The sequence below is a fragment of the Sparus aurata genome, chromosome 12 (genome assembly GCF_900880675.1).
Source record: "Sparus aurata chromosome 12, fSpaAur1.1, whole genome shotgun sequence".
In the NCBI taxonomy this organism is placed as follows: Eukaryota; Metazoa; Chordata; class Actinopteri; order Spariformes; family Sparidae; genus Sparus; species Sparus aurata.
This window is the reverse complement of record NC_044198.1, coordinates 22,348,172-22,474,435: the sequence shown is the minus strand read 5'-3', so window position 1 is coordinate 22,474,435 and position 126,264 is coordinate 22,348,172. Positions and strand designations below refer to the sequence as shown.

Genomic DNA, 126,264 nt, shown 5'->3' with positions numbered 1-126,264 from the left:
CGTCGGCTGCCACTGATGCTGGACATATTTACAACATCGCTTAGATGTAAACAAGTCTTTGACGGCATCGGAAAACTCGCGCTGAGAGTAAAAAGAAGAAGTAGACGATTTGCAGGGCACCAAAGGTTTTCATCTTTTGACCACAGAGGACGACAGGATCAGCCAAAAATGTCTTTGTGGTGGTTTTAATGTCTTTAAATGGCAAATGAAATCATCTCCCTCTACTCTTCTCTCAGGATAAGAATATAAATGTCCTCTGAACCTCGGCTATGAATATCTTCTCGGTGTTGACGTCGTCTGGTTAGTTCCTCTATTTAAGAGTGGCTGCAAGTTCCCTGTTTTACATCAGGCTTCCCATCGTGATCTTGAATTCGAGAGATGTTTCTTCGAGGGAATCGACTTGCCCGCAATCGCTGTTTTGTTTTTGAAAGTATTTTTTGGGCCTTTTTTGGCAGAACAGCTTGGAGACATGACAGGAAACAGGCTGAGAGAGAGAGGGGGAGGACACGCAGCAAAGGGCCCCAGGCCGGGAGTCAAACCCGGGGGCCGCTGCAGCGAGGACAAAGCCTCTGTACATGGGACGCTGCTCTACCAACTGAGCTAAACAGCGCCCCGCAATCCCTTCTTTTATTTATAATTCTTATGCCTCGCTTAACTGGGCAAGTTTTGCAGTAAAGCTGGAGGGTGAAAGCAGGCTGCACCTGTGCCAGGCTGACGGGGTTCTTTAAGGAGGTGTCGCAAACCACAGCAACCGCAAAACATGCGTGCAGAAGTGCATTTGTGTGTCGACAAACATGAGTTGTAAGACGGAGGAGAAGCAGTGAAACATGTGCTTTTGGCTGCACGTTCCCCCCTCTGTGAGCACACAGGAAGTTAAGTTCTCACCTCACTGACTTCAGTCGGCAGGAGGCCTGCGGAGCATCATTAACGCCGTTTATCACCATCTTGATCTCAACACCTCACCTGAGCAACTTAACCAGCTGCGGGAGGAAAGTTCATCTCTGCGAGCCCGCCGCTCGTGGTTCAGCCCAGTTGCAAAAAACAAAGGCCGGGTTTTTTTTTTTTCTGCTGACGACGAATCTCCTTCGTGCATGTCTTGAAGTGAGGTGTTAACTGTATCAAGATTAATGGGAACTGATACTGCCAAAAGTACTAGATACTCTACTCTTAAGTCAAAAGCGGCCATTATAATTAGAAAAGAGGCAATTTTCAAAGGAAATGATTCAGTACGTGTATTTCCCCCACCTTTACTCTTATCATCCCAGAGATCAGCGGAGGTGCTGTAACGCACTTGAGGGCTCTGAAAGTTGAAAGATCATGTGGGTTCCTCTCATGTTGTTTTGCTTTGATCAGGATCACTTCAGTGTCATCTTAGTGTTCAGACCAGACAGAGCCCGGTTTAGTAATCCTTTCTGCAGACTGGCAATCATCATTTCTTCTGTGTTTACTGTAACAGAGCTGATGAATTATTTTGGTAAAAGCATCTGCGACGTACAATTCTACATTATATAACCCCTGATGAAGTTCAAAGAAAGCTGTCTTTAGAGTTGTTACATGTCATTTTGCAATAAGTCATGTTCGTTTTTTTCCAGTTTTTAGATCACATAAACAGTAAAGTCAGAACGTACACCACTTTTACGCGCAATTTCGATTACCTTCTCGGTTTTTGGTTTTGATGGACAGAAAATAAAGATTCATTTGCATCCTTTGGTGAAAACGTTATCTCAAGTGACTTCCTGATCGTTTACACTGCGTCAAAGTAGCATCGTCATTGGCAACAAATTCCCTGTAAATAGATGTTATCAGGATTAACGTATAATGTTGGTGCTGATTATTAAAGCAGACGTTTGTTACCTTATTTGAGGTGGCCTCCAGTCAAATCCTTACTTGGCCTTGACGGACTCTACAGGGTTGAAAGCATAAACACCTTGCGATTCAATCTGTGCGGCTGATTCTCGGAATCACTGCGACATCAGCTGCTGCTTTTGTTTTGTAACTGGACCGCGTGCCAAAACCAATTAGTCAACCTAAAAGGACAAAAGTCAAGAGAGAGCCGTGACGTTTTGACTGTGTTTGCGTGCCTCTGTGAATTCGTTTCAATATCACTTGTGGAAGACTTTTTGATTGTGAATTGCAAAGAGTCCCCTTTCATCATAATTGCATGCCAAGGAAAACCACAGATAAGTCTGAAGTTTTTCATGTATTTGCGTCTCAACGTTTCCGTTTGTGGGGATTGAATTTTCTGTTTCTCTCTCGTGACGGCACTGTGGGCTGGACAAAAACCACTCTGTTAGGGTAAGAAAACAATCATCACGGTTTGGCTCAAAATACTTGTTTTTGGTTGTGGGGCTCACGGATGGAGATGGTCCCACTTCCTGTGAGAAAAAGGAATAGCCAGAAGAGACACAGGAAATGTCCCCCCGCTCCTTAAATAACACCTGGTTTTATCGCCCAGCAAGAAACAGATGGAGACGTCTCCAGCAGTACTTAAAAATATCCAGTGGCGTGATTCAAACTCCAGCCGCGCGTTTGGCAGCCTCGCTGGTTTGTAATAACACCCCGCCACCCTTCCTTCCTCCTGCTGCTGCAACATGTGGTTAATAAGCATAAAATGTGAACTCCATATGTCCTGAATGGTGCACATGTCTGAGGTTTTGCAGAAAACCGCCAACGGAATATCCTTTGGGCGATCGGGCCGAATGAAAAGGGTTCAAGAGCAGCAACCATTTTAGTTCTATACACAACAAACAGGGTAGTTGTTGGTTTTGATATCAACAGCTGAGGCGCATGTTTTGTTTTCATGGCAACATCCAGAACAAATTATGAGGAGAGCGCGAGGTCAGTTGCTGCCTGTAACCTCTTCTCGTCGACACCAGTAAACAGTTCCCTCCTGTGGAGAGTGTGTGTGTGTGTGTGTGTGTGTGTGTGTGTGTGTAGACCAAGCTGCAGGAAACATCATGCTGCATGTTAATTCACAAAAATCATTTTAGGCTCGGTATAATTCAAGATGTGCGTTCGAAGACGTGCATAACTTTCGGTAAGAAGCATTTTCATGAATGAATCTTAGAGCGGCTTCATGTCTGCAGGTGTTTTTCTGTCTCGTGTGTTTTGCTTGGAAGCCGCTTTGTGACTAATAGCTGCAGTCGAGTAGGAAGGTTTTGGTTATTAGGGAGGAAGGTAATACGTCAAACTGAGAAACTAATGGTGTAGAACGAAAATCTGTGAGCGGATATTTCGGTAAGGTTACAGCTTGATGCGAAGATGTTGCTGGCAGCCCTGTGATGATGCACAGAGCTCACAGCAGGCCCCCACTGTTCACCGTGTTCACTGGGATTATGTTGGAAGAAGTGAGACGTTTAAGCCTGATGATGGCGCCAGATAACAAGTCTGAGGATCATCGCAGTCATGAAGTCTGGGCTTAAGGCATGTTTATTCTCAGTTTCAGCCTTTTATTCCTTTCCAAATACCTCCTGTGTTTGGTCACTTTGTGTCATGTGGGATAAGAATACACATGTTTGATTTGCCATTTCAAAAGGATGTTTTTGTATTCAAGAGAAGGGAAAAGGCAGGGGCGACCCTCGGGCATCACACTGGCCAGATGACATTTGCACAAAGCAGTTTTAGCCTTTCCTGCCGCTTTATTTCACTCTGCAGAACACCGACTGTGAGTGGAGCAGGCTGATCTGTGACGGGAGGTGTTCCTTCTGTATTTAACATTTTTATTGGCGTCTCAGCTGTCAAACCTATCAAACAGGTGTAATAGATTTCAATAGAAATGTGTCATTTAGCAACCAGAGAGCACTTAAGTTATTCCGAGTGGATAAATGAGGTCAAAACGAACTTACCGGTATAACTTGACTCAAAGATCAACGCCCGCTCAGTGAGATGTGTGTTTGATTTTACCACGTGCAGGTACGGTTTGTGTTGGTGTTTCAGTCAAAAAGAAAACACTTGTCAGTCATTCAGTTTATTAAGTCATTATAAGTCATTATAAGTCATTATGCTCACTGGCAACACTCCGCCCCAAGCAAATACCTACTGAGCCTTGCCAGACCGCGATAAAGTAACATTTCTAGCACGCAGATGTTAAGCGAGTATAATTTTTACCGTGTTTACCATCTTGGTTCATCGTGCTAACATATAATAAATGGCATTAAACACAAAACAGCTCCAGCTGATGGGAACGCCATTAGTTTTGCAGGTATTCAGTCATAAACGAAAGCACTGGACAAATTAGAATTAGACTGTAGTTCTTCTCACTCCTCTCACTTTGTGTTTTGCAGGCATCAACATGTTTGTGCATAATTACACAAAAAACATAGTACTCAGTTGAATATAGCTCAAACATGGATTTGCAAATCATTGAGTTCTGATTTAATTTACATTCTAACATTTGTTTTTTTGCCCAACTTTTTCAGAAAAGGGGTTGTAAATGAAAAGCTACTGATGATTTGACAAATGTCTGTATCTGCATCCTCATGGTGGCGTTACAGGAGGATTCAGCAATTAAAAGATATTTCACTTAGAAGGGAAAACCTTAACCTCTGGGTGCCACTAGGATCACTATAGTTCATCCCCTGGGCACCGTGAATGTCCGTATGAATTGCCATGACAATCCATCTGATAGTTGTTGAGATATTCAGTCTCAACCAAAGTGGTAAACTGACCGACACTGAGTCGTTCATACTGCCACACTTTCAGCTTCCATCCTTAAATCTCCGTTCGCTCCAGTCGTCTTATTCATGTGCTCGGAAACAGAAAGCCTCGATGCAGAGGTCGTCAGGGACAATTTGACATGTGGTGGTTCTGACAGCGGTGTTGACTATAGGGAATGGTGAGCAATGTCAACACTTTCTCAGCTGTTGACACGTCAGCCAGGCAACGGTAGATGAAGAGCTGGCTGCTTATAATGGCTCAACACTCAGTAGTCTGTTAACTCTGTGGAGCTCAGTGTACCTTGACTTAATGCGGCAGATAAGGATTGAAAAAAGAGGAAGCTTTTTAAGGGTTGACTGCATGTGGAGATCAGGGTTCACAGTGAGGCTAAAGGGCCGAATGTGTGTATATATATATGTATATATATGGTTCATAGTTATATTCTTCATTATGTTTAGGCGGTGTTCTTCTATAAGGTTCGTGTGTAGATCTATATATATATTATTTTAAACTCTATCAGAAATGAGGGTTAGGGTTGATGACAAAAACAAAAATGACGATGACTGTTCACTTAAGTTTATTTAACCATTAATTTACCATTTGACAATAATAATGGTTATTGTGAAATGTTATGTTCTTAAGCAGTCTATAAACTTTTAACAAGTTTATTCTAAGTGCTTGTAAATGTCTTATAATCTAACAATGAACATGTTTATGAGGCTATAATGCTTTTTATTCTTTTTTAATGTTAAAATGCGTCATATAAAGACTCATAAGGGCCTTATCACCTATTAATTAATGCTTAATAGTGGGACCAAGCCTCAAGCAAGTCCAAAGTCAAGTCAAGTCACAAGCTGTGTCTGTTAATGGCAAGTCAAGTTAGTTAAGGCAAGTTAAGTCCCAAGTAAACATTAACAATGCTTTAAAATATATATAATCAACACAGACAGACATTTGGATCACCATGTCTCAAGTCAAGCCGAGCCAAGAGTCTTTAACGCCCAAGTTATCTCAAGTCACTTTATTTTCCGTCAAATCAAGTTGCAAGTTATCAAAACAGCGACTCGAGTGCACATCTCTGGGTGGGGCCACTTGCGCAAAGTCAGCTTAGAACTCACTGCTGCTCATAAAGCTTTCCACTGTGGGAATAGTGCCCTTGCACGTAAACACAAATCTATCAGTTGAATGAAATGATTCATGTGGTGGGAAGTCTTGAGCAAATATTGGCAACCAAAAAGATGAACTCATCATACATGGGTGCGGTGCTGTACCAGTGCCTGGGATCCTCCGCGACAGACAATCAAACTGCAAATTTGTTTGCAATTTGGTTCAATTTAGATGATTTAAAGGACGAGCGCTGCAAACAATATTTTCATCTCGCTAATTCCTTCTGCGTCTTGCATTTGACTGTGTTTATGACATCAGTGACAACAAATCAATCCAACATAAATAATGATCCGTGCAGCGCAGCACTCCCTCTTGGTTACGGTCGCTCTGATCCTCTTTCTTCATAAGCCATGACTAAATGTTCAGATATGTATGTTTACCATCCGGACCCTGCAGACTGAGTGCATGTTTGAGATAACAGGGCAAATTCCCATCATTAAAGCAATATCCTTCGGAGATTTACAGTCATTGCAGACATTTGTGAAAGAGGGCCCTCTAGTGGTCCCTCCGTACGCTGAGCTCCTGATCTGCTGCTACACGTAGGATGATAATACTATGGTACAGCTGGTATGCAGTATGCACAGAGATGGGGTGGCTTAGCTGGGAAGTACAACTAAGTGAAGACAAATACTTACTTAGAAGCTAAAACTGTGTAATCCTTGTAACCAGCAATCACTATTCTAGGAAATGTTGCAGTTTACATGGGCAGAGGGATGAGGGACAAAGCCATAGATATCGAATATATGTGAGTAAACAGATGTTGCCCATGGACACAAACAACAATCACATCTCACATCACAACAATGAAAGATTGTATGGGTATCTGCAAGAGAGTTATTTCTACAGGCTGAGATATCTTTGCCTATCAGACATTTTATTTGTTGTTTCAACACCTGCGGACAGTTTTCTGCCTCACATTCACACAATTCTAAACATTCACTCCTGGAAAAGTTACCCGTGAGAGCTGTGCCCTGGGAGCTGTCAGGGCCTGACTGACTTAGCCAGTAGCACTTTAGTCATTTAGGAAAAAAGACTTAAAGTTTCCGCTAGATTAAGGAATTTTTCGAAGGAAAAATTATCATAAGAGCTATCTCTTTATACTCTTTTTCACGGTCAATGGAAGCTTCTAAATAAAGCAAAAGCTAAGTATGTTTTATAAGAAAAACTGACCAAAATACAATATCCAAATTAAAGTATTCATAATGCAGGATGGATTGTTACAGGGTGTTAAGTCACTGAGCTTTTAGTTTAGGACTTTCAAAGTGTTTATCCTGTGCCACAAACAGTTTGTCAGTTGCATGAAAAACAAGACTTTTTGAGCCATTTGGGAAATTGTGCCTCTTTTTCTAAATCCAAACAATGGTGGAAGCTAGAAATGGCATATGTACTTGCTAAATATTTTGTTGAAAATATAATCATATAAATTTGGTATAAATTTAAGTATATACACATATATACAAAAAGTTATTGAGTATAATGGACGCATAAGAATAGTAAGTGAGTCAGATAAATGCAGTCGATTGAAAAGTACAATATTTAACTCTGAGATGTAGGGTGGTAGTAATGTAAAGTTGCATAAAATGGTAATACCCAGGTAGAGTACAACAGTATTTGAGTAAATTTACTTTGTAACATTTCATCACTGGTAACTCTAGCTGCCAGATAGAAGCAGTGGAACAAAAAGTACAATATTTGCCTCTGAAATGTAGTGGAGTAGAGCTAAAAATTGCATAAGATGGAAATACTCAAGTAAAGTACAACAGTACTTGAGTAAAACCACATAGTTACATTTTATCCCGGGTAACTTTAGCCGTCAGATAGAAGCAATGGAGTAAAAAGTACAATATTTGCCTTTGAGATGTGGTGGAGTAGAACTATAAAGTTGCATAAAATGGAAACATTCAAGTAAAGTACCCCACTATTTGAGTAGATGTACTTAGTTACATTCCACCACATGTGCAGAGCATAATAAACGTCCCATTGAGACCTCATAGACCTGGACAGGGCTCATTAATGGCTGCCCCCTGACATGACCCCATCATGTTGATCTCATTTAAACTGCCTCTGTTTGGTTTGGCACGAGCTGCGCTCTGATTGGCCCTCCCCGACACGTTGTGGGCGGGGTTTATTTTGGGCTGCTCGCGGCTTCAGTTGATCGTTATGAAGTCAGTGACAGCAGTAGCAGCAGCATGGACTCACGCTGCCTCGGACGTAATGAACGACTAAACCCGAACAGAGACAACTTTTAACAGAAGAGGAGACCTTCAACTAACGACCAACTCGATACTGCAGAGTTCCGGTGAATATCTTAAATATTACGCAGACTTTTTAGACGGCGTCGTGACTTTTTGTTTGTACTCGGTCATATCCTTTTACGGGGCTAACGGCTGATACCGAACATGTACTCACTGGACAGGTGCGTTGACAGGTTAATTAATAGCTTCGTGTTGTTTTGACGTCTGAATGGAGTCGTCTTTTTGCTGAGAAATATTAAATTAGTCGATAATTTAAAAAAAACAAAACAATGGAGGAGAGTCATTACTTGGAAAGTCGGTCGTCTTCGTCGTCAGGCTCGCGCACCTTGTCCGAAGGAGAAGAAGAAGAAGAAGAAGTGACCTCCGTGCTGAGCATCCGAGTCTCCGCAGATGGAGATGATGGACACAACTCTGACTTTGAGAGCATCAACGAGGAGGACGAGGACAGAAACACAGACACACCAGGAGCGGGTGAAAGTGAAGATGAAGACGAAGACGAAAAGGTACACACACACACACACACACACACACACACGCATCGTTACTAGTTTGCTTGTCTTGTGTGTGTCCATGTTGAAAACATGAGTGCAGAATTACTCCTCACAATAATCCCCTCTAATACCAGCAGTCAGCCAACACATCCGAAGACAGTATTCTCATTAACTTTCCCCTTGCTGTCATAATATTTGCAAACACCTGCATGAGCTTCTCACATGAGCTCATGTGTAGTTGGGTGCACTTCATCATTGTTTTTTTTGACTTCATCCACTCTATTAATAGCTCACACTCATCATGCAGTCTCACAGAGCTGCACTGCTTTCTGGTTTGAGTCCTAACTCATTTAAAGTCTTATGAGTGTTGGTTTTATGCTCCCCTGTCCAGTCAGGGCTACATCAGACGATTATTTTTGTTACCCACTGATCTACAGATTACACATCATGTTATTTGTTTGGACTGTGAAGTGTAAAGAAATTGTAGATTTGTTCTTCTCTTGTCCAACCAACAGTCCAGAGACTCCTCACTTACAAAGAAACGCAGGAAAATCCTCTTGTGTGAGGTGCCGGAACCAGCCAATGTTTGACACGTTTGCTTGAAGAATGGCTGAAATGTTTAATCGACTGTCAAACTTATTGCCTATTAATTTTCCATTAATCCTTTCAAAGTTGCAGCTCTATTTTATATACAACTCTTTCATTGAAGTAACAGAACTGTGCTTTTGATTCTCTGAAGAATATTTACCTGGAAATCCTTGAAAATACTTAAAAAAAAATGTTTTTACATCTCAGACGCTTCTACCAATACTCTGTTTAAAAAAAAAAGAGAGAGAAAAAAGTGTCCATCTGCTGCATTGGAAAAAAGATAGATTTTTTTAGAACTTTCTTTCCAAGTCTTTCCTCTTTTTCCTCGTCCAATGCTGTTAGCCACACATGACCATATGTTTTGTTATTCAACAACATGAACATTCAAATAATGCAGTCTAATACAACAGTCCTTCAGTACATCCTTCCTTCCTGAGGGTTTTAGAGTTGAGTGGTTTTTGAAATTTTTCCAGAGGTGGTGACTCAACTCAACATGCTAAATTTTGAGCAGCTCATTTAGGCTGCGTCATTAAGGGTAGAGCACCATCGCTTGATCAACAAGTTCTCAATTGTTAACTTGATTGACATTTATTTTCATCATTGATTTGAGTAACTTTAAAGGAAAAATAAGTAATAGCCTAATTCTCAGATACCAGCATCTGAAAATTGAATAATTTGTGGGTTGTGGACAAAATAAGACATCTTCGGATGCCATCTTGGGCCTTGGGCAACACTCAGTGCGTTTACATGCACAGCTTAGTCAGATTACAGCCATAGTTCGACTATGCTACTCAATCGGACAACTGCAATTATCCGAGTATACATGCCAGTGAGAAAATCGAATTACTGGCCAAAAGCATGTCATACCCCGGTATGCTAGGTGGCGCTGTACCCATTTCAACCATTGTTAACGGGGCCACCTCCGGCTGACCTCTTTACGTCACCAGCTGCCTCGGCATTCAAGAAAGATGGCGTACGAAGAGCGAGACGAAGCTACATCTTTGTACACTTCGTATATGGTGTACATGATAATTACACAAACTAGGTGCACTCTGGCGCTCTTTGTTGCGGTGATTTCGGAGGAAAGACGCCGCCGCCGCCGCCGCCCGTCTACTTCTGGCTCACGGCCCCGGGGAAAAATCTCGCGCCTGCGCAGAACGCAAAATCCGATCCGATCCGCTGGAAACGTATACATGCAGGAGTAATGCGACTCTCAATCGAATAATCTACGTAGTGTAATTCTACTATTAGAAATCCGATCCGGTCCGATTTTAGTCAGACAAAGGTGTATACATGCATCTTAAAAATCCGTTCATAGTCAGACTAATGCAGTAATTCGGTTTTCTTGAGTGTCATGTAAACGCACTGAGTGATTGACGTTTTTCACCTTTTTCTGACATTTTATAGAAAATAATCAACAGCGAATATGAAAATAATTGTTAGTTGCAGCCCTAAGTAAATAACTTTAGAATTCAGCAGAACCACACACTGCAGCCTCCAAACGAAGCAGAAATTTTGACCAACACATCTCTGAAACAAGTTCAAACAACTCTGAAAGTCACAACCTCTCTGAGCTCAGGATGTATTACCAAGCTGTTGCATTAGACAGTATTACTTTAAGCTACCTAATAAACTGTCAGTTAAGTGATACTTCTGTCATATACTTTATACCTCCACAGAATAACATCATAATGTTGCTTGTTTTACCTTATCGTGCAACAAACAGAAGATTTGTTTCATCCAAATTGTTAAAATATTCTCAAAGTATGTAGGAAGCACCGTAACGCCAGCAGTAAGTGTTGTTGAGTGGCCTTCTGTTTTTTTTTAAGATCAACAGTTGTTTATTTTTCTGACAATTTGAATGTTTGACTGTCATTGTTAAGAGGCACAAACTGAAGCTAGTCCAGCTCTTACTGTAGCTATTGTGGTGTTTATTCAGGAAACAGATGTAGAAAATGAGGAAGACAAAATTCATGTCTCAGCCTTTTAATTAACACTTGACATGGAAGCTTATGCAGACTGGTTGAACTGGCTCATTCAGATGTGTGGCAGGGTGTGTTGAATAATTCAAACCCCTGCCTGACCTATAAACCTTTTTCTAAATCATTATGTCATACAACATGTCTTCAGGCTGTAGGTGCGGCTGACTGTCATCCCTTTAGAAAGGCTAGTCTAAACAGAGGGGAAATACAGAAAATTGGGCAACATTACCCAATTGCCTCTCCACGCCTTTGACCTCAGAATTGCTAGTCCCAGCACGGTACAACAGTAGGCGGATTATATGTATTTTTGATGTGACACATGTTTTGTCATGGACGTTGGAAATGCACAGACCTGCACAAGGGGTCCAAATTGCATTTCCTGTAATAGATATTACCCTGTTTCTCCATGTTATGCCAGTTGAATCAGTGTTTGTAAGCATATCAGACTCACCCCTGGAACATACCCCCCGGGGTGGTGTCATGTTTGCTAACACCAGTGCCTAACTAATTTGGTTATGTTGAGTAACAGTTTGACAGTCCATTAATTTAATAGAGCTGAGATGTCACAGACGAAGGGGCTGGGCTCATATTTCATTCGCTCTCACAGTGAGCTCTACATCATTAAATTACACACTGTATATTTGACAGTAAAACAATGTTTTTCCTGCTTTTGGACTACAAATATAAACCTTTGTATGATCAGGTTAGTCCTATTGAGACTGAGATCTTGATTTCAGGAGAGATGAGTTTCAATAAAACAAAAATTAAAATGTTTAATATTAATCATAATCATTGAAATAATCTAATAATAGTTGGGAAATATGGCAAATGTCAACATTTCTGACCAAACAGACTCATTGAATATAAGGGCTGCAGCTATTGAATATTTTTAGAATAGAGTGTTCTACAAATTATCCCATCGATTTATCGAGTAATCTAATAAAAAAATAATTTTGCATTATTAAACAACAATACCAAATAATGCATAACGAAAATGATAGCCCTGTTAAATGGACAAAGCAATTGGCTTTTATTCCTGAAAAAAACATACAGGTATTTATTCCAACTCCAACTCTTGACTCCGAAACTAAGCCCATTATTGCATTGAAGTGTCAACTGACATTGCAGACACAAATAAATAACAATACAGTAATGTCAACTTACTGTGGAACATGTATAACATGTAAAACTATGAACCTATTAATACTGCCAGGAGGCCTATATGGTGTGGTGGTAACCTAACACCGGGAGTAAGGGTGTGTGTTTGTTTGTGTGTGCATGCGTGTGAGGGAGAGTGAGAGAGACGAGATGAGTGTGTGTGTGTGTGTGTGTGTGTGTGTGTGTGTGTGTGTGTGTGTGTGTGTGTGTGTGTGTGTGTGTGTGGAAAGGGGTTATTTGGTGTAGGCTATTACTCTATTATCATCAATTTAACACAAATTAGTTTCCACATCTTAACATGATATCTAGTTATACCGACATCAGGCTACAGCCTCTACAAATACCATACGCTCTAACAAGAGATGGTAGGCTATATTAAATTTGCTAACATCAATGTTTACGTTGCTTTATGTCGACGATGCTTGGTGAGCTGGTGTTAACAATTGGATGCATTCATTTCAAATGTTGAATCATTGTTGACACATTGCACTTTGTTATCTTCTTTTTTAAGTGTGAAATGATCCCAAACTTTGGACATTATCTGTCTTTTACGGACGGCTTCTCGGCTCTCTGCCATTGCGCTAACTGAGCTAAGCAGGCCACATGACGTGGTTGGTAGGAATTTAACGAAGCCCTGAGGCAGAGATTTTGCTTCGACCATTTAAACTTGAGTTACTCGAGTAATCGTTTCAGCTCTATTTAACATGTTTGATATCTACGATTTAAAACCATGATTACATCAGTACTTTCCAAGCCGGCCAAAAAACAAATGAGAGGGCAGCTGAAGGTGCTACCTAGACATGGTAAACATTCCAGACCTTAAGGCTAACGTTACCTAACATACTAATGTTGACAGAAAAATTTAAATCTCACCTCAAGTTCTCGCTGAAGAAAAGAAAACCTGAGTTGACCACATCTCCTCACTCATCCAGACTCATTTAACCTTCTGCCTTCAGTTTTTTCTCACTGCAACAAGTTACAACAGCAAGTTGTTGCACCATGCTAATCTCTGTTTTGTTTATTTCTGCTTCCCCATGAGACGAGGTGTGAGCCCAGCTTCAGTCTGCAGAGCCATGAGTAGGGCCCTTTAAAATCTGTTATTTTTTCCCAAATTCCGTTTTATCTTTTCCCATATTTTGTTTTTTCGTTTAAATTTTTGGGCTTCCCGTTTTTGTTTTTTTTTGTTTTGTTTTTTTACCTTTTATTCTATTATTCTATTCTATTATATTATTATTATACTACCAAAGGTTTTTTTTTTATGTAAATGATTAAACCTAACCCTAACCCTATGTACACAAATTAAATAGAAATTACCTTAAATTTATTGCGGTGACAAACATATTTCCTCAATACTGTACCGTACACTACATTAAAGTGCATCAAAAACATTTTGACTTCATACAGTAGTATATTTTGTTTCTATGGGTTTCATTTGGGTTTCATTGAATAAAAACATGGTCAGCTCTCAGGCAGATCCAGTAAATGTTTGCATACCAAAATTGGTCTGAAAATTGAAGTTGTAAATATTAAGAAAATTGGCAAAGATGACCAACAAAATGAGAAATTATACTCGAGACGTTATGTCAATTTTGCATACTAACCACCTAGCAGTGAAAACACCAACCCTCCCCTTGTCCTCTGAGCTCCCAGCCCAGGCAGGGTCAGCTAAGAGGGCTGTGGCTAACGGGGCTAACTAGCTAACAGCAGCTACTGTTGGCAGCGGTAAACAGTCACTCTGGTATTATATGGTGGCTAACTCATGCATTATACCTTTTTAATTATGATTTCTCAGGTCTGCTTCTTTGCAAAACAACAGTTCACCTGACACATACAAGTAGTTCGGGAACTGCTCGGCTTTGTACTGAGGGGTTAATGTCGAGTTTCTCATTTTTTTCAACGACGAAGACAGAGCCATGAGCAGCCGCTTCGCCATGCTTACATTGTTTTGATGGGGGAGCTCAGTCTGTGGAGGGGGCTTGTTGTGCCACCCAGATTTGCTTCCCTCTGTGCAGTTTTCCCCAGCCATACGTTCCTCTTCCACACGAAAACAGCATTTCAGTGAAATTATGTCAAATTCCGCAATATTCCGCGCTAAAAAATAGATTCCGTTTTAATCGGCCAATTCAGCGTTTCTATCCGCGATTCCGTGATCGTGGAAATCATAGGGCCCTACATAAAGCCAGAGCGTTTCATCCACAGCTCAATTCAGTCAGGTTTTTGACTGTGGGTCCATTGGAACCAGAGTGTGAAGTACACTGCAGTCTACTACAGATCAGTGTTAATTCTAGGAACCTGCAGCACCAGATATTTTGCAACTCTGAAGCCAAAGACTGATGTTAAAAATAGGTTACTTTTTGGAGAAGCCCTTTATAAAATGATTACTTACATTGACAGTATATCCCAAAAATAATTGTACTAAAATTAAACTGAATTGAAACCCACTTCTAAAGCAAGACAGCAGCATGTATTGGATTAATCCTGTGCCCTTCTCGCCTGATCTCCTTGAAATGTCAGTTTGATGTTAATTTAAAACCAGGGACATCTCTTTAACCTGTCACAGAGGAGCTGTAATCTGACCTGTCATACGAAATGGACGGTACGGGCCTACAAAGTACCACAAAGCGGGTCAGATGATCCAGTTGTAATGCTATAGGGTTAATCAGGCACCCTTAACCCTTGACCTTTGTCTTGCTACTGTAGTTAAAGAAGGAAAGTCTTCCGAGAACTCACCACGTCACACTTCCAGACTTAGCTCCGTGCAGTATTACGAGCAGTGAAATACTTACTACGCTGGTGCTTCAAGGAGTCTTCTTCGGTGTTTATTTGATTCTTATATTCACAATAACTGAGTGGATCTTAGTCCATTTCAGATAGATCAGTCCAGTGTTGTGGGCAGAGATGGAGAAAATTCTCGACAGTCAGGATGTCTCCATTACATGCACTAGATAAAATAACAGAAATGGATCCAAATGGGTAGTATACAGTCCAGATTTATCAACAGACTTTTGGCCAAAACAAACACAAAAAAAAAATCTCTGGATGTTAACTGCTACTGTCAATAATACTGAGAATAATGTCGATGTGGAAATATGTATAATATAATATTTATATTACATTTAAGAAAGCAGTTATTTGAATAATCATTCAAGGATTTTTCTAATTTTTTTTTTTTACCATGTACAAGTCATTTTAGACAAAGTTTATAGTTAAATTGTAAAACATTCTGGCTTTATTACATCTTTGTCACAGGTGTTTGATAACCACATGTATATAATTGCAGTTATGATTATACTTCGTTCTAACAAACACTTCACACACTGGCAGCCAACGTACACAATCTGTTGGCATGTTATTCATTGCATTCCTTATTTATATATGTCCTGCTGCTTTTATAGCCTCTCATAGCCATAAATCCTGTTTTCTATACTTTCTCATCTCCACCTATCATGTTGTGTAAACAGACTATGGGAATTGCTGGTTGTGTTATGTTTTTAATCCCGCCATTTCCTCTTTGGGTTAGGGTTAGGCTTTTGTTGTATTTCTATTTATGCTGGTGCAACAACAGAAGCATTTCTCACAGCAGATCACCTGTCTTATCCCACACATTTCAGCCTTAAATCTCACTGAAATGAATGCTCCCACTACTTTATGATAAGTACTGAAAACTTGACGTGGGTAGGTCATTTTGGCACAGATAAAGGCAGATTATTCTCAAGAGAACACCTTTTCCCATTCTTCCCACATACCAGGTTTAACCCTACAGTTTTGATAATGACTGCAGATGTTTTTGCAGTAGATACTTGATAATTAGCTGGATTATCTTCAACACACGCAGAGCAAGCAACAACATAAAATAAATGGTTTCCTCTGTGGTGGGGTTTGATGGAAAATGTGTTGCATCATGCACAGCTCATGTCAAAGCAATTAAAGAAAAAAATTAGAGTTCCTTTTTTTTGTTTATATACTGATCTTGAAGCGACTATACTCTATATCAGGGCTTATCAAAGTCCAGACTCTGTCAAGTAAAATCCAGTCCTAGACCGTACCTTGTTTCATGAAGGTCACAATACATTATGATGTGTATAATGTTCTATATTGGAAAAAATAAGAATGGTATTGATCAATAGTTTGATAACACACATGTAGCTGGAGATCATTTACAGTGATTCTGTCACTTTTTAAATGTGGTTTCAGTGTGGCTTATTTCCCTGTTGTTGACATCTTGACAATGTTAATTGCTGGAATGTTTTGTGATGTTGCTGCCAAGCTCATTTATTAATGTTAAGCTAGATAATTTATTTTAAGCTCCTAAATTATTTATAATATTTTGTAATGTGTAGGTATGGAGATCTGTTTTATCTATTGGTTAGCCCTCTTAAAAGTGCACTTTGTAGTTTTTGGGAAATGAAATAGAATTTAGAAGGTTATAGGTTATATTTGCAATATTAATAAGCTAAGACATATTTATTTGATGAATATATCTCAGAAGCTGGCTGCTTGGAAGGGTCCAGCAAATGTTTAATAATACATTAAAACAGTATGATATTGTGTTGTCCTTTGAAGACGGTGTGTTTATTCAGCCATTAAAATCAATCAATGAAGATTTTTCTCTTACAGTTTAAATTTTCTTCCCCAAAACTACATAATGCACCTTTAAAGGACATAAGCCCTACACTGCTCTCTTGTTTATTGGCCACTGCAGGCAGCTGTTTTCAAGAAAAAAGCTCGAAAAACCACCTGTATAGTACCCGCTCAGTAGCAAACAGTAGACAGACACAGTTAGAGATTAGCAGGTAAACATCATGGAGCATTAAGCAGATAAAGAGCCAGATATTTTCCCCTGGTGTTGGTGAAGACCATAAACAGAGCTAAAAGAGTATTGGACTCAGGTTTATCAGGTGACCAAAAACACAACTCCAAATCAATGAAAATGTTGCTCTTTGTCTGCTGGATGTTTTAGTGAGCATTTTTTCTAACAAACTAGACTTAAAAGGTTTTTCAGTGTTATGTTCCCAACTTGTTCTCTGCGCCTTTTTGAAATCATATTGAATATACATCTGTTCATGTGTGAACTAACAGGCAGCTGCTGTTGACCAATAGATTCAACCCTATGTTTATCCATGCGTGTGAATTACACTGTATGATGTACTGTATGAAGCAGTCAGATCACTTACAACAGGAGTGCACCAGCCAAATAACAAATTGCTTCCCTAAAAGCCAAATCAGCAATGTTAGAAGGCTGTAAAAACAAGCAATCAACCCACATAGAGAGATACAAAAACCAAACAGAAAATTACTCTACTGAAATGAAATCTCTTTCTCAGCACTTCCCTGGTGAGCAGTTTGTTTTGAACAAACTGGCACACTCCTCTGCTGTGAGTAATGAATTTGTTCAAATGGGAGCCAACCATGTGTGACACTTGGCACTCAGCAAACTGCATTAACTGGAAGGATTAAAACAACTAGAAAGGTTTGTTGAATTGGAGCGGCTCTGTTTAGGTTAGCAGGGCACTCATTCGTCAAATGAAAGAAGTGTTCATTTGGTCTGGCGGTATTAAGCACACAGGAACAGCTCCTGGAGAGAGTTGTTTGTTTAGAAATGTCTGTATGATGAAGATAAATTGTATTTTATTTAAATAAGTGGTGGCTGATAGAAATACAGCCAAGCATAGACTCGACCGGTTAGATTAACACTTTACAAGACCATCATATCCACCAATACCACAACCCACCACCTATTTAATTGTTTCCAAATTTCAGCCCAGAAGCCCTTTGAGAATGAAAGTATAAGATAAACACATTTATTGAATCTATTCATCCATTTCTTTCAAATGAAGTGAAATCATAATATGTATTAGGGCATAATAGGGTATTACAAAGTTTCAGAATCATTAGACATTATACTCACAAAATGTAAAGCCACATAACTTTCCAGGCCTCCATAGCAAAAAGCTAAAAGGCCACAAAAGTTTTTAAAAAATCTAATAAAACCTATAACCTCTGCCATTGAGTGCTCCTAACGATATATTTAAATATTACAAAAAATACTTCATCCAGTTAATTGTTATTCTTTGGAGCATTTTTTGTCTAGAAAGGGACAGTCAGCTAATATCATCTGGGATAAAATGCCATCTGAAGCTATTGTATGGGGCATTTTATTGTGACACATTATAAGACAGAATCTCTTATGTATAAACAATGGTGAAATGATGGCAAGTCTTGCTAACAATGTGTTTTTAAAATGTGCTTTTCGGTCACTATACTATAACATCCAGTGCCATTTAGGATAATGCCAGTATAAGATGACCTGAGAATTGAACAAAAATTGCAGATGGTGGTGTTCTCTCGTAGCGATATAAACATCTATAAAATAAGTATAAAATGCTGAAATGGGTCGACAAATGTAAGTAAAGTATATGTGTGGGAAACAATATGAATTAATATACTTGGGAGTGGAAGGACAAGTTTGCAACATTATCATGCAGGAGCATTTTGAAGCTGTCTCCTTGCTTTCTGGGTATTTTTATTGGTCACTATTTAATTGAACTATTGGTGACCAAATCTACAACCCAAATCACTCTGTCTACAAACTAAACCCCTTCCATCTGTCAACCTCTCTTCTGCACAAGCTTTACATTTTATCTACACAGGCTGTGTAGTGATAGTAGTATGTAGAAGATCAGCAGTTTGAGCGTCACAGGCCTTACACTATGGGCTAAAAGTGAGGATGTTTCATCCTTCGATTTTAACCATTCTTTTTCAAATGTTTCTTGCAATTCCCCATTATTTATATAGAAGTGCAATACTGAATTGCTTGAGTATCCTTTAAGGATTGGATCAGTTTTACCCCGTACCAGGGAATCTCACTGAACATTTTGAAAAGTTTCAGGGTCAGATGTGATCACAGATATTGGCTGCGTTTGCTCATCTTATGCAATGGGTTGCTGTGCCAGATGCAGAAAGAATTCCATTGTTTTATTGATAAAGAAGAGTATTTGAATGTCAGGAAATGCACACTGATCATAAAAATCTTGAGTTTTCCTTGGTAAAATGTTTGAGTTGTGTTTATGATATTTATTCTGCATTCAAATTAAAGTATTTAGTATTTTAAGAACAAGAATGGACAGGTCATTTTAACACCTAAAGCAAACTACTGCGGGTGAGCTGTGGTTGCAGCTAGGTGGAGCAGTGAAAAACAATGATTTAGGTGGCACACAGTGATGCCAAGGCAAATTTTTTTTCATTGGCGAAAAACAATGGGAACTTGGTGATTCGACTAAGATTATTAAGCAATTTCTCAACTTAATCCTTAATTTTAATCAGCCAAGTCAAGCCTTTCTGTCATCTGTCTCAATCTGATATAATCCTTTGGTTTATTCTATGAGCGCCTGTTCCCTGAAGAGAGGGGCAACTCTCACATATTGCATCAGTGCTTACATGTGTATAAATATTTGCTTCTGTTTGACAATGTTTAACTCGCTGTCTGTGCAGCGGTTTTGTTCCTGTGGCGTGCCACTAAATAAGCAGCCATTTATTTAAGCAGGCAGCCAGTCAGGGTGATTAGAGGGATGTCCAGTGTCACTGTATGCTTTGTGGCTAAGAGGATTATCACAATCTGGTTAAGACCCTTTTCACTCCTGCATTGGAGGGAGTCTTTCCAGGATCCATCTTTGCTTTTTGACTCTTCTTTCCTGTCCTTTGTATGCGCGCACGTCTGGGTTTAATCAGCACTGTCTGTGATGACTGTGCGGTCGAGGTGATACAGGAGCTTAAATTTGTTGTTGCTAAAACAAAATGTCTCTCGGTCGGAATTTACCTGTTGGTCACCGCACATCATTGGAGGGACGCAAGGTAAGTCCAACAGTTGTTGACTGGATTAGGAAGAAGGGTTCATTTAAAGTTTCTGTAATGTATTTCATCTCAGCTTAGATTGTATGTAAAGTGATATTGATCTGCTTTTGGGGTTTTATTCTTCCTGAATGAATATACTTAGATATATATCACCATAAATTATGTCATATTTTTAAATTTGGTTTTGCTGTGAGTACATTTTATATCCTAAGTTGGAGTGTGTAAAGGAGACAAAAAGAGAAAATAATTAATGGTTAACTCTTGAAAAAAGAGGCACCAATCCAGACTGAAGAGGTTTCAACCTACTCAATATGAAATATAATTCAGTTCATAACAGATTGTAATGTAGCTTTAACCAGTTATAATCCTTTATTAATGTTTGTCAGCAATGACAATTCCTCTTGTGGGCACGCATGAGTGGAGAATGATTACGATACAGACTGTAACTAAGAATTATTTTCATTGATGATCAATCTGTTGCACTTTAAATTGTGCCTATAATCAGTATTGTTAATGTGCTTTAAATTCTAAATAGTGGGCTTTAAAGTTAAGTGTAGATCTACAGGGTTAGCACTGTGTGTGAATGTTAAAACCTCAAGCTGTAATTAAAATACAGCCTGCAGTGTGGAAGTAGTAAGAAGCTGATGTGCCAAATCAAAAGCACAGCACAGCACCGGCAGTCACAGAGAAACAATCTTCCTTTTCTTTGTGGCCCAAAACAAACATCTTTCAGCTCGAAGTCATAATCAACGCAGTCAAAATGGCTGAAATTGCAATTCATACATACAGTGGAAGTCCAAACACCAATCAGCAAAGAGCAAACACCATTGTATGACCGGATCCATCCGTGAGTGAATCCCCCAGAAATGACCTCCTAAAAAAGAAAGTTTGAGCACAATCATCAGAAAAAAGATTGGCAAGTGTCAAAAACTGAAAGCTAATGAATACTTTAACCTAACCTTACTAAATGCCCAAGACCAGAAACATATATAGCTATACAATACAAGTTAATAGATAAAGATGCAATACATCAAATGTATTTACTGACCTCCAGCAACACATTGTTTCAGTTTCAGGTTACTTTATTTGTACCAGTGGATTTGCTTTGCAGTAGAAGACGAAGCATCCACCGTGGTACACATTTTAAAACAACACTGACAATAGACAAAGACACTACAACATGATAAAATCACTGAGGGCTCCACTGATCAGGACTGAAGAGAGAATTAACAAACAAAACACAAAAATAAACAGCCGCTAGAATAAATAAAGTAAAATTATGTTGAAAAACTACCTTGGTAAACTTGGCTTCTAAAGCATCTGTGGAAATGTTTCTATGACTTATTCATCTATGTCACTGGAACAAAACAAATTTAATACACGTTAACTCTTTCCTTTAAAACATTTTCTTGTTCCAGATGTTGCTGAAATAACTCTCCATAACTTTCTTATTGCAGAATTCCAAAACAGCCGTTCACACGAGTTGCTGATTGCTGTAATCAAAAAGGGTTTGTCTCAGAATCAGACACAGAACAACCCTAGTGGCCATGCAGCCTCATAGCTCTTCAGGGACTGTCTTTGGTCAGTGTATTGCTTGAATTCTTTGTGTATTTTTCATGGTGGAAAAAAACCCAGATGCTCATCTGGATCAGGATGTAATCAGTTGTTCTTGCCAGTACAGTATCAGTACAGCAGATTTCATGGAATGCATACATTAAGTCTCTAAGGCACACTGCTAAATTGCAGGAAAACATGATTTACTTGAAGAAATGATACATGGTTTAATTCTTTACATGCTGAAGATAAGGAATCCTAACATGGTCAATCATATGAAATTGGAGAAGGAAAAAAGTGCTGTATTTTCTTAACGTCAGCTCATGTCAACACAGGAAACTGAATTCCCAGGAGACAGCAGAAGAATTCAAATACGTATTTTATTTAGCTAATAAATGGACGCTGTTTGTGTAAGAGTGTCCATTGGGTGACTGAAATGTGGAGAACCCTATGGAGAGTTTTGATCGTGTGAAGTTGTTTGGATTTGACCTGAGAGACTTTAAAGTGTTCTGTTTTCCTCTCAAGTAAACATTAAGATCCTCGGTTCAGAGAGCAAGGGAAGAGAAATTCAGGCCTGACTGGAATTCGGGGAGAGTTGAAGAAGACAGATGTTGGGTGACAAGGTCGGCCAGAACATAGTTTAGCTTTACTGCAGTTGACCCTGAGAAAACCAGTGATCAACATGTTCCCTATCGTACAGAGATGAAAGCATTGCAAGAAATGACCATCACATTATATAATCACACCATGAGGCTGTTTCAGGGGTCATATACGCTCCTACAGAGGAAATGTCTCTGTATTCACTGTTTACAGGAATCACAGCAACAGTCCCGCTCCTTATACATTTCTTCAACCAGCTGACCATTTGCTAAACAGTGATTGTCCAATCATAGCTTAGCAAACAATTAGGCACGGCAGGCCTTTCTAGCTGTGGATGCACAAACCAAACCCATGTGCATGGAGCAGTAGTAAGAGCATGTAGTGACTTTGGAGGATGATGTTTTTTATTTAGGCCTTCCAAAACCAAAAACACAAGAGCAAAATTGTAAGAAATGTATTAAAAAGTGTGTTTATTTATCTGCCCCTGATGTTGGCTACAATTGTTACAAGGTTCAGCCAACTTACTTACTACCTGGAGAGTATAATGTCCAAGGCCAAGGAGCAAATAATGGGCTAACTACATTAGTTTGTGTCGTATCACTGTGTGGAGGCCAGTCCTGGATGCACCTAAACTGTAGTAGCTCCAATAGTTATTGGATTTGTTGAACTTCACACTCCAGCAAATCCAGCCAAACTCATTACCTGGGTAATCGTTACATTGTCCAAAAACACTGATTAGTCCTCCTAAAAGCCTTTTTTGTTGTAAGAGTGAAAACGTGCTATTTGTTAAAACAAACAAGTGTCTGATCTTGTGCAAACTTGACATTTGACAACAGCTGCTGTCATATGTCTGTGACTTTTAGTTTATCTTCAGAAAAGACCAGTATTGGACACAATGAAATGAGGAAAAATAACAACTTGGGTTGAATTGCCTGGTTGGTTGATGACATTTTACTGTGTTAGATAGCAGAATACCAACGATGATGCAGTGAGATCTATAAGCCCTTGTTTGTTTCTCAATGAAAACCAAGCCTATCTGATAGAGGAGGGGAAATTCTTGAAACTGTTTCTCCATAACAATGCTCGGTTGAGTTTGTGAATTTGTGTGTGTGAAAAGTGTGACTTCATTATTACCTAACATGTTATTCTAGTTGAGAAGGATATGATATAGAAACAATGGCAGGGAGAGCGATGACTGGAAAGAGGTAAGGTGCAATGCTTCTTGATGTATGGGGTCTCTCTTCCTGTTTTACTGTAAACGTGACACTCATTGTGTCTTAGCAACAGCCGAAAGACACTAACAACAATGTGTCCACCCTTGTTAAAGCTTCCTTTCATCCATCTGAGTGAAATGATAAACAGCACTTCCCCACAGATCCTTCAAAGAGAATTAATAACCCAAGGTGTGAATACATTTGCTAATTTTCTCTTTGTACAACTGTTTTAGTTTTTTTTTTATAATGTGGAAATCATGACTCAACTCTCTTCACCCTTTGTAATGCAGAAACATGCTTGTTAAGTGTACCATCAGGTGTTATAGTTATTGCTGACAAAAGAAGCAGGAAAAACACTAAGATATGGTGTTGATGTTCTTGCACTTGTGTTTTCACAGCCAAGCCTAGTGGTCTGGTAGCGTAGACCACATGTGAACACGACAAAGTTTTCCTTGGCTTGGACTATCAGAGTATTTATCACTCGACCTTGGGGACAATGTCCCTGTGTGCTGCCTTGCTTTTTTGGCCCTTTCATCCTCGCATTTGTCCATGGAGGATATATTCAACGCTTCCTGCTGCTCTATCCTTTTGTTTGTCAGCTTGTTTGGGTAGCTGTGTATGTTTGTGTATGTACCGGTGTAGTAAAGCATCTCCTCTCTGTAGCTGAGAGTCTTTCCCATCTCCAGTGTAGTCTGTGTAGTCTTTGTAGTCTTGGCTGGTAACGGTCGACAGTAGGAGTAAAACCCCTGAGTGTTTGTTCTCGGTCTTATCCAGTGTGCTGGAACTGTTCCCTCTGGGCAATGTCGGTGTGGTGACTCTCTGCATTCACTAAGCCCAGTCACCAGGAAGTAATGGTAGCAGTCAACAATTCAGTAAACCGAGATGCATCCAATTTTGTTTGTGTTTTTTTAAGGAGACTTGTTTGTGGTAACCAAAAGAGGTCCCCTAAGCCATACCATGATGTTTTCCTAACCCTGACCAAGGTGTTTTTTTTTGTTTTTTTTTGCCTAAGCTGTTGTAACCAGAGAGAAATGGAAGAAAGTAACCTGACCAAACTTTAAGTTGCAACATAAAGAAACGTGCAGCTTGAATTTATCTTTGGTTAGCTAAATTTATTCTGCGGATTCAGTTGATGTACTCTCAGTAATATTATAATAATATTTATTTTAGAATATAATTTATTTCAGGGTATTCAGAAGAAACATATTATTTTTGCTTTATTGTTTTACCCCTTTTTGTTGTAACAATCTTCTTATCTTGCACTTCTTACATAGTACCCTGGTTTGCTGTACAGTATGGAATTGCTCCTCCACTGAATATCTACTGAGTTAACGTATAACATACATCACTGTGCCAGGGTCTTTGTCTCTGCACCTTTTATCTCTAACTAAGCTGTGTTCAGCCTTGGAAGCTTAAGACAACATAAGACAACGTAAGCCAGCTAGCTATACTGAGAACACTAAGTTAAGAAAACGTAAATAACAAGGCATAGTTTGAAAAAAACACAGTAACAGCGACCAGCAGAACAGAAACATGGCCACCACCAATGCAACAGAGTATCTTGGGTTTTCTTAACTGGGCCAGTTTAATAAGAAAATAACTGATATAAAATGAGCTGTCTCTATACTATAGTGACCAATATGATATTGACCCGTACTTTTTTCATACCTCCTCTTGCACATTATCTGATTCCCTTTTTTCTGTTTCCGGCCTTTTTCCTTTTTCTTATTTCCTTTGATTCTTTAATAATAGTCTTGTATTGCATCATTGCAACATTCTGTGGTTCAGTGACAGCCTGAAGTTATCTTATTAATGTCACTGTAATCAATTTTGCAGCTCCCCTTGGCTTTAACAGAGCTTTATAGTGAGTTTCAGCTGATTGTTTTTCTGTCAGGCTGGACTTTACCAGTTTTTGTTCACACTCACAGGTCTCAGAGTGTTGCTCCTGACCACAGCAGGCAGCTGTTTTGAGAGAAAATGCTCTAAACACCCACTGTATGCAATCTGCTAATCACCAAACTACAGACAGATGACAGAGAAAAGCAGTTGAACATAGTAGAGCATTTTGCAGCTACAAAGACAGATATTTCCCTCACTAGTTGATAAAGAGAGTGAACATTGGACTTTTATTAAAAGGTGCCCAGAAACATGACTCCAAATGCTAATGTTGCCCCGTAACTGTTGGGTGTTTAAATAGGCTACTGTTTGCACACTTTTTTGACATCACCTTTAATAAATCTTAACGTAGGGTGCTAGTGATGAGTAAGATGCAATATCTTTATGCATTTCTTGAGAGACAGGAAATATTAATAGGCGATTGTATAGTTTTAAATGTCAAGCTAAACGGATACTGTGGTTAACATTGTGTTGTAGACCACAGGTGGATCAGGATGCCACAATGTGCAATCTTAAGTACAATCAAAGTTAAAGGGTTCTCTTGTAAACATTAGACTCGGTATTCTCAATAGAAAGGGGGATGAGGAAACGGCAAATAAACAAAAATACAATAACATAGATATAGAGTCTCTCTGTGACACATTTCAATCAGTCTAAGGTTGCCTCATCTCTCGGTAAACACAACTGACTGTGTGTGTTGTGCAGCCGACCTCCTTTGTTTCACTTGTTTGCCGTCTGTTCTTTGCTTTGACAACAAAGCCTTGTTGGTACTGTCCACTGTGTGTGAGGCTCAGGGTGGAAAGGAGGATGGAGGAAGGAGGGGCAGGTCAGGTTTGATCTTGCTCTCAGGAGCTGTGCATGGCTCTCAGCTGCAGTGAGAGAGGAATGGTAGGTGAAAGGGCGCTGGCTGCTGCCAAAACTGCAACGTGCGTGCTACCCGCTGTGTGCACACAGTGAGCGAAATGAAATTGGCTTACTGCTGCGCTCTACATGTAATCAAATAGGCATTTAAAGGGCTGACACCCACTCTTGAAAACCACTGCAGATGTTTTGGACCAGCAGAAATTTGACTTATATCCTCTCATAACCGAACTTGCTGTCAGCTGTCTTATAAGTTGCTTAAATTCAGATAAGCAGGAACAGGAAATATGGGTTTACTGATTACCAGACTGATCATTTTAATTGGCTGATAAGCTCAGCCAACCAAATATCAAATTAAACTCTGGCCAGCTCTGGCAGCCCTCCACAGTTGGCTCAAATTTCTGTTTTTCTTGCACGACCGAGTCAGGAGGATGAAGGCAAAAGGTTCCAAGGATTACAAGGCTGTTGTGTGTCGGGTTTATAATTGTCAGATTGTTCTATATAGATAGGCAATAAGAATATGCCCAATTGTCTCAGCCAGTAGTTTAAAAAAAAAAAAAAAAAACTTTTTCTGTATCACATACTGCTCCTCAGGTAGCCTTGTTTTTAACTTTTTTTAAAATATTGATTAATTGAAATTTTATGTTTGCATAGTTTAGTGAAAAGCAAATGTCAGACTGCAAAATGTTGCACGCCTAAACTTCAGACTTTGACCGAGAGCACAGATGGCATGATAGCTGCTTATCTTACTTCCTTTTATGAGTTGAAAGTCGTCTGACGGTGATAGTTAACACAAGCTTATCTGCCTGTGAAACAGCCAACAAAACATAAACATTACTTCTCCTGGCGTACGTCAGTGCTACAGGTATGCGTATGGCCTCAAATAAAAACACTGCAGATAATGTCTAATGAAATATATGAAGAATTACTTTTAGAAACTGATTCTGTAACTTTAGAGCTACACAACTCCTCGTTGGGTTCCACAGAGTTGAAGCATTCAGGTCATCATAGCATGTCCTGATGCTTCTGGCTCTCAACAATGCGATTTGATGATGCCGTAGTTTACCACTGATTGATTCACAGTGTAACTCTAAGCTGCTTATAAAGGCACTGCTTGGCTGTTATTTGTTTACTTAAATTACATTACATAACAATCCATCCATTCCTTATTTCATTTGGATTCATCTGACTATATTTGCCTTCAAACACCTGGAGAGATTTGCAACAGCTTTTGAGAGTTGAAACTTGTATTTTTTAAGTGTTACTAAGTGGAGATTTACATGTGACTAAATTGATATATGTTCACACCACACAAACCAGTTTCTACATAGATATTACTATATATTTATACAAACAGCCAGTTGAAATTGTTTGGTAGCAAACTGAACCAACTCACAAGACAAGTCATGAAACTGTATAGGTGCGTAGTTGTGACCAAAATGAAGGTGGCGTTCGAAGAATCGTATGGTCCAACCCATGAGTAATGGGTATTCAAGTACTAAGTACTAATATAGGAACAGCAGTCATGAGTTAGAACGTGAATCCATTGACGGGTTTTGTGGCATTTTTGCTTTGAAATTCCTGTTTCCAGCTTGTCAGATGTAAATATTTGAAGTTTTTCTCGGTCCTCTCCACATTACTTTGGATTTTGGAGTAATTGTCTGAAAAAACATTTAATTTAATTTAATTCAGCTTTCATTTTTGATTGGATAGCCCAACAGATATTTCCCAATAACCAGTTTACACATTATTGTTTTAACTTGCTAAATTCTTTTTAATTGTGCAACCCAATTCGATAAATTACTTGTTTGATTATCACACTTTCTGAAAACGTCTGAGAAAGGACACACAACCAATGCAGTAATAGCTTAATATATGACTGGTGCAATACACAATCCTGATATGACTCATACTGTTATTCTTTGGGACAGCATTAAAAGAGGAACTCAGTGTTTGCACAACAGCTCAGCTGCAAGCTTTTGCACAATTTCCTAGTAATGGCATTCCATATAAATACAATACAATGAACTGCATGACTAAATGGAAAATTGCTAATTTTCTATTGTACTGAATATTCACATGTAGGCATACAGTTGTACTTCTGGTTGAAAAATTATGGAGTTGTTTCCTAAAAAGGCAGCTTGTTGAGTTGTTGATTAAATTAACACATAATAATTACTGAAAACTTAATTTTGAAACAAAAGTACAAATAAACATTTGCGTATCTCAGCTCTTGCCCTCATCTTCAACTCTGATTATTGGCTAAATATTAGGTGGTGGGTGCGTGACTCAGTTTGTTTTTAGTACAGTATAGCATGCTAGCTACAAGAAAGGGTGAAATGTGCCCAGACATGTAATTCCTTGTCATAAAATACAGTTTTAACAAATTCAGTTGCAGGGGCCTCTTGTAATGTTGCACAAATTCCTGTATTTAAAGTTACTATTGAGGAAATGACTGGTATTACTTCACTTCCTTCTCACTTTGAACATTTTTCTGGTTGGCCTGTCTTACACTGCTCAGCACAGATGGAAAATTCTCATACTGCCTTCTTTTTTATTGTACTCTCACCACAGAATGAGGTTATATAATAAAATGAATGTCTTCCGCGAACACATACAGTACATTCAGATAGTCTGTTCTACATGACATGTGGCCATGTATATGCCACCTCAGTATAAATAGAGTTGGTGTCTGTGTTTAGACATTGCTGAGAGATATTGCATGCTCCACGAGTCTCCCTGTTCCTTTTTTCATCTCTTCATGTGTGTTCCCCAGTTTCACCACTACTACAGCTCAGACGTTTGAAGAAATGCACAGTGGTATCTCTTCTTGTAGTTAATGGTCTTGTATGTCTAACACAAATAGTGAATAAAACTGATGCGAAGCTGCAGCATATCAGCATCAAGATATATTTTTGTCATAGAATAATTTTCCCCATGACTTTTAAGATCTATAGTTATTATTTATGAGAACTGATGACTGAAGATCAAATTCATTGCATAAAATTCTGCGTTTTTGCAGAAACATTTAGAAAAGCATTACTCTAGTTCTTTTGCAGGAGGATTGCAAAAACTCTTTGTTGTAGAGTGAATAAGTTATCACAGCTGTGTTAGAGGGGCTGCGCCCCGGAACCTTTATAAGTGGGAACCATTGTGTCAGAGGGTTGGTTCCGCCCGACTGGTTAATGTGCGTACCGAGCTGCACAGGTGAAATAAAGAACACAAACAGTATTGAAAGTTGGCGTGTATATTAGTTCTTTTAAAGACAACACTCAGGTCATTACACTCTTAACCAGATTTTATGATATTTTATGGGAAATAAAGGGGTAATTTGCTCAAGCTGTATTTAGCATAACATATGCACATGTAGAACACATTTTACAGAAGCAGAAGCAAAACTCTTTTAACAGAACTGACATAAGTAGTTCTAGCAGTAGTTGAGTTGAACTCATTTAATTGGACTTCTTTTAACTACATCATGCTATATAAATCCAATTAATTTGAAGAGACCTGGCATTTTAGTGACATTTACCTCAGATGAATTCTAACAACCTTGACTTACAATTTCTGTTTTGAAATTGAGTTTCCAAAATTCCTGCACTTTGCTTTCTTTTTACGTACTGTTTGTACTCATTCTGTGCTATATCACTCTTGCTCTACATTTCTGCCCTCATTGAGAGGTCAGGTCACCCTGCAAAGAATTGGTCTTAGCTGGCCTTAATAGTCCTGGGGTCATGAATCATCCCATAGAGAAGCAGAGGGTATTTCCTTCCACAGAATGCTCTAACCCTTGTGTATCCTTGTATTCTCAGGGAGGGCCCCTTCCTCACCACCGGGCATTGTTATGTGGTCAGAGATTCTTGCTAGGTCATTATCTCCTGAAAATAGTCTGGGGCAGCCAGTTGTGCTGTGTAATGTCTATCTAACCATCCATATTCCTCGATGTAGACAGTTGTATACTCACTTTTCTTAGGATTGTACGAACATGTGATTTTTTTGACTGCTCTCTCTGTATCTATTATGATATTCTGAGTACTGTCATGAAAGTTTGGGATACTGGCCCGTTGATAAGGCAGTCCTGATTCTCATTCAAAAGCCAAAACAGACCTGGGTGCACTATATCTGGTACGGTCTATTGGATTAAGAAACTGATTAATAAACTGGATTTTGTTCTCAGCTACGAGCCAAACATTTGGAGAAACAACCTGGAAATCCCCCATCTAGATCATTTGAGTCCTCCCTTGAGGTTTCTACATCTGCAGCTTTAGTTCTCACAGTTCTGTACATCATATCCCCTTCATGAAAAGCCCTTGCGTATTTGTACTTGCTGAGATTTTTTACTTTGGAGCTGAACTACTTTTCTTACGGTTTCAAATTACATCAGTGTCGTGTTTTTTAGATCTAGTTTTTGATGAAGGATTTTATTCATTGGACGGCTTGATCATAATTTATCAGACAAAACAAGCTGAGCTAACGTCAGTGGCAGCTCTGCTATGCTTTATTCAGTGTTCTTGCTTGTTTTTGGATGACAGAGTTTGTTTATTTTGTAGAAGAGGAGCCAAGCCCTCTGTTATAATTTGGTTCCTGGTAAAAACCTTGTGAAAGAATAACAGTAAAGGAATCCTGATTTAAAAACAATCAAAGTGCTTAGAAACAGGCTGAGCTAGCTAATGTTAGTGGCAGCCCCTCCTGACATCCTGTTTCTGCCAAAGAGCATTGGAGATTAACTTGAAACTGTGTTTTTAATTATTGGGTCCATTTATTAATTTCTTTACTTAAAATAGAAAACAAAGTACAGCCAAAATAATGTGTGATCGACAACTGTAGTGCACATGGTTGAGCAGCAGCAGAGAGACGGTAAATGTCATCTGTTGCACAGATTAGATTAAGCTCTGACAGCTCTGGAGTAGGACTACTTCAAAGACAAAATAAGACCTTTCTTAAACCAAATAACATGGCTGACTGAGAATCTAAATCAAACCACTAGACTTTCTTCTCTCCATCAGAAAATGTAAGAATCTAATCAGGGCCGTGCTGCCAGGCATGGTTTAGTTGTTTCCACTTGATTTTGTGCCACACCGCAGGGTATAGTTGTTTACATTGATAACTTGGAAGTGTGTTAGTCATGAAAAACAGAAAAAAATACCTGAAGCCCTTTCCACCTTTAGACTAAGTCCATATCTTGTTGATTAGACTTGGTTTATGTAAATATAGCATGGTTAATGAAGCTGCATCGACCCATTGAAAAACAGAGTCCATGCAGGAACCACTCTTCTCACCTCTAGACTTGTCATTTTTAGGAAACCAGCCCCCTTTGTGTTTGCCTTTCATGCGATTACTGACATGAGATCCATTTGGATTTCCAGAAAACGTGTGTCATTTCCTCACTGTAAAAACATTGTCTGTCTGAGAAGGTGGAAAATATGCAGAGAAAGCAGCTCCTTTAGCATTTACTGTATGTACTGAACACTGTAGGTATTTATCCACTACTTGCTACTACTTAGTCACTACCTATCTTTTTTAACCAATTGTTTTCTGTCTTTTCCTCTAGCTGGACAACATCCTCTACCCTCCCTCCACATCCCTCAGGAAGTCCAGTAACCCCGATTTGACTCATGGATTAAGCCCTGCTCTCAAATTTAGACGACATCTCTCTGATGATGGAAAACACGTTCGAAGAAGGAGTCTGGGGGGCGGTCTCACAGGTAATTAATGTGCGGTCTTCCTTTTTTAGGTTCTCACAAGTATTTATGATGTTTGAGACCACCAGTTTATGTCATGCATGGAAAACCGGCACCGTATTTGTGTGTTTTCCTTTGGGGTTTGGAGAGTTCTTACTATAACAGCTGCCTTCTTCATGATTTATGTGTTCTTAATTTACCATGCAGTGGTAAATCATAGTCTCCAGACACAAGACTAAGATATCATAATATATAGAAGAGGAGCTTCAGTGTTCTTTATATGGTTTTAATTGGGCAGTTTGATCAGATTAAAGCGTCATACACATTTACTGTGTAATCTCACTGTGGGTAACCATACATAATACAGTAACAATTAACCAAAGACATAAGTCCCTCATCAGATCACACTCTCCCCTCTTGAAATAGCTACAAGATTTATTTGCAGTTCTTGACGGCTGAGGTAGAAAAATGGTTTATGTTAATCCGTATCACATTAATGGCCACAAACAAATGACCATTTGTCACTTCAACAATACAGGAATGCTCCTTAATGTTCAAAGTTTCTTTATTAGTACCCAAGGGTAAATTTGTTGTGCAGAAAGGAAATGTAGAATTTCACAGCTGAAAACCTCACAATGATGGACAAAAAGCATCAAAGAAGACAAACGCCTATGCAGATCACGACCAAGTGCTTCTACTCTCGCCCACTCATTCCAAAGTTTAAAGTGTCATACAAGCGTGAAGTGAATCTTCTTGATCGAGCTTTGTTTAGTAAGGCATTGGCTGCAGGTAGGAAAGCATTACCCTGCATAAATTATTTACCAATGGTAAATGTGTACTCCTTTAACGCCAGTATGTTGGATTCAGGAAGATCTATTCACAAAAACTGAATATAGTAATCATTAATATAATTTAGTAATCACAAAAGTTATATTCAGAAGGAGTATCATGGTGTTTGAGGATTAAATAGTTCTCAAGGACATATTGTGAAGTAAAAACTCTTACAATTCAAATGTATGACTGATTTCAGTTGCAGCAAGTAGAGATAAACAAACACACCATCTGTCACTTAAGCTGGTTCTGAGAAGAGGAATTCTCAAGGAGTGCAACAATGACAGTGTCACACTTGGCCAGACACCATTCATAAGTGCATCAGAGAGAAGTTTGATAGGATTACATCATCATCTTCCAACAGCAGGGATGTGACCCAAATATCACCAAACTCAATTACCTCAAGAACTGTAAAGCATCAAGGTATCAATTGAAGATTAGATTTTTGCCATCTGACATTTTTCTATTTACTCAAAGGCCTTGAAAACATATTTTCCTAATCCGCTTCTCTCTGCGAAAGATGGCATACTTACAGGAACAGTGTTTTCTGCCAAACAGTTGGAACAGTTTTGATTAATTCACTGGAGAGATTTCTCATCTTCTCATGCTGTTTGTTTGGTGCTCCTCTCACCGATTTGAAGGAGGCGAGAAACAGTTTTCAAATGATGATGTCATCTATTTCAGAGCACCAGGATCTAGCAACATTTGAATTGAGGGTTGTGAGGATTTTAAAAAAAAAAGGGAAAGAAATGCTACTTACTACACACCTGTAAGACCTGACCCCAAGTATTATTGGCTTTTCACTGTTGTCCATGCAATAATGGCTGAATAATGGAACATGTTTGAAAGGTAGTCAAAAATGTTTCTAGATTATTATAGTCAAGAGGAAGAATACATGAGGTAACAAGCTCATTACCTTGTTGGTTTTATTGTCAGTCAAACTACATTTTGGGTGTGCTCCTATATTTAAAAACACTGTGTTCTTGTTATAGGGAATGTAAAGCCAGCAGAGAGTGATCCCATTGGAACTGTGAAATTCATTGTGAGAGGATCTTATGATTTAAATTTGTAGGCTGGTAGCAAATCCTGCAGCGAAGACTTGGAGAATACAAACTACCAGAGCAGGTTTTACATTTTTTTTGCGTCCAAGTTGCACCCAGTTTGTATCCAGTTTCCAGTAACAAGGGATCTCTAACAGCTGGACAAATTAGGAAAGAGAAGAGCCTTGCTGATTTGAAAATAAAACAGTGAAGTGTATCGTTTCATTCTGCCTGCAGATAGAGGAGTGGGTGTGATCACATGAGCACAGATGCATTCCTCTCTCTGGACATTGACAGATATACACCTCCTCTACTGTGACTGCAGCTTTGTTTGCTTCCATACAGAAAACTGTAAGACCTCAGACTGATTAAACAGCTTATTTTTCCTTGTGAGTTATATCTGGAAAATGTTCACCCCCTGATTAAAATGTCGACCTTTTCACATTCAATGGGCAATCGTGTTATCAGGCACTGCTTTGAATGAGTGCACTACCCTTTACAAATTAGGGCGTTTTCACACCTATAGTTCGTTTGCTCTGGTCCGAATCAGGGACCAACTTGTTACAATGTTGCATATTACATCGAGTTTGGTTTGTGTTCACACAGCAGCATTTACGAGTGGACTAAAATGTGTGATGCGCGAGGAAACTGCTCTCTAATTGGTCTAAATTTCGAAAACGAGGCAGCAGTTCAGCTGAATTTAGCACAAGCAGACAGGAAGTCAAGCACTGAAACAACAACAATATGACATCCCGTTACTTTTCAAAATAAAACACTCCGTGTTTACACCAGCACACAAATCTCAAAAAAGAGACAAACACAAGCTCTTCTGCTGATCCTTCGGTCGGGAACACTTCGTGTTGTTGTTTTTATGACACAGACCTATAACTGCGGTCGCGAGTGATCAAGTGATTATCGCGGAAACTCCTCGGCCTCGAGACGCCAGCTGTCTACTGTACTGCGCCGTGTCCGACTCAAAACGCAACCGGCGGTTACCGGATGGCGGATGGCAGAGCAAAACACCTGATCGGCACGTAGCCAGTGGAAATTTGGGGTTAAGCACTGATGCTTCTTGCAATTGGGTCGGATCGAGTTGGATCATGTTCTCACCACAAACGAACTGTACCAGATTTTGTTTGGAACCGGACCAAGACCACCTCTTCCACAAGGTCTCGGTCCGGTTGTTTTGGTCCGCACCCGAGTGCGATTGATGTGTTCACACCTTCCAAAACGAACTGCACCAAGGGGGTAAACGCTCCAGGGTTCGATTCAACCGAACTAAACAAGGCAGGTGTGAAAATGCCCTTAGTCTACATAAAAAGAAAACGGATAAACAAATCTGATTGTGCTGTTGAAGTCTTTGTTTTTCATTAGAAATTGGGTTTTATACCTGGTATTGATTTCAACATAATAACTTCATTTGTTGTTACAGTGCAGCTAGTTTGTTCTTGCAGAGTACCTGAAGTCACAGAATGTGTTTTGAATGCTTTGGACTTGCTTTGGTTTTTTGAATAACCAGCAATAATTCATTATCAAAAGATCTTGATTTAAAGCATACTTGTAAATTCACTCATGCACCGATAAAGTAAGAGACAACCCCGCCTTCACAAATGTTGTGGTTGTGCTTTTACTTTGAAAGGATTCATATCTTGAAGTAAGTGAAAAAACAAGTACAATCAAATATTCATGTTTTAATAGAGAAAACTTGACTTTAAATATATACAAGAAGCTTGTGTTTTTATTCCTCCAGAAATAAGGACTGTTTTTTCTCTTTGACGGTATGATAATGTGACAAAATGTGTTTTTACTGGTTCCCACTCGTCAGTTAGTTGAACTTGTTACACCTTTGAGTCTGACAGGATGAGCGAGTCTAAATCACCTAGGTCGAAATACTTTTATATCAAATATCCATTTTGAATGAAACTCAGTAGAATGGTGACAGTGCGTGTAGAGATTTTTGATGTATTCCTTTTATCTTCCCATCATGATTCTTGCAGCAGAGTTGTGTCTGAAAAAGGGGCATCTGCACAAGGTTTGGCAAGGAGTGTCCTTCCTGATACCTGTGTCGAATGTAAAAAGATAAAAACTGACCCATTTATAAAGTGTTGATTAGTGCCTGAAGAGACATTTCCTTTTTGCCGGGATGTGATGTGCTCTAGTGAGGAAAGCATTTGCCGGTAAGGAAGGAAGGACCTCAATTTTCCCTCCTTATCCTGTTTGGCCTCTCTTCTCCTTGATTTTAGACAGTGATCACAGTGCAGCTATGAGGTTAACTCCAGCCTTATAATTTTGTCAGCAGTCGAAAAGAAAATGGCAGTCTGTTTTTAGGGTTTTTAATTTTTTTTATCTGTAAGATATCATTGTGTATTATTTTGTTATGTGTGTCATCTGCAGGGGAGTGAGAAAGAAGACACGATTTGTGGCTAAAATAATCAAGGGCAGTTCTAACTAGAGCAAAAAGTTGGAAAAGGATCGCAGGTCAATGCTATTTTTAACCTTGTATGCAGAATGTTAGCATGCAGTATGAAGATGGATCTATTGCTGAGGCCTGAAACCACTTGATTGCGGTACAAGAAAGACTTTCTTTATCATTCTAAAACAATAAAAGTAGACATTATACACACTGAGGGGGATTTTCTATTTTGTTTTGTGTGAAGTCTGCAAACTGTCAGTGAGCATTCTGAAAGGTCAGGATGAAACATTTAGAGATCTGAAACAACAGTTCAAAAGTACAGTACAGTATTTTGTAGTGAATGGGATAGAAACTAGGGATTCTTTTTTTTCTTGTTCTCGCAAGTGTTTGTGCACAACTCAGAACTAGGGCTGCACAAAAAATTGTTAAAAAATCGCGATCTCGATTCACACATACACGTGATCAAATTTCTACACACAGCGATTCTGAAGCATTTTATATCTCGAGCTGAATCACAAACAAATGCTCCTATTTTCCTCCCGGATTATTTTTTTAAGCGCCCCCAAATGCAGCACTGCCGCTGCCTCCTCCCTCAACCTTTGGTAAAGCGTCTTTACAACACGTAATTCAGTGGAGGAAGCCTGCCTGCAGTTGAGTGTTTGGAAGGAGTGAGTGAGAAACCGTTTTCACACGGGGCAGCAAGCCGTCAATCTGCCCGTCCTTTTGGCGGCTAGATCGCGGTTTTAGACAGGGGGCGGCAAGTTGGGGGTCTGTTTTGGTCCGCCGATTTGCCGCCTCGGAGGGTACACTTATTTCCGCCTCGCCTGCTAGATGAGCAACTGGACAGCCGCTGAAATCCGGGAGATGTTAGCGTCTCCTGGATCTCTAGCTGTATGGTTGTGTTAGCTTGTTGTTGTAGCGACAAGCTAGGAACGGTCGCTACTTTCAAATTAAAAGCCCCCCGCTAAGAACCCAGTTCTAAACTCCAATGGGGTGCAATGTAAAGCTCTTATTTTGAAGACAAATTCGTCGTCAACTGTTCACAGCCCAACTTCGAGCTTCACTTCACGTCACATGTTTACGCCTTCCTCTGAGGTGGCTTTTGGAAAAGGAGGAGTATTATGCCTCCGTTTTAGAAAGCCGATCACAGCAGCTATCACATATCACCTAGCCAAAGATACGGCCCCTGTACAACATGAGGTATTAAAGGATGCCCTAATTTTTTTTTTTTACTTTTGTAAAAAGCATTTCTCATCCAATGATAGAACTTGGTACAAAACAAAAAAAACATTGATTTGGCAGAGGCATAGTAGTATGCCTCTGCCATTCTACAATGTTTTTTTTGGTTTTGTTCAAGTTCATCAGTGCAATAAACATTTTGTGAAAAAAAATCGTGCCAGAGAATCGTGATCTCAATTCTAAGCAAAGAAATCGTGATTCACATTTTTTCCAGAATCGTGCAGCCCTACTCAGAACAGTAACAGATTGAATTGAATAGATCAGCATCAATGATATTTGTCATTGTCAGACCCATGTCCAAAATCAGTACCATGATCAAACACCTTTTGCATACAGTAATTCATTTGATGTATTGGTATTTAAAATGAGCAAATGTTTATACTTTTGCCCTGTAATATGTTTCAAGTGTCATTTATGATTTGGTTGGTGACAGGCTTTGAGAAATATGTTTTTCACTACATTCGCAACCGATAGAGCATAATATCTACAGTGTGTGGCCACAGAAGATGTTTGATAAAGTCAAACTACTGCAGCTTGAAGTTGTTTATTTTATTTCATGCCTGCACTTGCATGCCTCTGAAACAGAAACGTGTTTGAGATCAGTCATTTTCCTGCAGCTATTAGCAGGACAGTGAATATATAAACCTGCCTCCTCCAGTTTAGAAAAGCTTAACACATGTGATGAAGAGACATACCCGCTTTAGGCCATATGAACTTGAGATACCCCCTTTATATTTTGAGGACAGCCTACTTATCTCCCCTTCCTTTTTTGTGCCAAGGTTGTTAATTCTCTCCTGTCTCCTCGAGTGTTTACTTGAACAGGAAATGGAAATATACACATGTGAATGAAGGATGACAACACCTCTATGAATTAATTTTGCCTGGCGTACAATAAGATATTCCTTTAGAGTAGCTGAGGCTGCTTGTGTTATGTTTTAATCTCTGTCTTGCTTTATGTACTGTGTTTGTAGGATTAAAGTGTTCAGATGGAAGTGGATGTGTGATGGAAAGAAGCAGTTAGTGCCATCTAGCTGCCAGCAGTGGCAGCTGAAAGTGGAGATTGTTTATTCAGTTTAACAAAGATTACTCTTCCACAGACCTCCTGATGTTATCAAAACTTGCAGGTGGATCCGTTTACACACCTTCATCAGACTTCATAGCGTGTTGGTGCTTATGTAATGTTGGGATTGTCAGTGATCTCTTAATGGGCTTTGGTTTAACCCTTTGACATCCTGCCTGGCTGCACTGGGTCAGGGGCTTCAGCTTTATACTGCTAACAGGAGCAGACAGTGAGGGTAATCTTATGTTACTGTTGTGTCATCTGACCTGTGCTCTCTCCCAGTTTACTGCCTCTCATTATGGATCAGGGTTAGTAGTGTGACAAAGCTTGTTCACAACTGCACAGTGGTAAAAACAGTACTTTTTGAGTTAAAGCACTTATAGTTCAATGCAAAAACAAATGTAAGGGAAAGTGTTGCTTTCAAAATCCTAAGTGAAAATACTCATGAGGAAAAAAGGCCTCTGATATGACTGTGTATCACATTATTAAGTTGTAAATACTGATGCATCAGTGTGTAAACATCATAATACATTGACTTAACATTGCTGCTGTAGCTGCTAGAGGTGGAGTTACATTGAAATACTAAATAAACAGCCAGTTTATTTTACAAAAAAGTTACAAAGACATAAAAACAAGTGCAATTATACATAAATAATAACTAAAACTAGAATTGATACAATAAATAAAACAAGTAAGGTATGCATTACAAAAACACATTAAAAGCTCCACCAATGCCCAACAGTCCCCTTTGTCCAACTCAAAATGAACTCACTCATAGATGCCAGCCACCCAAACATGCCAGGAGGAATTAATGCAAATCTCACAGTGTTAAAGGAAGTGAGAAAAAAATACTGGATCTGCAACAAAGGTTAATGGGATCTATTCCTCCAAAGTTTCTTTGAAATCTGTCCTTTTATGAAAAAGGTTTTGTGTTATCCAAATATAACCTTCTTGGCTGAGCTTATAAATAAAACGTAAGAATAAACAATTCAGGCAAAAGCAATTTTGAACAAATGTGTTTTTAAGAGGGATTTCAAAGAACAAGCAGAGCTTCGTGTGCTATACTCCGGCAGGTCGTTCCCGCTCATCGTGGGGCTCTGTCTCCCTTGGGTTATATGGTTGGCCTATGTATTACTGACAGACCTCTGTCGGAAGAAGTCAGGCTGCATTCAGGCTTGTTAGTGGTCAGTAAGTCAGATATGTAATCAGGAGCCGAACAAAGGTGTGCTTTAATAGCAATGGTTAAACGTTTTAATTTCGTTCTAAAACGTACAGGTAACTTATGTTAAGATGCTAAAATATGCCTCCTGTGGACTCTTTAACTGGGGTTTGTGAGTTGTCTTGCTGCCATATCAGTAACCAAGTAACAGTAAGCTAAGTGGAATGAAAAGCAAGTATGACAGTGTCCAGATACTTGGTGGATAAAAAAGTTCCCATTTTCAAAGTATTACAAAATTGCACAAAGCAGTATCATCACATATATCACCTAGGTTCTCTATTCTGTTGCATCAAAACGCAGCATACAAATCTAAGTGAGAAGAAAAGAGCTCTCTGGAAAGGTCTTGACATTTGATAATAGCTTCTGAGTTTAGCTGAAGAAAGTTTTGAGGGAGACAGTTTTTAGCTATTGTGAGACAAGATGACACTTTTACCAATGTGTTGTATTGTCGGAATCAAAAGAGGGAGAAAAAAAGGAAAACAAGTTCTTCCGCATGAAATTGTTGTCTTTGTTCATTGTGAGGTAATGGTTTAATTTCAAACAATGTTTTAAGGTTAAAAATCATGTCAAATTATCCATGTGAGAAGTTTAAGGGGGGGTGTCAATCTCTGGAAAAACTGCCATAACCGTGAAACGTGAACTAAACCTCATCCTGTTGTTGCTCTGCAGGAAAGTACCTTCTGCTGCCCACCAACCCCCAGCAGACACAGACAGCATGGCAGCCGTCATCTGAGATCTCCAACCTGGTCCGTATGTGTTCCATGAACCTAGGAAAGTCAGACCCCTCCCTCAACACTAGCCTGGTGAGTACCACAATATTCTGTGTTTTCATCTAGGCAGAACAGGAGCATTACCTCGTTGTATGAACAGAGTTTTGGTGAAAAAGAAAATTGGGAATGTTTCATAAAGATGAGATTTGTATAATAATATAAAAGAAACTACAAATACATAATATTCAACAGTCCACAAAACAGAAATTCAAACATCAATCTGAAATAAGACCTAAGATTCCTTTTACTGTTGCATTTCCTTATACAAGTACAAGAGAGCAAAATCTTTGGGTTTCAACATGTGCAAACATGGCAATAGAAACAGTATAAGATATGAAAAGGAATGAGCAATTCAGAAGGCAGCCCTGAGAGGCTCCCGTGTTCAGGGTCAGAAGGACGGAGGTGTTGGAGCTCATCCTCTCCACCTGGTGTCAACCTGACAGGCATGATAAGTAAATATACTTATGACTGTTTGCTCTCAAGATATCTACGTACATATATGTATATTCAAAATGTATGTAGATATCGCTCTCCACCAAACGCAAACTGACCAATCCTTCTTAAAATACACTGTATTTTTACAGACACACAATGTAAAGTTCTGCAAATTCTTATAAAGATGTTTATATTTGACTACTTATTGGTATCTTTTAAGTTTAATTAACAACATTGATCATGCTCCAGCATTTTCAGCCATCATCACTGATACTCTCTTATCTGTTCCTATAATAAACAGTGAACAAAGATCACACACACCCATCATTTGTTTTTACCTACATACTGTTATGTGGCTGACGTCTGGCTTAATGAATGACTTGTTTGTTTGTTAATGGCTCTTGTTAGTCACTGCTGCAGTTTTATATAGCACTTTTCTGCTTTGTTTTGGAAAACACAATTACGTTTATTTCCATGGATACAAAACATGACAAGCCGCACAACATCAGTGTTTACATTCATCAAGGATAACTGAATATATTTAGCAAGGCAACCTTTTAGGGGTGTTTCGTGACACATGCTTCAGAAAAAAACTAATAAAACAGACTAAAACCACAGGTCCAAGAGGTCCAAGTGCATCCCTGTAGTTTGAACTGATGAAGTCATGCAGAGAGGTGACCTTCAGCTCTGTCCTTTCAGATGACACTGACAGATACCCTGCTACTGATCGTATCTCACTCCTGAGACAACGAGATCACGATATCAGAGGCTAATCCAATGCTGTTAAGCTATGAGTCATCCCCAGTGTGTGCTCGGTATCAGTCAGAGAAAAGGTTAATGTAATAAAATGCATCTGTATGTACATAAATACATGTGTTTGCGCTCGTGTGTGGATGCTTTCAGCGTAACTCTGACAGAATATTTCGGTAACTGACAATCGCACCATTAGTGATCTGAGTGGGTTGACCCAGAATGGACCTGTAACCTGAACTAGAGGAGGTCTAGCTGTCTCTCAGATGACATAATGGTGACCCTGTTTATGCTTATGTAATACCACTAATAAAACAGTGTCATCATGGCGACTGATTTGAGAATGTATTTACGGCATTGACGTTACATCGCTTGAAATACACAAACCTAAAGACAGAAAGCATCTCAGGTGATTTGAGTGTTTTCATCTTTTATATGTGAACTGATTCTGTACACTGGGGGGCGCTAGTGCATTTTTTAGTGTTAAGAAGTACATTTCATGTATCCTTCTGCTTGTAAAAGGCACAAATTACTCCCTTTGGTTATTGTGTCCTGCAGAGTGAATGAAAACATGATTTCCTGGAACTAATTGTCCTCCCGGGGATAAGTCCTTCAGCCGATGTGTGTGGATGCAATTTAAGTTTTACTACTTGATGACCTGAAAGAGTCTTTTACATCTTTGACTTTGCCAGTTTTTTAGGATGTTTGTGTTTTAGAGGGATGCTCCACTGATCCCCATCGGCATTTCTGTTGCTCACCTACCATCACTGGAGGATTAAAGCATGGAGTCAGCTTCACAGCAGCGCTCCATGAGCTCGTTGGGATCGAATATCTTGCTCAAGGACACTTCAGCAGGAGAAATGAAGGGTCTCCAGCCAAATGCAATTCCTTCACCTACCCAGGAATACATAAATAAACTCTGTCTAGACAGCTAAGCATAGATCTACTAAAATGTTTCCTGTTGGCTAATATTGAACATAAGGAGACATGTGTGCACTTGGTGTCCTCTGAGCCCTGAGTCAGTTAATGGAGTTAAAGAAAGGCAGAGAGCTGTAAGGTCATGGAGACCTGGTAGCCTGGAACAATTTTTTTCATCAGACTTCATTCAGTAAATGGGACCACAGATAGATGGTTTAATTTGGGTTGTTTTTCAGAGGAAGGGCACTGGGGTGCAGTGTGAAGCCCCAGAGCATTATGTTCCCCCATCCTCTTCATGCCATGCTGCAGCCCTCCACCTCCAAAAATGACTTTTCATGGAAAATGGAAAAACAAATTAGATTGATAGCAGTTAGTGCATCCACTGCCTTGTGAGATAATTAATTTAGTATTTAGGAACAACTTCACTGATCACAGACTTTCATAATGGCCAGTGTTGGGCAAGTTTCTTCCAAAATGTAATCTATTACATATTATTAGTTACTTTAATTTCAAAGTAAGACAATAATTTACAATATTACCGTTATTGTAGAATAATGCGTTAATGAGTAAACTACTTTTGTGCCACTTTCACCAAAATAACCACAGATGTATGACTAGGTGTAATTAAATGAAAGAGTAATCTTGTGTCATAGCAGGTAGTTGCAGCACAGAAGCTAAAGTTCAAAGTTTAGTGTTCATTACATATCCAGTAGTGGGCAATATTGTTCAGCCTAATGAAGGCTCTCTTCTGGAATGCAGGTGTGACCCATTATGCACTAACATGCAGAGGTTACCACTGTGTGGTTAAAATTGCTCGTTTGCACGACGATGGTGTGAAATGGAACAATTAATTAGACTATTATTTTTGTCCCTTTATCTGATAAACTAAAGCTAGCGGTAGAATACCAATTTCAAAAACATGACTCCGTTTGCAGTCATTTTAGCATTTCACCAACATGATCAGGATTTTTTTTTTTCTTCTGCTGTGGTAGTTTTGATAAATTCATTTTAAAAGCCATCAATAAACACGTAATTTTGGATGGTCACATGTTACTGGACATGGTAACTGTTATAATTTAACTGAAATCCTATCATAAACATGTTATATCACTCTGTTATAGCTCAAAGTTATTTTACCATAAAGCGTATACTTTTGTTAACCCTAACACTGATGATGCCATTGAAAGTCATTTGCTCACAATTGTAGAAAGTACTCTTAATGCTGTGGTTTCATTGGATAAATTACCCAACCGAGTTCTTCACAAAGAAATCCAAAGTCCAGCAGCATTAAACAACTTAAACAAATTGGGAACAGGGGAAGGTCTAATGGCCAATAAAAAATTATTAATGCATGTAAATTGCTACACATTGTGACACATAAGTGTTACTTAAAATGATTAATTGATTGATGCTTTTACAGTTTAGACCAATAATACAATAATATGAGGCCAGTCAGATGAGTTTCCTCAGGGAACAGGACTAGTTGAAATAAACTGCTAACGCTGGGGCTTTTTCCTACCAATAGTTTTTATTCTATACAGTTTCCCTGCTTTAAAATCTACCCTGCAGTCATTTGAGTGCATACAGTATGCGGTCTGATGTATTAGTGAATCATCCTTATGTTTCTGCAGGATGCATCTCAAACATTGTCTCATCCTTATTCTTATTCTTAACGCTGTTTGCATGCCCCCGATGACTCAGTGGTTGGCACTGTGAGAGAATTAGATGCCGGTGACCGCTGCTCAGATATTGTCCTGTGTAGACACAAGCTGAATGGCTGATGTGTAGCTGCATCTTAACGGTATCTTTTGGAATCGGCTGCACTGACACCGCAGGGCTTCTTCATACAGCGGCTGTATTATCCCGCCTTCAGAACAAGCTTAGAAAAGATGGTGAATTGGTTGACCTTGAGAGAGGAGCGAGAGAGCCAAACTCCTCGTCTTCTAGACTCTGAATGGAAGGTGCTGTTTTTCTTTGGTTTCCTCTGAGATTTTTAATACTCAGTAGAAAATGTTGGTAATTGTGAGTCCTGTTGTCTATCTTCTGCAGGGACTATTACAAAATATTAATGAGGTCCAGACAACATCTTTAATGTAGCAGTGGATATTCTTGCTGGTTACACAGGCAGAGTAGTTGTTGTCACAATGATGGTTGTTTGACTGGTAAGTCCCTGGCCTTACTGACAATGAATGAATGGAGGACTGCCAGCGCGCACACTTTGTTGCTGCATCTAGTGTGCCGAGCATGAGATTGTTTTCAATCAAGCCACAGCCACATTTGGCAGACATATCCACATCTGAAGATATATAATTGGCTATTTAAATTGGTTACTATTCATTCAGTTTGAAATGGGCAGATTTGAAATGTGGGTGGGTTAAGTTCAAGCTGTATTACTGGTTTATTTTACGAGAAATACTAAAGAAGGCAATATTTTTAAAAGATTCATTTTGAGAGCTTCCAGGAGAATGAGTTTAATTTGAGATTTTGTTCTACATTATCAAACCGGGGATGATTCACTTATATTGCTTCACAGTTCTCCAGAGTCACTAAAGAAGCCAAAAGCTTTATGTAGTTAAAATCTGTGTAAAGAAGGTAATGATCCTGAGTCAGATGGTTTTAATTCAAAACCTGAATGAGAAGATGGCTGCATGAGCTACAGTACCATGACCATAATTGTTGGTGGCTTCGTTATCAGTTAATGCATTTCCTAATAGATTTAGATCCTGTTGAGCTCAACATACAGTACACTAGCCTTGTGATATTTATCTTTGGAAAAAAGTGTCATATTTTATGACCTCAATGTGGCACCCATGTTTTCCTGTGGTACTGAACATGATGTCAGCTAGTTCAAACAGTTTGCGGGAATCAAGAGGGTCCAACACTAGTCTGTGAAAACTTCTGCAAACTCAGTAATAGCTCTGTTTTGTGCTTACTATCATATGATGGAAAAATAATGTTTTTTAAGTACAAATAAATGGTTTTCTGCCAATTATTTTCTAACTTTATCAGTTACTTCTTCTTATCTATAATGTGAGAGAAAGTTGTGAATAAGCACCGTCTCTTTTAGCCCGAGGTGCTAAAAAAGTGCTTGTTTTTTCTCACCAACTGGCCAAAATATTAATAAAAGAACAGACAAAAAGAGCGAAGTCCTTACATACAGTATGTATTCTTGGAAAGAGCAGATGTTTAACTTTTTTCCTTGACAATAACTTTATTGGCCAGCATCTATCAAAATAGTTGCAGTGTGATTTTCTGACTTATAAATGAATCACCTTGTCTAGGTTCTAGTGTCTAAAACTTGTCTGAAAGACAAAAGAAATGTGACTTTATAAGTGTCTTGTGTCTGACCTGTGTGCCTTCATTGCAGCTTTAAGACTCCTTTAGTTCAGCCATGCTTTGCCCCCCCTCCTTGCCTCACAGGATTCCTGTTATTGCTTTTTTTCCTGCTTTATGCTCTCCCATCATGCCCCTGGGTGTGCATGGCTCTTTGACAAGCGTGGCACATCTCTCTTGACTGTGATGCTCTTTGGCAGAAAATCAATACTCCACCTCTGGTGTGATATGGAGATAAGACTGTCATAATCCTGATGTTGTGCCTTTGTGGACTCTCATTCTGCCTCATAATTGCAGTCAGTGATGTCCTTCACTGATATCATTGTTGTTGCACAGAAAGGAACTGCAGTTTATGTGTACAAACTGAATGTGTCTGGTCAGAAAAAAACATAAAGTTTCTAACAAATTCTATAGATTTTTCAGTCAACACCGAACAGCCCGTCTGCTTTTTTAATATCAGACCACTTGATACAATATAAAAATACTATTATCCAGCCCCCGAAGTAGCCACCGAAGAACACAAGAGTGGAAAATAAGTTACTCAGATTATTGATCTGTCTGTGTCTGTGGTCCCTCTCTGTTTCTTTGTCCATGATTTGAGCGTTAGATTGGTTTATAATGTCTTCATTTGACCCATAATTTGTATGTGATTCAAATTATTTTGGATTTATACAACATGTATGGTGCAGTATGTATATTTTAATTACTAAATCAGCAGGTCTTTCAATGATTTGCTATATTTTTAGGAGGAATGAACCCTTCCATAAATGGTATCTACTACACTGGACAGATATCTGAAAGACATTACTATAAAGACCCAAAACCTTGTCCACAATTTCATTTTATCTTTGAGACTTGGCAGAGGATAGAGGAGCTGGAACAAGTACCTCTAAAATCACTGTTAAATCTTCTTATTATCAGAAAATACATTTTTCATCTACACAAGGTGTTGGAGATACTTTTATCCCAACCTTTCTTATACTTTTTTTTTCTGTAACACCAAATACATTTGTTCACACTGCCTATTTAGATTCTAAAAATTCTGATATAATTTACTATAGTTACATTTATAATTTAAATTGCAGTACGGCCGACTGCAGTTCGAGTCACACCAGTACATGTTTGTAAGGACACCTGGAGATATTTCTTGCCATTTTTGTTGTGTCAAAGGGGGGGGGTTCTGTTTTGGAGACCTCCAGATATTTCCAGCTATTTTTCTGGCAATATTTTAAGCCAAACTATGATCTTTTCCTAACCCTAACCAATTGTTTTTTGTGCCTTAACCTAAGCAGAGCACGAGCACAGCATTGTGACAAGAGAGAAATAGATCCTAAACAAATGTAAAGTTGTAAAATAAAGAAACATCTGGTTGAAGTTGTGTGGTTTAGCTGAAATGTTCTAACAGTTATTGTGGAGATTCGGTTGTGCCACATATTTAGCTGAAAAATATTGTATCGACTTGTCCGGTCTAGTTATTGTGATGTTTTTTCATTGAAAAAATAACTTGGTTACTTAATAACGCATGCATGAAATGGTTAATCTAACCAGCCTCCGGCTCAAAACATTAATGTATTGCTGTCATTGTAAACCAGTTAAACATAAACACCTCCACAGAACTACAAACTAAAGAAAGAAATGATTAAAGCTAAATTAACCCTCTAATTAAATGTAAGCTAAACCACATTATATTTAGAGGTTGTGTGTTTGTATTTCAGCAGCATTGAGGCACAATAACAAACCTTACTGAATAAAAACATTCATTGTCATCTCCATGAGATTTTGTCATATGTTTCTGTTTTACCCTTTTGTGTTCCACAGAACAGCTTTTGAAATAAATTTGCTTCAGGCATCACAAAATTACAAACCATGGGGCGAGTTACTGTAAACATATGGGTGGCATATAAATGAAACTGTCACTCCAGATGAAGTAGCTGCAGTTGAGACATTCAACCCCTGTCATCCGCTCTGTTTGAGATACAATTTTCCCTGTTCTGAATTTCAGAAGCGATGGTATTTTCTGCACAGCATGACACTGAAACTGAGGAAAATGAATTGAGAAGAAAGGCTATTTTGATTTTTCAAGTGGACTCAAGCTGGCACCGTTTTCATCTTATAAATGCATACATTTACTCGGCTATTCAAATGTATTAATAATTGAAAAACCAGAGGGGAATCGAGAGTGATGCATCACAACTGTTGGTTCTTCTTGGTTGCTGTCTTTGTACTTGTTTTCAAGGTTAAAGACTTTCCTGATGCGTTGGGAGGTTGGCTCTACAGGGTTTTATCATGGCTGGATATTTTAACTCCTTTGGCCTTGGACAGATGGATTCTTTGCGCTGCTTTTTATGGTGGGAATCGACTCTTTCTTTACTTACCGCTCTCTTCACAGGCCTATGTCCCTCATCTGCTTGCCTTACATCTGCAGGTTGCCTCTTGGTCTGATAAGCTCAGGCAGAGCAAAGGCTGTGGGTCACTCAATCAGCACTCTCTGCATGCTTTCAGTGCCTGCTCTCCCTTTTTTCTCCAAAGGCAGAGGAAACAACCTCAAGCTGCCCACCTGCCAGGAGGAAATGAGTCACAGACAACCCCTGGACTTTTCCCAGAGGCTATTCTGTGGCTGTGCTCCAAGGCCACTGGCAGAAACTGTCTGGCCTTATAACTGCCCTGAAACATGAGTCAAAGCAGCTTTTACTTTATGTCATTTCTTTTCTTAAAATGGTCTAGTTATATTTCAAAGTACAAATTAGAGAAAGTAATTATTTGTCCTGTAAATTGTTCCCTTCTATGAAATTTCAGAAAATAATGAAAAAACTATTGTTATAATTTCGTTATGAAAGACAACTTTTTAGTAATGGCTGTTTTTATCCAGTCAATGATCCAAAACAGTGAAGAGCAGCAAATCTTGACATTTGAGAAGCTTGAGCCAACAAATATTCGATATATGTAGCAATGCCAGCAGTATGACTCCAAGGGATGGCAGTGTAAAAATGTATACAAACAGTCATGGAACCCAGATGATGTATTTGGCACCCGATTTTGTACAGATGTTCGTAGTTAGACGTTTTGTGTTATAACACAAAACATCCCAATGACTTTGGCCATCGCCTGATGTTTCATCCGTCCATTGGCTTATGGCAAAATAATTGCAAAAGTAGTGACATTCCCATTAACCTCTGCTGTACCTATGCTAAGGTAGGGGTGGGCATCATTAAAACACAACCTTGCATCATTATTAAGCATATCTATCTAAATTGTTGTCAAAATATCTCATAACATTAATGTGAAATCTGGAGACGATCTTTTTGACAGATTTCACTCGTTCCATTCACCTCACTTCACTCATTCACTTCATGGCAGTTTATTTCTGTGCTTATTACGAGCAGGAAACAACTTGCGGTCATTGTTTTTACTTGTTTTTGAAGTGGCTTTTTTCCAGTATTTCAGTCAACTAATTTATTAGTTGTTTCAGCACCAGTATATAGTGACTGCTGTGCTTGTTACAGCCACTGTGTACAACAGACAGACTTCCCGTATTAAATAAGACGAATGAGCCGGCCCCTGCATTCCCTCTCATCTTCATTGTTAGTGCTATGTGGAATTTTCTTAATTGATCCTTCAAGCCGCCACAGACTGAGCAAAGACTTGAGGCCAGTCAGTAGAACAGAGCTGGATTCTTTAATTCCCTAAGGTAATCTGGAGGGCATTGTTCAAGCTGAAAAAGTTGACTACTGTAATCCTCGTCCTCTGAGGTTTTAAGGGGTTTATTCAAAAACAGTCTGATTACCCGAGAGCGCAGACCTGAGCTTTCTCCTCTCCACTTTCTTATCAGCGCAGCAGCACAAATGAGTGTCGCCTCAGCCTTCTGCAACACTCAATCAGCTTTGTGTTGTACAGGTTTCCAAATGGGAAAAGTTGATGTAGTGGTCACCTGTCTGACAGTCCTGTGCGCCGCCCTCTGTAGTAGTGAGGATCTGTCATTGCAGGCCGTAGTCTCTAAGAGAAATCATTTGAGCTTGGCTGGAGATGAGGAGAATGGAGGGGGCCCACTTAATATTCACAGAGCAGAAGCACAGTGAATGGAAATGAGTAAGAGAGGGTGAAAAAAGAGAGAGGGAGGGGGCGCAAAGAAAAACACAGACTGAAACAGAATGCAAAATTGTGGGATAGAATTGGCAGCATGGCAGTGGAAACAACTTATTTTACAAATGCTAATAATGAGGATGGTGTGGGGACATCGAGTTAGTGAGGCTGAAGATCTGCGGCCACTTGCAGACTGCCTCCAAACTCATCTTCACGTGGAGCTGGAGAAAATATATACAGGATATGGAGTTGTGTACATAACAGGCTGTGCAGGGAAGTGCGGTTGATTTCAGCATGATAATGATTCCGTATTTGGTTGTTTTGGAAAGAAGGAAGCATCTTTGTACAAATTGGCCCACAGCCGTTTCTGTGGCATTTTCACTGCAGGTTTGAAAGCGCGGAAAAGTGTGCCGGGCTATTATTCCCCTCCTCTTTCCACTCCTACTTTTCTTGCTACATTTAATGTTAGCTGTTGGTCTCAGCCGTCACGTTTCCCTCACCAGTCTAAGCTTTCATTGAACGCAATAAGACCAGTGAGGTTGGTTAGCCTGCTTGCTGCAGACAGGATGCCAGATTCATTGTTAAGGTTGGAGCAGAACAATGCTGGGAAGGATATCCTCTCATTTTCATGGTCACCTAGGGTGCCCAAAAAGCGTGGCTGCTCGGAGAAATGAGTCTTGGGGCTCCCACTCGTCCCCCTCCACCTCACTCACCCACTCACCCACTCACCCCCGCCCGTCGCTGCGCTAAATTAGAACTGCCCATCTTCCCTCTCTCCCTCCCTCTCTCTCTCTCCATCTCTCTCCTTCACTCCTGAAGTTACAGGGGAGAGGAACAAGAGGAGGTGTCAGCTGACTACCCCCCTCCAATCAGATAAGTTCTGATGGAAGTGTTTAGCAGCTGCTAAGATCAGATTTAGCCGGAGGGAGGGAGGGAGGGAGAGAGGGAGGGAGAGAGAGAGAGAGAGAGGGAGGGAGGGAGAGAGGGAGGGAGGGAGAGAGAGAGAGGGAGGGAGAGAGAGGGAGGGAGAGAGAGAGGGAGGGAGGGATAGAGGTAGCAGGAGCAGGAGCCAGCCAGTGCAGCGTGGCTTCACACCGGTAGGGAGGCATGACAAGTCGGGGCTTGGTATCATGGACGAGTCCAGCATTCTGAGGAGACGAGGGCTACAGGTAGGCGAGCAAACGTTAGCTGTGTTTGTGGAGCTGGAGTCTGTGTGGGTTAGAGCTACAGGGTGACTTTGTACTGGATGCCTTCGTGACTCGTGAAGCTCCCGTGTTGCTCTTTTAACAGAACACAGTCAGGACTTTGAGACCTTTTGGTTTTCTCACTTGGCAGTACAGAGTGGGCAACGTTCTGGCTCTGCGAGTGCTTGTGTCCTGCATGTGAGAGAATCTCTTGGCAGAACTGTGAATACATTCTTTTAGAAGATGTACTGAAGAGGATCATTAAGATTTTTTACAGAGCAAATGTCTTAATCTACACTCCTTGGAAATAATAACAGTAGAGAAAGATTTGTGTCCGAAGAGTGCTACTTTTTAAGCAGCCTCAAATCATTTGTCACATTTTATCTGCAGGGAGAATGAGAGTATTTATGGAGCTGGATTGATTATGTTGTGTGAACGGCTTTACTTTTGCCTCATTTACTTTTCATGATGATGGAGTGCACGTTCAGGTATTTGACTCCCAGTCAAAAATCATAATTGAGGTGTAAGCTGACAAACAGTCCTAACAAATGATGATCAAATCATCGCTGCCATCGCTCTGAGATATAAATGCAGGTGGAAAGGGAGGACAGAGTGTTCTGAAATATGGAACTGCTTATATTTTACACAACATGTCATGTCATTTTTAATCCAGGACCTTTTCAGATATTAATCATTTCCTCCAGACGGGCTCACAAACTGTGCAGTAGGTGTTACATTAAAGCCTAAATTGGACTTGATTTATAATTTTGCTCGCTCCAGCTCGAACCACTTGCAGAGTAATTGATAAACATGTTTAAAAGGAAGCCTTTTTTAAATTCAGCTCAAACTGCTGTGTGTGTTTTGAATCACAAACGCCCTGTGATCCATTGTGCCATTTGTTTTAATTAGGCAGCACTGTGGCTGATGAATTAAACCAATAAAACTGGGTTTATGCTCCAACGTTTATTTCATGATAAACAAAGGTGAGTTTTGCTCGTTTGTGAGCATATTTCTCATCTCATAATGTTTTATTTATTTAGCCGTTTCTTTTTGTCTTCTTTTTACAATGAGGCTGACTTTCATGTTCACAAATTTGGTGTCAATGTGTTCCTTTGTGATTAAGAATCTTTCTGACAATTAGCTGATATTTAATTTATGCTGTTGGGATTTTTTTGAAGGTCTTAATGAATTTCTCTGCAAAAACCAAAAAAAAGAAATGTAATTGGATTTATCAAAAAGCTTCCAAACAGAAATTTTGTGCACCCCAATCCCTGTATTCCTTTGATGGACACCTCCTCCTCCCTCCCTCGTTCTCTTTCTTCCACACAAGACTTCTTTATTCGCCTGAACACGCACTATCTACACTAGACACAACGGTTGCTCCTGTGGCTTCGACTTCTGCATTCAAAAGGAAACACGGAAGTTAGTTTGTCAGGCAAATGAATGTAGCGGGTTCAGCTGCACAGTTTCCCATTCATTCTCAGGCAGGGAAGGGATGACATCACTCCAGTCAGACCTTGTTTATGTTGAGTGGATTAAGAACTGGACTATTTACAGTACAGAGGGTGTCTGTGGTGTTGCCCTCAGGAGAAACATGTTGACACAGCTCAGCATTACATGAGTCTTTAGGCACATTGTTGCTTCTTTTTTGTTATCATGATATAATTTTGATATCCTGGAAAAACTGTTTAAAGAGTAACTACACCAGTTTTGCACATCAAAGTGTGTTACAGGTCTTGGGCAGCTCCTGCATTTCTTTTTTAAAAAAAGAAAAAAAGTAGTAAAAAGCTACTAGCTTTTGTAAAGCTGTGTGTAATCTGATAAACTCCCTACATTGATGTCACTCAGTGGCCAGTTGCATTGTGGTTAATGTAGGTAATGTGATAAAAAACAGGACTCATTATGAGCAGTTTAATCAAAATAGATAGAGCAGAACCAGAGATATCACCTTGTTATTCCACAAATTCTTCTTCATTTTCACAAACTGATGCCTACCTTACAAACAATTCAAATTAGCAACAGAGTGACATTATTGATGATTGGTATAGATCTTCTTTAACTTACTGCAAAAAACAAGTGTGTTTTTGCACAACTATCAAATGTTTATGTTCAGTGTGTCTACTGGATCTCATTACAACATGGAACTTAAATCAATAACCAGACAAGTTGAGAAGCAACATTTGCAAAAAATATTCAAAAGGTGATAAAAAAAACCACATTCAAATCATCAGCCGCAATTATTTTGTGCACTGTTGCACATTTGTGTAACTGGAAAATGCTTAATATGGAAAGAATCCTGTAATCATAAGCAATAAAATGCCAAATCATCAATCATGGTGAACAAGAAGGGAGAGTTTTAGTGTTCATGTTGATGCTTAATGGATGTGACAGCGTGCAGAATTTATTTTTAGATGTGTTGAAAACAAGCGCAGTCTAACGAACAATGCAAGGGAGAATTGTTACCCGTGATAAGAACCATTAATGAGTTCTTTAAATAAAGTTCTCAGCTAAAGTGTGTGTTGTTCAGCTCAGTTCAGGAGAAATGTTTGTCAGCATTGTGAGGAGCTTGTGTTTGGCTTGTCTGGAGACACATTAAGAAGCATAATGAGATCGAGGTATACGTTTATAATGCATTTCACTTTTTTTTGTCGTTTTTATGAATAAGAATAAGTGAAGAATTGGCAGTTGATTTAATGCACTACAGAAAGAAAAGTAAAAGAGTGCTTCCATTTTTCTGTAGGTTAGTAGATTTGTTGTTATGTTTGTGTGTGTGTGTGCATGTGTTTCACTGTCAATTCTACGAAATGTAAATAATTGCCACACTATATTGCTGGAGTATTTTAAGATCACCTCATTAATATGTCAGTGCATCTGATGTATCAGTCATGACAGTTCAACAAGCATCCCTGCTCTGATGATTTCCTCTAGTTTATCTTTTGTGTCTCTCATCTCACCAGGTTTGAGGGCATACAGCCAACATGTTCCCTCATTACATAAAATTTGTAGGATTTATATAGATTTTAATGATGCCTATAGCAGCCACGCACACCCTTCATCTTAATTAGGCGCCGGCTGTCAGATGCCGCCGCATTGCATTGTGTGCTTTACTGTACTTTGTGACATCTAACACTGCCTCGTAATAAAAGGTAGCCATCCTGACGAGTGCAGTGACATTGTGAGCCTCTAAAGAGCCATTCATGTGGAGTTGTGAGAGCCTGGCTGATAAAATGTGATGGTAAAACACAAGAAATGCCATCCACTTGCACGTTTTTGAGCACTTTTTTGATGGCTGACCCATAAATTCGTATGGGTATTCGTAACAGCAGGTAAAAAAAAAAAATCTCTCGTCAAATTAGCACAAAAAACAAGAACTGAATGGGAATGCATTCACTACTGAAGCACCAAAGAAAAGCTCTCCTCTGGGAGGGACAATTGAATAGGCCAGCCTTTCTTTAGCAAGAGGACATCAGCAGCCTCCCTGCTGAAGTGTCCTTGTGCAACATGGTGAGTTTCTATCCAGTAGGTCTCCATTGATGCAGTGAAAGAGGTCAGATTCAAAGATTAAGTTCACCTTGAGGAAGAATAATCACAAAAGATAACCTCCATCATCACTGGTGAATCAAATTGGATAGATTATAATACCAGATGCTTACAGTTCACTGTTGTTTTAAACCGTGTTTGAGTTTCAACACATTTGTAAAAGAGCAGACGCACAATTTCTGCATAATTTGCAAGTGATTTAAACAAATGGATGACTGCTTTTGACTGCAACAGAAGAGATTCCAGTATAATTAACAATATTTACATAAAATGAAATGTTGGTAAACAAAACTGTTGGTAATAGTGTGTAAAATTGTGTCCAATAGCAGCCTCTGGTGTGGATCCCAGGAGCTGCCTCATGTTTGCTCATCCAGCAGATTAAAGGTGAATTAAAGTCTATTTATTAATCTGGATTTCTGAGGATGGAACAAACCGCTTACATTAAAATAGCAGTATCTCCTCTCAATCTGTCAATTTTTATCTAGCGACGACGTTATGTTTGCGCCCCTGGTCTTTTTGCTGGTTACTTTGTCGGCAGGATTACACAAAATCTTCTGAATAGATTTCCATGAAACGTGGATGGAGGATGGCTTTCGCTGCAGAACAGACCCCATTAACTTTTGGTGCGGATCCAGTTAAAATGAAAGATCCAGGAGTTTTTCTGACATTTTCATTCATTTCTGATGGAATGATGCATGGATCTTAATGAAAGAACTCTGCCGTATTTAGGTTCCCCTGAAAACTTGATGCAGATCCAAGTTATTTGTTACCTCATTGAGAAGTTAGGGCTGTGCAGCCTGTCGCCTGCAGCTCTTCATCAAACAGCTCCTTCTTGTTCATCCAAGGAAACTGGGGAGAACTACCCCCCAGACATATTTCAAACTGATCCGCTGTCAGCAAATGCTGAACATGACTGCTGTTTTGCTATGTAGACGGATTTTTGATGAACGACAGGAATAAGTGCTAAACTCTCTGAACAATGCATCTCCTGTGACTAGCCTACTTCAAAATAAACGTCAACTCACATTTTGTCGGTTAAATGCTTTTAATGTCAAGCAGCAGCAGTAGAAAGTTGGGTTTGCATTAGCAGTAAATTAGCACAGCGCTCTACAGCATATGTTCATACAAGCTGATTAGTCGTGGGAAAACTTTGACACTGCTGCAGCCCTAAATGGTAACAGGTAATAGTATCATGATTTGGTATGAAGGGGGTGTCCTTGAAGGGCTTAGTCTTTCAGAAGCAAGGATGGGGCGAGGTTCACCACTTTGTGGAGCACATGAGTGTATGAAGGATGTTACTTCTTGGACTCAGGAACACTTCATACAGCGGCTGTTGTTCGACACAGTTCGTTAGCAAATGATTGCATTCTGTCTTTATTTACATTTTACACAGCGTCCCTCCTTTGGAATCAGGGTTGAAAATTCACATTAGTGCAATTTATTTATTTATTTATTTTTTTATCTTGTCTTTCATTTGTATTTTATTGCTGTTTTATCTGTTGTTGGAGGCTACACAGTTTTACCTTCCACCAGATTTTACATCCCTCTGATGTTCTGAGGATACACTACCCTCTGTTCAAGCTGTAGTGACGTCTTCAGTAGTTTGGAGTCCTCTGTCATCTCCAGCTGTTCGTCCCTTCTGTTGTCTGAGTTTGTGCATCACTTCTGTCATTTGCATTTGCTCCTGTCAAACATGAACAGACACCAGTCCACGGTTAACAGTGAGTAAAGACATAAGTACATTGCAAGTGACAGTTACCAATGTTGCATTTTTACAAACATAATGTCATTAGTTCCAGTGGCAATCAAGGACTGTGCAAAATAAACAGTGATGTATCACTAAATAGTAATATATGTTGTTATAACAGAATCTCACATGATTAGGCATATTAGCTTTCACCAGCTAAAGCGACTTTAACAAAACTTTTAGCCTGCAAGCGTCGGGCTATAGCTGTGAATATCTCCTTAATCTTAATTTATTTTGACTCCAGGTTCCATTATCGTGGCTTTAAAAGATGCTCCTCATTAAAAAACAACTGAACTGAGCGATCATCAAATTACGACACTGTTTTTCTCAGTGTCGTTCTTGAAATTAATTGTTTCCCTCGTACAACATTGGACGAGGCATGGGATTAAGTATTTATGACACTTAACATCCTGCTACAAGGAGAAATGTGAGGATGCCAACAGATTTAATCAGCCAAGCTTTCTAACAGTGTCTGTGCACTTTGCTGTTGAATCTCCCCCTGCTGGTAGAGAAATCAATATCTTCTTTTTACATTGAGCTGGGCATAATAGTGGAAGATATTACTTCAGACAGTGGGTTTAAATTGACTGATGTAGCTGTCATAGTTCATACACATCAGATGCTTACACATAGTTTCTATATGATCCAAATTTAGGTCATTGTATGTTTATAAATGTCCAGACCGTTTGCAACCAAAAGATCCTTCAGTCAGTTTTGTGTTTGTTTACTTGCTGTATTACACATGTGTTGGGAGCAGATAGCCAGCTTCATTGATCTATTTGACCTCTCCTAATCTCCACATACACTTGATGTCTCTGACTTTGAAGCAACATTCAGGTTAGATGAAGGCTAAGATTTGATTCTGAGTCTTTAATTAGGACCCTTTTGTTATTCCCATGGCTGTTCAAAAAAAACAGTTGATTCCTTTATTTATCTCAAACATAAATGTCTAATGAATGTTCGAGAAGTCTTATTTCTTAAACCTAACGTCAAGCAGGACAGTCACTAGTTGATGATGCATTGCTGTGCATTTCATCTGCTCAAGTTTTGTAGTTAAATACAACCTCATGTGATCTTATACATGATATGAACAAGATCAGCAACAATATTTGTTATAGTTTGAGCAGATATCCATATGTAGCTATCCACTCAGATGAGATCTGAAAAGAAATTGATCATTCATCTCTTTTCAAGACTGCATGTGGCCAAAGGCAGCAGTTTGCTCATTGCTGGATAACGGTTGCCAATACTAAATCAGAGAGCCCTTAATTACAAGATTGTTAAGTAGATCTGGTCAGCGATCCTCAGTGAACTCTGTGGCACACTTGATAATTACAGACAAACTGAGCTAGAATCCAGATTCCACAGGAAAGATGGGGCGGAGGGTATTTACCTTTACTCTGATGTCATTTAAGGTGCTGATCTGACGACATTAAGACTTCATATGAGAATTGGGATTTTCCTGCCACTCAGCAGCAAACTGCAGTCAAACCAAGTAGACTTTTGATCTTGAGATGTAGGAAAATCCAAGATAAATCAAGGGGAATTATTAATGAACCATTACTCATAGGCCTTTTTACAAGAGCAGTCCTACAGCTTTGATGTGGTGTCTTGGAGATGAAATGTTGTTGCTAGAAGTCATTCATTGACATTTACCCTGAGGAATAATAAGCTATCTCAGGTCAGCTCTTGAACACTGAGAAGATAACTGGATAAACTAATGATTAAATCCACAAGGTTTACTTTTATCACCTGTTTGACTTCCTGACAGCCAACTTTTACAGATGAAAGGTTTTCATGCAATTACTCTAAGTTTGTGTTACCCATTTGACAGGATTTAACCTCCTTAAGGATCATAAAATTTAATGGAAACACTTGTATTTATGTTCAGCTTCATGCTGACTTTGAAAAACACACGTCAAGGCTTTTCATTTGAACACAGAACTCAAGCCTTTAGGTGTTGGCTTGATGAGGGCAAGGTTTTTTTTGTTGTAAATAGTTTTTGAATATTAGTCAGAATTCTTTCAGAATATGCTGAACCAACAAAAAGGCCAGTAGATAATTGAATTGAAAGAAAAAAAGTGCATCACCTGAAGCTTGAGTAAGATTTGTTTCTCATACATTTGTCCTCAAAGGATATGTTTTGTACTACCCAGCATGTATAACTTTCCAAAGAGAATCAAATGACAGTAAAGTTATAAATTCACAGATCAAAAATTGTAATTTAAAGTTTAAATGCACAAAATGTATGACATAAAGGTACTGCACATATAGGTCCAATAAGAGCTTTTCAATGAATTGATTTCTCTGCTTTTGGTGCTTTTGATTTTTAAACAGTGTGAGTCTGAAACACTGACCGTGACATTGGCACAAAGCTCAGGCTCCACTCTGACTCTGAGTACATTAATAAAAGTGTCTGTAAGGGATAATAAAAGAAAGAGGTGAGGACCACTGGCTGTTAAAGGGAGAAAAGAAAAATGTTTCCATGGTGTCTGCTAATGCTACTGTGGTTAACCCCGAAAGGAAATATCACACCATTAAAATCCTCCATGTTCTTTTACCCCACAGTGCAGCACATTTGTCTCCCCCTTCTGGCAGCTCTTGCAGACCAGTCATAGCTTGTTGACGTAAAATGCATCGCTACAGATTTTACAGATAAAACGGTGAAATACATAGAGGTCTATCTGCCAGTGATAGGCTTAATTAACATTGTGTGAACTCATTTGTAGCAGGGTCCCACACTGCAGGTTAAAGTTGGAATTCTTTAGGTTTAAGAATTGGCTGATTTGGTGACACCTATGGCCATTTGTGTTAACAGCAAGAATTATTTAATACTACAAGTCCCACAACTTTGTCAGAAATGCAACAGAAGCGCAAGATGTTGGTTACTAACGTTGGGCCGATAAGACGTTGCCAACTACAGAGCCCCTGCACCATTGTAACATCGGGATTTAAAAGGCGTCCCACCAGAGAGTGCAGAAACCAGTTTGAAGTTTGTTGCTACTCAATGCACAAATGCTACATCTATAAGTTCCATTCATTATTTTCTTATTAAACCTGCACAGTTAAGCAAATACAGGGTTCTTGCTGAGGAGGACTTGGACATGTGCAACCTTTCACCTGCAGAAAATGTGCTCATCTTGTTTTGATGTAGCATTGCTGTCAGTGCTGACCTTGGATTTATGTTAATTATTTATAGTTCATTTAATTTATTTAAAAGAGACTGTGTACAGCTCAAACATAAAGGTCAAGATTTGATGCACCGTACCAGATTATAGCTTCAAGCTAATTCACATTTGTGGTCCCTTGATAGCTCAGAGCGGAGACACAGCGCATTCACAAACCGTGCAGAGTAAAACCAGCATACAAAGTCATAGAAATAAAGAATGTATCAGGCGAGCTGTACGAAACCCACACAAGCACATCACAAATGTATACTTGTCAAATAAAAGCAAGTGAGATGAAGCATCAAAATCAGTGAGTGCGCAGCTGAGCAGAATTTTGCATGATTACATGCATGTGTTGTGTTAATTGCTTTGTGCGTGACAGCCATTTTTAATCCCACATGGGAGCGGCGGACACTGCAATGAAAAGTATTGAATAGAGAAATATTTAAAAATGTAAATTCATACCACAACACCACAAAAAGAGAAATTGATTGGGTTTGTTTCCGATGCCTGTTCCATCCTGCTCCTGCTTTTCTTATACTAGAAAGAAAACCAAACTTTATTTGTAGGGAGTTTTAGTGTTTGTGTGTTTTTGATGTGTCTCACATCTCGATTTCATTAAAACCATATCGCACAGTGCACTTTGAATGCGCTCGCTGTCAGTAATGGACCATTTTCTCGACAAAAGCTTTGCTTATTCAGAAAGCTTCAAGTATCAAGCATGAATAAGTGAAGCGAGACATTTATTCCCCTTTTATGTAAATATTTTATTGAGCCATGAATTGTATTTCACGTGAATACATGTTTCTCAGTAAATTGGTTTGTTATCCTCATGTTTTTGCTCTCAAATTGTCTTTGGACTTCACACTGTTATTTGGTGTGTCGTGATTGGTGGATATCCAATCGTTGTAAGTCATTCCCTGCTGGTAATTAGTGTTGTGTGAGCTGTGGCCATGTCTCCCAAGGAAACTCTCTGCCCTTGGTCTTGTGTAGGCAGCAGGGGAAGTCAGACATTAAGCCCTAATTGATAGCAAAGGGAGACTGGGGCTTAGCGCTTTTTCTGCTGACTGGAGCAGCCAATACACATCAACCTAATGTCCTACACTGTTTGAGACAAAGGACCTCACCCTTATCAGGTAGTTATGAGACAATGAAATGTCTAATGATCAAATCAGGGGGATTTGTTTTCCCAGAACAAAATGGAACCAAAGCCAGGTTATTTATCAGTGCTCTTTTACAGTGAGAGGACAGATCGAGTGGGGAGAGATTTGGAATTATCTGAGCTGGAGAGATTTGTCTTTGTTTCACACTGCTGAGATAAAGAGCACAGGGAAATGTTGTGAATGTGATAAAACAACCTGCTTCTTAACAAGAAACTACTGTGATTAACAAACAGTTGCATTGACTCTAAAGGGGATACAGCAATCTGTACACAGTGTGCTCGTCTGTCACTGTAGCTCTGGTTGGTTGCTTGCTTGGCTTTCCAGGTGTCACATCAACGATGCAGCAGCAGCATCGTCTCTGCTCTGATGTATTTCACTTATTCGTCCTAACAGCTGTCAAAGAAATATGGTCTTTTGAATCTTAAATGGGTCAGGGTTCATTTTAATTATCGGGACGGAGCTGAACAGCACCTTTTGAGGTGTTCTGTTGAGTCCTTACAGCTTCACAAACTCAAATGCTACGTTCAGTCTCTGGTCTAAAATAACCAGAATAAATTTACCCAGTGACGGGGGCACAAGTTGAATAGTGTGTTTTGATTACTTAAACTGGCTTATTCCGTAGTGCGACCCCTTCTTCTCCATATAGATCCATGCATCCAGGAATTTCTAAAATTGTGTCCTGTCAGCCAAACTCGTGAGAATGCCAGGTTCAATGGTCCTTTTTGTAAAGTTGATTTTTGAGTCTCATTCCCAACGAGTTGAGACTCAAAAATCAACTTTTCTTACAAATAGCACCTTTTTATCAACATTACAGGCAACAAGTTGAGTTTTTTGAAGACATTTAATTTCTCTTCCAAAAAGGCCTCTTCAGTTTCACCCACCAGATTTATCAGGCACATCTACGTCACGTTATTGCTGCGATACAGTTGTTGGAGTTAATCGCAGCCATCCTAGACAATGCTTGTGGTTCCACCAAGCACGTGGACTACGGGATAAAACAGCACTGCACATGTGATATTACAGTGGTGTGCCCAAGTGGAATCGAGGTGTAACTGACTGGTGGGGTGTCGCTAGCTTTTAAACCATATATGATAATTAAAACCCCTCCAGAGTCGTTGAAGTCACATGTGAGTTACAAAGTCTCACTGACTGATATTTAACTAGCACCATGTTGTGCGCATGCTGTGTTTATTAGTTTGCTTATGTCAACAGCCTTACTTTCATCTTTTAGAGGCACAAGTTGCTAGTTGAGTCAAGATTTCCATTTTAAATAGAAAATCAATCGAAATGTGTTGATTGTATTCACCTACATCTCAGGTAGAGAATGGAAATGAACAGAGGCACCTGACTGGATTTTTACAAATATCCACCAGATACATACAGAAATAGTTGCTGAGATTGAAGACTTAATCATTGTGTTAACACATTGAGTCAGAGTCAGTTAATGACTCCAAGGACTTTGCAATATTGCAAATGTTTGCCAGCAGTTTTATCCCATAAGTAAGAAGCCTGTGAGGAAGCATAATCCTCAGGAAATCAATGAGGGCATTGTTGGTGCTATTAAAGCCGGACCTCGTGTAACTCTGCCCTCTGTTGTTAGTTTCAGCCTCATGTATACTGTCTGGTCATTATTTAAATTGAGTGAAATAATATAAACATACATAAGACCAAGAACAGATTGTAAAAGTGTTATGAGAACTTAAATTTACACCACATTTAGACAAGGCAGGAAATTAACTTTATATTTTCAGTATATCAGCCACAGGAAATGTTATTGGGAAGAGCATCATCCTTTCATGGCCTTCCTGTTCACATGGCACAGCTGTTATGTGATTTTTAAGTGAACATTTTTAAATCCAGATGCTTTCTTTAAACTTCTTCCCAGTTCTCTTGGCATGTTTGAGTTACAGTTTCACACCTGCTCTGTGATCTCTTTCCATATGGTGGCTATTTGTGAGGCTGTAAAGCCACTGCTGCAGAAGCAGAACCGTCTGCTGTCAATGTGGTTTTAATAGTCTTCGTTGACTGTGGCTGTATTCAGACCAAATCAAAAATGCAAGTCTTCTGATTCATTTTAGCGTGGGTAGTGTCATTGGGGATGCCGGAAAAGACCGCAAAAGGCATAAATCTGATTCAGCGATCAGACTGTGTGGCCAACAGCATTATGAATAATCCTATTACATTATTATTAAGTGGCAACAGCAATGCAACACAGCTTCACAATTCCGTTAATGTATCAACAATACCTTTAGTGGTTATTGTTCCACACTGCATCATATATCCAGAATTCATCCTCCAGTGTAATGAGGAAAAATTTTCATTTTTAAGAAAGTATAATAGCCCCATTAGTTGCAAACATCAGAAATGCAAAATACATTTTACTTTTTAAACTTTTTTAACTGCAATAGATGCATGTACAAAAATGGGCCATGTAATGAAGCTCCCACACCACTGCACAGTCGCCTAGAATCCTGAACACATTTGCTTCTCGTCATTTATTTATTTAAAAAAAACACAAACATGTGGATTTTGTTTGATTTATCAATGAAAGCGTTGCATCAATAACAAAGTAACCCTTTCAATGTTGTAACATGCGTTTATATTAAAGTTCTTATTTTCTGTACTTACACTTCTTCTCTTCTCATTTGCAGAAAGAGCTGAGTCTTCCCAGAAGAGGCAGTTTGTAAGTACTCAGATATCTGCTACATAAAAGCATCCGCTGTACACTGGTGTTTTGATAGTTGTTTAACAGGAAACCATGTAATAAACCTCCAGCTGTCACGCTGCCTATTAGATTATTAGTGCAGATAGTCAAATAAACATTGTATACAAGTTGATGTTTGAAGTTACAAGTTTGAGCTTTGAGCTTTTTAAAGATTTCATCTGAACTGCGTGCGAAAATGAATGTGACGGCTGCATGATCCAGTTGAAATCAGTACCATCTATCTGTTCTTAAAAAACGCACCTAGAATGGAAAACTGTCAGGGGCTTTAAACCCAATACTTTTTATGCAGGTTCAGTGTACATTTATAAAAAAAAAATATTTATGGTTTGGGATTATTTCCTCATATCAGTTGATATGCAAATTCAGGTATCTGAATCGGTATCGGGAAATAAAAAATGCTATTGGAACATCTAGAAAGTTTAAGTAGAGTAGAAAAGAGTTTATTTTCAAATTCATGGTGAAATTTGCTAATCAGTGCTATTCTTTAAATAGTCCAAGTTGTCATTAGAAAGAGAGGATCTGTACAGTGAATTAGGATGGTCAGATTTCTGTTCAGCAGGTTATTAAAGCTGATGCTCAGCCATTGATGGACACAGCTTTTAAGCTAGATGAAGGCATAATAGACTGCCCTGAACATTGATTTTGGTGTAGTTTGATGGTGCAGGAAAAACATTTACCCATGACACCTTGCAGCTCTCGGTGGCACCTTACCAGAGGGGGCACCTACTGTAATAGAGGTGAGCCATTACTAACAGGCTGCAGTGAGAGATCGCCAACCCGCACCAGTTTATATTTAGAGAGCTGGAGCCACCAGGGACCTTGGTAACCATAGTAATAGTGTTTGGGTATGACAATGTTGATAAAATTGCTTCAAATTCATCAAAACTGCTTTTGTTTGAAAAGCTGATAGAATTCAATTGGGTAGGACTGATTTGTCACCTTGAAAATGAGAAACGTGACCATAACTTAGTGGTATGTCTCATATTTATTATAAGATTGGTATTATAGCTGTCATCTCTTGCTGCTTTGTCACTCATGCTTGATTTCGGTGTGTTAGACAGGATCAAATGTTGGTGTGACAGATGTAAGAGGCAACAAGGGAATAAGATGAAGCTTGTTACATGTAAACTGACACTGTTAATGATGCCTAATCTGGGATTGCTGGAATCTAAATCTATGTATCTTTAACTCACTAAAGAAAAAAAGGCATGGAAAAGGAATTGAACTCTTTAAATGTTCGGAGCACTGAAATCTCACAGAGGTTTTCCTGTGACAGAGAGCCATCTACTGAACATTCAATGCCATGAACATACTGGTTGGCATCAACATATCGGTTAACTACCAAGGTCAGCCCTTTTCCCCCAACTCTTTAACTCTTGGCGGGGCATTTACCACCGTAATTCCCTTTCCACCTCGACAAGGGTGATGAATTGTATGTTTTTAGATGCTGTCATATGTAAAGTTGTTTTCAACCTGAGCGATTACTGGAACCTATTTATAGGTTGACCTTAATAACTGGAAGTCTTGTGCTGGGTCCAATTAAATATCTGAAAATCAATCATTTGTACGTGTTGGCACCTTTGAGGAACGCACTATTGGATATAAAAACATTATTTTGGATCCTGTTCAGCACAAAAACAGCCTGTTGTTGTTCTGAAGATCCAAAGCTGTCGTGCTGCCCAGCTCCATCAGCTGCTTTTTTTTGCAACAGGATATCAAGGAGGAATTGTTGGCTGTGGATTCTGTTACATGGTCTTTTTGTAGTGATATTGAATACAACAGATGCTGTCAACAACCATAGTTCATGAACTTGATCATCGCAGATGAGGTTGTTGCTAGAGGTTAGTTTTTTCATGAGAGTTTTGAGCAGAAGTTTTATATTTGCAGTCGTCCTGGAGGTTTTTTTATGCATAGTATTTTCTTCTTTTTTTTCACGGGTTCTGGCAGCATGTGTCTTTGCTGAAGTTATCAGCCACTAAATGATAACTTGTCCTGCCATTGATTTAATGGTTGGAAATCCAAACCCAAACATCTGTGTGTTGCTTCAGTGGTGAAACGGTTCATCAGCAGAATCTCTTTCTGCCTTAAAAAACTGGTTGAATATCTACCTCTCCTGAGAGTACTTGCACACCTAACATGCTCTCTCTGATTTAAAAGGAGAACAAAAAAAAAAGCTTACTTTACCCCTGCAATGACCTCTTCAATCTGAGGCTTGAATAGTACCTCATTTGTACATAGCCTTCAACAAAGCTGAATGAATAAGAATAAATGTTAATTTGTAAAGGTAATATAGAATAGAATGTAAGTATAAAGTTGTGGAAGAATATTCTTATTTTGAATTTAGGAACTGCCTATTCAATATTTGGAATTTCTCTGGTGCAAAGGCTCAAAAGAAGCGAAGGCTCAACAGTGTTAAACTAACTGACACAATTTCATGTTTCGCAATGGCTCATTCAGCAGGCTTTTGTACAGTCCCTGTAATTTTCTATGACCGTTTGCATAAAGTTATGGATTTCAACTTTAAAGCTGTACTAATCAATATTTTAAATTAGCAATAGAAATAAATCCCAATGCTCATTTATTCTCATAGAGACTCTGCAGTTTACTTTACTTTTGGCACCTCTGGCTGTAGAAACATTTGAGCACTAGATGTTTTCCTTCAAATAAATGTTTCTCCTTATCTGCTGAATAGATTAAAAGGCAACTATTTGCAAGCAAGTTCTCCATTTCACAAGTCAATAACATTATTTGCTTTCATTATCTACAAAAATACTTTGCAACTACTTTGATTATAAGTGTAATGAGAGACGAGGAGTAGAGGGGAGATATTAGCCACTGTCTATTTCATTCTTAACTACAAAGTCTCAAAAGCCTACTTGAATAGTGAGTGTACCGACACGTTAACACACATATTTCATGCAGCTGATTATACTTTTATATCCAAATGTGAACTGTCAGCATTTAAGTCCACCAGAGAACTAAGGAGAAATGTTGGAACTCTGCTGAGATGACGAGGCTTCAGCTAGACACAAACATATTTTGATATTATTCAAATAGTTTTAGAGATGCAGCATACCCAGACATATATCTGCTGCAGTTTTGCACATGATACAAGAGTGGATTATCAGCCTTGACGGAGCTCTCCAAGTGCCCTTCTAGTTATAATATACTGCGTGTCTCTTTTTATATCCTCTTCAATTCACTGCATATTCCAAGACACATTTTATGGCAGAGGGCATTGCCCCAGCACCCTGAAAAGACTTGAGTTATGTCTCATTGACTTTCAGAAAGAGGGAAAAATCTTCTTCAAGCCACCGGGTCCAGCACCATTTACTGACAGGAAGTCATGGGTCAGAGGTTTCTGCCAAACTGGCTCTCTACTCTGTCTGCTTGGATAGCTGGCTTTTCTTTTGTTCTCCAATGTTCAAATATAACAGTCAAAGTTAGAAAATAAATCAGATAAAAAGATGAAAGATGGAAATGCCTGAAAGCACATCAAGCTGTGTATAGTTTCCTGCAAGTTTGTGGCCGACTCTGACCTGCTCTACTCGAAATACAACTCTTCTTCTTCTTCTGCTCCAGTTCCTGCTTGCCTCATCTTCGAGTTCTGCGGTTAGTGCAGTGTTTGGTGTCATCTGGAGTGGCTGTTTCTCCTCAAACATGCTCAACATAATAAAGAATTCATTGGATGAGTGGCGGAGGCAGCAGCTGAGTGTTGTCTGTCTGATCTGCTTGCCTTGCCTCTCCCATCAGTCCAGTTTTAACAAAAGCATCATCGTACAGCTTTTAGCTGACTCATTGTAAACACATTTCTTGTAGTGTAATTTTCTCAACAGTGTGTTGTCTTTTGTCATGCAGTAGTTTATCCCCAGACCATTTCCTGCCAGTGAGTCACTGACTCATTTTGACTTATTGGGATCTTGAAGGTTTTGCAATAAAGCATCTGCGACAATGAGTGTAGATAAAGTCATTGGTGATTTTCCTAATGATAAGCAATCGCCTCTGAGGTCGTTTAAATCCATGCGTGCGTCATCATGCTTTATTACTTTGAGTTTAAAGGAAAAGTCCCTGAAAAATGAAAATTCAGTCATTATCTACCCATAAACAGATGAAAGACGGGTGAAGTTTGGTAGTCCAAACAGCACCTCTGGAGCTTCACTGCAAAAAAAGAATCGCTGCATTCTACTGAACAACTGAAGTAGATGGTGACTTGTTTTAAAATGTGAAAAAACAACAAAAAACATAGAATAGCTCCATACAGCTTGTGTATTTGTGATTTGAAAAGGGGTTATTTCCACCTTTTTTGCACTGGAGCTGCTAAGCTAAAAGCGTGAGCGTGAGTGCACGAGTTTAACCACACATCAAAGGTGTGAATCACAATTTGGGATCTTGAAGCTTCCGAGGATTTGTATTATGCTGTACAAGCTATTTTTAAGGCTCGGGCCGATATTGGATAATATCAACTATTATCATTATCATCAAATATCAAACAGCTGTGTGATTCTTCTCCTGAGAGCAACCACTCTGTCTGTATTTACATTTTTAATTATAAATAATAAGTGTTATTTGACACCCGGCTGGCCCTCTTGAATTGGATAGGATATATAATATATAATGTATTATAAGGAAACCGGTGACAGATTTGCTGCACCTAATATTTTATTCTATTCTTTTATGTTTACAAAGTCTTTATTAAATATTATTTTGTTATTTAAAAGTGTTGTATGTGTTCCTGTAAAGGGAGCAGTAAAGACGTAGGATATCAACCTCTCCCTTATCTATTTATACAATTCACACTACTAATCAACATAAGATACAAATAAAATAGAAAAAAATTTGGGTGGAACAGATATTTTTATAGAAAATCTGGGATATCAACCAATCCTACTGTTTTACTATTTTATGTTTGTTTTTTGTTTTTTCCACTCTTTTTTTTTTCTGGTTGTTTTTATACATTTTAAAACAATTCCCAAGCTACCTCAGTTTAGGAGAATGCCTTTAAAGTCTAGAAATGATTTGTGGACAATTAAACTTGACTTTCCATCAGCTTGAGGGCAAATAGATAATAACTAAATTTTCCTTTTTTGGTGAATTTATCCTATCCAGTCAGACGCAACACCATACTGTGTGCCTCTCTTATCTAGGTGCATTTGTCTTTGTTTGCCAGTTAGGTGAGATGTTATAAACAAATTCCACTGCAACATCCATTTCTACTTCTTCCTTATTTTTCGATTTGCATGATTTATTGTATAAAGAGGAAATGAATACAGGTGTGGGTGCACTCTGTCTTGCTGTACTCTGACTGACGTGGACTGGCAGGTAGTGGTGCATTATGTTTTTCTTTCGCAGATGACATCATCCCTGGGCTTGTGGTGACTTTGCATCGTATAGCCCGTGCCTCGTGTTAGTATCTGTCAAGGTGACTGCGTGTGAGACAAGAAGACAAAATTAAGATTAAATTCATTACATTGATTTCTGCTATATAGCAAGTCACCAGCTGGTGGGGGAATTGTGGTGCTGGTTGTGCTGGTGGGGGACACAAATGTGCATGTGAAGGAGCAGGGGGCGTGTATTAGGGGAGGGAGGATGGGGTATTGTCCTGCCTCCAATGCCCTCCACAGGCGACTAAGGATCTCATTTGACAGCTTCAAGGTGGAACGTGGAGAGACCAAAACAAGAAGACAAGCCCCCCCTTTTTTAACCCCCTCCCTTTTTGTGGGGGGAGAGAAAACCAATCCGTCTCATCGCACTGTGGTGGCTGGGTTTGGCTCTTTGTCAGTGCAGGGGGGGCGGGAGGCAGGCAGGCAGGCAGTGTGAATGCATATCATGACCACAATAGAGCAAACGAGCACAGTTCAGCCATGAAAGCCCAGCGGGAGAGGCTGAGAATTCCAGGGCTGACGCTAGAGTGAGTATTTTCCTCCGTTATCCTACCGGGGTGGCAGCTCCTCCGCAGTGTGTGTCTCTGTGTCATATGTGTTGCTGTCTTTCACTGTTGCTTTAAGCTCTGTGCAGCGTTAGCATTAGCAGCAGCATCCGCAGCAGGAAGTCTAATGTCAAATCCTTCACAGCTAGGCAACAGCAGCAGACTTGTGTTTGTGAGTCTGTGTGTGTTAGTGTGTGTGTGTCTGTGTGTGTTCTGCATTTGTGTATTCATGCACGTGTGTGATGGACAGACAGATAACGTGTCAGGCAAAAGGAGTGCCGCAACTGCATAACATGCTTTATCTGCTGCCTTGACACAGTCACACACAGAGCACACGCAGGAAACACACACACAGTCATAACACACCTATGATGAGGCAGTGTTTTGTTGGATGTGATCAATATGGTGAAAAGCAGTGAATCACTGATGGCTGTGTGTTTACATGGCAGGTTTCCCCTTTTGTGAAAGCCTCAGTCGTTTGTTTGACGTGAGACATTTTTTTGTATTTAGGTCAACAAGGTATTTGTTATGGTTCCCTCCATCTGAGGCTTTAGAACCTGCAGCAGAAAGAGCGTAATTAGACGGGTGAATGTTCGCACTAAAACCATTACTTCTATGCAGATTTTGGGTCACAATGACAAACGCTCCAAAAAAAAAGAGGTAATTAATTGATAATTGTGTTAGTATTCATTTACTAACTATAGGCATAGAGGTATAACTCACTGCTCTATGTTATCCAACATATATACAGTTTTCTGCAGTAAGGTTGGTAATTCCCTATATTTTTCTAATTAGCAACAAATCCCATGACAAGACCAAAAATGTCTTTGTCCATCTCTCAACACTTACTGACTCATCGAGCTTGTCTCTCGCTCTCAACACCAAGCCCATTCGTTCCAACTGAGGATGTAAATCGCTGAAAGTGGGTCACGAATATATACTTTAATTTTTGAGATGGCTGGGCACTGCAGTTTTCTTTAACATGAGGAAATAGTGCATTTGTCTGGGACTATTTTCATCAGCCTATTAATACATATTTGGTTTGCGAGGGAGTATTTATTATAGCAGGATGGTGTACGTTAACCTGACATACCAAATGGTGTATTTCACAGAAACCTTGTTTAAAGGAGGAAAGTATACTTGGCGGCTGATTGGACGAACAGGCTATCACTGTCTATCACAGGCTAACTTCAACCAATCAGATCAACCATATGAGAGTGCTACCAAAAGCAGAGTCAGCTGGTAAATCAAACTCTCAACAAAGCCATTCAGGAGAAGACGGAAAACATCTTCTCCATCAGGGAAAGCCGTCAGTGCCGTGCTTTTCTCTCCTTTCGATTGAAATAAAATCGTCAGTACTGATGCAAGCCAAAGTAGGAGCGCCAGTTTTCATAGTGGCCAAACTGTGTAATGACAACATCAAGTGTCTCGCTGGTCATCACACCTAAACCAGGCTTGCAGCAGCCAGTAGTTCCTGAAAGGATGCTGATTGGTTAAACCATTGTGTGAGTGGCTACAAGCTTGAATCCTGGCTAGATGGATTTGCAGGATCGCTTGATAACAAGTATTGATGAAAATAAACTGCAGGGTCATATTCATCTTACAAAAGAAAGATGTCACTCAGTGCAGTACTGTGGCTCATTGCTTCATTTTTAATAGTTTATAGGATACAATGGAGCGATCGAGTACAAAGGATATGATAAGAAGATATATCCGGCTACACAGACACTACATGTACCGTGATGTTTTTGGTCTATTCATGGGATTTGTTAGAAATAAGAATAATATTGAAGAAAAAAAAAAACAGACTTGTCCTTTAAAAACTGTATTCTAGAGCGTTACTGCAGTGAAAGTTGTTCACCTCTATATGACCTAATGCTCTGCAGTGCCACTGTTCAGTGTAAACAGGGCTCCATCTATGACATCACATTGGCAAAATGCGAGTCTTTTTGGATATACACACTAATTCTAAACTGAACACAAGAAAATAAATGAAGAATGTGAGATTAGGTTAATCTTTACCTCTGTAAACAACATGTTCAATGTCAAACAAACCCTGCAGAATCAGACAAATTCCTCGGGAACCTGCTCTTTAAGCATGATTTAGGTTCGTCTGACAGGGATCATTACTCTTCATGATGCTGCTGTCTTCATGTGGACACGTGTCGGAGCTGTGGGGAGGCATATTTGGGGGGGTTCTGTCCTGTGTGTGTGATAAAAGACAAACTATTCACTACACTCCATTTAACTTCCAGCCTCACTCCCCGAAGCTTGAGCCCCACTCCCACTAGCCCCTGCAGTCCGTGCAGCCCGCTGCACGCTTTTCATTTCTGGAGGTAAGCGAGAGCTCTTTAACCGTGAATATTTTGTTTCGAAAGCCTGTTAGTGCATGTTTGATTCCTGTCTTCATGCATCACAAGCCTGCGACTGGGAATTCAGCTTGCCCTCCTAAAATCATCTGCCATTGAGATGACATTGAAGGAGGAGGACATGGTGCTTATATAATGTTGATAGTGTCACCCCTTCCCCCATCTTGCCCCTTTCTGTTTGGAGGTTTATGCTCCTCTTTCATGTGCTAAGTAGGATTTGTGGCATTTGCAAAACATCAAAGTGAAGAATGGTCTCAATCTGTCTGAATCCCATCTGGATTGATTCATTTAGGAATGAAGAGCATTCAAAAAGCGAGTTTTAGATTCCTTGGTAATGGTTTCCTATCCAGGCTTATTGCTTATAATCTCAACCAGTTTATGATTAGTATTTAATAATCTGTGTTCTGGTCGAGTTCGAGACTTATCAAGACTTTTATCCTCGTGTCACTGAAGAGATTATTTCTTTGGGGGTTAATGTGCATCAGTGATGTTTGAGATAAAATGTCTTCTCCTAAAGTCATGTTGCAGCCTTCAAAACAAGTCTTTTTGTTCAACGAAATCATCATTGGGGGTTTCTCTTTCAAATTGGTCATTAATGTTGAAGACGTCTTGTTGTGGCTGTTTCTTAACTGGTGTTTATGTAATCACTGGTTTGTTTAAATAAAAGGTGACCAAGAACCTGAAAAGAAGCCCGATATGCACAGGTGTCGACATTTCTCGATTCTGAGATGCATTTGGATGCAGACGTGGAAGATTCAGCATAGAGGCATCTGAGAATCTGCATCGATATTTGACAGAATGGATCAGAAGTTTGTCGCCTACACAAATCATATCCTGCTAAAGTTGTTGATCTGTTTTTCCAGCCTCGACTGGACAATAATGTTGTAAGGACCTGTCACAAGGTTGCTTTCATGCATTGAATTGTAGGCTATTGTAACATATATTGGGAGATATCGCAGTGGGAAGCAGCGAGTGATAAAAAAAAAAAAATAGAAGGTTTCTCCTAAGTTTAGTTAAGTGTATTCAATGACAATATCCCCTGGCCAAGGTCTTTAAAATGCCTTCTGGACAACAACACAACAAACCAAAGAGAAAAACAAAACAAGCAGAACAGAACAGGGCACAAACAAAGGAGACAAAACCGAATAAGAAGGGTTGTGAAGTGCAGAACAATAAAACCAGTATTGACAGTACACATAGAATGATATTGCAAAAAGCAGAAAACAAAAAGCATTTAGTGCTTACATTATGTATTAATGAGCCGTTGTTTGAATTGTTTACTTGTCTGATGTGATTTGGAATTGTATTCCACTCTCTCGAAACCTCTGACTGACTAAAGATACTTTTCTTCAACGTAGTCGTGCGATCTTCTCTTATAGGTTCTTCATTTCTGCAGCAGCGTCTCTTAAACACGGTCCATGTATGACTCAACAGAGGAAACCTAAAGGAAAAAAGGCAGGATTTCAGTGGAAAGCCTCACGGCTAAAGAAATGTCTATGTTGTACTGATAAGAAGAGGGAGTCAGTCTATGCTTTCTGTCAGGTTTAGTTGCCTTTATCTGCTGCTTGTGAGGCAGATCTTGCCAATAGTTGAAATGAAATTTGAATTTTTTCCCTCGGCTCATTCAAAACTCGAAATGCTGAAGAATTTTCTGTATCAATGAATAGCATGAAACACCCACACATGTCACCTCTGCTCTCCTCTTGTTCTGCTTTGCTTTCATAGACAGTCAAGTGGAGAAGGCATTAAAGTGAGTCAGCGCCATACAAGAACTTACTGTGAGGATTTTCTTTTTATTTATTGACAATTTCAATTTTTTATTCCATCATGCAGCAATAAGCTGAGTTTGATGTTGCAGCACTGTGTGCCATGTTTGGAATAGAGGTGCACTTCTCTTGTCAAAGAATGTGGCAGTAACCTGTGAATGTACAGATGGCAGTATGATTCACATCTTGATAAAGGCAAGTCAACTTTATTTGTACAGCACATTTAATAAACGGATGCAAATGAAAGTGCTTTAAATCATAAGATACAGTAAAGGTAAAAAGATTGACATTAAAAAATAACAGATTTAGTTCAAATCAGGTGAAAAAGAGATTGAAGTGCACAACAGAAACCGTCAGAATGAGGGCTATATTAGAGCTAAGTTTGAAAGATAGTCTTTTTAATTTTATTGGAAGTTGTATGAAAGTTTTTATCTTTGACTTAAAAGCAGTAAGCGTTTAAAATACAGCAGTGTAGGACCATCACGCTTTGCACCAAACTAATCTGCATATGAGACAGGTTGGTAGTGAGGGACTGATGTTCAATAAGGTGATGGCAAAGTTAGGCCATGTCCACATGTACCAAAACGATTGTTTTTCCCCGTCTTCCTTGGCATCGTTTCAAGAATACTTGCGTCCAAATGGATCCATTATAAATGACTCAACTAGCTTTAGTTCATATTCCAGGTCTATAGAAGAAGAGACGGAGCATGTGCATACAACTTGCGCGCTGTATACAAACAGACAGTAGAAGGAGAAAGCCCTTTGCGGCATATCTAAAATGATGTGGCGTATGCGCCTGTCCATAATCCTTTTTTGCTCAGCGTAGTGGCAGAGGAGCATAATATTTTGCCGTAGTAACCCTAATAGGCTCAATGTCTTCTGCAGCACAAACACAAGCGTGTAGTCTGCCATTGTGGTTGTTGTTGCTGTTAAGAGACGTCACAGGGTTAAGAGGTCGAGGGGTGGGGCGATAGCTTAATCGATACACAAAGTATGCAGATTCACTGTCCAAACGAGAACGCAAGTGCAGCGTTTTCGAATTCTTTCACTCTGAGACCAGGTTTCAAAATAGTGCGTTTGCAGGATCCATTTTGACGATTGGCCAAAACGATGCAAAACATGTGCATTTACGCAAAAAGCGTTTCCATGTGGATGGGCCCTTAGTGTGACATTGCAGTATTTTACCCTCCAGGAACATTTTTATACAAGCAGAATTACAATAAGGTGCACATGGTGACCATTTCAGGCAGCTTCTTTCCCTTTTGATTCAACTCTGTGGTCAGTATTATATTGTTTTCAGATTTTTTTTTTATGCATATAAACCTTGTTTTCATGTGAACATGAAACTGCGGAGGCTGTTTTTTCTGTTCTGATTCGGCACTATGGTCTGTATTTGCTGTGACTGCATTATGTTTTCAGGTTTTGTTTAATGATTATCCAGAAAGGAAATGATGTATTTAAAGCTGCGCAGATATGAAATTCGATCAAGGTAGAGTCAGATCTCTGCACAGTGGTTTATTATACTCTCATTCATTTTATATTTCATCTCAATGATCGCAGTGCAAACACACCCTACACACAATGTGTTTTGTTGAGAAATGGTTAATGTAAACATAACTTTGTTTAAAAGACAATTCCACTTGCATTGCACCTATACATGGCCACCTGCTCGTAAAGCAAAGAGGAGTCCAGGAATAGCCCCTCACTATAAGACAGTCCATAAACCATATCACTCATCAGAATACACACAAAACACTCTGACCTTTCCCAGGATTTATGAATGATAACAGGTTGGTTCTTGTGCTAATCACTTTGCTGCAAAGAATTACATTTTATCCCCTGTGTGTCATTACGGTGTAGGGAAGCACGAACAGTTATCAAGATTGCTAATCTTCATCTTTGCACATAAAAATACTGTGTCTTACTAAAGCCAAACCAGTGCTATGTATTTTTAAGAACAGCCAGGAAACCAGTGGGCAGAAGGACAGTAACCTAAATGTTGTGCTTGTGATGTGAATGTTTCCGGTGACCTCCCAGCTCATGCTGCTCTATGCAAGTTTGACTTTGAACCATCTGAACCATCGTTTCTAATGTGGAACGCAGAAACAGAACAGAGCCATAATTAGAGTGAAGGCTGTCACGCTGGCCTGTAGGGAGATGGACTGAGCCACTCTGAAGGAATGCACACACACCGACATACATGGCGTCTGATAACACTTTATTACAGAAGAGGCACATGTAAGTAGAAACGGTGGTGATGTGCCGGTCGTGGTAGTGTTCCTCCTTTGTAGGTTTCTCTCTCCGTCTCTTCTCCTGAGCCTTTGAATCCCTTCCAGGCAATGCACTTGGCAAATCATTGGACTAATCTGCAGCATCCTGATGGTCCTCAGGTCTGACTGTGCACTTCCTTAAAGAAGCTTTCAGCCAGTCTGTGAAATACTTCTGCTGCTCTCCTGCTCACTGTTACTGTTATAATTGGACAGGATCTGATAACAATGTTGGTGTTAGACGTTCATGTGGTCTGTTAGTCTTTTCATCCCTGCTCGGGTTGCAGTGGCATGAGGGTTTCCCGGTATTGTGGTATACGGTATCAAACAGTTATTAATATTATAACAGTAACAGTGACCCTGACATGAAAGTGCAGGGGTTGATTTGGTTGAACAAACACTTTACTATAATTAAACAACAAATACAGTCCTGACAGACATAAAACATGGCACTAACCTTAAGTATATATTTTTTTAACAACACAAATACAGTACAAGTATATGTATAAACAAATGTACACAGTATGATAACCGTACATTTTTTTTATACCTCTCTATACCTTAAATGTGCACATTGTAGTTTTGGGGAGAAATTTTAATCAGAAGAGAACTATGTTCATTAACTGATTTTAAACTAAATGAACAATCTGTCTCAACCTTCCATGACTGAATAAACAAATTGACCTTGAAGTACAACACGATTACATACTGTTTTACTTTGTTTATAGATGCTGGACCTTGCAATCCTTCTAGCTTAAAATATTTGAGGTAATAAATCAAGTGAGAAGTAGCATCATTTTCTCATAAGTTTATACATAAAGTTTTTCTTGAAACCAATGGAGTCTCCCCCTGCTGGTCATTGGGAAGACTGTAGGTTTATGACCTCACTCTTCAAACTAGAAAAGCTCCGTCCGTATGTTATACAGTCAGGTTTTTACCAGGGTTATTAACCAGAGAAACATTCGTGTTGACAGCAGGGCTGCAAACTAGTTATTATTGATTACTCTTACAACTTCTTACACAATTATTCAGTTAAACATTTGGTGTTGATGTTAATAATGTCAGATAATGGTGACAAATGTCCATCACAGTCTCTCTATTTTAAGTGTTGTTAATATTATACATTAGACCGTGCTGTAGTGAGAGTTTCATTTATCTTTCTTTTTACTTGCTTACTCGAGCTTGATGGCTGTTTCTTTTGGCTTAAAGCTCGATAAGAAAAGATTAATGTCTTGAGCTGGATTGTGAAAGTAAAACCTATACCTCACTCCATCAATCATGTGATTTCAGCGACCTTAGACTCAGAGCGCGCACACACACACACACACACAGAGGTGCTTTTGTTTGCAGGGCTGAACTTTGCACTCTGCTGTGGAGAGTAGTCATTGGATAAAAGTAATCAATGGCTTGGTCCTAAGGTCAGTCTCTTAGGGATAGGCTCCGAATGGTTCATATGATCTTGGAATATTATTTCGTTCGTAGCCTTGACGGCTGCTTCACAGCATTTGGCTCCTCACAGGTGGTTGTGATGAGCTGACCCTGAATTCTTGCACATACACGCAGGACTCGATAGTCAAATTCATCACTGGACTGACAAAACTTGAATTTTAATGTGTTATGCTTGGATGAGCATGAGTGAGTGCTTCCAATCAAGTTTTTTGAAAGGTCATTTGTATCACAGTAAAAAACTATTTGTCAATCAATATTTGGATATTGTGCTTATACTTCTGAGTGTTTTTCAGTAGTCATTTGTGTTCAGCTGCTTATCAGCAAAGATCAAAGGTGAGGAAGTTAAGGTGAGGCTCTCATCAAATGAATGACGTCGTCTGACTACACAGGGAACAGCTGAGGGAAGAGTGCATGCAGCAGCAAAAAAAAAAAGATCCATGCAAAAACACAGCATTTCCATTTCAAATAGACCCTGCTTAATACACTGACCGACCAAACTTTTGGAGGGGTGCCAGTTTGTGAAAGCTGTGAGTGCACAGCAGCATCTGCTGATGATGCAGCACCCCTCTGTCTCACAACCCCCCTTCACAGGATGTGAAGTGGTAGATGCCTGTTACATGATATGAAGCATGTTGCGCGAAGGGAGCAGGGTGAGTGTTTGGGATACAGAGCACAGTCGCAGTGAGACGGTAAAAACAAAAAAGTCAGCTGGTATTAGGTGTCACATCCCTGCAACAGTGGAGGCTGTCAACACCTGACCTGGATCACACAGTCTGTGTGCCTCTCAGGATCCTCCCTGGATTACTTTTTTATTTGAGGACAGAGGAGGACAACGTGTCCTCTGCCGGTGTGTTTATGCCGCAGCTGGCTGCAGATGTGCCTGTGCAGAGGAAGTTTGGACCTAAGGAGAGCTGTTGTAGGAGTACTTGTCAGGACTGCTCTGGAGGTCGCATCCTCCAGAACCCTGAGAGGCGTCGCTTCTCTTCACTCGGTCTTCAGAAGCCGCCTTTACATCTTCCCCTCTGGCATGACTTGGACACAATGTCAGATTCTAGTCTGTGGACAGTTCTGTCCAACTTTAACATGCCGCATTTCTTCAGTGGAGCACGTCTGCGCCGCTCCAAAAGGTAACATGAAAACGGTTTGAAATGTTTCCTTGTCTGCAATCAGGTTTGTTGTTCAAACGACGTGTTTCTTTATAAAATGCAACGTCTGTCTATGGTATAAATCGTATTTTTCTACCAAAACGGTGACGTGACATGTATTGTTTGTGACCAGTGTTTGGAGGGAGGGATGTTTTTCTTTGTATTTACAGTAGGTCAGTTTTTATGAGGCCAGCCTGAATACGAAGCTGGGTGTTCCCTTCTTGGCTATTGTGTATTATTTGCTTTGTGAGTCAAATGGTAATTTAATGTTTATTGTTTGAGGCAGTCTCATGTTCCTCACACAGGATGCGTACCTTCCTATATGCTGTCCCCAGTAATTAACAGCTGGAAGGTGGAAAAGCTGATTGTTTTTAATGTTCCTGTTACTGATTGTTGTTGTTGTTGGTGGTGTCCATAATTTCTAGATTTATTTCAACAAAGTACTGCTTTTGATGTTGCAGTTTCATACCGTGCTATATATTTAATTTGGCATTTTAACATTCCTTTACATTCCTAACATCTCTGAATTAAAAACATGTCATTGGTTTATGTGATTCAGAGTGTGTCGACACTGGTTTTCAGCTAAGCCACTTGATCCCAATTTTTGTATATGGTTTGGTGAAGCCCATATGACCGATATTTATTTTTAATCCCTGTCCTGACCCATTTTATAGTGCAGAACAGCTTAACATGAAATAGTGGCTTTTTTGTGGACATCTTACAGCAGTGCATAAACATTTTTCTCCCGCTTGAAAATCAGATTTAGCGGATATTGAAAACTGGAGCTTCTTAAAGATCACAGCCATGTTTTTCAGCCCTGTGTTTGTGAAAAGATTGGTTATTGGCTGTAAATATGACCTTATAACTCATATATTTATACATATGTTGACAACAGATGATTAGTTTAATTACAAATGGTATATATTCTGATTATTTTGGTGATTATTGTAAGAGCAATATGATTCACTATTACTGGAAATTATATTTTTGTTCCTCACCATTTTCATTTTTCCCAAAAAAATCTATGATGATGTGAGACTTCTTGACATTTCTTATGAAGCTGTTTTGTCACACATTTTACCTTTATTAAAGAAAGGCAGATTTTTACACTTAGACATTGCACTCAGACACATTTCAATTAATTTTACAGCCCTGCAAATGAACAGTGATTGATGTGTGTTATCATTTGTAAGTGCTTTGCCTGAAGACCACTTTCCCCTCATTTCATTTAGTCATTTTCACACTCCTGCTTTAATTATGATAAGAATATTTAGATTTAAATTCATGATACTTGGTACAACTGTTATCGTAAACGAGCAATGTAAATTCAGTTATAAGACAGGAGACAACATAGGAAAACCTGTAAAGTAAAACTGTATTCTGTAATGATTTGTGAACATTCAAGGAGCTGTAAGGTGACACAACTTTGCTCTGTCAACCATAACGTTAACCATATTATCTCCAAGTTAAATATGTCATGCACTTTAATTCACTGCACTTAAATAAGAGATTTGTCATAGCTGAGTCTCTGAAAATCTATGTAATACTGTACATCTTCAGAAGTAGAAAATGACAGTGTCTCCAGTGGCTGCATCGCTTTTACCCGAGCAGCAAGTTTTTAACTACTATTAATAGAGCTGTGTGTGTCATATGTCTGACTTTGAATTTGGGTTTGTCAGCGAGGAGCAGCAATTTATGTGGCATTGCGCTTTGTCAGCTCACCTGACAGCTCTGACAAGGAAGCAAAACCCACATGAGTAAAAAAGATTAATCATGGCTTTTTTGTTGCCGTGGGTCAGGATCAGACGTTTCAGATTTATCTGGATTCAGAGTTGTGCAAATCAGACGCTTTTATCATCTATTTTTGCCTCTTCCGGAGCCCAAAATAAGTTTGCAAGCTGAAATCTAAGAGTTTATGACAGATTCAGATTACTTTGTAATAATAAAGAGTTACAGTAATGTAGGTCAGTGTAGAATGTGAAATAAACGTACCATTTTAAGTAAAGTAAAATGGTGATTTATAAAGTATTTTAAACTTTGATAAACACCTTGAAAGAGTATTTTTAGGCATTTAAAAAGAGCTCTGTTGCTACGCTCGTGGAGATTTCACGTGTAATACAACAATGTTTCGATGAGGTTGAGGGTTTTGCATATAACCGAGCCTGGTAAATCTCATATGGATCTGTTCCAGGAAATCTCACACATCTGCAGTACAGCATACAACACTGGCCTACTTTCTCCCTATCGTCTTCTCCCAGGGCTTCTTTATCCCTCCTTTAAAGCTCCACTATACAGACACGTATTTTTTATTTATTTATTTTTTGCCCCTCAGTCAGCCTTTCCGGCCACGGAGGTGTCTCTACTAAAGCTAAGCTTAACATCAAACAAGATGAAGATGGCCCATGTGTCATTGTAACCTGTGGCAGTTTATTTGAAAGTAGTCCAGAAGCAGTCATTTTAACGTCCCTATTAGTGGCACTCAGCACTCTAATAGAGGTTGTAATGGTGCAAACACTATGATGGGTAGTGAGAGGGTGAAGCAGCAAGAGGCTTGATTGGGCAGCAGCGTGGCATTCTCTTGGCCTAATCCACAGTGAGAGGGTATAAATAGATCTCGTTAAATCTGATCCTCTTTGACTGAGCACCTGTGTACCAGATATTATTCACTCCCTCCCGTTCATGATAAATGATTCATGGCATGTGTCCACACTCTTGATGGTGCGGGTTAGCCCTAGAAACCACCTGAGTAAAATGGATGAACAGGATTACTTACAAAAAAAGGGTTTCCCCCACTGATTTAGGGGGATGAATTTAGATTTTAGTGCCACAATGGGGCAGCAACAGGACTTCGGAGAACTACAAGCAACTTGGAATACTTTTTTCTGTGAGTTTTACTAAAGTCTTTCAAGTCTGTGGAAGCAAATGGGGGTCTTGAATATTTGATGGGAAATTTGTGGTGTCTCTTAGACTTTGTGAAAATATTCCTTCAAAGATTTTGAATACATATCAGAAAATATTTCTACAGCCACAAAAATGTGCAAATTAAGTTTTTTAACGCTTGCAGAAAATAATTCTACAGCTGCAACGCAAAATGTGATGTTTGACCAGAACGAAATGTGAAATTATTCACATTCTGCCATGTGGCAACTTTCATTCGCAAAACTTTTCTTTTCAATGTTGGGAATTATGAATCTGAACATTTGTTTGTCATCTATTGATCATCTCATTAGATTGTAGTAGTATGTAGTTAATTGCTCAGGCACTGAGCAGGAGCGAGGCTTCTTCTTCTGTCCACTGATATTTCTGGTGTCACTGTTATATCGATGCATCAGATTTGTGGGAAATTCTCTGCAGGTCATCAACACCAATATGAGCACAAGTTAATCATGGGACACTTGTATATCACTCTATTGCACTGATCCCTCAGAACACTAGAATACACTTGCAGCATTGTCATCTTTGCATAATATAACCAGACTCTAGCCAGGTGTTTTTAGATTATTTGACTACTAAAATGTGTACATAATATTTGGAAATCACCTGATTGGTGCAGCAAATCTTCTAGTGCTTAACATGGAGTGTGGGGAGCTTTTTGCACCTTATTATCAACTCTAGTAAAAATGTGCAGAGCTTGTCACTACTGTTGAGGTGACATTGAGGCTCTGCAGTGGCACCTGTATGAGCTGCTCCTCAGCACTGTTGACAAAGAGATGACGTGCGCCTGCTCACGCATTTCTGCATCATTGCAGAAGCTCATGTGCATTTGATCGTTCCGTGCGATCAATGCTGCAACACACAGACAACAGGCAGAGCTGCACTTCTGACTGACACCATCTCTCGCTTTGTCTTTCCCTCTCTGTCCTAAATGAACGGTTGTTATGTGTCTATATCACTGGAGTCAAGGACTCCTTGGCTGTTCTATAGCCGTGCATAAGTGAAATTTAGTTCCTTCTTTTTTCTCACTTTTTATTGTTCCTAAGCCACACCGCAAGAATGAAAATGAAAGTTTTTGCTGCCAGACAATCTGCCTTTGAAAAATAACTTCTGTTCTTCCAGAGAGGTAACTCTTGATCCTATGATAGTGTGGTGCTTACGGATGCAGTAATATATATGAGAACAGCTCCAACTGGCTTCAGTCTTCAAACACTGAGAGAAACTGGAGAGTCTGACAGTTTTTGTGGTGTTTGTATAATGCACATGATTGAAATAATTATTGAATAGCATCTTAAAAACTCTGCTGAAAATGGTTCAGTTCTCTGAGGAGGTTATGTAACAAGATGTCATTGAGTCTCTGACCTTGAAATGAATTCATGTTCTGCAGGCATTATGTGTTTCCACTGACACCCTCTAATTTGAAAGTGTAAATCCAAGACTAATCGGGATGTTGAACACTAAAGCTGCTTTTTAACACACTGAATTAGTTCATTTCTCTCTCAAGGTTAAAAACTGGGCCTCTTTAATGTGTCGCATGTTGATTTTCAAGGGTGCTCATCATGAGTCACAGTCGTGTTTTAACATGACCAACACATTAGATATTACATAGATATTCTCAACACTAAATTTACAGTTGATGGCAGGACTGTAAACATGCCCTTCATTATATTATGGTGACAGCATGTTTGTGGTCTCTAATAGACTATTTATTAGAAATACATGTTATTAATTGATTGTAATAAGTTTGGTGTGGTGGTATATCTTTTTGCATTCTTTGAAACAAGTCACAAATTCACTGTCGGCGGAATGCCATTTTCTTTGCAAATTTGTGTTCCCATAATTAAGAGTGAATTCACGTTGAGGATTTTAAAAGTAAAGTTGTTTCAGTGCTATAACTGTCAACATTATGTATACAGCTGGGGCTAAACTTCACAGTAGTGTGTTCAGTTGCCCGTCAAAAATTCTAATTATTTTGACCTTTCTTTGCTTCCATAGATTTTTGCCTATTCAAATCAGTTCCCTTTGTTGTTTAAAAGGTTTCCTCTGTTTTACTGACTGCCGTGATATCTGTCAGAGTCAACTTGAGCACATGAGTTCCTTTTTTTGTCTTTTTAAATGCTAGAACAATAGCAAGACAGAAGGGTTGACCAATACACAACAGTAAATCTCAATGACGGCACCAAACAAAAGAATAGATGAGACAGAAAAAACTGACAAAGTAGCGCATATTTTAACACATTCAAAACCACACATAATTAAAATAATATGCATACCAACTCAGATTTGTCTGCTGTCAATTAGAAAAAATTCTCCATCCAATGTCCTGCCTAATATTTGACTGTGTGGTTTTACAGCTGCAGAACAAGCAACAGAAAAAGCCTGATAGGAAGCGGTCAGTCATCAGGTTTGCCACGACCTCACTCCCCTCTCTCATCTCTTACAGGTAAGTCTATGTACAACAAATGTCCTTTAATGCGTGTGCACTGCTCCCTCAACCCAGTGTTAGAAACATACCCATTAGTGCACACAATTCACAATGTTCTCTCACAGGAATGCAGTCCATTGTGTAAAGCAAAATGAAGTTTTAGAGTACAACACAGGAAAATGCTCAAGGAGATTTATAATCCGTCTCTGTTTCCCTCTCCGTAGCTTTCAAGCAAATGGAAGCACTTATCCTGCACGCTCATATGATATTGATATTATAAAATGGAAATACATTCAGTTAATGACCATTTTGAATATTATTGACCGACCCTCAACAATATAGGGTGCCAAGGCTTGCCAGACACAGAAAGCTAAGCACTAAAAAGAAGTCATAAAACTTTAATCATCCTCTCAGTGGTAATCTCCGTCAGGTCACTTCTGTGGTGTTTTGGGTGAGAATTTAACTGTACAGTGGTAAGTTGAAGGTCAGTGATTGTGCTCTGAGAGGAAGTGGTGGCCTGCGGAGAGGAAATGCACAGGAGCAGAGGGAGGGGAGGCCTCATTTACCATGGGGCGTTTTATTTCCTGGCATTGGTCAGCAAAAGCAGAGCTGCAGCTCGCAGCGTTCGGTCAGTATTTCAAGATGGACTCAGACTCAGAAAGCCACACTTCTCTTGCTAATGAATGTATTCAGCTGTTGGATGACCTTAGACTGTGGCTCAGTCGCAATATTGGTATAAAAGGTAAGAAAAACATCCTTTAAGTTCCATTTACAGCAGCCACTGATGTACAGCAATTAAGAAAGTTTCTACATTGATGTTTCTCTTTGAATTCTGCTTGTAGTGCTTGTATTTCCTGTTATTCTAGTCGGTAGATAATCTCTTCAGGTGCAGTCGAACTCCCAGAGGAAGAGATTCTCATCTTTAATTGGCTATGATTAAGATGACATTGCAATTAAATATGTGACATTGATCACTAACAAGATTTAGTGGCTCTATCGTCGTACCCCACCATGGAGGGGGCCTCTCTTTATCGTCGCAGGAGGTGGTTCCATCCTTGCTTCTGGTTAATTAACCGTTTGGCCCTCGCTTTAGTGAAGGATGTAATTATGTCTGATTAATGCAGGACCATAGGTTTGTTTTTATATTACGGCTAATTGGTGCCTTTCAGAAAGTCCCTACAGTATAATGTGTTCAGTGGCCCAAAGCTTCTACAACCAGCAAGGTAATACAGTATGTGGATGTTTCTGATGTAGACAAAGAGAGGGTGTGTATGGTTATTGGAGGACAAATTCAGTAAGTAAGAAATTTGCTTTCAAAGTACCTTTTAAAGTTTAGCTGGGTGGATCGATTAACTATATGAAAATCAGCCCTGACTCTTCCCCTCCAGTCTCTAGTCAATCACACATACTTGGCAGCGTAATACACTCTTTTGTATCACAGCCCTCCTGTGAATGCACTGATTGTGATGCAACCTCTCCTATTTAATAAAGGCCTACTTATGCCACTGCTTTGTACAACATTGCAAGTGCCCCTGGTTGTTGTGATGTCATTTGGTGCACACTGGTTTTGATCGGCTACATAATTAACAACAAGCTCCCTCCAATAGCGGCTCACCTGCTGTTATGACAACGGAAATTGTGGGTGAAAAAAAAATCCTCTCCTATCCTGTTTTTGGTTGACTATAAAAAGTACTACTGACGATGAAAGGAGATAACGTTGCTGGTAGAGAGAAAACAGAAAGTAGAGAGAAAACAGAAAGTAGAGAGAAACAGAAAGACGAGGCAAGCAAGTGTGCGTGCATTAAGGTAGACAACTAAAGCAACAAACACTCAACATTTTTTAATTATCTTTCCATTTGTACCTGTGTGTTTGTGATGCTGCTTCTGTAAAGTTTGATCTCTTTGGGTGATGTGCACAGCTGAACTGCATTTTAGCAAAACCCACATTAAAGACCTGCCTTCAATCTCTAACACTTCAGCTTTTATAGCAACATCAAGGCAGTTTTGATAAGTTGTGTGCCTGTCATGCTTTTCAAAATGTACAGCTATCACATTTGCAAAGCAAATCCACATCTCTCAGAAGTTTAACCGTTTGAGATCTGTGAGGAGAGTGTTACACTGCACGGTGCGCTGCCTCCGGGTGTCACGTTTGACTTTCAGACACATCTTTGCATGCTGTGTGAAATCAAGGAGCTTTTAGAAACACATTGGTCAAAGCAGACTGTTTTACAATTACTGGCAAGTGCAAGTAGTAGAGTAATAGATAGGAGGACGGAGGTGACATTAAGCCAGATTGGGAAAATTTCCATTCTGTGAATATGGTGTTGATGAAAATGATACTTTGGAATGAGCCGTGGGTGGATTTAGTTTGCCTGGTGGCTGACCTGGTTTTAAACCAGTGCTCTATAGTATGGATTAATACGAGATATCACACAGTAACTGTTCTCTAAACATACTTCAGTGTAGTGAGAGTTCAAATCGCAGTCATGAGGTCGTCAAAAGACAATTTTAGGTCCAGATGAGATGCATTAATTCTCTTTATCAAGGTGCTTTCCAACTAAGTGTCTGTTACAGTAAAAAAGATAAAATGAAATACTAGAAATGTTCATTTTTGTGTCTTGCTGTTGGCTTTATAGCAGCACAAGCAAAAGAGCTAAATATTGCATTTGGGGCTTCTCTTTGTTGTATCTGATAGGATTTTCTGATTTTCTTTCAAAAATGTCATGGAAATCTCACTTTTTGCAATATGGGGCCTTTAAGGTATCCTAAATAAATGGAAAATGAATGAATAATATGGTTAAAAAGGCTTAGGTGCTGCACCCAACTCTTATAAAGGTCAAGAAAACGCTGCAGGTTATTGTAGCATCATGTACCCTCAAATGTTGGTGACATTCTTATGTAAACACAACAGGTTATATCAAGGTAAGCACAAACTATCAGAGTTATTTACATATACTAATAAGATGATAAGATTTCAGTCGGTTTTGTGATTATATTGAACAGCCTAAATGTTCCGTCAAACATTTTTGGGATGTTCACTCTGATCTGTGATGATGTAGCCATCAGTGGTTGATTGCAGTTTGTCAGGCTTTGTTTTGGCTTCAAATTGAAATGGGGAATCCAGTCTTATTGAATTTTGTTTGCTTGCAGGTTGTTTTTTCCTTTCAATTTGTTTTTAATCTCAGTTTTCTTTGTGTTTCTTCTTGCAGGAACAAGCCCTCAAGACAGCCCTAGAAATTTTTCTCCTAGTGCCTCTGCTCATTTCTCCTTTGCACGAAGGTACACACAGCACAACCATGGATATTTACTTGATTTGCAGCTGAACAAATCAGCCAATAAAGACCAGAGGGAGATTTGTTGGATATAGATTGTTTGGAGAAAAAATAGTAGATTTGTAGCTATTCAACAGTGATGGATCTTTTTTTTCTGCAAAAATTCAGCCTCTTGAGTCTATTTATGCTTCAAAAACATCAGTAATTTGAGCCATTCCTCAACATGATATCCTGTAATTGTGTATTTTTGTTACAATCCACAGTCATTGCCACAGAGCAGACAGGTAACTTCATGTTAGGCTTTTTTGTTGCCCTTGATCCCTGCATTTGTCCCAGTGACATACACCTAACCTCCATTAGTTTGTCTCATTGTAGCTTTAAAGTTTCCTTTTACATCATTGTGGCATCTAGTTTCAGTCGCTGTAATGTTTCTCCTCTTTTCCTGTGTAATTTAACTAATAGAATCATTTCGAACAACATCAGGGAAAGGTCACCATTCATCTATAACCATGAGCATTAGGATTGCAGGATTTAATTTACATGTTTTGAATACAAACATGGAAAATATGCATAGTTTCACAAATTTGTCTTTGAACAAAGACAAATTCTTTCCGCTGACTAGAATTGTAAAGAACTCTAATCACACCGACGGCTGAGAAATTAAAGGAAAAACTAACATAAATCATCTTAGTCTTTGCAACAAAAAAAATAACAGAGGCATTAATCCTTCCAAATGATATTCCCTCCGAGCTCTGCCTCACAGGGCCACTGTTTGTCATGTTTCTGTACTCTTCTATTCAGGTTTTTCCTTTAATTTGTCACCCGTCTTTATGTTTGAATGCTTTTTTTCATTTATGGATTTGGTATCAGACGTCAAAGTTTGACGATTCTCTCTGTGTGTTTGCTGTTGTGTGACAGGACTGATGGTCGCCGCTGGTCATTGGCCTCCCTTCCCTCCTCCGGATATGGAACCAACACACCCAGCTCCACAGTCTCTGTAAGCATCGTGCACTCATACGACTCACATCAAGACATGTGACAGGTCAACCAGTGAAACACAACCAAAGAGTAGTAGTTAAAAGTAGGGTTGAATGATTGTGAGGAAAATAATTTGACTTAACTATAGACCTGTGTTTGTGGTCTACAGACTTTTAAGTGAAATGTGATTGTACCAAATTATCATGTTTCCACTTTGAGAGAATTGGATAAAATTATGCTTTTGCTTGTGGTTGATGTCTCTCAGGATCCTTCTTTTACACCAATCAGAGTTAAATCAAGATGAACGTAAACTTGCTGTGGTTTTAAATAGAATATTTATTAATTTGTTAACCTTTTATTCAGTGTGTGTTTTTGTAATGCTCAATCCGGCCACAAAAGTCTGAGGTACACCACTTCCCCATGTTCCAGATAAAGTCAAAAGCTTTCATGTGTTCCTACAGTTGACCTTTAATCTCTTCATGTACTCAAAACACAAGACATGGCAGTCCTGTTTACATGAAAAGCTTGCTGACACACAGTATGTACTTTATAGTGCATGGAAAACCTAAATTAACTTTTTAGTTGCTTTTTAGAACGAAGGGTAGAGCTGCACTTTAATCTCTTGTGGCTACAAAAAACAAAGACTAAAGAAAAAAGCTAAAACTTTCACAGATGGAGAAAAAAAAATCAAAATGGATCACTTTTTTTGTTTATTTGCTTCTCAAGGCTTCTGTAGATATTAGTTGTATTCTTGATATCAAAGATTGACAAGAGAGACTGTCGAATAGCCCTGAATCATTCAGGGTTGATTAACTTCAAATTTTCCGACAGCTCTGTTCACCAGCTGTTTGTCATCTACCTTCCAACTATCTGTCTCAAATTGACATGAGACAAACGGCAACAACAAATACACACAGCCTTGTTTTTCCAGACATCAGAGAAATGTTTTTTCTGTCACAAAATCAAAATGTGCAAACACTGATTGACTGGCTTTTGGTATTTTAGCCTCCTCACTTACAGGGTTCAGGTTTTTTGAAGTGGGCTTGTATGAGGTACTTATCTACAGTAAGTGTATAATCTACAGTAGATGGCTGTCTGCACGCCCCCAGTTTGGAGAAGCAGCTGGAATACTGGTGTAGGAAGCTAAGCAATGCACTGCTGTGGTCGAGGGCAGCCACAGAAAAATCCACATCAGGTTAAGTGTACGCTTGATAGAGAATCTCTACACTCCTTTACCTTGCCATCAGCCAGCCCTTTCTGACAGGAAACTGAAGCCGTTATTACTCTCTCCAAAGTGACCAGACTCCTTTAACAAAAACAGTGATTTTACCCCACAGAACACCAGAGTTGCTTGTCTACTGCTGCCTAGATCAGTTCATTTGTATGTGTTATCATGTGACCTTGAAGAATCAGAACTAAACATTTAAAACACCAAAGTTACTCAATAAGACGTACAAACTACCCAGTCAAGGAAGCATTAGACCAGCTACTCTAGTGTTCTATGAGATCAAATTAGTGTTTTTGTCAATGGAGCCTGGTGGCTTTGGGCAGAGTGATTTTATGGTTTGAGTTCTCCATTGGAAAGGGTTATCCGACTCTTTCAAATTGTGATCTTGATATACAAATCACAACAAACACACACACGAACACTTTTCCTTTCATTGTTTTTGAGTTCATTTCCTCCGTCTTACAGCTCTGTGTCACTTTCACTCTGACAGAACACAATCGTACTCAAACATCAGCATAATCGTTTATAGGAAGTGAAAAGAGCTGCTGAGCATTTACATACAGTACATGTAAACACAGGGTCATTAACAGGAACAACAAAAGTGTCATGGCCATTACAAATTGCTTATATTGATGTTTTGTTTCTGTTTCGTGGGGTTTTCTCGGTCATCAAGTGCATTTCCTGCTTTTCACACCATCTATCGCAGGAAGCATGTTCTTGTTTCTGTGAAACATCAGTCATGGGTTGCGTTGTCTTGGAAACGGTACCTGTTCTTGTTTTGTGTCAGGCTCATGGTTGAGATATTCAGTACAGCAGTTTGATTTGTTTGATAGACTATAAATGAAATGCAATAATGAATGTGTTATCAGGAGTTTTGTCTGACTGTTTCGTGAAATTCTTCTTATTTTTTGGTCATTTTTCAGTATCATTTGCCAGAGCATTGTCATTTTCTCATGTGTTACTGTCCACAGAAGTACGATCTGATATTGCCGTGTTGTTCGTCATTATTAATGTTTCTCCAGGACCATCATTGACCATCAATTGACCAATCACGTTTTTGTAATGCCATAGCTTTGCAAATTAAGAAAAAGAACAGAAAAAATACATGGAAGTTATCTGTTCAAACACATGACTAAAGTTGTGAAAGGTTCTTTTCAAAATAGGAAATTATAAGTATGCTATATAATCCTTGGTCTCCAGGGTTAGGAGAGTTCTACACTTATCCTACTCAGCTACAACAGCTTGCTCTGGATGGCTCTATAGGATGAAACAAATGTCCTGGAGCAACATATTAACCACAATATTCCAACACTTTGATATCAGATAAACCTTTGTCAAAAGACTTGGTTTTGTCAGATGTATTAAAGTCGGATGCACGGATATATCCGCTACACGTCACTATCGACCGATGTTTATCTATTGTATCAATTCTTATCAGTTGTAAAGTGGGCTGAAAAAGGCTTTTAAAGCCGAAAACAAAAATCTTTTTTCATGCAAAAGAAAGTTAAATCAAATATTGTCCATTCATCTGTAGAATTTGATTTCTTTCTAAGACAGTGTAATGAAGTGCTGAACGACTTTAAACTGTTCAGTTATTATTTTATAATTAAGAGTTCTTTCTTTCCCTGCCAAAAAAGAGGAAATTAATAACAACAAAAACAAAATAAGCAACAACAACCGGCCCAAAATTTCACTATCAGTGCATCTCGACTTTAAAGGAACAGTTTAATCATTTGACAAATCTGTGATATTTTTTTCTTGCTCAGAATTGGATGAGTCGAATGATAGCAGTTTTTTGAGTGTTTGATAAGTCATATTTTTTTCCCAGGGTGGTGAAGGTATGATCTGCTTTGCTTTCTCTCTGACTGGCTTATCTGATATTCTGACCTTAACTCTAACAAATCCCAGTCGTCATGCCTAAGCCTAAGCCAGCACAACCAAGGAAGGGAGTTAGTGCAAGCCAATCAGAGGCAGAGTACAGCGGGTCATGGCTTTACAATCCTGGAAAAAAATATTGAATATGGCAAATATGAAGCTAGTGCCAGCAGGTATCTTACTTAGCCTAGCATAAAGACTGGAGACAAGGGGAAACCGCTAACCAGACTCTGTCTGCTTGAACAGCTTTTTTTTTTTCTTCCTTTATTTCCTTTTGACCGAGCCAGGTTAGCCGTTTCCCCCTTGTTCCACTCTTCATACTAAGCTAAGCTAGCCTTCTAGCATTCATCATATCATTCACATCTTCTCAGCTAGAAAGCATGAAATATGTTTCCCAAAATGTCAAACTATTCCTTAAAATTTGGCAGGTACTTGAGGGGAAACTGCTGCCCCTCAAGGAATCTGTTGGCATGATTTTTTTTTTCATCCACATAAAATTACCGTCTCTTTTTTTTTTCTTTTCATGTTGAATATATATGTGTTTCATTTCCAGTCATCCTGTTCATCACAGGAGAAGCTGCACCAGCTGCCCTTCCAGCCTACGCCTGATGAACTGCACTTCCTCTCCAAGCACTTCTGCACTGAGAGCATCTCCGGGGATGAATGCCGCAGAGCGACGGCCATGCGACCACGCTCACGCAGTCTCAGGTATTCATTTAACTCTACAAACGAACAAGGCATACCATTGTCACCTCACCACCAGTACTGATTTTAGAGCCATTTGTTTTTCAGCCCTGGAAGATCTCCATCATGTTACGACCATGAGATTATTATGATGAATCACGTCTACAAAGAGCGGTTTCCTAAGGTACTGGCTCACAATACGTTTCTACAGCCGTGTCTGGCCATTTATTATCTTGCGCATTACAAAACAAACACCTTCCCTTGTCACTGCAGGCCACAGCTCAGATGGAGGAACGGATTCAGGACATCATCCGCAGCAACTCTCCGGAGAGCGTCCTCCCTTTGGCAGATGGTGTGCTCGGCTTTGCCCACCACCAGATAATTGAGCTGGCCCGTGACTGCCTGGAGAAGAGCCGGCTAGGACTCATCACCTCCAGCTACTTCTGCGAGCTCACCGACAAGCTGGAGAGGCTTGTTCAGGAGGTGAGCGCGTCGGCAGAGATCGTAGGGGGTTTAAACTAAAACACCAGAACAGAGAGCAGAGAAAGGACATGAAAATGTTGTGGGAGCAGTGTTAATGATGTACTGCTTTAGGTCTTTAGATCAGGATCTAAAATGTGTAATATTACTTTTGAGTCACAGAGGTAAGTAACTGATTTTCCGTAACTGATCTTCTAGTATGATGTGTAGAGTTAGGAAGTATGCAAAATTTTTAACTAAACCTTTCTTTGGCCAGTTCATGATTACATGTAAATCAAAAACTGAGATCTTGAATCCTTTCTGGTTTGCTGCTGTTTAGTCCACGGAGCGATCAGAGAGTGAGGAGGTGAACTTCATCAGAGAGCTGGTGAAAAAGATCCTTATAATCATCGCACGACCTGCTCGACTGCTGGAATGTCTGGTATGTTTCATATCACTAACAGGTCCTGACACGAAATACAAAGATTTGTTATTTACCTCTGTTGAAAAGGACATCTCAAATACTGTTCATAGGGAAATGAACTTAAGTATGCCTTTTGCTGTGTCTTTAGGAGTTTGACCCAGAGGAGTTTTACCACCTTTTGGAGGCCGCTGAAGGACATGCTAAAGAGGGTCAGGGTATCAAAACGGACATCCCTCGTTACATCATCAGCCAGCTGGGACTCACAAGAGATCCTCTGGAAGGTACAGGAAGTGCTCAGCCATCATCAGTGCTATTGCAGTACAATAAAAACTGGTTAGAAGAAACTCAAATGGTTTGACAGAATGAAATAAATCCTAAAATATTGTTTTAGTTCAGCATGACTGGGGCAGCGAATCATACAGTTATCTAGTTTCCTCATCGTTAGGGTTTGTAAAGAGAAATTTACTACAACGCTGACAAGTTATTGAAGCGGGAACTGTAATCTTCTTTAAAACTACTAGTACATATTTCCAAATTGAATGCAAGGCTTTAAAGAAATGAAGCTGTGGAGGGAACTGAAAGACAAAGATACTCTTGACTAATGTCCTGTACTGAACAGACTGTCTTTCTAATGACCCTCTGTCTCTCCAGATTCAGTAACAAACAACATTCATTATGACTAATTAGAAAGGAATGGCCTCCCCACAGACCTTATACAGATCCACGCAGGCTGGCCCATCAGCCAATCTCCCCATTCATTTCCCCTGAGTGTCTCCTGTGTTTCGTTTGCCCAGTGTCTCGTGTGCCTGAAGCAAACCTACGAGGAAGGACAGATGTTAAATTGCAGTGGAAATGTGTTTACAGGCTCTCTGGGGACGAGACAAACACCCCCCTGTGAAAACACACACATGGACAAACACACACAGAAACAAATGTGAAAGATGCAAGGTGGTTTATAATGAGCGTTTGTTCTGGAGTTGTGATTTTCAAAATGGGTGTTAGACATGTGTTTGCGTTGCCACATCTGATTTCCGGCCCATTTACTTTCAATTCCGATTATCTTAAGAGTCAGCACCTCAAACTTAATAGGTGAATAAAGACCACATCTGCTGTTTTTTTGTTTTGTTTTGTTTGCTGATTTTAGGCATTTCAGTAACCTTTGTTTCAAAACCTGCACTGCGGAAGGCAATCATAGGCTTAAAGGGACAGGTCACCCAAAATCAAAAATACATGTCTTTCCTCTTACCTGTTGTTCTGTTTATGTGTCCTGGATTGTTTTGCTGTGAGTTGCACATATTTTGGCTTTCATCTAAGATGTCTGCCTTTATTCAAATATAATTGTGGTGCTCAAATACATTTAAAAACCTCAACAGCAATGTCTCTTCCCATAAATCATGACCCAGTTTCTCAAGATAATCCACACACCTTTTTGTGAACACCTTCATGTAGGAACTATTTTTTGATATCTCCTAAACTTGGCAGCTCACAACAAAACAATCAAAATAGATAAATAGCACACCAGATAAGAAAAGAAATATGTATTTTGATTTTGGGGTGACCTGTCACTTTTTAAAGCTGCACTTTTATAATAAACTGTTTTTTAAATATTTAATCTGCTGCATCTCTTCTTCTTTTTTCTTTATTTTCTTCTGTCACCTTTGTAGAAATTGCTCAGCTGACCAGCTGTGACAGCGGCATTGCAGAAACCCCAGAAACTGATGACTCTGTAAGCACTCAAGAAAAACAGTATTGCATTGATCTGCTCCATCTTTATAGCATGTGAACAGATCTTCATCGTTTTGATTTGTTTTATTCCTCTTGTCCTCAGTCTCACAGCCTCAGCACAGCACTGCGGTGTCGGCGTAAACCCTGTGAACTGGACTTTGAGATGACAAAACTAATCAGCAATGGCGCCTACGGGTGAGACCATCGTATTGTCTATCAGAATATCTAATCTGTGATGATGGATGTTTTGTTACATCCCCAAAAAGGAGCATGTTTTTCCCTCTATTTCCACTGGACGTTGATAACAATTAACAATAAAACGGCTGACTGGTTAACTGCTTATTCCACAGAGCTGTCTATCTGGTTCGACACAAGGAGACAAAGCAGCGGTTTGCCATGAAAAAGATCAACAAGCAGAATCTGATGTTGAGGAATCAGATACAGCAGGCCTTTGTGGAGAGAGACATCCTAACCTTTGCTGAGAATCCTTTCGTTGTGTCCATGTACTGCTCCTTTGAGACACGGAGGCACCTGTGCATGGTCATGGAATATGTTGAAGGTCAGCAGCTTGGTCACGATTGTTAGTGCAAAGTGCTACGCCTGAAATCAATGTATGTTCTGTGACATCCCTCTATTGATCTTTACAGGTGGAGACTGTGCTACTCTTTTGAAGAACATGGGTCCCCTGCCTGTGGACATGGCCAGGATGTACTTCGCAGAGACAGTTCTTGCTCTGGAGTATCTCCACAACTATGGCATTGTTCACAGGGACCTCAAGCCAGACAAGTGAGACCTCACAAATTTTAAAGCAGCTAGAAACAATATTTTGTTTGGCTCACAGTGATGAATCAACAGACTTTTCAGTTCCCTGCAGCTCTACAGTGTGTTTTTAATTTATATTTTTTGGGGGGGTTTTGCAACATTACTGTTTTTGTTCACTCTCATCATCACTCTCGTAAAGTTATCTCCAGACACAGCAGGCAGCTGTTTTTAGGAAAAAGGCTCCAAAAAGCCACTATATGCTCCTGCCAAGCACCAAACAGCAGACAGACACAGTTATAGACTAGCTGGTGAACATAGTGGAGCATTTAGCAACTAAAATGGCAGATATTTCCCTCAGGAGCTGAGAACAAAAGCAGAGAAAATAAATGTTTTGGCTTTTGTCAGGTAGCCAGAAACATGATTCCAAATGAAAGCCACGTTTGCTCCACGACTGCTGGATGTGTTGATAGGCAACTTAACAAATTGTATATCAGTGTTCGGCTGCCCTGACAGGTCCATAAAATGTGGTTATCACCTTCACTGCCAGTTTAACATCAAAATTCAAACTTTAGTGTTCTCACTGTTTTACAAGTTTGTGAAATAGATATTTGACTGCAGCTTCAATAAAATTCCTTTTGGGAAATCAATTTGAGTTTTTGATTTTGAAAAAGCTTCTGTACAGTTCAGGTGAAAATATTTTAGTGTCCTGCCCTCAGAATAAAACATGCAGCCTTCACATTATACAGACTTTTCTTTGTTATAGAATATTAGATGGTGACATTTATTGTGCAGCTGTCTCTCCAGGAAGGCTTCAAATTCATCTTTTGACTTTCAACAGAACAGAGACAATCTCACCTTTAACTCCATGTGCTGGGCTGTTTACGCCAAAAAATATTTGACCTTGATTTGTAACGTTGATGAAAGACCCTAAATTCTTCTCGTCATAGGACTTAGAAAGTTAGTGTGTTCAAAAGACATCTCCCTGACCTTTAATGGGAAAACAAACATTTTTTATTATCATTATTATTTTATTTAGTTTCTCTTTTTATTCTTAAATCCTATGAACTTCTCTTTCATGTAAAATATTTATTCAACCAGAATAATTTAATTATTTTTCACACTATCAACTCAATTTCTAATTCTTAGTTCAGTTACTTTTGGTGCTTCCTTTCAATATTTATTTACTTATACTCAAATTAAATGGTGGATGGAGGAGTTTGTTATTATTTGTAGTAATTTTTAAATCTTGGTGTTATAAACATTGCTGCAGTAATTGATCTATTGAAAGTGTTTCTGTTTTCATAATCTCATTTTATTCTAATATTTCCATTTCTCGCCCTCCTTCTCCTCACTTCCCTCTTCCTCACAGTTTGCTGGTTACATCAATGGGACACATTAAGCTGACAGATTTCGGGTTGTCTAAAGTCGGGCTGATGAACATGACCACTAACCTGTACGAGGGACACATTGAGAAAGATGCCAGGGAGTTCTCTGACAAGCAGGTAAATCTTACTTTTTAACTACAGTCATGGACAGTTTATACATCCTCCATAAACTACATCATATTTAGAATGATTGTTTCTCCCTTCAGGTATGTGGGACTCCAGAGTATATTGCACCAGAAGTGATCCTACGGCAAGGCTACGGGAAGCCGGTGGACTGGTGGGCGATGGGCATCATCCTGTACGAGTTTCTGGTGGGCTGTGTGCCTTTTTTTGGAGACACACCAGAGGAGCTGTTCGGACAGGTCATCAGCGGTCAGTGTTGCATCCTTTTCACTATTTTTACACTTGCATCTTATCGATTTTAGACTCCCTTTTTATTGATTTCATTACATCTGCCAAGGACGTTATGTTTTCACTGTTGTCTGTTTGTTGCTAGGTTGGTTTGTCAGCAGGATTACACAAAAGCTATTGAACTTATTTTCACACAACTTGGATGGAGGTTTTGTCTCTGTCCAGAATAGACCCCATTATTATTTTGGTGTGGATCCAGATAAAGAACTGATCCAGGAATATTTTCTTTAACCATGTGAGATGGGTGCAACTTTCAACATTTTCATTAATTTCTCACTGAATAATTTGTGGATTTTGTTGTTATAAAATAAATAGATAATAATAATAATACTAGTTAGAGCAATTTGATGTGTATAAGAGTGCCATTTTTGGTTTGTTTTATTATCTTTCATTGTATTATAGCTCGATATTGTATAAACTTATTGCTTCTTGTCTTTTTGAATTAGATATAAAGTGATTTATAACATTATATTCTCAGACATAAAACATGTTTTTTTTGTTAGATCCTATCTTTGATATTTTTGCCTAACTGCTGCTCAAACAATAACAGGTCTTCTTAAGCTCTTCCTTGTTCATTTCATCTAGTGTTCTATTTACAATGTATTTCATGACATTTCACTCCAGACTTAACTGTTATCAACCCATTAACAGCCTTATTTTTTAAAATGTTCTGATATTTAAAGATGAGAATAAATTATACGTATTTATTTATGTCCGTTTATGGAATGTTCAATTTGACTAGACACGTTTTCTGCTGCTGGAGGTGATTTGAGCAAAGTCTCGCAGCATCTGGCATTTAAATTTTGTCGAGCACATCAGCGGAAATTCCCAAACCTCTCTCAGATATGAATTAAACATTTAAATAGTGACCACGAGGAATTAGCTGATGTGTGTATTCTGAATTTATTGAAGACCGAGATTTCCCTGAGGGCTAGTAGTAAAAGCAGATGGCATTTAGTGGATCCTGCTTGACTTTAGACCATAAGTGCAGTTATAATATTATAATGATGTCACTTTGTTCTCTTGTAGTCTCGTGGTGACAGCACCACAGAGAAAATCTTAATCTTGAAACAACAAGAGCTTTTATCTTGTCGACAGTGTGGCTCATGAATTGTTTTATTTGCAGCCTCGGTCTGTGGCGTGGAAATGAATGGCATGCCACGACTGATTTGCTATGCTCTCAATCAAACTGTACCAAGCCTCTGAGAGTGACTGTTAATTAAAGGGGCCTGAACACGCTGAATGCACGCCACCGTGGCCTCGGGCCGCACATACATATTCATAGTTCCCCTCCCAAATTTGATTAAAAAGGGGGACAAACTGCACACGGAGCAGACAATCAGCGAGGCACAGACAGGCTTTGCCCCCCTTTTCAGTGCTTATCCAAGAGGCTTTTCACTAACAGCTAGACCACATGTAAATTGTCTCGTTCAGTATTATGCGAACAACTTCAAGCTAACTGTGTTTTTCTGACTTTGCTGGAGAAGCGTTTTTTAAACTTGAGTGTCATAAATATTAACATTAGTAGGTCACTGTCAAGTGAATGTTGTCCTCAGGGTTGGCCCGATGTCCAAGTCAGTAGTTGAACATAGGCGATTCTTGCATGCGCTTGTAACTATAATCTTGTTGTTGACATAAAGCATGTTGGTTGCTAATTCGCCGCCACAGTGACATGATGGCCTTTAGTCTGATTCACTGCGTGTAAGCTATGGATATAAGCTAGCCACTGGACGCCAATTTAGCCAGCATTCCCTTCTTGCTTCAACAAGTAATTATGCACTCGTAACTGACGGGGGTTTTCTTGATCATTAAGTATTTAAGGGAACTTAAATTAAAGCAACTTCTCATAAACAACACTTTCTGGTTATTTATTTTTTCCATTTTGTGTTCTGATTATGTTGCTCAGAAACACATTGCTACATTTTTCTGAGCAAAGCTTGATGTTTTCCAACTCCAAAACCAAGCCTTACTAAACTACTGTCAGCTGAGCTTCATGTGCTCCTTGTATTTCTAATTCAAACGGATGTGCTGTGTGTTTCCAGACGAGATCAACTGGCCAGAGGGAGAGGACGCGCCGCCTTCTGATGCTCAGGAGCTGATCACCTTGCTGCTCAGACAGAATCCTCTGGAGAGGATGGGCGCAGGTACAAACACGCAGAGCATAGAAACATGTGGCACAGCCGGTAACTCGGTTAGCACCAGACAGGCACAGCAGGCTGCCATAAATTCTCAAGTGAGCGTTGGTGCCACCTCAGCACTGCTCATTATTCAAAGTCACTGGGGGAGAAATTGAGGTCATCCACCAGCAGAGCAGTTTATCCTGTGGCCTCCTCACCTCTTCCCTTTGATCAATTGCAATAATTTCTTCACCCATACATGAATCTAGTTCCATGCATGATCAGGCAGTGAGAGAGTGTAGCTGTGTGAACTCTAAAAGTGGCCTTGACCTGGGATAATGGCCTTTAATCAGGGGGATGCATGTGGCCGGTTCAGTCCAGGGACAGCTTCACCTCCTTGTTCATCTTGCCTGGCTGCCGTTCACAAATGCTCCCGCTCTTCCACAAAAGGTCACAGGCAGGAAATGGTCCTGCATAATTTATGGTCGTGATATCAGTTTGGCCTGCAGCCACCAGGGAAAAGGAAAACATAGCATTAGCGTTTCTTTACTGCCTGTGTCTGACTGAACCATTCGGTGCCAAATCCCAGTGTTGTATTTTTCTCACATTTGTCTTTGAAAGAAACTCAAACTTGTCATCTGTTTGTGTTTATTGCATCTGCAGGTGGAGCTGCTGAAGTGAAGCAGCACCAGTTCTTCCACCACCTCGACTGGAACAGCCTGCTGAGGCAGAAGGCTGAGTTTATTCCTCAGCTGGAGTCTGAAGATGACACCAGCTACTTTGACAGTGAGTCAAAAACATAAAAGTATAAAGCAACAAAGCTAAAAAAACAAGATGTACTTAAAAATCAACTGATCAGCTCCTGACAATCAAACTGGGAGACTTTTGTTGATTATGAGGAGAGATTGTAAATTATCAGTCCAAAATATTAACAACTGTGTCAGTAAGATTTTTAAACCTCCAGTGTGTAGGATTTAGTGGTATCCAGTGAGGTTGCAGAACCAACTGAACGCCCAACATCCTACCTTCCTAGAACATGAAAGGCCCTTTTTAGAGTCAGTGGCCCAATCCCAATGTCCACACACACAGACTCACAGACTTTGAGGCTCAATCCCATTAAGTCTGCACGGGTTTAGGGCTGTCCCACTGTCAAACTGTGAAGTGCATGAGGGCTCAAATGCCGACATTTTGAGTCTGCATCTTTTTATACTTTGCCTGAGGATGTTAACATTAAACACAGGGGGAATACCGTGGGTTACTAGTAATCTTGAAAAACACAAACATGGTCGGGATGCTTTCATTACTCCATTATGCAGCTTCCTTTTTTAACAAACAGAAATAGTCATCTACCTAAGATCTGACATTTTCTGTTGAAATGATTTTCTACTTAAAACATTCATTTTATTTACCATAAATAAACAATACGCTTTGAAACATGGAATTTTTTCCCTGAAACCTCTGACTGAATAAGATTCTGATTGTGTTTATGTGTGCTCTGTTTTTTTGTTTCTATTATTAGGCTATATATTTTAAAACCCACAAGGTGAAGTGAAACATAATAATATACCATTTTGACCCCTTTCAAACTCTCTCACTCAAACAATTGAGAGTTGACACCAGCAAAGTCCGTGAGGGCTCAGGGTTTAAGGGTTTAAGGCTTTAGGGGGGAAACTGGGATTGCGCCAGTGTTTGGTATTCCATTCTGAGTTTCCAAAGAGACTTGGCAAACCATGTGGGAGAGGACTCACTCCCCCAGTAGATATAAAAGGCTCATTCAAAGTTAATGAAAACACAATGATTCTTAGTTTCAGGTGATGATACACTCATGAAAACATAATTATGAATATCATGTTACATTTTGCCCTGAATCCTACACAATGGTCCTCTATGTCTATGAGAAAGCTCATCTGTAATCTGCATCTTGAAACAGTTTTGGATGAATTTAGCAACAGTGGGGCTGTTTTGTTCTCTGAACCGACAACACTTTGAACAATACATGGGTATAGAAGTATTTACCTGTCAGCCATGACACAATGACAAACACAACCAGATTTCTCAGGAACAAAGTTGAGACAAGCAAGTGGCAATAACATAAAGCAATAGATTTGTGACAAGATTTCTGTATTCTTCACACCTTAATCATCTGAAATCTAAACCTGTCATCATTAATTCCCAGCTCGCTCTGAGCGATACCATCACCTGGAGACGGAGGAGGAAGACACAAATGATGAAGACTTCAATGTGGAGCTGCGGCAGTTCTCTTCGTGTTCTCACAGGTTCTCTAAGGTGTGTCCTTAATCTCCCACCTTAATCACTACTGCCAGAAATGTTCCTAATGTAAATGAGTTGATGACCTCATCTGTCCTGCTCCTTTTCTCATGGGATAGAAAACACGAATGTTTAATTTCATATGGAAATTCGTGCCCCCAACTCTCCTGCTCTCCTTTTAACCCTACAGTATTAAACATAGATTTCAGCTTTGCATATATTTTCCGCTTGCAAATCAGATGGGGTTTTTTTCTCTCTCTTTCTTTTTTTGTTAATGTAGAACACAATACACAATAGAGTCATATAAGCTGGGAGTCATTGTTGTGCTGCATTGCAGTATGCTCCCCTCTCACATCAAAACAAAGAATTACAGCGTCTCAGAGAGCAGCGGGGCGTCTCGGAGGAAGTGTCGAGCTACACTGAACCTCCACATGAACGCCAGGGTTGTTAGACATGATGAGTTCTGCATTAACACAGACAGCACAGTGTCTCTGCTCCACTTTTAATTGTACACATTAAAAACGCTGCTGTATAAACTAATGCTAGCTGCGCAGAATATTATACATTTATTTATCAGTTTTCAAAACCTGTGTTTTGAAACATCTGCGTGTCGAACATAATTTTACATTTACAGCCTGCATGTGCTGAAGTGAATCTTTGCCTCTGTGTGGTTGTCAGGTTTACAGCAGCCTGGATTTGTCCCGAGGGCACCTGGAGGAGAAAGGAGAGACGGAGGGGAAGAAGAGCGAGAGCCCACTCACTGTTGACACTCTTAGCTGGACGCCAGACTTTACTGAAATGTATGTTTTCCTTCGTACTTTAGTCCATTGAACAATCAAATATTGCATTAAAGACAAGAAAAGGCCTTTTTCACTATGGACAAAAACAGTTGCAGAAATGTCATCTTTTTAATTCTCCAACTTCAGTGGTGGTACCATTAGATTGATGTAGAAAAATATCAAATATCAAAAGTAAAAGTGCTTGTTCTGCCGAAAATCTTCTAAGAATATGCCCTGTTCTTCCACCAGGCCGTCACTGTCCCACTCGACAGACACCGACAGTGTCAATCAGGGTCCTCGCCCCAACTTGTTACCAAAGTTTGCCATCTCAGCAGAGAGCGAAGGAGACGAGACCTCAGGCCTTGGTGACCCCAGCAAGACCTCCTTCTCCATCGGGGAGCTCCCACAGGATGAGCCTGACGCTACAACTCCGGGCAGCACCCACAGCGGTGCCACACTCTCTGGTATGAAACTAGAACTGCATAGTATTCAGATATATAATACACATGCTTGGTTTTTATTTTCATAAATCACTAAGTTGTAAAACAATGAAACTACAGCAGTGTCTCCCCTACCAGTGTAAGTGAATTACTGGTACTTGCTGCTTTTTTGCAAGACAGCATTTGCAAGAAGCGGCAGCAACCCAACTTTATTTAGAAAACTCACTGATAAATATTCTTTGGTGAGTCTACATTGGCCTATAATTAAAGAAACTTTAAAGTGTTAACTTTGAGTATGGAATTTGGTTCTGCACAAGGATCTTTTTTCCGATATGTTGGAAGTTAATTGGTACATTCATTCAACATTCGCACTTTGGCCTTTTTTTACTTCCATTCAAAGAAAACTAATCTAAGTCTAATCTAAAGAGGACAACAGGTGTTACAGACCACACCAAAGGAAAGAGAAGCTCTTGCAAAATACAACCTAGTCCAGAAGAATACAAGAATACAGCTGCTGTTTCATGCATCAAAACATTAAGAGAAAGAAGTAAAACACTGTTAAAGGCTGTTGAACCAAAACATCGTTCAGGCTTTTTCAAGGTCAATAAACAGAGGAGAATAAACTAGTCATTTTGTTTTGATGTCTTTTTTAATGCTCAGAAATACCACTTTTTTAACATGTCCTGTATAGATTCATGGCCCTATAGCTGACACATGTATCCCTGCTTTATATGTTGTTTTTCTATCTTTCTTTTCCCTTGGTACTTTTCACTGTATTTTTGTCACTCAAATACAAGCGAGTAACCTGTAAACCTCAAAACAATCAAGATAGAATCTGCTAACTAAATTTAGAGCTGTTTGTGGGAGGATTCTGTTAGCTTACAAAACCTCTAACAATCACTGAATAACACAATATGCCTTCAATGTTTTTTCTGTACAGAAAACAGTGCCCATAAAACCACACTTTGTCATTTTTACAGTGTTTCTCACTGTTTCTAATCCATATGTTTTGCTAGGCTAAGCTAACTGGCTGCTGGCTGTAGCTTTATATTAAAAGACATAAAAGACAGAATTTTCCAAAATATCAGTGTTTTTTAAGCATTTTAAAAGTCAAGTTCAAACATAACTTTTGGAAATATTATAATGACAGGAAGTTTCTCTGAACATCTGGACCAGTTGACGCCCAGAGGTGAGGGTGTGGAGAGCCCAGACAGTACCAGCCATACCTCTGCAGATCAGGGGACTCAGAACAACTCTCTGCGGCCTGAGAGCGCTGCAGAGAAGACCGGGGCTGTGGCTAAAGTCCCAAAGTCTGTCTCAACCGGAGCCCTGTCCCTCATGATCCCTGGAGGTAAGTCGAAGAACAACATGCAGAAAGAGATGCATACGCTGACTGAAAAATATGATCTCAAGCAGTTCTGTTGAAGGTTGGAGTATGTCAGAGCCATACCGTGTGCGGAATTACAATAAGAGCAGCGGACTTTGAACAAATAATGTGAAAGAGATGAAAGCGCCCTATAGATCCGTGCGAAATTGGCCCAGCATGACACCTGCTGTGAGTTCCATTTTGCAGAGTGGCTGCGGGCGAGTACCCGAGTACAAGCCGCTAACAAGTAAAGTAAGCAGGCAAGGCAGAGAGAGAAAATCCCATTAGTTTCACCCTCAGCAGGAGCAGAATGAACCGGGCTCATGAGCTTTATGGCATCACCTCACTACTGGCTTGAGGGCCGGTCAGAGTCTGATTGATTGAATAAAGGAGTCTTCTCAGGTGGTGATTATCTCTTGTTTTTACAGATATGTTCGGCGTTTCTCCGCTGGCCAGCCCCCTGTCTCCTTACTCCCTCTCCTCAGACCCTTCCTCAAGAGACTCATCTCCAAGCAGAGACTCCTCCCTGTTCACCGCCAACCCGCGGCAGCCCATCATCATCCACAGCTCAGGGAAGAAGTTTGGCTTCACGCTGAGGGCGATCCGGGTGTACGCCTGTGATGGTGACATCTACACTGTCTACCATATGGTCTGGGTAAGGACTATCAGCCCGTAGTAGACAAGTCGTGATCAATTAGGAGTCGACAAACTGTAAAAGTGCTTTACTTTATCTGTTGGATGCAGTTTAAACAAACTGTAGCTTGTTTGCCAATGCAGTTCTTGTGAAGGCTGTACAGATGAAATCTCATTCAGCATCCAAGGATGCTCTGTTCTGGTCTTCTGTTGTTCGTTTTTAAGGTGAAAACAAAGCAAACTGACCACATGATTTTGTGATAGTACATATTTGATCTGTTGGTTTCTTTCCCTGTTTGTTCAGACAGTGAGAAGCAGTTTGAGAGCTTAGTTCCTGCTCTAGTTAAGTTAGCTGTTTCTCAACAAAATGATAGTGACATGTTGTGACCACACAGCAACTAAACCAGTAATAGTACAACACGAAATACCGTTTTTGTCCTCTCTGGTAAAACAATTTTTGTACTTGTTGTTCTGTTTGCTGATATTTGAATGTTAAAATATCTTAAACCCTCCAAATGGATGTAAAGAAAAATAGATGATCATGAAAAGAGATGATAACAATAATGAATATTTCTTGTGTCTGTCAATCAGAATGTAGAAGACGGTGGACCTGCACATAAAGCCGGACTGAAAGCTGGAGACCTCATCACTCATGTGAACGGAGAAGCAGTCCACGGTCTCGTCCACACTGAGGTGGTGGAGCTCCTGCTCAAGGTAAACAAACGTTTATGTTTGAACTTCATCAGCAGTTCAAGTTATTAATGATTTTCTTCTTGTTTGGAAAATGTAGTTTTGTTATGTAATTGCTCAGTATACCATACACAGTGGTTAACACTGATTAATCCTGAATGCAATGCAAATTAAGTTGAGATTAATAACTAGAAATGTAACATTTGTGTGGTCTGACTTAAGTTTTAGTCCTTTGTTGGATGAATGTGTTTTTTGGGAGACAAAATTACATCCTAAGTTTTGTCCTTCCTTCTCAGAGTGGCAGCAAAGTGGCCATCTCCACAACCCCGTTTGAAAATACTTCAATAAAAACTGGTCCTGCGAGGAGGAACAGCTACAGGAGCAAAATGGTCCGATGTGCCAAAAAGCCCAAAAAGGAGCGGACACCAGAAAGGTACTTAACTTTTTCATTACCACTGTAGATTGAAGGCTTTTGTCTCCCTCTTCTTTTCCACTCAAGGAGTGGAGTTTTTTTTTTTTTACCAAAAAAAAAAATTGGAAAAATTGTTCAGAAAGTGACAAATGTTGGAAAAATGACACAATTTAGGACCAGTTCAGTCGGTCTCGACAGTATTATGGTTCCATACTCAAAGCTAACAAGGACCAGAGTTAAGAATTCATGTGCTGGTTCAACGCAGAAAGAAACTGCGACACAGTGCTGCTTGAAATGCAGTTGAGCATTACTATATTCCTTATTGTCCTCTAGGGGGCAGAAAGACAACACTGACTGGATATTTTAATATGTGAATCATTACTCTGTAGGATCAATGGGCTATTTTGCATCTTAAAGAGACTGTGAAAATGTGCAAGATGATGTGTGAGAAAAGCAAATAATGTAATAATAAAGAAATGCAAAGAGCATAATGACAAAAAATGTAATAATTCTGAAGCAATGTGAATGTTTTATGTTGATTTCTAATGCACCTCTCAGCTATTATGTATCCATCCACCCTTTCTTATTCTTTCTTACATCTGTATCTCAGATTTAACAAACTGCTTCAAGCAATATAGTAAATAATGCATCTTAAACGACGACAGCAGGAGGTGTTCAAATGAATCTGGACTAATTTCTTCCTTCTCTGTCCCACTTTGCTTTCTTCCAGGCGACGCTCCCTTTTCAGACGTTTTGCCATGCAGCCCTCTCCTCTCCTGCATACCAGCCGCAGTTTCTCCTCTCTGAACCACTCCCTGTCATCTGGTGAGAGTCTCCCTGGCTCCCCTACCCACAGTCTCTCCCCCCGTTCCCCTACCGCCGCCTTCCGCCCCACACCAGATTTCACCCAGTCAGGTGGGGATTTCAACTCACTCTGATGTAACTGTTTGTTTTTATTTCGCGTGTGAAATTACTGATAACCATGTCCTTTGTTCTTTTAACTTCTAGGTGGAAACTCCTCCCAGAGCAGCTCTCCCAGCTCCAGCGCTCCAAACTCCCCTGCAGGCTCGGGCCACATTCGTCCCAGCACTCTCCACGGCCTCGGCCCCAAGCTGCCGGGTCAAAGGCTTCGTCAGGGGCGGCGCAAATCTGCCGGCAGCATCCCTCTTTCTCCTCTGGCTCGCACACCTTCGCCTACACCTCAGCCGACATCTCCTCAGCGCTCACCCTCTCCCCTTCTTAGTGGGCACTCTGTCGCCATTTCCAAGACGACACAATCCTTCCCAGCCAAGATTCATTCCCCACCCACCATTGTTCGCCACATTGTGCGTCCCAAAAGTGCTGAGCCGCCTCGCTCACCACTCCTGAAACGAGTCCAGTCTGAGGAGAAGCTGTCCCCCTCTTACACAGGAGATAAGAAGCACCTGTGTCCCAGAAAACACAGCCTGGAAGTGACCCAAGAGGAGGTGCAGGATGAGGAAGTGAGGACCGGGGAGAGGGATTACACCGTCTTGCAGAGTGTGGAAGAAACAGCCTGCGAGCCACCAGCAATCACCCGTGTGCGACCTGTTGAGCAGGGCTGCTTAAAGAGGCCAATCAGTCGCAAGATGGGCCGGCAGGAGTCTGTGGAGGAGCTCGACAAGGAGAAGCTGAAGTCCAAGGTGGTTGTGAAGAGGCAGGACTGGTCAGAGAGGAGGGAGTCTCTACAGAAGCAAGACGCCCTACGTGACCCTGAATCGTCCTCCGTGTGTGGTGACGACAGGGATGATTTTCCGTCCAGGAGTCAAAACAAAAGCAGCCCAGACTCTGGTCCTCTGGAGCCCAAAGCTGCAAGCACAACACTCAAAGATGTGCTGTATAAGAAACTCAACACACGTGTCTCTGAGGGCATGGCTGATACATCTGGTAGCAGTGGTGACAGTGACGGAGGACTCAGATCTTCTCTGTGCTCCGTCCACCCAGAGTGGCAGCACTCCAGACAAAGTAAAGACAACATGAAGCCAGACAGATTGGACTTTAAAGCTCCAAACATCGAGTTCACCAGGAAGAGGCTGTCATTTGAAGAACGAGAAGACTGCATGTGTCGCTGCTCTTCCAGCATCCATGAGAACCTGCACTTCGGCTCCACCAGGTCCAAGAGCCTCCAGCTGGACACGGCCATGACTCATGACCACATAAAGGCCGGACTGGGAAGTGTTCACTCCAGCCCTGAAGGTCTGGCCCCGAAACTGTTCTCCGGCAGAGGAGAGAGCGCTGTGGAAAAACTCCAGCTCATCTCCTCTGCAGAGTCCTCACTTCGAAAGACATCATCTGAATATAAACTGGAAGGACGCCATGTGTCCTCACTCAGACCTCTGGAGGGCACTCTGGATATAGGTCTGCTGTCAGGGCCCAGAGTGTCCAAGACAGAAACCTGTTTATCTAAGATGGCAGACAACACAAGCGACACTGTTTCCATGAGTCCTCCAATCTGGCTCCAGACCCCGACGGAGAGACAGATAACCATCCCACAACTGAAAACTGCAGACAAGCTGAAGAGCCCACTGACTTGTTCTCCGAGCCCTGAAGCCGTTTCCTCTCTAAATAGCATAGTCGCCTCCAAAGATCAGTCAAATAATGCAGCCACAGAGGGGAAAATCAGTACGAGTGGTGAGAAAACACAGGATAGACTCAGTGAATCTCTAAAGGCTCAAACCAGCAAAGTGGAGGCGTCAAACTTTACTGCTAAACAAGAGAGCAGGACGGGTTTGAAGGCCGGGTCAACACTGGCTCATGAACACAGAGGCCCTCGACACAGCTCCCACTTCTCTTCGTGTGGAAAAACACCCTCCATACGGGAAGTCAGCAATGAGGATCAGGAGGATGAAGTGGAGCAGCCGGAAATCACACCACACACAGACGGCTCCAACACACTAGTCTCTTTGACTTCAGCAAAGCCGGAGGCGAATGTAAAAACGGTGCAGTCTCCGGCTACAGCAGCCAGTGAGCTATTAACTGTGTCAGTGAAGCAGAGTATAAACTGTGGTTTGGATACAGGTCAGCGTCAGAGCTGTGAGAAAACAGCACAGAACTCCGGCGTGACCTCTGTTTCTAAAGTACAGAACAACTCATCTGTATCTGTAGAAACTAAACAGCAGCCGGTGAACATCTGCTCCTCAAAAACGCAACCGCACAGCTCTGTGACAACATCAGCCTCTGCTCCTGCACATGAGGATAAAACCTGCAGTTTGAAATCTCAAAGTCAGGACTGCTCAGAAAGATCTGTTGGTAAGGACAGTGTGCAAGCTAACAGATCAGCTGTGAAAGTGGCAGGAGATCCAGTCAACACGTGTGTCTCAGCTGCTAAAGAAGAGCAGAAGAGAGACGTTTCTACTGTGGTCACCTCGTTAAATAATGTAACTTTGAGTGTAAATAAAAAGGATAAAACTGTGTCCGGTGGTGCAATAGAGAGGGGTAGCGTATTGCCGCAGAAAAAAGAGGATCCCGTCTCACCAAAGATTAAGAATGTGAAAGATTCAGAGCAGCTATCGAAAAACAATCCAGCCGAAAAAGCACAACACAAATCATCTGATCCAGAACCTTGCACCTCTAGAAGAGAAGAACCTGTAATCAGTGTGAAAGAAAAACAGAAATGTTCACCTCCAGCAGCTGAAAATGTAAAGTCGAGGCCAGACCCACAACCTGTAGCACACACCGCTGTGAAAACAGAGGAGACAAAAACAGTGGAGGTGAAATCACACAGTGCAGCTCCTCCTGTCCCAGCGCTCAACAAACAGAGAGATCTGTCTAAAGAATCTGTACTCCCAACTTCAAACGCTCAAGTAACCCATGACTCTAAACAGAAACAAGCCGCGCCGCCACCTGCTGGAGTTGACGTAAAGCGTGAGGAGCTGACGCACTCCCCCAGTCATGCTGACATGAAGCAAAGAGAAACCCAGCCCAAAAGCTCTGTAGCAGCTCCAAACACTGACTCGAAGCCAAAATGTCTCCCTTCTAAAGCTGGCCCTTCCTCGTCCACTGTAAAGACATCTGTAGCTCCAACACTTCTTAAACAAACCCTTGATGCCAAACATAAAGACCCTTCCCCTAAAAACCAAGCCCCAGTCGTTAAAAACCATCATGACTCCAAACCAAAACACGTTCCTTCACCTCTTGCTGCGCCTCAGCACCAGCTGCCGCCAGATGTTCCCTTACAGCCCGATCCACCGCCAGTGCTGCCGAAACCTGCAGCCAGAAAGGATCCGAGCAGCGGTGCCGTCTCGGGCAGGATCTCCAGCTGCGCACCCCTGGAGACTGGTGGCAAGCTATCCAAGGAAGCCCCCAAACCGGACAGTCACAAGGGCCCGGATACCAGAACCACCACCCCTGACAAACAGGTGACCCTCAGCAAGAAGGAGCAGGCTGAGAGGAAGAAAAAAGAAACTGCCCAAGAGCTGACGTCTGCGCAGAAAAACACAAAAAGAGACGCATCCAGAGCTGCGCCGTCTGCACCGAAGGACAGTTCAGACAAAGACGCTGGCAGGTGCAAGCAGCAGAAAGGGTCTCCACGTAGTTCGAACAACAAAAAATAAAGAGGGAAGTGAAGATGGCATCATCGCTGCCCCAAGAATCCAGATGTAGTAAAATGTTAGAAATGTTTTGTGCAAACATCATCATGCCTTCTATTTTTCTTCTTTTTTTTTTCTTTTTTTTTTTTGTTCGAGGACCGGGCAAGCTGTTACATGCTGATAGAGAGGTAGACGTGTGTGTGAGAGTGTGTGACACGTTTCTAGGTCTGAATGTAGGCAATCATTTGCTGATGATTTCTGACGTTTCTTGCGTTTTTACTTTTAAGTGAATGTTTGGTAAATTTTTTGTCGATCCCAGAATGCTTTTGTGCAATCAGTATGTCGGGGGGGGGGGGGGGGCAATAGGGGTAAAGTAGCCTTACAAAGGTTGTGACGTACTGTAGAGTCAGTGCCATAAAAGATTTTTAATTGCACTGTTTACTTGTAGACTTCGGAGGACCTGATGTCTTTTAAATGCAGTAGACCACACAAATTTCACCCGGCAAAAAGTTAGCAGCTGCACCACGATTGTTTCTGTTCAGTGAAATCGGTTTTAACATTGGGGGGGGGGGGTTGTGCAGTGGTACACGGAGGGATTGCACCTAAAAACTTCACAAGAAGATACAGAATCATGTCACGGTTCTAGAAATCATAAATTAGTGAAGGGGCCTTAGGATTATAGGAAAATAAACCTTGCTGTTCTTAGCAAGCTGTGGTGTTTATTCACATTCCTCTGACATCTGTACATATATTTTTGATTTTTATGCAATAGGGTGTAAATATGATAACACTGTAAAACGGGGATACATGGGCTTACATGTTTGTATTATATGTATAGGATTTTGCAGTGTCATTTTGTTTGTATGCTTGATATTAAAAGAGTATCACGTTCTGCTTGATAACTCCGTGGTCTAAAAGTAAGCTACCGTGATGTATCTCGTCGAAAGGCGTCCTCTGCTTTGTGACCTACATGTTCCAAAATTAACTTGAAGAAAAGACAAAGAGAGGAAAAAGGCATGAGGGGGTAACTGGGTTATTTCTAAAAATGTAGCATTATATAACGAAACTGTGAGGGCTGTCAGTGATTCCCAAGAATGTCTGTACTGTCGAGGATGTATTTGCTGGTTCACGACAGTTCGAAGGGTGATGACTGTGTGAAATATATGACAAAATGTTAGATTCGAACCAGCAGTTCTGCTTGTGTTTTGCAAAATAATTGCTGCGGTTAGATTTCTGAAGGCTTTCGGGCATCTTCTGCGAGTCATGTCCTTGTCTGTGCAGAGCGATAAAGGTCAGGCGGTGAGCACAGAGCGATGGTTTCAAAGGATCTTTTGACATCAGGCTTCAGTCTCAGTGTTGTTCAAGTCACGTGTGAGTGTTTAGTTCTTCATATTGAGCAACGGCTGGCTTAAAGGGACAGTTCTGCCAAAAATGAAACAGTCCAACAAACATTTCTGGAGCTTCACAGCAAAACAAATAAGTCGATGGTGAATTGTTTTAAAACTTGTCCAAGTCCCTAAAAGGCACCGAGATCCCAAAATTGATTTAAAGAGACATTTTTTTACACCCTGTTTTAAGCAGAGATGTAGCTGCTAAGCTAAAAGTGTTAGCCTGCATCTTGTCTGAAATGGGTGCATAAGCTCGGCGGCATGTGTTTCAAGTTTTAAAGGTGCAATTTGTAAGAACTGTCCACCTGTGGACAGCATATCACCATGTAACCTCCTCCTGCTGCACCTGAAGCTGGTTAGCTCAGTGCAGCTAGTGGTCCAGACTGGAAGCTCGTTTACTTTGGACCTGGATGTGAAGGGGGTCACTAGATATCTTGGTCAATATTTTAAGTTTTCAACTAAAATTCTTACATATGGCACCTTTAAAAAGTCCAACTCTTCAGCTGTTTTACTGTGAAGCTCCAGAAAAGTTTTGTGGACGACGAAACTTCAATCGACTGCTCTTCATCATCCAGCTGAGTAGATAATGAGTGATTTTTTCATTTTTCGGTGAACTGTTCCTTTTAGAGGTTTTATATGCAGAATCCTGGTTATTTGCATCTTATAGTTCGTGTCCACAACATACATTTGATGTTAACTTACAAATACTTGGTACTACACATATAGGCTGTCATATATCCGCATCACGTTCTGCGATTCATTCGCACACACAAACACGTTTCTGTACTGTAGATGCCTTTTTTTAAATTGCAAAACCCTAAAGGACTACCGGAAAGTAGCCTAGGACACTAAGTATGTAATGCAGTATTCTCCGTCGTGCTGGCTATGTCTAAAAAAACAGAACAATAATCTTGTCTACTACATATACTCCATGTCGACGAGTCAAAAAGAAAAAAGACGTCCTGGAACGTGACGCAGAATATAGTTTATCTAAACGACATACTGTATCCCAGAATGAAACCGAAACGCATTGAGATTGATAGCAGAGATTTTAATGTTAATCTGATGTTTACTCGCATTAGATATAGTAAATGTATCGCTGATGTATTGTGAGAGAACAAATGCACCTTAATGTTTTGCCAGCGTTCAGTTCGGAGGGCGAGGCGAGGATCGAAACTGGAACTGAAAGTGGTTCATGAATTCCCCGCTCGTCCCGACTTTACATGAATCACTTGAGATTTTATTTGAACGATCGAACGTGTGTTTTTCTTTTTCATCACTTTTCCTCTTTTTCTTGTGACGACTGACATTTAAATCCTCAAAGCACATTCAATGTTTGTTTACAAAGCATCATGGATGTATATTTTGTATATTGTTGATTTGCCAAATCTATGTTCTGTGTCACGGATAATGTTGTTTCTAGTAGTGTGAGACTTTGCTCCCTTTTGCCACAAGGATGTTTAATAAGAACATTTTGTTTGTGCAGTAAATCAATGTCTTATCACATGTCGGGTTTCTTCTTCGTCTGCTTGTCTTTTCAGTTTCCGTTTTATTCCTCTGTGCAAAACTAGTATTAAATGAACTCGCTTAACGATGGTTTGTCTTTTAGAATATGTGCAATAAAAGTGTTTTGAGTTTTGTAATTTGCCCAAGGAAAGCTCTATGGATGTCATAGATGTTGTATATTAAAACAGATATTTATACTTCTAATGTTGCGTAATACTGAAAATAAAATGGAATTATAAATTAATCTTCGCTCCTCTTTTGATTTTAGAATATGATCTTCAGTTTTGGCTAGTTGAATTGTTGATATCAAATGTCAAAAGTCCATTATTTCTGAATAAAACCATGATAATGTCCTTAAAATTTCCTGAAAATAAAAATGTAACTTATAAATAGATAAAATCAGTACAGTACAGGAATGTAACTAAGTACATTCCCTCCAGTAATGTTCTGAAGTACTTAACTTGTCTTTTCATGCCATGTTGTACTTCTACTCAAGAAAAATATATATTTCTTTTTACGCCACATACATCTGATTTTTAAACTCAAAACAAACAATGAAGATCTTATAAAATCTGATGTTATATAACAGTTTAAACAACTAGTCGATTGACAGAAAAGTACGTGAATTACATGTTAAAATGGAGGATTTGAGGTTTTCATGGCGTCATTTGGGGCATTTCCTCTGAATTACTTCAATAAATCTAATGTATTTATAATATTGCTGAGGGTTGTGATGTGTGTTTGGACAAAACAAACATTATGATGGTGTTTCTCACTGATTCAGAGTTTCTTTTTAAACCAAACAATCAATTAATGTCGAACAATCATCATCAGATCAATGCAGAATGAAAATAATCATTAGTTTGCAGTGCTACACAGAGCAGTGCAGAATGAGCTCCACTTCAACCAACTACAAGAGTAAAACTCTGCTTTTACATTAATGCATGACACATAATAATAATCTAATGATGTCAGATAATTATAAAACAGTCATGGGAGAAATTTAACATTTAATACTTCTTAATGCATTTTCCTTATTATACTTAACATACTGCAAACAGCAGATAATCTGTTTTACAGTTATTGTCTTTTCAATTTATTTTGTATCTGTAGATATAAAACATAAAAGAAGCCTCCTCTTGTCTTTAAGTTATAAAAAAGGTGATGCATAAAGAGGTGTAAACCAACCATGAGTGATGCAGTGCGTCACCAACAGGGGGCAGTATCCTTCCACCTGTGTGCTGCTCAGTATAGATCCTCTGTTGTGTAACATCTATCCAGTAGAGACACAGCAGACCAATGTAGTGCTGTGAACGGAAATCCTCTCAAGATTAGAACAAATCTGATAAAGCTGCATAATTAAACTGTCTCTTTTACACCGATTACCAGCTCCAAACAGTGTCGGAGCGGACTTTAAGGTCTTTAAAGCATTCCTGCGGCGTCCTGATATTCATTTATGATGATATTGCAGGTGTTTTCTGTTGAAACAAGGATATATTAAACATTTGAGGCTTAATACACGTCCACCCCTCCTCCTCCTACAGATAATAAGTTCCTGTTGATGTTCACTAACCGTCATTTCACATGAGATTACAGCGTTAACGATACAGATGGATCAGCTTCCATACAGACTGATTACTAAGCAAAAAATGATAAATACAGGAATGAATGGGAAAAGAAATCCTCTTAGTGTTGAGGAATGGGGTTAACCGTTGGGAGAGCGGGGGGGGGGGGGGGGGGAGAAAGAGAACATTGTGGTAACTAATTTATCATCATTAATTGGCTGTGAGCTTTCTTCCTCCCTGCAGACAAAATGTCTGTCTCGTGGTGCGTCGCAGCTGCAGGCCGTTACTGCATCTTTACATCTGTAACGTACGACATGTTGACCCCTTTAATCTATCGGCTGTTTTTCAAAATACCGTCCCATAAAAGATATCTTGATAATGGAGGAGCACCCTGATCGCATCACTCTGATACGCCTTTAAAAGCATGTCACCATATTTTGTTATGTTGCTTCATAAAGTCAAACTAAACCCTCTATGTACGAAACATCCCCCCCTCTTTGTTGTCACCTTTCATTAGAGTCTGCAAACGCAGAGCTTTGGCACTCCACCACTTGAACTCACCCCTCAACATTTACCCTCCATCATATAAATACATAAAAAATGGTGCGTTGTTTTTAGTGGATTGTGAGGATAATAAAATGTATCTTCATTGTCCATCTGGTGGCTCCTGGAGAGTGGAGGCTGTCTGGTTCCTAATCCATTTTAGAAACACTGATCGATACTAATGATGTGACCAGCTGTGTGCGCCATTATCAATGGGGTGTGGAGTTAAAAGTGGGGGGGGGGGGGAGCATGTATGTGTGCACAGAGACACACATGTATACTGTAGAGAAACAAACGACTAGCAGCTAGCAGCTAGCAGCGCTGCAAGGCTGTACTTATTAAGCACCGCGGTGATTTGAGCTAACGTAATGCTAACAGTTTCCTAGTCTTAAATAATTTCCCAGTCTGGGATCATTAAAGTAATTCTATTCTATTCTATTCTATTCTATTCTAAAAAAAAATGAAGACGATAAGTGTCTTAAACCTGTATTCTTTCTAACAGCCAGCAGGGGGTGACTGGTTTCACAAAGAAGTCTGATTGTATGTGAGCTTATGAGAAAATGACCTCAAGTCTTCTTGATGTTCATGAGGTAAATCATGGCACCGATTGCAGTAGAATAGACGATGAAGCAGGGTTTGTAATAACACTGGTAGCCACTGAGCAAAATTTGAAGCAAAGGTGAGTTTCTTTGTCGGATCCAACCAGCGTATCATCTCCAGCTCCACCCTCTCGTCCAAATATGGTCACTTCTGGCTCCAAAACAAACACTGTGATGGCCATAATGCCAAACATAATGCTTTAGAACCGTCGTCAACAAACCACAGGGGGACATCACTCCGTGTTAACCTACCAACATTTGTTGATGGGCACTAAACTGGAAGAACAGCTGGGGCTGATGGGAATTTTTTGGTCAAATGAAACTTGACCTGATGGTGGCACTAGATGAGAAGGCACTGAAGCTCCAAAGTCAGTAAGATTCATCCTTTACAAAAACATTAATATCTGTATCAATTTTTATGGCAATCCATAACATTTGCTGCAGAGGATTGTTCAGATATTGAATTTTGTGAATGTTAATGTCAGTGGCGCGACAGAAACAGCCAGACAACCACCAGTCACTCGGTTTCATCATCTGGGAACCATGAATATCGATCTAAAAACATGATGTAGAGATATTTCACAGGATAAGTTCCCACTTTGGCATGCTGGTGGCACTAAATGAATAATAAGGGGACCACAAAAGTAATTAAGATTCATCTGCTGGGTACCATGACCACTTGTACCAGATTTACAGCAATCCATCCAATTGCTGTCAAGATAATTTACAAAAGTGAAGACTTCAACCTCTTGGAGGAAAAGTCAGGAGATGATCAATTACAGCAGGGTTCTCCCTCTGGGGACCATGAATGTCTGTACTGATTTTCACTGCAATCCATGAATTATGGTGCCAATAAAGGATTGTCGAGATGTTTACCTCTGAAACAAAACTGTTTATTAGTCAGCGAATCACTCAAGTCAGTGGAAAACTATCATCTTGTGACAATGAATGTTTGTCTAAAAACATGTGCCTTCCTCTTTCCTAGATGTAGAGATATTTTACTGGCTCCAATGTTGTTGTTGTTGTCCTTGATCTTTCAAGGAAAGTAATGATCCCAACCTCACGGTGCTGCCAGAAGAGAAGTCATGGTATCATCCCAGCCTGCAGGCTTCTCCCTCTGGGGACCATGAATGTCTGTACCAAATGGAATAGCAACACATCCAACTGTTGTGTCCGTATTGCATTTCATTTAGGAAAGCCTGAAGGACCAACTGACTGACAGACTATCACTGCCAAGTAGTATTAGTGGTAGTAAGGCTAAAAATAAATAAAATAACATTGTCAAACAAATGAACACGCAAGATCTCGACAGTTTGCGCCGAGGCCGCGTTGAATTCTCAGAAACATCGGCTGTTTCTCCCATATTCGTCTTTAAAGAGCTTTCTCAACAAGGAGTAGAGGAAAGTGAATCTCATAAATAAAGCAGTGGAGAGGCTGAAAGCGGCGGTGGGAAGATTGCTCGTTCCTGTAGACACATGCAATCCGAGACACAGAGAGATAAATCCACTCTGGCCCTGTATTAACTTTTGCTGCTGGAATTTGTTCAAGTACATTCTGTGACTTGGGGGGAAGCCAAAAAAACTCCGGCCCAGCTCTCATATCTCATGTTGCAACTAATGGCTTCTGGCCGACTTTTCCAGCGCTCAGCCCCACCGGCCCGTCTCGCACACAGGGAGGAGCGAGCTCATTGTGTAGGAGGAGGTTCACTCTCATGCTAGATATGTTAAACAAAAACTACCGCTGCTGTGTCAGAAAATATAACATTTCTCATGGTGTGGGTTTCCAGCGTCTGTATTATTACTTCCCCACTTTCACTGCGTCGGCTTTGCTTATTATTTGCACAGTAAAGCTGCTGTAAGACATGTAATCCTGTAGACATAATTAAAGTATTTCAGCTGCATTTTGTGGAAGAAGCAGCGGTGAAAACGCCCCCCGATCCTTATGCAACAGTTCAAACTGTCATGTATACCCTGCAGACATATGGTCGACCATGTGACACGCCCGCTGCCGTAACTTATTTCACGTCGTGTTGATAAAGTTAAATGGATTACGCAACGTAGAGACAAGGTGAAGTGTGTGTGTGTGTGTGTGTGTGTGTGTGTGTGTGTGTGTGTGTGTGTGTGTGTGGGTGGGTGGGTAGCAGCCGGTCGAGTTCAGGGTTAGTCGATGCTAAAGTACACAAAATGGAGATTGTGAAGCGCTCTCAGAGGATATTATTTTCAGAAATTCGTGGAAGCGTCGGTGTTGCAGCAATGAGATAAATAAACACTCTGTGATTGCTGAATCTGTTGTGATGAAATGCTCGGTTTGAAATAGATTCTAGGGCTTGGGAGCACAAATGAGCAGCCTCCATGTGTGGCGGGGCACAAAGAGAACGCTGATTAAAACCTTTACAGGCCCTGCGTAGTTACAGTCGAGATGAGGGGATGATGTATGACTGGATGATTTTGTGGTCTGTGTGTCAGGCGGCTAAGTGGTGGGTTGAACCAACGCGCCTGTGTATACTGTGAGCTCAGAGGCCGAATAGTGCTGGGTCAGCAAAAACGCTCCTTTTCAAAGATTGTATGCTTTGTGAAAGTGCTTGTGTCACGAGCTTGTTTGGTTAAAGTTTTATATTTATACCATGACTTCAGTTTAAACAGATGGATGAGAGTGTTTGTTTTTTAGGTGTGGACTCGGGGAGCGGCAAGAAAAGAAAAAGGTAACACACGAATCCAGAAGGCCCGGACGGACTTCATTGAAACACACAAGGGCCACTTTGTTGGTTATCATTAATCCAGTCATTCGCAAAGTTTGTTTTTCCAGCGTAAATTCTTAGATGAGTGCTTCATTAATTTACCGCTGCGCTTTCCTAACGCCGTCAGACTCACAGTTTTGTTTTTGAAGGGGCAAAATGTAAGGAACAGATAGAAAATGTGTTATAAACAGTCACAAAATGAACTTTTATTGTCAACAGAGTGTGAAGAAACAACACAGTTCACTACATGCTGGAGACGACTATGTAGGCTGCTGAAGTTAGCATGCTAACCAGCTAGCCCCGGCCCGTCCTGTCTTGTAATTGGCCAGCCACTCTATACCAGCAAGAGGTAAATGAAATATAAGATAAATATTGTCGTGGAATACCTTTTTACCAATAATAGAATAGAAATACGTTGAGAAGTCCTCTGGAACCAGACAATATGACAAATACAGTCCTTTTTATAGTCTTTTTGCTCTTTTGTCCCTCTGACGTGATTGTTTTAAAACAGTGGGGGCTTTCAGACACCTGTCAGATTTTCTCCTATGAGTCACAAATGACCAATAACACGAGTTTTTCCAAAACCAAAAGGGGCTTTTACTTCTAACTTCCTCCCTGCTGGGGTTCTCGGGGAACTTTGGCCCACAACTCATCCCTTGGAAAGCAAAAACAAAGTAATCTGTCTGCACTGTCTTTGGAATGAACACAAGGAACATCTGGCCACGTCACTCTGACCTGTTGACCTTTAAATTTTTTCTTTGCATACGAAACTGAACCTGAAAATTTTACGCAGTCTGAATTCAAGTTTCTCTCTTTTAACAAACCGAGACGAGCTTCATTGCCTCATTAACCCATCATAAAAACACACTCCATTCACGTAAAGGAAACTCAAGTCCGCTAGTAAGTCCACTAGCTCCACAGATAATTGAGCTAATTAGCTAACGGCAGCTAGCTAACTGCAGCAAAAAGTATAGTGAGCAGTGTTTGTCCGTTCTGGTCATATTCTACAAATTACACCTTTAAAGGAACCATTTGTAAGATGTGGCCAGAATTTTGTGTTTAAAACGTTCAAAAAAATGAAGCTACATTATCAACTGAGTGTGAAGAAACAACAGTGTTGACGTTTTATGTACTCTGTTGCAGAAATGTATACAGGAGTTAGCATGCTAGCCGGCTAGCCCCAGTTTGTCCTGTCTCGTGACACCACTTTCTGAAAGGTGATGATCTGATTCCCCTCGTAGTTTCATTTGGAAGAACAAAATAATCCCAGGGAGTGTCAAGAAATGAAACATCTTTTGACCAATTTTCTTGAGCCTACTTACCAGAAAAGTACAAATGTTCACCATCTGAATTCAAGTTTCTATCTTTTACCGAACAAAGACGAGCTTAATTACATTTACTTGTTGTAAAAACACATGAGTAAGCTAATAAGGCAGATAAATCAACAGCTTATTGAGCTAATTAGCTGTTAAGTTCAGGTTCAGGTGTGGCGGCTAACGTAGCTTCGGGCTGCTACACTCGACCAGTGCTGAGGCGCCGATGGGGACAGCAGAGGTCTGCCGAGCTGACACCCTCAGATGTTTTTCACATTTAGTCTTAAAGTCTTCAGCTCCAACTGCCGCTGACTCACGTGACTGTACTGTAAACAAAGCTTTGTCGAGCGTTAGCCAACAGTGAATGTTTACAGACGTTGCGCAACGTGATCAGTCATTTGGAGCTGCGGTTTTTGTCCAGCCAATGAATTTATTTCCAGTATTCAGCCTGATTTCAGCTCCGCTTTTGTTCCTAAACCAACTCATGAGGAAAATATTTGGCCCAGAATTTAGCTGCTAAAAGCTCCACTGTGTTTACATGTTTTAACTTTAACTTTGTCCGACTGCTGTTTAGTGCTGCGCAGTTAGCTTGCAGTCGGATTTTCAGAACTTTTACGATTAAAAAGAGCTGTAATCTGGGTTTGTCGGAGCGCTGAGAGTGAACTGCGAAAAGTAAAGTTGTTGGCCAAGCTAATAACCAAAACACTGAGCTGAAAGATGCTAAACTGCTCCACAGAAATGAGATGAACTGCGCCTTAAAAACAGAGCTCGAATTGATCTTTAACATGGAAAATACTGAGTGCTGCAGCTTTAGGATTATGTTTGCCTCCAAGCAACCTGTTAGGTAAGAGAAACAAAAAAAGACACATGACTCTCAGATGATCAGCAGCTCTCATCTGTTTGGACCCTGTCAATCATCACTTCTTGCTATTTCGTCTTCCAGTCATGCAACAGAAGATGTGAACTTTGCCGCTTGCACAATCCAGAACATCGGTATTTGAAGCTGCGAGGGGAGAGAGAGTCACACGTACGATGTCTGTTTTTGTAGGTTTTATGACACGTCAAAACAGAAATGAACCGTTGAGACGTTGCGTAACATCAAATCGCTGCGGAGAGTTGAAAGTTGAAAGTTCTGTTCGGTTAGTTTTTTTGCGTCTGTAAATAGCCCGTAGGCGAATGTGTGCATGAATGGTTGTCTGGTTTTATGTGATTGAGGTTGACTGTCAGCTGGGATTGACTCCGGCAACCTCCCCTGCCATGCTTAAGGATAAGCAAGTATGGCTTATGGATGCTATGTTTAGCTAAATAAATCGAGTTCAAATCAGGACAGGCCTAACTTTTAAACTTTGAATCACCTGCTTGCTGATTACGTTTACACGTCCTTAATCTGATAAAGACAGTTTTCCTTAAGAAGCTTCAACAAAAATGAATTTTTGACCAATATTCCCGTTTACATGCAGCCGTGCATTCTGGATGGACGCGTCCTGACGTGTTCTGATTGCGTCTACATATGGAAAAGTGGAAGTGGAAAGGTGGAGCTGCTCGTTCCATTATGCTTAAAAAAAAATACATTTTTTTTTTAAGTTCTCCATCGTTGCTGGACTCGTTCGACCGTTGCAAACACAGCCTCCATCTTTTATCCCCTCTTTCCCCCCCGAAATCCCAAATTCACATGAAAAGACGTTATTAACATCCAAATCTAAGCTTAAGCTGAAGCTACATTTTAGGTTCATTTTCATTGTTATTTTTGGCATTTTAATACAAGTCACCATCTACTTCAGCTGTTCAGGTTGATGCTCCAACGCTGTTTTGCTGTGAAGCTCCAGAAAAGTGTTGTGTACTATGCCACTTCACCTGACTAATGACCGAATTGAACTTTGTGTGAACTGTTCCTTTAATCAGAAAATCAGATTAAAGCTGGGAATCTTCTCTTTACACGTTCTGTATATTGTCATATTAATAAAAACAGCTGAGTATTAGTGTGCATGTAAGGCGTGCGAGCGCTCCTTTATATGATGTGCTCATAAAAAATGTATTAATGCCTCATATTTGCAATAAAAGTTGTCTCTGACTAATGTGAAATGAATGTATGTGTTCAGTGATTAGTCTTTCAGGAGCTTTGTGAAGAGGTAAGTAAAGACCACTTAATATACGGATCAACAGCTAACCCGATGTGTCTTTCCTTCTGAGTGACCTGTGGAGCGGGTGAGGAGTGTAAAGGTCAGACAAGTGTCGGAGGCTGAGACACAGTGGTCAGTGAAGAAATGAAAGAGGATGAAGACGACGGGGAGGAGGAGGAGAAGATCCCTCTGTCAGACACAGGGTCAGGCTCCGGGCTCTGGGCCCCGGGCTCAGGAGAGTGACATAACCCCGGTGTGGTGTGGTCCCACAGCGGGCGCATTAATGAGCGTCTGAGAGGGATTTAAGCTCCGGGGCTTAGCACAGATCAGGCTCGGATTCTCAGCCTCAGGGAAAAAAAAAAAAAACGGGACTGGACTCTGAGCCTCCATTATGGCACATGCTGGGAAAGACGCATTAAGGTTAACGCAGATGAGCGCAGGACCTGAAACACTGAGTTCACATGTTGTATACTATCTGACACGCAGGGAGAGTTTGAGCCTCAGTGGACGATGGGCCATCGTTTGTTGCGTCGGTTGGACTTTAAATCAACTGCATGACATATATTTATATTTCAAGGTACTTCTGCTCATCAGTATTATCCATTTCTATGCCACCGTTCTTCGTCGAGGAAGAGATTCCACATTGTGACGCACGACACTGATCTGACATCCGTAGTTGTTGCTCACTTTGCCATTTGAGATGTAAAATAAAAATGGTAACGTTAACGCTACAACTCAACCAGCTACAACAGTAAAAAGACATTAAAGAGTAACTTCAGCACTGGAAAAGTACTGTTTGTTAAAACTGGGCCGTCTGCACAGTGGAAAGGTACAACTATTGTTTGACGATCAAATAAATTTGTGCCCTCTGACTGTACGAAACCGTACGAGGCTTTGTTGTCGTGGTTACAATAATAAACACGGGGTGAGGGTTAGCTCGGTCATTCAATGTTTGTGAACATGAAACTCGGCTAAAACCAAGAAAAGATGTTCAAAGTGAGTGTTTTTCTCACTGTCACAAGGCCAAAATGAAGATTTAGTGCGTGTTGCGTGAATACAAAATGAAACAGTTCGGAGTGTTTTTCACTGTCAGACAGCCGAATGACTTTTTTGTGTGTGTGTGCGTGTGTGTGTGTGTGTGTGTGTGTGTGTAGCCTATGAAATTAAACTCAGCTCAGACCATGTGATCAATCACAATCATTCAGCTGTGGATGTCTCTGAGCAGGACACTTGCTTCAAACACTTCCTGGCAGAGAAATACAACTTAAAAACGAAGAGGAAGCGCTTCAAAGTCAGCGTTTTAAGGCCAGAATGAAGATTTACTGCGCGTTGCATGGAAACTAAATGACACTCGAACCGTGTTATTGGGCATATTAAATGTCTCTCAGGAGGAAAGTTGGACCACTTCTCCAGAAATAAAAGTTTTGACTGTCAGCCGGGAACTTAACATCGGTCCTTTTGTCTCTGATCTGATGTTTCGTTGAATCATCCGTCCACCTCAACTTCCTCTCTCTGCCGACTTTGTCATGTCATCTCGCTTCCTCCTTGTGCTCCCATCGTGATTAATACAGTTACTAGAGGGCTTTGTCTTTTGAGTGTTAACTTTTTTTTTGTTTTTGACGTTTCTGGGACACTTCCTGAAACGCCCGTTCACCTTGGGAGGATATTCACTGTGCCGCCCCCACGAAGTGTGCTCCTGTCATGGTTTCGAGGGCTTTCGCTAGGGGTTTGTTTGATCTATCTATCTATCTATCTATCTATCTATCTATCTATCTATCTATCTATCTATCTATCTATCTATCTATCTATCTATCTATCTATCTATCTATCTATCTATCTATCCTAACACCTCTGTACTGTTGCTTTAGTTCCCCCTTTTCTCAACGAAGGGATCTGAATTCTACTTCAAGTACTGACAACCACTCTCTCGCACACTCTTTCCCTTCTCCCGACTAAATACTTGAAATTTTGGGACATATTGATAACTTTGCTGGGTATGATTGTTACTAAGTAGCATTGTGTATGACATAGACGCCTCAAACTTCGCACTGATTTTTACCCTAAATAGAAATGGGGGACAAAAAATGCCTTTGTGCCTCCAAGAAAACCTAAAAAAAGAAAGTTATTAAACATAAATAATCCTCACTGCGGGCCTTCAACTGTCTATAGGACGTGCTGTGTAAGAGAAAACAGCCCAAACGAGCCTTATGTAAACACATTCCCTGCACGCACAGCCCAAAAAGCCACAGCTGGGTGAATTTGCGTAAGAGGCCCCCGGCTCAGACGCAGTGTATGCCATCCGGGTTTGTAGATCACTGCAAATCTGCTTTGGTTCAGTCCCGTGTCACAGGCACCGGCTGCATGGTACTGCTGCAACGGATGGATTAACATAAGTGCAGGATTGAGGTTGTCCCAGATAACTAGAGTATCAAACGGGGGACTTTTTGGCCTGACTGATTTCCAAAAACATTGGTGAAACTTCGCAGGGGCTGTCCAAAGGTTTGTGGATTGCGAGACGCTCCACATTCAGTGAACTGTTCAGCTGTTTAAACCTCGCTGAATTTCCCTACATTTCTTTGGGCTGTGGGTGAAACATGAGAACGCAGCTACTGTCATGAAGTCAACAGGATGAATTGATAGAGGTGGTTGGCTGGAAAAGGAACGTTTCTTTTAAACTTCATGTTTCTGTACCGTCAAAACAGACATAAAAACCTTTGTGATTCCTGATTTTATTCACTATAATTACAGGAAACATGTAGGACGGTGTATCAGATGTTCTGGTGGCACTGAAGCCTGATGTTTTGGTGAGTGAGTCACGGCGTGTTCGTCGTTTGGCCTCCATCACACAAAAGGAGCACAGAGTCGACTCGATATCTGTTTCAGCCGACCGCAGTGGAACACGCTGTACTTCTCGTTTAACCAGAACTATCTTTTGTTGTCTTTCTTTAACATCTCGCAGCCTTTTAGATTTCACAACATATAACATGTTGTAACCAAAAGGTCAGGCTACATAGAGGACATGACAGTGAACGCATCACTGAGGTCACTGTGGACCACATTAAACAAATAGCTTGTTGCTCAAATTTTTATGCTAAATGTGAAGCTAGCCTGTAGAGATTCATCTTAGTTGAGTTTGTTGGCTTTGTTGCTCATTTAATCAGTTTTTCTTAATCTCATTTCACACACAGAGAAACTGTTTGAGCACAATATTTCCCCACAGCTTGCCTTTTTAACATTTAAGTTTTTATACAACGTAAATAGATGAGATATAACATGTTAATTACTGATCTTAGCCAGGCTAGCTGTTTCTCCTTGTTTCCACTCTCGCTAAGCTAAGCTAAGCTAAGCTAAGCTAGTCGTCTTCTTGCTCCAGCTACACTTAGCATAGCCAGCTGACACGAGACATCCATCTTCTAATTCGTGGCGAGGACACGAATAAGTGTATATCACAAAATGCAAATCTGAATTTGCACCAACGTTTAGATGTCTGGTTGTCTCAAGATTTCAGTTCAGTTCAGTTCAGACAACTTTATTTGTCCCCGGGGGTCAATTCAGTTCAAGCAGTTCTGGCATAGAAAAACACAAACAACAACCATGACATAACAACCATTTCCTGCTTGCACAGAGAGCTATAACCGCTCATTCAGGCCACAATCTCATTCTAGCGCCGTTGGTTTCGTAACACATTCAAGATCAGGCTTTTGTAAATTTCTTATTGTTCAGCTGTCTGACCACAACAGTGTCACTACTCTTACAGTGTTGTTTTTGGCTGCAGCAGACTTTAAATCACATTTAAAAAAAACATGGCACACGCTACCTGCTGAGTGCCAAACAGCAGAGCAACACAGCTAGCAACTAGCTAAAGGCAGCTGAAGAGCCGAATACTTCCTGGTGAAAAACCAAAAAAAGCATCTGTAAGTATATCGTTGTCTATCGAGGGCGAACTTCAAGCGTTGGAAAAAGAAACTCGTGAGGTGCGAAAAACATCTTTTCATATTGATAAAAGCCTTCAGTGCTGTTCTTGGCTCTGGATATGCTCTCTGACGCCGTAGCAGCATCTACGCTAACACATGTGGGAGCTGCCATTGCTTTTTTTAAAACCAAACAGTCTCTTCTCTAACTATTCATCACATCTAAACCAAACCTGCAGCTGCCAGTCGCTCCTCAAAGATCACCGACTGGTCCGAAC

The 126,264-nt window shown here is 40.0% G+C and overlaps 1 protein-coding gene across 15 annotated transcripts; it reads left to right on the top strand.

Moving 5' to 3' along the window:
* Positions 1-7,979: 7,979 nt before the first annotated feature.
* On the top strand, positions 7,980-113,442 carry mast4 (microtubule associated serine/threonine kinase family member 4). Of its 15 annotated transcripts, none has more exons than XM_030435042.1 (31): positions 7,980-8,581; positions 31,825-31,978; positions 40,426-40,559; positions 63,495-63,526; positions 71,750-71,830; positions 83,779-83,867; positions 87,059-87,128; positions 87,385-87,405; positions 88,040-88,118; positions 91,774-91,910; positions 91,995-92,070; positions 92,160-92,369; positions 92,686-92,787; positions 92,918-93,050; positions 94,434-94,495; positions 94,598-94,689; positions 94,845-95,053; positions 95,142-95,280; positions 96,626-96,758; positions 96,848-97,013; positions 99,095-99,196; positions 99,833-99,955; positions 101,346-101,455; positions 102,116-102,237; positions 102,466-102,680; positions 103,807-104,007; positions 104,451-104,677; positions 105,247-105,369; positions 105,642-105,778; positions 106,488-106,672; positions 106,766-113,442. In XM_030435042.1, exons 1-31 carry the CDS (start codon positions 8,348-8,350, stop codon positions 110,326-110,328), a joined length of 7,461 nt encoding a protein of 2,486 aa, XP_030290902.1. In that variant the 5' UTR covers positions 7,980-8,347; the 3' UTR covers positions 110,329-113,442. The 15 variants fall into 15 exon arrangements, with proteins under 15 accessions (XP_030290902.1, XP_030290906.1, XP_030290901.1 ...); XM_030435046.1 differs by having other exon boundaries at positions 91,756-91,910; positions 106,488-106,582; XM_030435041.1 differs by having other exon boundaries at positions 91,756-91,910.
* The last annotated feature ends 12,822 nt before the right edge of the window (positions 113,443-126,264 follow it).

Coding starts and splice junctions, on each gene's coding strand:
- mast4 (XM_030435041.1), top strand. CDS start 8,348: ATGGAGGAGAGTCATTACTTGGAAAGTCGGTCGTCTTCGTCGTCAGGC. Junction 63,527..71,749: donor CTTCCCAGAAGAGGCAGTTT/GTAAGTACTCAG, acceptor TTTAACTTCCAG/CCTCACTCCCCGAAGCTTGA. Junction 101,456..102,115: donor GTTCTCACAGGTTCTCTAAG/GTGTGTCCTTAA, acceptor TGTGGTTGTCAG/GTTTACAGCAGCCTGGATTT.